General features: G+C 32.3%; 13 protein-coding genes and 1 long non-coding RNA gene across 17 annotated transcripts; 3 read left to right on the top strand and 11 right to left on the bottom strand.

Annotated features, from left to right (window-relative positions):
- Window positions 1-1,936: 1,936 nt before the first annotated feature.
- LOC25499516 (calcium-dependent protein kinase 2) lies at window positions 1,937-4,800 on the bottom strand. Of its 2 annotated transcripts, XM_013594799.3 has the most exons (5): window positions 3,731-4,798; window positions 3,471-3,614; window positions 3,216-3,368; window positions 2,682-2,911; window positions 1,937-2,367 (listed from the first exon to the last, which is right to left on the bottom strand). In XM_013594799.3, the coding sequence occupies exons 1-4, from the start codon at window positions 4,455-4,457 to the stop codon at window positions 2,730-2,732; spliced, it is 1,206 nt and encodes a 401-aa protein (XP_013450253.1). In that variant the 5' UTR covers window positions 4,458-4,798; the 3' UTR covers window positions 1,937-2,367; window positions 2,682-2,729. The 2 variants fall into 2 exon arrangements, with proteins under 2 accessions (XP_013450253.1, XP_039683342.1); XM_039827408.1 differs by lacking the exon at window positions 1,937-2,367 and having other exon boundaries at window positions 2,761-2,894; window positions 3,731-4,800.
- A 5,458-nt stretch (window positions 4,801-10,258) lies between these two features.
- Window positions 10,259-14,263, bottom strand: LOC25499515 (calcium-dependent protein kinase 26). Its single transcript, XM_013594795.3, has 7 exons — window positions 13,170-14,263; window positions 12,184-12,327; window positions 11,932-12,084; window positions 11,517-11,632; window positions 11,185-11,352; window positions 10,856-11,080; window positions 10,259-10,587 (listed from the first exon to the last, which is right to left on the bottom strand). Exons 1-7 carry the CDS (start codon window positions 14,035-14,037, stop codon window positions 10,453-10,455), a joined length of 1,809 nt encoding a protein of 602 aa, XP_013450249.1. The 5' UTR covers window positions 14,038-14,263; the 3' UTR covers window positions 10,259-10,452.
- A 12,186-nt stretch (window positions 14,264-26,449) lies between these two features.
- Window positions 26,450-33,841, top strand: LOC25499513 (cellulose synthase A catalytic subunit 3 [UDP-forming]). Its single transcript, XM_039828021.1, has 14 exons — window positions 26,450-26,473; window positions 26,617-26,812; window positions 28,964-29,067; window positions 29,152-29,266; window positions 29,377-29,554; window positions 29,854-30,120; window positions 30,208-30,553; window positions 30,643-30,780; window positions 30,943-31,068; window positions 31,153-31,365; window positions 31,498-31,762; window positions 31,901-32,091; window positions 32,410-32,760; window positions 33,147-33,841. Exons 1-14 carry the CDS (start codon window positions 26,450-26,452, stop codon window positions 33,729-33,731), a joined length of 3,099 nt encoding a protein of 1,032 aa, XP_039683955.1. The 3' UTR covers window positions 33,732-33,841.
- Window positions 33,842-35,214: 1,373 nt separating this feature from the next.
- On the bottom strand, window positions 35,215-38,464 carry LOC25499512 (fra a 1-associated protein). Its single transcript, XM_013594792.3, has 2 exons — window positions 38,172-38,464; window positions 35,215-35,893 (listed from the first exon to the last, which is right to left on the bottom strand). The coding sequence occupies exons 1-2, from the start codon at window positions 38,339-38,341 to the stop codon at window positions 35,500-35,502; spliced, it is 564 nt and encodes a 187-aa protein (XP_013450246.1). The 5' UTR covers window positions 38,342-38,464; the 3' UTR covers window positions 35,215-35,499.
- A 1,838-nt stretch (window positions 38,465-40,302) lies between these two features.
- Window positions 40,303-48,303, bottom strand: LOC25499511 (WD repeat-containing protein 74). Its single transcript, XM_013594791.3, has 12 exons — window positions 48,013-48,303; window positions 47,827-47,939; window positions 47,556-47,585; window positions 47,312-47,448; window positions 44,583-44,762; window positions 44,316-44,379; window positions 44,073-44,180; window positions 43,031-43,184; window positions 42,412-42,501; window positions 42,010-42,065; window positions 41,512-41,569; window positions 40,303-41,088 (listed from the first exon to the last, which is right to left on the bottom strand). Exons 1-12 carry the CDS (start codon window positions 48,092-48,094, stop codon window positions 40,799-40,801), a joined length of 1,362 nt encoding a protein of 453 aa, XP_013450245.1. The 5' UTR covers window positions 48,095-48,303; the 3' UTR covers window positions 40,303-40,798.
- Window positions 48,304-49,158: 855 nt separating this feature from the next.
- LOC120576842 (uncharacterized) lies at window positions 49,159-52,806 on the bottom strand. 2 transcript variants are annotated; one of them, XR_005642917.1, is made up of 4 exons: window positions 52,290-52,806; window positions 51,776-51,885; window positions 51,222-51,458; window positions 49,159-49,509 (listed from the first exon to the last, which is right to left on the bottom strand). It is a non-coding gene; the product is annotated as an uncharacterized lncRNA (long non-coding RNA). The 2 variants fall into 2 exon arrangements; XR_005642918.1 differs by having other exon boundaries at window positions 51,776-51,851.
- Window positions 52,807-53,268: 462 nt separating this feature from the next.
- Window positions 53,269-57,753, bottom strand: LOC25499510 (uncharacterized). 2 transcript variants are annotated; one of them, XM_039827389.1, is made up of 11 exons: window positions 57,606-57,750; window positions 56,998-57,152; window positions 56,795-56,910; window positions 56,504-56,612; window positions 56,346-56,385; window positions 56,004-56,093; window positions 55,795-55,894; window positions 55,552-55,691; window positions 55,179-55,281; window positions 54,026-55,080; window positions 53,269-53,776 (listed from the first exon to the last, which is right to left on the bottom strand). In XM_039827389.1, exons 2-11 carry the CDS (start codon window positions 57,140-57,142, stop codon window positions 53,530-53,532), a joined length of 2,145 nt encoding a protein of 714 aa, XP_039683323.1. In that variant the 5' UTR covers window positions 57,143-57,152; window positions 57,606-57,750; the 3' UTR covers window positions 53,269-53,529. The 2 variants fall into 2 exon arrangements, with proteins under 2 accessions (XP_039683323.1, XP_039683322.1); XM_039827388.1 differs by having other exon boundaries at window positions 56,998-57,753.
- An 8,715-nt stretch (window positions 57,754-66,468) lies between these two features.
- Window positions 66,469-67,890, bottom strand: LOC25499508 (dihydroneopterin aldolase 2). The gene is made up of 2 exons (XM_013594785.3): window positions 67,406-67,890; window positions 66,469-66,924 (listed from the first exon to the last, which is right to left on the bottom strand). Exons 1-2 carry the CDS (start codon window positions 67,594-67,596, stop codon window positions 66,723-66,725), a joined length of 393 nt encoding a protein of 130 aa, XP_013450239.1. The 5' UTR covers window positions 67,597-67,890; the 3' UTR covers window positions 66,469-66,722.
- Window positions 67,891-70,748: 2,858 nt separating this feature from the next.
- Window positions 70,749-72,237, bottom strand: LOC25499506 (dihydroneopterin aldolase 2). The gene is made up of 2 exons (XM_013594783.3): window positions 71,911-72,237; window positions 70,749-71,065 (listed from the first exon to the last, which is right to left on the bottom strand). Exons 1-2 carry the CDS (start codon window positions 72,108-72,110, stop codon window positions 70,864-70,866), a joined length of 402 nt encoding a protein of 133 aa, XP_013450237.1. The 5' UTR covers window positions 72,111-72,237; the 3' UTR covers window positions 70,749-70,863.
- A 4,345-nt stretch (window positions 72,238-76,582) lies between these two features.
- LOC25499505 (ubiquitin carboxyl-terminal hydrolase 8) lies at window positions 76,583-84,568 on the bottom strand. Its single transcript, XM_013594782.3, has 13 exons — window positions 84,242-84,568; window positions 83,803-84,006; window positions 81,890-82,031; window positions 81,675-81,734; window positions 81,497-81,592; window positions 80,890-81,237; window positions 80,636-80,776; window positions 80,345-80,515; window positions 79,864-80,121; window positions 79,550-79,701; window positions 78,060-78,626; window positions 77,543-77,816; window positions 76,583-77,052 (listed from the first exon to the last, which is right to left on the bottom strand). The coding sequence occupies exons 1-13, from the start codon at window positions 84,532-84,534 to the stop codon at window positions 76,912-76,914; spliced, it is 2,847 nt and encodes a 948-aa protein (XP_013450236.2). The 5' UTR covers window positions 84,535-84,568; the 3' UTR covers window positions 76,583-76,911.
- A 7,204-nt stretch (window positions 84,569-91,772) lies between these two features.
- On the top strand, window positions 91,773-95,666 carry LOC25499503 (uncharacterized). Its single transcript, XM_013594780.3, has 4 exons — window positions 91,773-92,511; window positions 93,191-93,346; window positions 93,465-94,118; window positions 94,338-95,666. The coding sequence occupies exons 1-4, from the start codon at window positions 92,164-92,166 to the stop codon at window positions 95,406-95,408; spliced, it is 2,229 nt and encodes a 742-aa protein (XP_013450234.1). The 5' UTR covers window positions 91,773-92,163; the 3' UTR covers window positions 95,409-95,666.
- A 3,571-nt stretch (window positions 95,667-99,237) lies between these two features.
- Window positions 99,238-99,960, top strand: LOC25499502 (uncharacterized). Its single transcript, XM_013594778.3, has 2 exons — window positions 99,238-99,411; window positions 99,518-99,960. The coding sequence occupies exons 1-2, from the start codon at window positions 99,262-99,264 to the stop codon at window positions 99,800-99,802; spliced, it is 435 nt and encodes a 144-aa protein (XP_013450232.1). The 5' UTR covers window positions 99,238-99,261; the 3' UTR covers window positions 99,803-99,960.
- Window positions 99,961-104,275: 4,315 nt separating this feature from the next.
- LOC25499501 (uncharacterized) lies at window positions 104,276-105,787 on the bottom strand. Its single transcript, XM_013594777.1, has one exon. The coding sequence runs from the start codon at window positions 105,785-105,787 to the stop codon at window positions 104,276-104,278; it is 1,512 nt and encodes a 503-aa protein (XP_013450231.1).
- Window positions 105,788-108,677: 2,890 nt separating this feature from the next.
- LOC25499500 (uncharacterized protein At5g39865) lies at window positions 108,678-110,096 on the bottom strand. The gene has a single exon (XM_013594776.3). It carries the CDS (start codon window positions 109,893-109,895, stop codon window positions 109,056-109,058), a length of 840 nt encoding a protein of 279 aa, XP_013450230.1. The 5' UTR covers window positions 109,896-110,096; the 3' UTR covers window positions 108,678-109,055.
- Window positions 110,097-136,355: the final 26,259 nt, after the last annotated feature.

Below are 136,355 nucleotides of genomic sequence, written 5' to 3'. Positions count from 1 at the left end.
TTACTTAACTAACGCAAGGATATTTTTGACATTTCAGCTAGGCGTGAGCGTTTTTTGCTGGATGAAGAGCATAAATCATGATAGTGCCCAAGGATCAGCCAATAGCCAGAGGCAACCCAACCCAAGGACGCCCCCGCTGTAAATTCCCTATATGCAACCCCCCCCAAAGGACATGTTCCACACCCCACTCATTAAAGGAGCAAGGACAACATTGTTCTTCCTAAGAAATCATTCTCAATAAAAAAAAATTAACTCGTTCCACCAGTTGCTCCTATGAAGTTATCTTACCAAAGAAAATGATATCATTATGATATTTTTAGAAGGACCACACAAAAACATGCAAAACAAAATACATACGAAACCAATCTCTACAACCAACTTCTGGACCTTGGAAAAAAGACAAAGATAGCCACCACATCCCGTGGAGACAAACTCCAACATAACCACCTAAAACGACTACATGGAAGCACCACAAATTGCACAAGAGGTGCCACTAGGATCAGTAATCACTTTACGCTTAAGTAGGTTATGCAGAATTACCAACCTTAAAAGGTGACAATAATTCAACATCATGAAAAGAACACTAGCCTCCCCAGTAGTTCTCCTATCCACGTTAGTAGTGCACCCACCACCAGCAAGGACCGAATGAACCGACCTAACTGAATAATACCTGGTATGGTTGTTTTCATACTTGTTAGTCATTTGTTCAACACTTCAACACTAATTACTTGGTTATATTCATCTTTTTTAATTTTAGCCTAATTGACATTCTAACTTATATCCTCCATAAAATAATGGATTGCTAACTAATAAAAATTTATTTTTAGCATAAAGATCATGAAAAATTAAGCGATCAAAATTAATTTTTCCTGCCAAATTGAATTTTCAGATTCTATTCATTAAGATCATGGATAGTTTATTTTTTATTTTAAAGAAAAGATCATGGATAGTTAAGCGAATAAAACTATTCGTTTTAGTCTATTTGCATATTGGCTTATGTCCATAAGATCATGGATAATTAAACCATCAAACTTCATTATTTTTTTCGTTTACTTACATTTTAGTTTATCTCCATAAGGAAAATGGAAGATTAACTATTTTTTAGCTGATATATTTAACATTTAATATTCTTTTTTAAAATAATTTTTGATTCTTTTCCGTATTTTGCAAGTCAAAAGTGTTGTAAACACCTTCTAACTTACCGGAGGATATTAGAGATGTAAAAATTAATTATATTAAACAGGAGTCAATTGTTCTAATTGACTATACAAGCCCCAATGGTACTCCTTAATGTAATTAGATTTTCCATTCAATCATTACACTTTTCTATATTTTCTATACTTTTCTAGATCAATCAAGAATTGAAATAGGGGGCTACCTTAAAATTTATGTCTTTTAAGACTTTGGATTGAGATAATCCCTCCGTCCTTTAATGTAGTCATTCATTACCTTTTTCATATTTTTTTAAGAAGTGTTGTCAGTGTAATTAATGTGTCTGTTTTGTGTGTTAGTATTTTCAAATTGTCTTTTGTTTGTATGTGTATTAAATTTGACTTTTCATATTTCAAGATAAGTCAATTAATTATGGGTATGTTTAAGGGAAAAAAATAATAAATGCATTTAGTAATTTGAAAGAGAGTGTACATTTAAAGACAAAAATAAAGTCAAATGGGAGCTTAGATATAGGGACAGAGGGAGTATATATTGTGCTGATCTCTTAGAGACTCCGATAATTAGTCTAGCCCTATTGTTGCTCCTAATACTTAATGAACTCTAATAGAGATTTTAAATAGAATCAGAGCGATTAATATGTAATTTCACATGCTAGTTCTCTTTATGTTTATAGTTTCTCGATTAATTAAAGTATTAAGCATGTGAAGAAGTCAAGTAACATTTGAAAAGCTTCGTGTACGGTACCACCTCGAATCCATATTAGATCAACTGTCCTACTCGAAAAAGATGCATATATTCTAATGTAGCTTAAATTTAGATGTCACCAAGTCGAAATTCAAAAGGCAATTGCCAAGATGATGTTTCCTAGTAGTTTACATAACAAGGGAAAATCTATGAAGTAGACATATCAACTTTTTACATAATAATAGCTAATGACTAAGCTTTTTTTAAAGAGAAACAAAATTCAAGATTGTATATAATTTTCCAAAGGAAGAAAAATTCAATGTTAAAGTTAGCGCTACACTTTACCCCACTACTACTGATAGTGTCTGTCTTCCTAACATATTGACAGTGTCTTTTGTCTTTCCCTAATCCAATGTTAAAGCTAGTACTACACTTTACACTATTATTTTCTAAATCTGCATTGCCTCTCTGCATCATAGCCACAAATTCATTGTAGTCTATTTGTCCATCCTGAAAGGATAAAACAATGAACATACCAAAATCATCAAAAGATGTATGAGATTTGAAAAGGCATGATTTAGAATATCAAATATTTCTTTAATATAAAATATTGGAGAAGCAGAACATATTATTAGTTAAAATTACGCTAATGACTATTTTACAGCCTGTACAGGAAAATTGGACTCAGTTTCTCAAGGTTACAATGTCAAACTTTTACCATTGAACTTACACCTCATAAATAGAAGATTCAATTTACTTTTCATTCAATTGTTGGAAAATGGAAACACATAACATAACATAGCATTGTAATATGTATAACTCACATTTATTTTGATAAGCTTCTCCGATCATTTCCTTAAAGTGGACATCTTTCATGCCAAGCTCTTTACAAACTTGTTGAAGCTCGTCTTGAGTGATGTAGCCATTTCCATATTGATCGAAATAAGAGAATGCTCCATCTTTATCATAGCAGAAAATTGCTTTAGACAACTCAAAGTTGCAGAATCAAGAGGCTTGTCTGGAGCAACTTCATCAACCTGAACCCAAGGGTGACCTAAGAAGATTGGAAAATCATCATTCACAATATGGTAATAAAAGTTAATGTTCTGTATAATTAAACAATTAATGCGGTAAGTTTAGTGATTAAAAATCAAGCGGTAAATGTGTAATTTTTTCTCTCTTAAAAACAACTGTAATAGCTGAAGATGCAACAACCATAAACAATAAAAAACACTAGTATAAAGAAAATATGAAAATGTATAATGAATCTATGGATACTTAAAATGTGAAAATAAAGAATATGTTTCAGTAATATCGTAATTTAAAAAAGAAAAAGAAAAAAGAGTGGTGAAACTTACTTAGAGCTTCATGTGCTGTAATTCGTGTTTTAGGATCTCTATCAAGCATCTTCTTAACCAAGTCTTTGGCACTTTCAGAAATACTTGGCCAAGGATCCGAAGAGAAATCAATTTCACCATGTAAAACCTTATCAAATATCTCTTGCTCCAATTCTATTACCAAAGAACAAAATCAAAATCCACTATTTTTATATGAAGCAAAAAAAAAAGGGAATAGAAATGAAACAAAACGTAAAGATCATGAAGATAACTTACCACCATCAAATGGAGGTGCTCCACATAAGAAAAAGTATATGATCACACCCGCACTCCACACATCAGCTTCTGGCCCATAACACTCTCTTATAACCTCAGGTGCCATATAATAAGGACTTCCTACTGCATCACTAAATTTTTCTCCTGCAATAGAAGATTGTTAGTCACAAAGACTATATATTATCATTACAGTACCAATAGTAGGTTTCAAGAAATGGTTAGAGATTGGTATAAATTGGAGAAGGGGATTATTTCCATACCTGGTTTGAAGAAACTAGACAATCCAAAATCAATTGCTTTAAGAGTTGAATCTTCATGTCCATCAACAAAAAGAAAATTTTCAGGCTTAAGATCACAATGCATAACTCCACGTGAGTGACAAGTCTCAACAACACTAACGATAGTTCTTGCAAGTTTAGCGGCCTTTTGTTCGGCGTAGTAACCTCTTTTCACAATCCTATCAAACAACTCACCTCCTTTACATAATTCCATGACAATATAAACAACATCAGAATCTTCATAAACTCCTTTTATACATATCACATTTAGACTCCCAACCAAGTGATGCATTATCTTAATTTCCCTCCTCACATCCTCTACATCATCATCTTCTAACAATTTCACCTTTGGGATTACCTTGCATGCATACGTTTTCCCGGTTGATTTCTCCAAACAAAGTGAAGTAGTTCCAAATTCCCCTTCTCCAAGTTCATCTCCTAACTCATAGTATTCCTTAAAAGAACCATTGTTTGACAACAAAATTGATTCTTCTCGAAGACCTGCACTTTTTGCTGTTACCCTAGATTCAATTGACTTCAAATCTTTGATGTCGACATGCGGTGGACTTTGTTGAACCGTCTGTGAAGCGTTTATGTTTGGTGAAACTGAAATTTGTGTTTGGTAGATTGGATATGACCATGAGCAGCAACACGATGTTGAAAAAATTTCATCGGAGGTATTTCTGAGTCCAACACAGTTGTTTCCCATGTTCACTCGGTGGTTGTTTTTCTAAGAATCAAAGAAACAAAAATCGAGTTTCTAAATTCTGCCGCAACCTCAGTGTTTAGTATACATGAAAAAAGAATAGAGAACAGGGTTTTTAAAGGATGGTGAAAATTAAGGGTTTCTATTGAAGTTAGTTAACAAAGATCGATAATAGAGTAACCGTTTTTTCTGTTATACATAGGATAGAATGTTTCAAAATTTGGAGGAAACGCGTACGAGGAAATCCAACGCCAATAGAGGAATGAGCGACATAGAATGGACGTTCCAGATTTAGTTATTATTATTCCAAGACATTGGTTCGGTTCCTACTAATACTAGTAACTAAGAATACAATTCCGCCCTGGCTCTTGATTTTTCTTTCTTTTCTATCAATCAAATCAAATAAGATATTAGATTGAATAAAAATATGAGCAAATAGTTACTTTAGTCTCTCACTCATATTAAATACAAATAAGTTTTGACTATGCACTTCCGTTATCACTTTAGTCTCTGACGTTAAGTTATTCTACTAAGTGATGATGATGTGGCACAACATGGCATATGAGGTGTCACATGAACTAAAGTGAAAGTAAAAAATGGTCACTTTGATCCCTGAACCAAAAATCAATATCCCTCAATTGAATCTCAAATCCCTAAATCACTAAATCTCAAACCCCTGTCATCTAATTCTCTTTTCGTTCAAAATCAATCATCCATTAAACACCAACTTCATTTTAAATCCTTTACTGTTCTTTCGTCAACTATTACACCACTTAAACTACTAATCTCGCACTTGATTGGGGTTTCAGAAGCAACTTCGTCAGAAATTGAAACAACCAAGGGTAATTTTTCCGCATCCAACAGTTGTGCTAAAAAGTGAAAAATCCCAAGCGTCGTCAGAAACCACAGCATCCCAAATTGCAACATCAATAATCAAGTAGTAAGATAATGAAAGTTCATCTAAGCTCTACTTCATCACTGCATAAACTTACATCAGTTATGTTTTAAAAAAAAAAAAGTACTGCTAATTGGAATATATATCAGAGGTGGCACTGTCTTATGGATGTCTAATGCCTATGAAGATTGTGTACTGAAAAACTCAACTCATTACCAAAGTGATTATTGAAAAAGGCCTTTTCACAAAAGGGGTAATATTTGTGCCAATTGATTACTTGATGTAATCATCTTATTAGAAGGTTAATTTCCTCTTTTATAATATCACTCTTAGCAAAACAACAGTGAAACAATTTAAACTTGCACATGTATATTAAAAAATCATACTGAAAAAAAAAAAAACAATAAATAAAGACTTTATTTGATTCAATGATCCCTCAAATTATTTGAAGTTTTCATTTTGGTCCCACAATTAATAAAACGTACATTTTAGTCCCTCACTTTTTCCTCCATTTGCCAAATAAATCCTCACAGTTAAGTTTAACTCAAATTATGTCTATGGTGGACCAACTTTAAGAGTGGTCCACCATAGATCCTATTAATTATTTTAATTTAAACCCTTTGATCTTTTATTAAATGGAGGACCGTTAAATCACGTAGGTATATTTTATCTTACATTGAACCATCAACACTTAACTTTTTTTCCTTTTCTTCATCTTCCTCCTCTTCTTATTCTTCATCTTGATTGTTATCTTCATACTCAACTTTATTTTAAAAATAAAAAACTAGATCTGATCAACTCTTCAAAGCCAATCACGTAATCCCTTCCACAAACTAAAAAAACCTTCATCTTCATCCCTTCTCCAAATTCTCTCATCATCAACAAACATCAGCAACACAACAATGACAACCCTTTCAATTCGCATAAGAAGAGAGAAGATTCATAAAGATCTGAGGCAAAAGAAGAGAGAAGATGAAGATCTTAAAACCGCACTTTCATTTTAGATCTAGACCACCACAAATTGTTTGTTTCGTGACAAAACACCACCATAAATATACTCTCCTTTATATTCTCTACAAAACCCACAAAGAAAAATCATGATCGGATGAATTTGCTCCGGCGACCACCGCACTGGAAAATGACTCCACCGCGTCGGGAAATGACCCCACCTCCCCTAATTCAAACACTTTCTGAGCACATTTTATTTTTTTTCCTGTTATGCTTCTGCTGTTGTTTAGTTTTGTCATGGTTTTGGGGAGTGCCTAGTGCTTGTTTTGTACCTTGCCATACCTGTTTAGGCCTTTTAATGAAGATTATGTTGTTTAAAAAAAAAAAAAAAAACTCCCAGCGCCAGCTCCAACTGCACATCAGTGTGAGAAAAAATGGGTTCTTTTTATTTTAGCTTTGTTTCTTATATTTTGTTGTCTTGCTTTTAAATAATTAAATGATAGTGTTGAAATAAGAACAAATTGAAAAGAAAGAAAAAACATATAGATGTGAAGATTGTTTATTTTGATAGATGGTGATAATGTTGTTGTTGAATTGATGATGATGTTGTTGTTGAATCTGAGTTGCTATGTTGTTGTTGGGTTTTTTATGAAGATCATGTACAAGAAGATGAAGATATGACAAGGCAGTTTGGCAATCAATTGTTTTTTGTGAAGATCTAACGGTCTCTTTTATGATAAATAGATCGAATGGTTAAAATTAACAAAATTAATAAGGTCTACGATGTACCATTTTTAAGGTTGATCCACCATAGACATTTGGAGTTAAACTTAACAGCCGAGATTTATTTGGCAAACGGAGGAAAACATGAGGGACTTAAACGCACGTTTTATTAATTGTGGGACCAAAATGAAAACTTGAAATTATTTAGGGGACTAATGGATCAAATAAGCCATAAATAAATAAGGGTCAAATATACAATTTATATATCAAATCTGCCATAGTAGTTGCTAAATTAAAATTAGAATTACATCAAGTTTGCCATAGTATACCGGAGCATATTCATATTGAGAGAAGAATATTGCATTGCTTTTGGTATGTAGAAGTGCATAATACAAGAATATTCTATTTGACTATTACTTTTCCCATCCTATGCCTTTCCCCACGCGTCCTATTTTTTTTCTTCCAATTTTACCTCTGGTCCGTATTTCGTTTTCCGAATTGCATTATTAGAATTTTGCAGATGTTTCTGGATTTGAAAATTCGGAATAATGTTTTACCAGAACTTTTGCAATTTTAAGCTTTGCAATTCATAAAATAAAATGCGAATCAGATAAAAGATAGAAATAAAAAGACACAAACATAAAAACAACTCATTTTATTAATATATGAACAATACATTACAATAATTTTCAAGCTTTTTAAACTTACTACATAAGATCCTAAATCTATTTCTAATCTCCTAAGAGCCTAATTCTAATCTCCTAAGATCCTAACCACTGCTATGTGATAGGACATAGCAGTAGGTTCCCTATTGGAGGAAAACCAGAGGAGGGTGGGAAGAAGAGAACAATGCCCCTGAGGGAGGTGGGGGGTGCTCAAACTTACACCCAGACAGGCTAAGCTAAGAACCACACTGACCCACATGACCCTCAGATGAACCGCACCTCGTTGCAGCGCGGTTCCATCCTCATTTACCGTTCATACAAACCCTGAAAGTTTTCAATGATGGAAAACTATGGTTGTAGAAGGAAGAAGAGGAGGAGAGGGTGGGAGAGGATGGTGTGAGAAATGGTGGGCTTTGGAAGGCTATTTATAGGGAGGGGTGGGTCTAAAACGGTTGGGAGGTCATAAATGCAGTAAAAAAACGTGGTAAAACGCGTTTTTTTTACTTGACTACCGACAAAAACGTATGGTGCAGACCACCGACCATGACTGATGCATTATGGAATATAAAATCCGGAATGCTCATCTGTTTTCTGAAATATATTTTGCGGATTAATGCGATAATGGTGAACGAGGGAAAAGTTGGCACTTCATGTAGGGCTAAGGACATTCAAGAATGTAAAATTCGGAAAGATTCAGAGCCATTAATGTGGGTTTGGACGGTTACAACCACTAACACGTTTTCATTGACTGTATTAATGACATAGGACTTGTTTTAGGCTATAAATAGGCTACATCTTCAACAAATACCTTCATTCTTCACTTCACCTCTTTTCTTCCATTTTCTTCAAATGTTTTTAGTTTTTTAGGGGTGTTGATGGTGTTATGGTCATTGTTGACCGTTCATAGGAACCCTGCAATAGCAATGCATTGCAGTTTGTGTGGGGTTCATATAACGGTCAACAGAGACCCTTGACATGAAAGAAAGACACAAAAAAGCACATAATATTTGGTCCGAATTTCGTATTCCGAAAATCACTAACAATCTGGTTCGGAATATATAATCCGGACCAGGAGTATTTTTGAAAATTTTGCAGGGCGCGTGAGAAGGCAGCAAGGTGTGAAAAGTAATAGTCATTATATTTTGCGACTTTATGATGTTGGTGTTTAATTATGCACTGCCAAGGATGATTGATTTTGGTATGCACAGTCAAGGACTTAAAATAAAGTTGGTGTTTAATTGATGATTGATTTTGAACAAAAGAGAGAGAATTAGATGATATTTAGGGGTTTGAGATTTGGTGATTTAAGGATTTGAGATTCAATTTAGGGATATTGATTTTTGGTCAGGGACCAAAGTGACCATTTTTTACTTTCACTTTAGTCTCTGTGACACCTCATATGCCATGTAACTGTGTCACATCATCACTTAACAGAATAACTTAACGTCATGAACTAAAGTGATAACGGAAGTGCAGAGTCGGGGACTTATTTGTATTTAATCCTGAGTCAGGGACCTATGCGACAGCGAGCTGCAGAATCAGGGACTAAAGTGACTATTTTCTCTAAAAATATACGTAGAAAATTATATTTTAGATCAAAATATTTCAGATTATGTTTCGAAATATTTTAGTCAAAACTTAGGCATTTAGAAAACACTTTTTAATAATGATTAAATCAATTATTTAATTTAACATTTTTAAATAATAATATATATTTTAATATATATTTTTTCTCTATTCCTTAATTGGTTCACATAATTATATATCCTTCTTATAGTTATGCCCCCCACTATATTAACACTAATGTGTATAATCTATCCAATGTGAGACTTCCACTTTTTTCATTTCACATTACATTAATTCTGCCTAATATGTGAATTTGTGTTTATTCTTTTAACTTAATTTTCACGCATGTTCCAACAATAAACAAATAGGTGCAACGGTCAATAATGGATGCTAATGATGTGGAAATATCTCATGAAAATATTTCAATGGGATCTCAAAATGTTGGTGAGGAAATAAATAGTGAACCTTGTAATGGGATGGAATTCAAAACTATTGAAAAAGTTAGAGTGTGTTTGGATGGGGAATTTAGCTAATGTAATGTTTTGAAGTAATTCAAATACTTCTAGATAAATTTTATTGTTTGGAAATGATAACTTCAAGAATTTTCAAAAGGAAGATGTTAACGAGTGTCCCCGGGGCACTCTTTAAGACCTTTAAAAGGTTTTTTTTTTTTTTGAAAAGTTATGTGATAAATGCATTAAAAATTGAAATATTTGACTTTTTTTGTGGAATAATTTCTCCTTCTGAAATATTTAAAGAGTGTCCAGTGGCTCGTTAATAAAACCTCTTGATGTTTATAATTTCCCCTACTCTGGTGAAGCTACAAGAATCAATTGATATGAACATGGAATTGAATTACTAAAAGAAAAATCTAGATAGAAATGTTTCTTGATTAATTAAGTATTAAGTATGGGAAGCAGTCAAGTAATACTTGAAAAGCTTCTTGTACGGTACCATCTCCAATCCATAAATTCTAATGTAGCTTAAATTTAGATGTCACCAAGTCGAAACTCAAAGGCAGTTGACAAGATAATGTTTCCTATAGTAATTTACATAACATGTCAAAACCCATGAAACAAACCTACCAACTTTTTTACACAATAATAGTCAAGATTGTTAATTAATTTTCTAAAGGAAGAAAAATTCAATGTTAAACCTAGAGTTACACTTTACATCACTATTACTGATAGTGCCTGTCTTCCTAACATATTGATAGTGTCTTTGTCTTCCCTAATCCAATGTTAAAGCTAGTGCTACACTTTACACTATTATTTTCTAAATCTGCATTGCCTCTCTGCATCATAGCCACAAATTCATTGTAGTCTATTTGTCCATCCTGAAAGGGTAAAACAATGAACATACCAAAATCATCAAAACATGTATGAGATCTTAAAAGGCATTATTTAGAATATTAAATATTTCTTTAATATAAAATATTGGAGAAGGAGAATATATTATTAGTTTGTACATGAAAATTGGACTCGTTTCTTGAGGTTACAAGGTCAAACTCTTACTAGTGAGCTGACACCTCATGAATAGACACAATGAACTTTTCATTCAGTTGTTCGAAAATGGAAGCACATAACATTGTAATATGTACTCACATTATTTTGATCAGCTTCTCGGATCATTTCCTCAAAGTGGACATCCTTCATACCAAATTCTTTACAAACTTGTTGAAGCTCGTCTTGAGTGATGTAGCCATTTCCATCTTTATCAAAATATGAGAAAGCTGCAACTAAATGATCTTCTTTGTCAACTTTGTTTAAATGCAACGTTGCAGCTATGAATTCTCCATAGTCAATCATGCCATTGTTATCAATATCTGCCTACAATAAGTAACAAAATTGGGACAAAAGGATTATAATAATAATAATAATGTTTGCTGTGTAACATTTAGGGAATTGACGATGATTTTTGATTTAATACTTACAGCTTGCATTAGATCAAAAATTTCGGATTCAGAGAGATTGGCACCAAACTTTTTCAGTCCAACCTTGAGTTTTTCAAAGGTAATTTGACCAGTATTGTCTGTATCTATCGTCTTAAACGATTCTTTCAACCCAGAAATTTCTTCTTCAGAAAGATTTTTTGCGATAACCTGTGTGGAAGATTATGGGAAATATTACAAGAGCGCAATTTGAAGGTTAACGTATTCAACTTTGCTAATAAGATTCAATATATAGCAATCTACTAGTATTGCAAAAAATAGAAAACATATACTCTCAGTGTGACAGATAGTCATGTGATAGAAAAGGTACTAACTCTAAGAGCCATTTTCTTGAGCTTGTTCATAGCAGAAAATTGCTTTAGACGACTCAAAGTTGCAGAATCAAGAGGCCTGTCTGGAGCAACTCCATCAACCTGAATCCAAGGGTGACCTAAGAAGATTGGAACATCATCATTCACAATTTAGTAACAAAAATTCATGTTCTGCATAATTAAACAATTAATGCGACAGATTTAGTGATGAAAAATCAAGCGCTAAATGTTTATTTATTTTTTCTTCTTAAAAACAATTGCAATAGCTGAAGATGCAACAACCATAAACAATAAAAAGCACTAGAATAAAGAAAATATCAAAATGTGTATTGAATCTAACGATACTTAAATGTAAAAATATGAAATATGTTTCACTAATTTCATAATTTAAAAAAGAAAAAAGAGTAGTGAAACTTACTTAGAACTTCATGAGCTTTAATTCGTGTTTTAGGATCTCTATCAAGCATCTTCTTAACCAAGTCTTTGGCACTTTCAGATATACTTGGCCAAGGATCGGAACAGAAATCAACTTCACCATGTAAAACCTCATCAAATATCTCTCGATCCAATTCTATTACCAAAGAACATAATCAAAATCCTCTATTATTATATGAAACAAAAAAAGGGAAAAGAAATGAAACAAAAAGAAAAGATCGTGAAGATATCTTACCACCATAAAAGGGAGGTGTTCCACATAAGAGAATGTATATGATCACACCTGCACTCCATACATCAGCTTCTGGCCCATAACACTCTTCTATAACCTCAGGTGCAACATAATAAGCACTTCCGACAAAATCACTAAATTTTTCCCCTGTAAAAGAAGATTGTTAGTAACAAAGACTATATATGATCATTACACCAATAGTAGGTATAAAAAAAGAAGAAGACTGTATCCGTGCTTATTCCATGAGTGGTTCACCACTCTTTTGGAAGGTATTAACAACTAGGCGCTTTGAGTTTTTGTGTTGTTTTAAGAGATTCATATAGGCTTTGACAAGCTGGTTAATAACTTCTGTTTTTTAGTTTTATCATTGTAGAGAAATTAAACTATACCTTTTTTCAAAAAAATGTATCTCGCTTTAATCCATCCTTATTCATCCTAATTTGTCTGCCCGATTGCATCCTAAAAGATATGGTTTTGACTAGAGGCTTAACAAGTTCGATAATATAAAGTAAATTGTGCTGCTGTAAGTGTAATCCTGCTAATGATTAAAAAGATTTAATTCGTACAAGTGTAAAAAAAAAATTACACTTTCAATCAATTGCACATCATCAAGTCATTGCTTTTGGGGCACTTGGGTCATGCTCCAAATTTCTAATCCCAAAGGTGTTAAGAGTCCAACATTGAATGAGATAAGGCATAAAATATGTTTATAAGCAGGTGTAGTCTTCCTTTTACGAGCCGTTTATTTAAGGGTTAATCCAACTTTTAAGTATAACTACTACTAAAGTCACTAACCCACATTTTATGAATGACTACTTTTAAATTCACACATATGATTGAGTATAGTTTGTTGATAGTATAAGGCAGTTTACTGGAAAAAAGTAATTAAACTTTGATTAAAATAAGTAGCTAGAAAACGAACTTTGAAGCTCACAAAAGAACAATGGTTAGAGATTGGTATAATTTGGAGAAGGGGATTATTTCCAAACCTGGTTTGAAGAAAATGGACAGTCCAAAATCAATTGCCATAAGAGTGGAATCTTCATCTCCATCAACAAAAAGGAAATTTTCAGGCTTAAGATCACGATGCATAACTCCACGTGAGTGACAAGCCTCAACAACATTAACAATCGTTCTTGCGAGTTTAGCAGCCTTTCTCTCGGTGTAATGTCTCCTTTCCACAATCCTGTCAAACAACTCACCTCCTTCACATAATTCCATTACAATATAAACAACGACCGGATCTTCATAAGCTCCTTTTATTGATATCACATTTGGAATCCCAACTAAGTGATGCATTATTTCAATCTCCCTCCTCACATCCTCTATATCATTCTCTCTAAACAATTTTACCTTTGGTATTGCTTTGCATGCGTATGTCTTCCTGGTTGATTTCTCCAAACAAAGTGAAGTAGTTCCAAACTTTCCTTTCCCAAGTTCATCTCCTAACTTATAAAATTCCCTAAAAGGACCATTGTTTGTCAACAAAACCGATTCTGCTCGAAGACCTGCACTTTTTGGTGTTACCCTCCTAATATTAATATTTTTTGACATCATTGTTTTTGTTGGTGTAGCTTTTTCCTTCAACTGTGTAACTGGTTCTGCATCTTCTTGTGATATGCTAGTTTGTCTGTCTGAAGCAGTATTAGACTGAAGTGTCTTCATGTCTTTGTTCTCAATTTTGTGAACATGTGGTGGGTTTTGTTGATAGGTTTGTGAAGAATTTGTGTTTTGTGAAACTGAAATTTGTGTTTGGTTGATTGGATATGACCATGACAATGACCATGGCCACCAAAATGAAGTTTGAAAACTTTCATGTTCATAGGTTCTTCTAGGTCCAACACAGTTGTTTCCCATGTTGGGTTTCTTTTATGAATCAAAAAACAAGTTTCTAAATTCTGAAGAAACCTCATAAAAAAAGAAAGGAATAGAGAAAAGGTTTCTATTTAATAAGGTCATCAACGTGACAACTCACAACATAATGGGAGTGTGAGTAAAGATGGAAAGTAAAAATCTGTTAAGATATGAAGAATTGCGAGATTCTCTGAGAGAAAGAAACCCATTATGGAAACTAATAAATGGTTTGATTTTAATTTTGATTTTGAAGGTGTCAAATGTGTGTGAAAAACGTAGTAATTGCAAGTTGCAAAGTTTTTATTTATTATAAGAAGAGAAAGAAATTCTCTTCTTGGTTGGTTGTATGAGGAAATATGAAGGAAATTAGAGAGGAGAGAATGTTTCAAAAACGCGTACGAGGAAATCCAATGGCAATGGAGGAATGAGTAAATCTAGAATGGACGTTCCAGATTTTGTAATTTTACAAACAGGAATGGTTCAGATTCTGCTGCTAATACAATTCATCCGCCGGCTTTGCCGGTTATTTATTTCTTTTTAAATTAATCGATCAATTACATACTAGTATTAAATTAAATATACTGTATCTTTTTTCACCTAATCAAATATTTTTTATTTTAATTTCAAATCAAATCTTATCAACTTTAAATTAATTTTGATTGAAAGAATTAAAAAATATAGTAATTAAAATTTAAATAACTGATACTAAGTGATATAGTTTTCTCAAAAAATTTCAGCCATATAAGTAATTTTTTATTACAAGTAATTTTAGACACCGTCAACGTATGTCGCATAATGACTTTTGCGATATCAACGTTGCAGATTCAGAGGTAAGATTATTCCGAATACTTAAATATAATCATTTTTTTAAAAATGAATATAGTCATATTTATAAACATAAGTACTCTTTATTTCATTTTATGATATTAACATGGATAATGTGAGTTTGTTTACGTATTCATCGTTTTTGTTTTTGGTGACTTTGAATTTGTAATATATCCATGTACTCTATCAATTTGAACAGATAAATATTGTTTATTTTTATAAAAAAATTGCATCAATCAAATTTAATTAGAAAAATTATGAATAATATCAATAATAATAGTAATAAATAATCCGATTTGAAATCACAATTTATGAAGAAAAAATGGAGAATATTAATCAACAGAGTTCCACCCTCGCACAAGACGGGATCATTCATCCATGTAATCGGTGGCGGAGCTAGATAGGGACAGGGGAATGTTAGAAGAACTTCTATATCAAAATTATAGTTGGACGATGAATTTCTTTAAAAAAAAGACTAGTATAATAATCCAGTAAAGTGTATCATACAAACCTTGTACAGTGACAATTTATCGTACATAATAATGCATAACAGCAAGTGATTAAAAGAATGTAGAGGAAAAAAACAAAGATCATTTTTTCAAGTTTTTATAATCTCGTATGAAAGAAAGAAAGGAAAAAAAAAACACGACACCCTGTTTAATAATTTATTATTACATGGTATGCATCCAATACTAATGTTCAAAATTGTTTTTTTCAATTATTATTTTCTGATATAAAAGTCTATGAGAAAATATGCATCCAATTTGGCACATTCAAGAACTTAAATAGGAGTGTTTAAGATACGAAGTAGAGGGAAATTTTCTGAAGAAATGAAACCAAAGGTAGTAGGATAGGAATTATTTGATTTCACCTTAACATAAGGCAAGAAATAGGAAGGAAACATTAATGAGCACTAATATAGTTACCAATTTTAGAGTCTGTCTTTTTCTTTAAAAGCAAACGACTAACTTTTATTTCTAATCATATATTCTAGAGTAAATTACATTTCTTTTCCCTCAAAGATGTTTGAATTACATTTCCCTCTTATCTTATATTAAAATATACACTCGTTTTCCTTGAAAAGTAAAATTTATACTCTCATCTCCTATAAAATGCTTGAATTACAATGTCATTCCTTAATAATTAAATATGGACTACACTTTAATATATTTTTACATAAATAAATATTTTTATATTATATATTAATTTTAATTCACTATTTAAAAAATATAAATTCGTTTTTTATAACCTAAATGTCAATGAAAATTAAATTTAAATATTTTGTTATTAATTTTATAATTTAGAGTATAAAATTCACTTTTAAATAACCATACTTAGTCAACTTTAGTATTTTTTTTCACATATTTTAATTTTATTTTGGGTTGTTTCATATTTTATAATAGGGTTTAAAACTATATGTTAATGAAATTGTGAATAAAAAATTGAGAAAGATATGTATTCAAAATTTGATTATATTAAAATGAACCCACAATGCTATTTTTCTTTGAGGTGTGTTAGATTATTTTTTAGCTAGATTATTAGAAATAAATAAAAAAAAATATTGAGGGACTAAAGCGTAGATTTTAACATAAGAGGGGAGGGGAATGTAATTCAAGCTTCTCTCAAGGGAGAGGAGTGAAATATTTTCCAATATGTTTTGAATAAAAGAGGAGGAGAATGTATATTTTAACATAAGAGATGAGGGAAGTGTAATTCAAGCATCTTTGAAGGGATGGTAGTGTAATTTACTCTATATTCTAATTTTACTATTTGATCTTTTATTGATATCTGAGAAAGTCTAGTAGAGTGTACTATGGAGTCGCAAGAAGAAGCTAGGGTGAGTAAAACCAAGTTTTTAAATTTGATTTGATGATTTTCAAATGTTTTATGATGTTATGCTATTGTTAATAAATTACTTGGATTGTACTATTTGATCTCTTATTGTCACATGCTTTTTCAAAATCAACTTTAAACAATAATAACTATTTTTTTAACTTACGCATCATCAACCACTTCATTCGCAACCAAAATATCATCCAAAATCTGCTTATCTTTGACTAAAGAGGATTAAGAACCCAAGATAACTAGGCTAATAACACCGTGCAATCTATTTTCTAATATCTTTGCTAACACCTTATACATACACCTTATTAAAGAAATTTGACGAAACTCTGACATATTTTGAGGACTCTCAACCTTTGGGATTAAAACAATGAAAGTAGAATTCACCCCCTTTAACAATTTACCGTTTCTATGAAACTCATTAACAAACCACAAGAAATCATTTTTCAGAATCCCCTAGAAATCTTTGATGAATCCAAATTTAACATTTTTTGATCCAAGACTTTTAAAGTTGTTACCAAATAGCTTGTTTAACCTCATATTCTGTAAATGTTCTGATAAGAGCGCCACCGTCAACAATATTTAACATTTTGGATGGCATCCCATCTAGAGTATTTCAATCACCCACCACACTCACCAAATTACCATCAAACCAACTTCCTACATCTAAATCAAATTTATCTCATTATCATGAAGTAGGCACGACGAATGAAGTCATGTGTATTTTAATAACAAACAACACAACCAACTATTTCCAAGAAACAATAATAAATCATGCAAAGGATACATATATTTCTTATTTTTCATATATTAAATATGACTTTTTTGATCATGCATATCATGAGATATTAAATATTATATATGTTAGAAATACAAAGCGATTACAAATTTTAGCCTCCATTAAATTTATGTATTATGTATCTATTATCTATCAAATAACTATTTAAATAACCATCCTTTTAATAAAACTATTTAAATAACCATATAAATCTTTGTAACATTCTATTATTTTATTAATAAATTATAAATTATATCAGTTACCACTTTAAAATTAAACAAAAAAACAACAAAATTAATTATTTTTTTGGTCTTTCATTTTCCTTCGTCATTTTTGTTTGAGTCAAGTAGCGCAGTGGCATTATATTCACCTCTTAGGGTGAATAAACGTGGATTACTAAGTTCGAACATCAACCCCTACATATACAATGCAATATCCCAATAAGAGAGCTATTCTCACAAGTCTTCATCTATTCTTTCATTACTCCTCTAAATACTAACATATACTTTTATAACAAATTTAGTATTACTCTAAATTTCTTTTTGGCGGATGGAGAGCCAATTCTACTCCAATTGTTAATGACATCTTCTCTTTGTTGCCTTACTTTCGAGACTTTATACTTTCTACAAGCTTATATATATATATATATATATATATAGGACATTTCAAATGAGAGGACCTTTTAAATGAGAGGGTGAGAGGATTAAATCACAACCCTTGAATCCATCTTTATTGTGTTGCTTCATTTTTAAAATTGCAGCCTATAATTTGTTTCATTCCCTTCATTTCCAACTTTGCTTTCTTCTCTCGCCTTCTCATCTCCCTGTTAGGGTTTCTTTTTTCTTTCAAATGTGATTTTTATCTTGGGCAAGCAATTTTGATGCACCAAATCTAATTTTTAATTAAAATAAGAATCACCTTTTACAAGGAATTGAAATATAATGAAAGCTTTAGGTGTAAAAGAAATTGATTGAGTAAAAGCACAAATCATTGAGTTAAAGATTTATAAGTTTCTCTTGGATTCTCCATGAACCAACAACCCCATTCACGATCCTTAAATCTCAATTTGTAAATTTAGGATTTGTTGCTTTCTTCACAATTGTTCTTCGTTAGTGTGTAAGGGAAGAAAGAAAAAAAAAAACATTACCAGCCCCAAAGGCCGAACAACAACCACAAAAGCAATGGAAAGTGAAATTTCATAAAGTTGAAAAGTCAAATTGGTTTTCTTATTTTGTCTATCGTAAGCAATGGAAACTGAAATTTCTCTATAAGAATTCAAAACTTGAGTCACTGAAATCAATTTGATTTGTCTAACATGCAACCGATAGTGAATCTGATGTGATGAGCGAAATACGTTTCAGCTGAGGGAGATTGAAGAAATGGAATGTGAATCCAATTTACAAAATGATTTTCAATCTTTTGGTTTTTTTCTTCTTTGTTTCACGACATAATTTTTGGCTTTCAAACAAATGAATTAGGGAGCAGGCAAAATCAGATCAGGTTTGCATCAGTGAGACAGAAGCAGAGAACAAAGAAGAAGAAGATTAGGAGGCGCGTTGAAATAAAAAGACTAGCACGTGAATCTTCACGTGGACCTTTTAATCTACCCCCTTTCATTTTAATCCAAAGGTCTATATTTATTCCTCTCATATCTCATAATAACTAGTGCTCTTACTTGATATGTCATATATATATATATATATATATATATATATATATATATACTTATTTTTTGCTTAAAAAAATAGTTATTCTTCTCAAACAAAAAGACAATTTACACCATCATATATCACTAAATAGCATGGCCATAGCAAAAAAACAAAAAAAAAATCAAGTGCACCAAATTTCACATAAAGTGGATACATCATGGAGATAGAGAGTGAGCGAGGAGATAATATTACATCTTCTCTTTCCTTTCTCCTCCAACGGTTACCCTACGTCTTAGAAGAAGGTTGCTATTTAAGTTTTTTAATGTGCCAACTCATAACATTATGGAGTGTGAGTAGACATGGAAACTAAACATCTGTTTAACATATGAAGTAGAGAAAATTTTCTGACGGAATGAAACAAGTAGTAGGATAGAAATTATTTGATTTCACCCTTAATATAAGACGAGAAATAGAAGGGAAAATTAATGAGCAATAATAATGTTACCAATTTTAAAGTTCGTCTTTTTCTTTATAAGCAAACGAGTAAGTCACAAGGAGAAGCTAGGGTGAGTAAAACAAGTTTTTTAAATTTGATTTGATGATTTCTTCAAATGTTTTACGATGCTATGTTGTTGTTATGAATTACTTGGATTGTACTATTTGATCTCTTATCGTCGTTTCTAATTATTTCTCACGGAAAACCAATGGCAGCAAACAACTTTTTCATTATCCCAATTAAATCCTTAAACAACTTTTTCACTTTACCACTTTTTCATTATCCCAATTAAATCCTTAAACAACTTTTTCTATAATAAAAATCGTTGTTTGTGTCATTAAAAAAAATTAGATTTTTTTTTTGTTATATTGTTGGTGTCATTGAAATAGATAGTGATAATTAGTTTTGCTATAACTTGAAAGCAGCAAACATTTATATTTTTAGTTTTAATCCAAATTAAAATTTCATAGAAAAAATACAGTTAATAATTTTCAAAAGCGCAATAAAAAGAGTGAAAAAAATACCGTTAATAATTTCGTAGAAAAAACACCGTTAATAATTTATACTACAAGCTTTTTTCTTTATTAAAAAAAAACATTTTTCTATTAAGTGTTTAATTTAAATTGTGTTTGGTCTGCCTTCTCCTTAAAATCGTAAAGAAAGAGGCAGGAAAAAAATACTTTTTTCTATTAAGTGTTTAATTTAAATTGTGTTTGGTCTGCCTTCTTCTTAAAATCGTAAAGAAAGAGGTTGAAAAAAAGGTCATGTAAAACGGAACTACTGTTGACCAAAAAAAAAAATGGAACTTCTGTTTTTTTGTTTTATCATTATAGAGAAATTAAAATATGGGGTTTGTTTGTTTAAAGTGTACCAAATTGATTTCTATGAATAACATTTATCGGAATATAAAGATAGGAATTTTATTTTAAGGTATTTAGAAAAATATGTTTGGTTAACATTATAATATTCTAAAGAACATTAAAGATAGGAAATATAATAGGTAATTACACATAATTTTATTCTCATCTCCATGAGAACTTTATTCCCACCATTTTCTTTGGGAAAACTTTTTTATTCTCATGAACATTTTATATTCGAGAATAAAATTTAGTAAACTTATAACAAATATAGGCATATACATTTTTATAATTTTATTCGCAAGAATCTATAAATATAACTTGAAACAAATACCCCATGCTATTTTTTTTAAAGAAAAATTATATCTCGTTTTAATCCAAGATCGGCATTCATTTTTCATGTCAATAATAAATTTCTCATTTTGCATCCTTTTTTTTTTTTTTTTTTTTTTTTTTAAGGATCTCGTTTTGCATCCTAAAACACGGTTTATAATGAAAAAAGAATAAGGAAAAGGGTTTCTATTTAAGATCATGAATGATGACAACTCACAATATGATGGAGTGTGAGTAAACATGGAAAGTAAGAATTTGTCGAGATATGAAAAAGTGCCAAGTTTTGGGAGATAAAGAAAGAGTAGTGATATTTGAACAATCATTTGATACAATTTTTGTGACAATTTCTTTTTTCTTTCTTTTTATTGGTCAACTATTTTTTAACAATTTTATGTATTTATTCTCTCTTCTTTTTTCTCTCTCCATTGTTTTTGACCAATCTTAGAAGAGAAAAACAAAGTTATTATAAAAGTTGTAACAAATAGATGTACAAATATCACTATTCATTATAGAAAATACGATAAATGGTTTGATTTTAATTTTAATTTTGAAGGTGTCAATGTGTGTGAAAAACATAGTAAGAAACGCGTACGAGGAAATCCAACGACGAAGGAGGAATGACAAATATAGAATGGACGTTCCAGATTTTGTTAATATTTTTTTTTTGGTCAGGTCAGATTTTGTTAATTTACTAACAGGAATTCATCCGCCAGCTTTGCCGGTTATTTATTTGTACAGATAAAATTATGTCTTGTCATACTACCAAAAAATAAATAAATTATATTTTGTCTAATACTATTATCTCATATTCTGTACTATTTTATGTAGTACTAACTGTTTTGTCACTTTGTGAATCATGCAGTTGATATTAAAGTTATAAAATTCCTTTTTTTTTTTTTTTATATGTATTTTTGTTAGTTAGTTTAATTGTTGAATATGTCTTTTTGTTAGAGAGTTTAGTTATCGAATGCCTTCTTTGAAAGTTTGGTCTTTGAATGTGACTTTCGTTAACCAAATTATCCATGAAATTATTAACAAAAGATACATAGAGAGAGATATAAGTTTGCAATTTCAATATATTTATGAATAGTTGAACAACCATTTGGTACAACCTATTTGACAACCTTCATTTTCTCCCTTTTCATTGGTAAAAAACAATGGAGAGAGAGAGAAAAAGTAAGAGAGAGAGTAAAAATATGATGTAAGTATGAGAGAGAAAGTTGTCATAAAGTGGTTGTACAAATATCATTTCTCCAAAAATATAAACAATGGAATGAGATATATATATATATATATATATATATATATAGAGGACATATCTAATGAGAATGACTTCTTTATTTGAGAATGTGAGAATACATTGTCAACCCTTTAGATTAAAATGAAAGGCTTAGATTTAATGTACCAAAATAAACATAACATGGACCATCGCTGCCTTCTTTTTATCACCAGGTTCTAACACAGCTCCCAAACCTGCCTCTACGTTTCTTCTTCTTCTCACCGGGACCATCCTTTCTCAACCTTCTTTTCATCTCATGATTCTTAACTGGGTTTTTACAATCTAGTGACCATCGCTGCCTTTCTTTCTCTCTCTCTTTTTCCATTTCTGCTTTGTTGATTTTGTTAGTTTTGAAATCCCTGGTTTCAATTGCAAAGCTCTGAACCATTTCAATTGCCAATCCCTAATTCTTAACCGAAAAATTATTTAGTACCAAATTAATATCTAGTAGGATTAGTTGCTCAAAGATTTCCTATAAACCACTTTATTTACAATTAAAAAAAATTGTAAAAAACCATTCAGATCTGTTTGTGTGTGTTAATGGTGGTGAAGAGTGTGATGAATGAAGGCAGCGATGGTCCACACACTTTAATCTTCCTCCAAATGAAATTCACTTCCCCTATCTATGGACAAATTACAAGAAAGTGGGTTGTTCATAGATTGGTACACATTCTAAGCTCTGTAATTTTTTTTAAGGGATGTTTGTTTAATTAATAAACTATGAGAGATATAATTCATATTTGAAGAGGAATCTAAAACAAAATGTTCACATAAAATTGGAAAATGAGATATATCATGAACTGGAAGATAGAAAAGAACATAAAGAACAAATCCACCATTATGTAGATGAGCAAATGATTGATGGTATCATAAAAGAGGGTAGCAGGTTTGTTTACGTATGCATCATCAATGGTGAATCAGTGATAGCTGCTGGAAAGATGAAGCGGTGGTGGTGCTGGATAGTTGAACAGTTACGAGAGAGTATGTGAAAATTGGTCACATGATTACTTTAGCGGAGTGTTTTAATCTTAGCCCTTCATTTTGAATCCAGTGGTTGATAATATATTCTCACATTCTCATATAAAGTTGTCATTCTCACATGATACATCTTCTATATATATATATATATATATATTTGGTTGTTAATTGAAGAAATTATTACAAATTAGATATTGATCATCCAAAAGTAAAAGACTATAAATCTTGTATTCTAAAGAAAGAAACAAAAAAACATAAATCTTTTTTGGAATATGTACCACATTAAGCGTTCGACGGTGACTTTAATATCTTTATTTATGAATAGAACTGACAATGAACTGAATCAGTTGAATAAAGTTTGAGACTTAATTCGACAATTTATTCGTTAAACTTGGTTCATCAACCAAATTAGTTAAAAATTACATGTCTTCTTTTATCAAATTATTCTTTTATTTTTCCTTTGACTTCATCCTTTTTTTTTTTCCTTTTATCAAAAATAGTATATTTAAATTAAAAATTGTAATACAAAATAAAATAGAGAAAGATAAATCACCAAAATAATTCATCCACATTCTTGAAAGAACGACATAAAATTAGGGAAATGTTATTAAGTAAGTATTCTGGACACTTTTAAGATATTTAAATTGTAAATTTTTTTTCACCATAAAAGAATAATTTTAATATTTTGAAAATTTATGTAATCAATGTATCGAAAATCAAAATATTTTATTTTTTTTATAGAATAATTTAGGTTTAATTGAACTTTTGGTCCCCTAAGTAATTTGTTGTTTTCATATTGGTCCCATAACTCGTAAAATCAACATTTTGGTCCCTCTTGTTTTGCTCCGTTAGTCAATTTGGTCCCCTCCGTTAGTCTTTTAATGTCTAAATTTTTTGATTTGATTTTAACAATTTGATTGCATGTCCGTTGTATTTAACAGTGAACCGTCAGCACCTAATGTTTTTCACTAATCATCCTCTCTCTTCTTCTTGTTCATCATCTTCAACATAATTAATCTTCATCAACACCATCATTTATTCCAGATCTCTCTCTAAACCCACTCATCTCTCCAAACCCACGCACCAAACCACACCACACTATCCTCTCCAAACTCACCCACCAAACCACCATCCTTTCTTCTCTCACCGAACCAAAAATCCTAGAACCCCACTCTAATTCTAATCAATTACATCATGGTATTTTTTGCTTCTTCCTCTTACATTTTTCTTATTTCTTACTTTCTTACCACTGAATTTCTATCCCACCATAATCATACCCATATCTAGATTCTTGCTTCCAGCTTCCATACCCAAACCCATATTAACTTTCCTTATTCTTTCTTCCATACCTAGATCCGAACTCAGAAATCCATATTTTCTGTTAAACACGGAGGGAGATATGTGAGAGACTCGAGTGGGAAAGAGAAAGAGAAGATGAAGAGGTGTTTAAAGAGGGGAAAAACGCCGGTTGCTGTTTGACAACGCAGTGGTTGTGTGAGAACGGTGGTGGCCGTTGTTTGTAGAGGAAGGATTGGTTTCCGTCTTACTGAACTACATTGCATTATTTGACTTTTTTCCCTTGTTTAAATTAAAATTAAACAATATTGAGTTTGCATTTTGTTGTTGTACGACAATACTAGATTTGGATTTGGTTATTGATTTTGATTTGGATTTTTCATCTTTGTGTTTCATGATTCAAATTTTGGATTCAACGTAAGGAGAATTTGTGGTTGTTATTGATTTGGAAGTGGAACTGGATTTTGAATTTTTTTTTCTTTTTCCTTAAATTGACTGTGTGTTTGATAATGGAGATGAGTTTTAATTGAATTAGTGGTGTTTGGAATTGATAGAAATCCATGGTGATGATGTTGATGTTGTTGTTGTTGTTGATGGTTGATGTTTCTGGATTTTTCTGGGTAGATGATGAAGATGATGATGGTGTTGTTGAATGTGATGTTGAAGATGATGAACAAGAGTGAGGAAGGGGATGAAGAAAGAGAAAAATAATTACCTATTGTTGACTTACCGTAAGATAAAATACACTTGCGTAATCCAATAGTCATCCTTTAAAAAAAATATCAAACAGTTTACATTAAAATAATTAATAGGACTTATGGTGGACCACTCTTAAGGTTGGTACACCATAGACATTTAGGGTTAAAGTTAACCGTCAAGGATCTTTTTGATTAACGGAGCAAACGCTGAGGGACCAAAATATTAATTTTATGAGTTATGAGACCAAAATGAAAACAACAATTTACTTAGGGGACCAAAAATCCAACTAAGCTAATAATTTTTTCTTTTGGAATATTTAAAGAGCATTAGTTAACTAAACCTATAGAGTTAATGGCAATCAATATAATGAATGTAACTTCTAATTTGTTTAGAAAAATTAACTTTGAAATCAAATTATTCTACGCATCTCTCCGCATTAAATTCAGCATTTTTTATCATAAAAAAACAAAATCAGCATCTCTTTAAATACTACCTCCGTCCTTAATTGTAAGACCTTTTTTGAGAATTTTTTTTTGTCCCTTTTTATAAGACTCATTATCTATTTCCAACTACATTAATTATTTCTTTACAAACATGCCCTTATTTATTATACATCTTTTTCTTCAATCAGCAATAAATAGAATGTTGAAAACATAAGCCAACCCTCTTTTTTAAAGGATAAAATTGTAAAAACAATAGTAATTACAAACATATTTAATACAAATATAAATCAGCATCTCTTTAAACACCCTATTTTAATAGTAATTTATTATTTAATGATATGCATGTTATAAATTGTTTTTTTTTTAAACGTTTTTTTTTTTTTTTGTTAAATAGTCTAGTGGCTAGAGAAATTCACCTTAAAGATGAATAAGTGGGGTGTCTGGAATTCGAACCCCGACCTCTGCACATATTGTGCATTATCCCTTACCAAATAAACTAAGTTCACGGGGATTGTAAACGCTTTACATGTAGACAAATAAATCTGACATTTATTGATTATTTTTCAATTATTCTTCACAAAAATATTTTCAATTATTTTTTGAAATCAAATCTACGAGAAAAACAATTTTATCACGTTTAGAAGAACGTTGCTATTTTGTAACAAGTCATAACATAACATATTATGGAGTGTGAGTAAATATGAAAAAACTAACATGGAAATTAAGAATATGTTAAGATATGAAGAATAGGAGAATTCTCTGAGGGAATGAAATTCAAGGTAGTAGAATAGGAATTATTTGATTTCACCTTGATATAGAAAGAGAAATAGGAGGGAAAATTAATGAGCAATAATAATGTTACCAATTTTAAAGTTCGTCTATTTCTTTATAAGCTAACTTTCTTATTTTTAATCAAATATTGAGAAACGTAGAGTATACTATGGAGTTACAAGGAGAAGCTAGGGTGAGTAAGACAAGTTTTTTAAATTTAATTTGATGATTTTCAAATGTTTTATGATGCTATGCTATTGTTGATGAATTAGTTGGATTGTACTATTTGATCTCTTATTGTCATTTTTTATAATGTCATTTCTAATTATGTCTCAGGGAAAACCAATGGCAGCATTGAGTGCTCCACTTTGCCGGATTTGTTTTAAAGATGTTGGCAAGACTGTTGATGGTGAACCGTTCATTGCATGCAGTGTTTGTGTTTATCCTGTTTGTAGGCTTTGCTATGAGGATGAAAGGGAAGATGGGAAACAATCTTGTCCTCAGTGTAATACCCGATACAAGAGGCATAAAGGTAGACAAAGCTTATAGAGTATGCACTCCGACACGACACCTCACATGATACAAACATTATATATTGACACTGCTAATGTAAAAAATAACACCGACACTGTTATATGGGGCTATTAATTTACACCTACCTAAAAACACTGAGGTATAAATTAGCAAGTTACACCCACTTACTCATTTACATTTTTTTTTATAAGTCTTATCAAATTGTTTACACACCTCACTAATTTACGTTCACCTTATGTTTCAAATAAACAATTGTAAACATGAAAAAAAAAAAGATTAAATAATCACAACAACGTTTTTTTAATGAAAAATCAATTTTCACTTGTGTCTTTTTAGTTAAAACATCATTTTTGCACATGAATTCCATTTTTTTTAGAAGAATAATCGAACTCTAACCGAAATTCTGCGAAAACTAGGAAAAACAATTATGTCTTTAAGATAGTTACAAAACTGTCCTTCTATTTAAAATAAATTTTAATAAAGACAAAATGATGATTTAGTAGAATACAAGTAGATGTAGCTTGCTAATTTACACCTTAGTGTTTTTAGGTGGGTGTAAATTAGCAGTGCTATATATATATATATATATATATATATATATATATATATATATATATATATGTGTGTGTGTGTGTTAACCTATTATATATGAGAAATGTTCACTAGTGCTTCCGGATGACTTTAAATGATAACTTTTTTTAAAAGTTTGGGTAATAAAGTGCATTGAAAATTGAATTATTTGATTTAGAATGCCTAAAGAGTGTCCCATTAACACTCGTTAACAAAACTCATTATATATAAATTAAATATTAGTTCTGTCAAAAAAAAATCAAATATTAGTATTATTTATAAAAAGATATAAATTGAGCAATTTCATTCTCTATAAAGTTTTAAAACATGATTGGATAGTATTTGACCATTTTTATCCATCTAATATAAATTTTTCGGAGTTTCAACATGTGTACTACAAGTGTCAGACACCGACGTGTGTGTTGAACACTACGACACGCTTAATCCTATAGGTGTTTGTGCTTGATAGAACAAACCTAAAATGTATGAGTGCAATTTTGATATACATTGTTGTTTATTGGTTTAAAAAGAGTATGTCAGTTTAAAAAGTTTTACAAATATGATTGTATGCGAATTGTATAGTCTAGGAAGGTCTTTTCATAGGTAGCCCAAGTTTAGCTAAATCAGGTAATGTGATACAAATGGTGGATACTCATGCATGTCTCCTAACTATTTGATCAAAATTTGATGGTTGATCATTTCGTATAGAAATATATATATTGATAGATAGATATAAGTCATCTTGGTGAGATTAGTTTCCACTAAGGGGCACATAAACATGTTAGTTTAACAAAAAAAAGTATATGGCTGGGTTGGGATTCCAAAATTGATCATCTACTACGGTTCATAAATTTAATTTACATTATTAATTTATTGGTGCCAAAGTTGATGGCAATTGATAACACTCCCTCGGTTTAAGTTTTTAAAGTATCAGTTTTTTAGACTTTTTTAATTTCTTAATGCTACATATTGAGTTAATTTCTTGGTAGACACGTTAGCATTGTTATCAAACAGTAGGGAAATTTCTTGTTCTTTCTGAAACAATTGATTGGTGAATGAAACCAGAACCATGATTAGGACTAACGATACTACTAGTAAAGCTTTTCAAAACAATTTTTTTCCGTTAAGGCTTAATTTGAGTAAGCTCTTCAAAACTATCCCCTCCATAGCATAACCTTAAATATTGGCTTAAGGGTAACAATTGTTTCATTCAATACTCATCACTGTCAGAGCAAAATGAAACAATAATTGTTCAATATTGATGAATTATGTAGCATGTGGTTTGAAATCAAGTGTTAAGCTTTTATTTGGTGTGCAGTACATGGTCTTTTTAAAGGGGATTTCCCTAATAAACATTTTGAAGGATTGAGAAGTTATGTGAAGGAGGATTCCTTATTATTCAAATTATTAATGAGTTCATATTTTATTAAAACAAAGGCTATTTTCTATGAATCCGATGATTGAATATATCCTTTATCACACTAGCACTATTGTTACTAGTTGCTTGATGGTTTGTAGAAGATGTCATTTATACTTGCGTGATATTTCGGCTGTTAATTAAACTACTTATTGATTCCAGGAAGTCCTGCAGTTGATGGAGATGGTGATGAAGTTGCTCTTGACTTTGATTATGATAAGGAAGTTTCTCACAATCACATTCTACGACCGACAAATGGACAAGAGGTCATTCAATTAGTTGCCTAAATGACAGTCTTTCTCCTTCAACTTCTGGCCTCTGAATGAAATTTGGCCTGTTTTCCATTTCAGGTGTCTGGAGAGTGTCCTGCAGCCTCCCATGAGAGGCTCTCAACGCCATCACCCGTAGTTGGTGGGGGGAAGCACGTCAAGATTCTTCCAAATTCGTCTGATGTTAATCAATTTCGTATTTTTCTACCCCTTCTTACTATGCTCATTTTCATTTCTTATGTAGCTGTTTTTCTTTCTTTAGTTGTATGATTGTAATTTGAGATGCTTGGTTATATTCTTCTGCAGCAAATACCAGGGTTGCGGATGCAGGACTGGGAAATATAGCGTGGAAAGAAAGAGTTGACGCGTGGAAGATGAAGAAGGAAAAGAATGCTGTTCCAATGAGCTCAAGCCAAGCTTCTTCTGAAAGAGGCGATGGAGATGTTGATTCCAGATCTGATGTACCTGTTGATGATTCGTTGTTGTTAGTATTTCCTTTATTACCTCTCTCATTTATTATAAGCCCCTTTTGCGATTTTCACGCATATTAAGAAAAATAGATAATGTATTTAATATGTTCATTTGATATATAAATGCTCATAAAATACCCCGTTGTATATAGATTTTGTGTTCAACTATGACTTCTTGTCTCCCAAGTTATTAATATTAAGTAGGGGTATATCTGAAAAATAACAAGTGTATCTAGTAATTTGAAGTAGGACTTATGCTAAGAGACAAATTTTTCCGAAAAAATGCTTATATCAGCTTTCTTTGTTTATATAGGAATGATGAAGCTCGGCAACCTCTTTCTAGGAAGGTTTCTATTCGATCCTCTAAGATAAATCCATATCGCTTTGTCATTGTTATGCGACTGGTTATCCTTTGCTTTTTCTTGCATTATCGAATAACCAATCCAGTGCGCAGTGCATATCCATTATGGTTGATATCAGTTATGTGCGAGATTTGCTTTGCCATATCCTGGATATTGGATCAATTCCCTAAGTGGCTTCCTATCAACCGTGAAACATATCTCGACAGACTTGCACTGAGGTAAGACCTTTTAAACTTCACGTGACTTATATTTTTTATTTTTCAATCTGATGTTTTTTTATTCCAAAATACGTGTCTGGTGTATAGATATGATCAGGAAGGAGAACCATCCCAGCTAGCAGCTGTTGACATTTTTGTCAGCACTGTTGACCCGTTAAAGGAGCCTCCGCTTGTGACTGCCAATACTGTACTTTCAATTCTTGCAGTTGATTATCCAGTGGATAAGGTTTCCTGCTACGTATCGGATGACGGCGCTGCTATGTTGACATTGGAAGCTCTTGCTCAGACATCAGAGTTTGCGAGAAAATGGGTTCCTTTCTGCAAGAAGTATACTATTGAACCCCGTGCACCCGAGTCGTTCTTTGCGCAGAAGATTGACTTCTTCAAGGATATAGTTCAGACATCATTTGTGAAGGATCGTATAGCAATGAAGGTACAAATGGATTATTTTTTTGGCTCCACATTCATTTATGCCACATGCTTAAGTATCTTTAAATTTTACTTTCCTTTTACTTTTCACAGAGAGAGTATGAAGACTTTAAAATTCGTATTAATGAACTTGTTGAGAAGGCAACAGAAGATCCGGAAGAAGGGCGGGTAATGCAAGATGGAATGCCGTGGCCTGGAAATAACGTCAGAGACCATCCGGCAATGATTCAGGTTGGTTGAGTTCTTTTGACGAGTGTGGTAAATTGTTTCTAAATATTATCTCTAACCTTTTGGACTCTAATTGTCTAAATTCTAAACTGCACCGGATTGCGTATGAGTAAACAGAAGTGAAAACATGTCATTTACTAAGGTTACATTCGATATCTTCTGCAGGTTTTCTTAGGCCAAAGTGGAGGACTTGACACCGACGGCAATGAACTTCCATGTTTAGTATATGTTTCTCGTGAAAAGCGTCAAGGTTTCCAACATCACAAGAAAGCTGGTGCCATGAACGCACTTGTGAGTATCATTTTCAATAGTCAACATGGATTCAGTATCTGGACATAGTCATCTCACTTGTTGTGGCTAATATAAACTGTGCAGGTTCGAGTATCTGGTGTTCTTACTAATGGACCTTTCTTATTGAATCTTGATTGTGATCACTACATAAACAACAGCAAGGCCTTGAGGGAAGCTATGTGCTTTATGATGGATCCTAACCTCGGTAAATATGTTTGCTATGTCCAGTTTCCACAGAGGTTTGATGGTATTGATAGGAACGACCGATATGCCAATCGTAATACTGTTTTCTTTGAGGTAAGTATCTTAACCATGCTGTTATGATTCTGCTGATGTTGTATGGTTACTTTGATTCTTATTCTTGATGATTTCTCAACCATTTTTATTCTTTCTGATAACTTATTTTCTTCAAACTTGACACTTGAACAGATAAATCTCAGAGGTTTGGATGGCATTCAAGGTCCTGTTTATGTCGGCACTGGATGTGTCTTCAATAGGACGGCTTTATACGGTGATGAACCTCCTCTTAAACTGAAAAAAAAGAAGCCTGGGTTTCTATCATCACTCTGTGGTGGAAGTAGAAAGAAGAGCTTAAAATCTAGCAAGGAAGGATCAGAAAAGAAAATGCCTAAGAAGCATGTCAACCCAACTGTGCCCGTCTTCAATCTGGAGGATATTGAAGGAGGTGTAGAAGGTAGGCTTGCATTCATTGCTTCTTTGGAGCGTTGAATCTCGTGTTAAAATTGTGTTTACCTAATCGTATACATGTACAGTTTTCCTAGAAAATGATTTAGGTATTTTTATTTAGCAATTGTTATGGATATTTTCTCAGTTGATGATAAGAAACCACTACTATCAAAAGAACTCCTTGGGAAAAGATTCAGCCAGTCGGCTGTTTTTCTTGATTCTACGCAGATGGAGAATGGTGGTGTTCCTCAGAATGTTACTCCAGAAATGCTTCTGAAGGAGGCTATTCAAGTTATCAGCTGTGGTTATGAGGATAAATCAGAATGGGGAACAGAGGTGTGTTATCTTATGTTAAACAATATTTTATGTAACAGAAACAGACAATGCGATTATATTCAATCACTTTCATTTTCTTAAATTATTATCGGTGTCTACGTGAGTGAATAAAAGAAAAACTAGTCACATTCTAATACTATCAGCTGAGCAGATTATTGCTAACATATAAATCTTAGAGGTTTGGATGGCATTCTAATACTATCAGCTGAGCAGATTATTGCTAACATATAGTTCATAATGATTACTAATCCAATAAATTAAACTATAAACTAATAACAATTGCAAAAGATAAATCGCTATTTGTTTTCTGTTCTACAGATAGGATGGATTTACGGTTCCGTCACAGAAGATATTCTTACTGGATTCAAGATGCACGCCCGTGGTTGGCGGTCTATATACTGCATGCCAAAGCGGCCGGCATTTAAAGGTTCTGCACCTATCAATCTTTCAGATCGGCTAAACCAAGTGCTTCGGTGGGCTTTAGGTTCTGTTGAAATTCTTTTCAGCCGACATTGTCCTATCTGGTATGGTTATGGTGGAAGACTAAAGTGGCTCCAAAGGGTTGCATACATTAACACCACAATATATCCACTCACTGCCATTCCCCTTATCGTGTATTGTTCCTTGCCAGCCGTCTGTCTTCTTATTAACAAGTTCATCATTCCAAAGGTTTGTTATTTATTTCTTCATACATATAATCCAGTAGCCAAACAAGTAATTAAGTATAATCAATCAAACATTGTTAATGTTACTATAGTTAATCATTCTTTTGTTAAATTTATACTAAGCAGGATATCATGAGTGAATCGTAATTCTCCTATGTTTTTTGGTTCCAAGAAAATATTTTCATAACCAACATGACTTTGTGAATTGAAACTTTCTTTTTATAGACTCGGATCTATGTAGCACCATCATTTCTAAATTATTATGGGTGCATATGTTGTGTCAGTGGTGGTATGATGTTCGAGTCTGTGTCAGTGCTTTGTAGACTTGCCGTGACTGCCTCCAAATAAAGCATACAATAACAATCTAACATAATTTTATTTTGCTTGCAGGTTAGCAACATAGAAATTCTATGGTTTATCCTTCTCTTTATTTCAATCATGGCAACTGGAATCCTGGAGATACGATGGAGCGGTGTTGGAATTGATGAGTGGTGGAGAAATGAACAATTTTGGGTGATCGGTGGTGTGTCTGCACATTTATTGGCCGTGTTTCAAGGTCTAGTAAAAGTAGTATTCAGAGTCGACACAAACTTCACAGTGACCTCAAAAGCATCAGATGAAAACGGAGACTCTGCAGAACTGTACAAGATCAAATGGACATTTCTTCTGGTTCCTCCAACGACACTTTTCATATTTAACTTGATAGGAGTTGTTGCTGGTGTATCATATGCTGTGAATGCTGGTTACCGATCATCTGGTCCGATCTTTGGTAAACTTTTCTTTGCGTTTTGGGTAATCATTCATCTCTTCCCTTTCCTTAAAGGTCTTATGGGACGCAAGAATCGAATACCAACCATTGTTGTGTTCTGGTCGATCATGCTTGCAACTGTTTTATCTGTGTTATGGGTTCGTCTTGATCCGTTTACCACAAGAGTCATTGGTCCTAAAGCTGAGAAGTGTGGAATTGGATGCTAGAACAATCATAGGCTTGGTGTTTTGGATTGTAATTATAATCGAATACCAACCATTTGGTTATGTATTTTTAAGTTATGTGCAATTTATATTAGATACATGAGAGCTAAAGTTAGAAGCAAACTTATTCTTATATTACTGATACAGTGATACTGCAGCGTATTAGATTTTTTTATTTGTGCACTCTTTTGGTGTGGATTAAATTACTTACCAAACTGGAATGTCAACTCGTCATTTTTATGCTTTGCATGCTCTTGGTTTATTTTTAAAAAAAAATTGAATCTTCGTATATCATAAATACTTAAATAATAAATGTGATATTAAATTATTATTATTTTTGAAAAGAAAATGTAATATTAAATTATTATTACTTTAAAAATGCCCCACATCTTTTACGTCTATATTTAGATAGATGCAACATTATGTTGATATTTGCTATTAATTTTAGAGTAAGCAATTTCATACTTGAGTACTAATCATTGATTACTGTACCATTCTTTTTTAGCTCAACGAGGGAGACAAAATTGAACACTTTTAGGAGAACAGAGTAATTGAATCACAATGTCACATACTCAGCAGATGACTTCGAGTCCACAAAGCAGCAAATTGCCATCAGTGATCTGAAAGTCAACAGCACGTAAGAGTTAATGTGAAAACACATGAACCCAGTCTGTTCATCCTACCCAAACTACATACATTGTGCAAACTACTCTGTTACCGAAAGGAATTTGTGACCGAATACAGAAGCTTATGCGTAACTTTATTTGGGGGTCAACGGAAAGTAAACGAAGAACTTGCTTTTTGGGGGTGATTGTTTGGTGTATATGGCTAGACAGGAATCAACACGTGTTTTCTGGTAGGAACTTTGATGTGCAAACAGTTATTCATCAAATTCAGGGACTTATTGCAGATTTGTATATGGTGGGGCAGGTGTGCCCTCACATGAAATGCAATACTGATGGGGCGCTGATCACCTCTGATCGGAGATCGGCGTGTGGTGATGTTTTCAGGGATGACTTGTGCAGTGTTGATGGCAGAGCTTTGGGGAATTTTGATTGCACTCCAATCAGCTTGGGATAAAGGGTATATGAATTGATTGGTACTTGAATCTAATTGTCCGGTGGCAGTATCTCATTCGTGGTCGTCTATTGTCTCTTGAGGGATTGCAGGATTCCATCTCTCACAGGTTGCATTATATTAACCATCCTCCGGTTGGTTGTGTTAACCTTTTAGGAAGGATGGATGTAGCTGGTGAATATTTTAGTCAGAGTCATCTTGAAGTTACATGAACCGTGTGATATTAACAAAAAAAATAAATTGAAACTTAGCACATAGTCGCTGATAATACACCATTCATTCGTTTTCTCTGCACACACAGATAAATGCATACAAAAGTCTCACTTTCTACTGGTTCTATTATCCAGGAATTTCCCTCAATATCTGGAACAAGAAAGTTGTAGCAATATTACTTAATACTGGTGCAAAATGAAAACAAATGCCAAATATCTATCCATCGAATGAGAAACTAGCTAAAAAATAAAGTTTGCCTGAAAATTTCACATTACATAACCTGTAACCAAGTGTAGGTAAAAGATAAAACCCTCGATACATGCCATATCAGCTAGAGTTTTTAATTTTTGAAAGAAAACAAACCTAAACAACTGGCATAAAGATACTGAGACACACCTTATTAAAGGGCATACATGTAGTCCAGATGTTTGTGATCTAACACAACTAGTAAAAATATAGTATGTTTGCAGAACAATTTAGTTTAAACATCTTTAGCCAATGCAGAGAAATCAGTATCAGCTGATTCCATATCCTTGGATTTAGGACGAGTTTCTTGCCGGCCATTATCTTCAATAGGTATCCCTTGCCTCATACGGGATGAAGATGGCATCTCTGCATCAAATATAGAGGGAGACTTTGCAATAACATCAAAAAGGCCATTTTTCATTTCTTCAGCTGCTTCAAAGAAGCGACCGAGACCACCGAAGAGGCTGCGTTCCATGACTTCAATATCACTTCGTAGCCCAGGGAAGTTGAACACTCCATGGTCTGATGAGCTATTTGATGAGCCAAATGTGGTAGACCCTCCTCTAAGTACCTCACTGGTGATATCTTCTTCTGTGTACTCTTTGTTTGATTGCAGCACTTCAACCGGCCTGAGAATTAGTCAAAAAGGTAAAGATGAAATTAGAGTTTCAGTTGCATTTGCAGAGAGGGTGGGTGATGAAACAGGTACACGAAAAGGAAAATTGAGTACTGCAGCTCTTAATCTGAAGAACAAAATGACCAAAAAATATAATCAACCAATAAAGCACAAATTTTTTAAATTTTTTTTTGAATATCAAGATGATTTGATTGAGCACTTATAAAAAGTAGTGCTGCCTGTGCATAACCCTAATACCTAAAAATTGAAATCAATTGAACCATTTATATCAATATCAAGATACTTTGATGGAACACTTCCAAAAAGCTGTGCTACTTGTGCACAACTCTAATACAAAAAATTGAAATCAATTGCAGCATTGGCAGGCAAACACCGACACACTACACAAATAGAACAATGTCCACATATGATGATACTTTATATTTGAATGGAATGTCTATAATTTCAGTGAGCGTCCATGCTTGTTAGGAATCTACTTATCAACCATTAGAGCATGTAAACAAACCTAAACCAAATAAGGCACTAAAGCTCTGAAAGTCAGGCTGCTTGGATATCAAATGTCCAGTATGGCTCATTTCCAAGACGTACACACATGTGCATGCACAAGTAACGGGAACCATTCCCTTTTCTGTTATGTTGCAAAAGACAACACTGTACCAATGTTCTTTTTAGGTAAAGTAACAGAAAGTTGAAAATCAACTGCGTCTTCTATGTTTTTATGTCCTGTATGTGTGATTGTAAGTCAAAAACATTGCAATTTGTGTAAGTCTCTTAATAAAGGAAAATACATAAATTAGAATCATTTGGGACAGTCCATTTATAAAGTCCTCTATTAATTACAGAGTTTCTTCAGCTAAACCTCTTTTCAACTTAGATGGGAAAAAAAGTTATATTGCAGTAATCCAAATGTTTGAAATATTCTGCAGCTCAGAATTTTATAAGGTGTCAATTTTGTCTCGGCATAGAGCGAGCATTAAGGATCAGAAAGACGACTGAAGCAAAAACAGTATTTTCCTTCTACGAAGAAAAATAAGAAAATACTAACTTTCATTTCCAATAATATACAAAGCAGGTATCCTTATCTAGGGGTGTTCAAAACCGAACCAACCCAATAGAAAAACCGCAAACCAAACCAATCCAAACCGAAACCGCAAAAAACCGCACTTGGTTCGGATGAATTCGGATGACTTTTGCACTAAACCGCATGGTTCGGTTCGGTTTGCGGTTTGCATCTCAGCAACCGAACCAAACCAAACCAAACCGCAAGAATAATGACTATTACTTAAACGTGTACTCGTCCAATTACATAGCTCAAGAAAAATCTCTTTTGATTCGATTTTTCCATTGTTGCACCATCAGGTTCAATTCTAATTCCTTTCCATCTCTTTCGATTCATTTCCAATGATGAATTTGTTTCCTTTACTTTCCAATAATTAGTTTCATGCTTATATTTCTTCTTAATTTTACCAATTTTGATATAAGTTTTACCTAATATTTTATCATATAAACAGCAAAATAAAATGTCCTATGTTTATTTTGTAACAAGTTGGCAATATTAGAGTTAATGTAATATTTTTTTATCTCGCGATAAACCGCACAAACCCAACCATTGGTTTGGTTTGGTTTTGTTTGGATGACTTTTTAAAAATCAACCGAACCAAACCAAACCGCGTGCATTTTTATCTCGCGGTTTGGATGACTTTTATGCTCCAAACCGCACCGTGAACACCCCTATATCATACTCCTACTATAGTCAAAAACTGGTCATTCAAATTAGATCTTAAAAATGCTAAAACAAATACTCCCTTCATTCGAAACCTTTGGTGGTTTTAGCATATTTTATTCTTGTACGAAAACAATAGATGTAAACAAGATTGACATACAACACCACAGAGATTTCATAAAGGACAGGATGTTTTAATGGATTATCTACAAAATTTAGCAGTCAGTTTGACAGAATTACAGTGAGTCACTGTGATTTTGCAAAAGCTACAAGGGAGATTCAACAAAATCGTGATTTCATCAAATCCACCGTGCTTCAAACATACACCAGCTCTCCCTAACAACTTCAAATAACAAATTTTGAACAAACTATTCTTTACCCTAATTCTAATATGTGTCAGCTACGCCATTTCATATTCAATTTAAAATATTCAAAAAAATTGATTAAAAATCCCAATCATCCTATTCATAATACCTAATAAATCAAATATGAAATAAATTGGGAATAGGGTTGTAATAAAGAGGAAAAGGAGAAGGGTATTACTGACTTTCCAGCGCAAGTTTTGAGAAGCTCTTCAGTTTTCTCGCATTTCCGAACGAATTTTCCAGGTTCAACCTCTTCGGTTTTGCACTGAGATTTCACGACTTTCCTGGTGGAGCATCGTTCATCGGAACCTGAAGAGCTGTTGTTATCGTCGTCGCTCCAAACCCAACCCATTTTCTTAGCTTCCAAATTTTGTGTGCGTCGTTCGTTTTGTTCGATTCTATCGTATTTTGTGTTCCTCCTGACTAGGTCGGTTATGGCGCTTATGAAAAAGGGTGGTTTGAATATAACTTGGAGAACAAGATAATTTTTTTTTAAAATTTAATATTAATAGTAATAATCTTCTGGTCTAATCAATTAAAAGAAAAATTAAGTGTCTCTCTGATCAATTATCAATTAGCAAGGACACTGCATAATATATGTGGAGGCTAAGGTTAGAGACGTAAATGCAGTGGTGGATCTTGAAAAAATTTCTTGGAGGTGCCAGTATTGTATGAAATATATTTTAAACTGTGCGAAGAAAGTATCATAATTGTTAACTGGTCCAGTGGTTTATTTTGCTTGATTGCAGGGTAGGGGGTGCGGGTTCAAATCTGTGTAAGGGCTTTTTTTTAACAAAATAGAAAAAATATAACAGAAAAATAAAGAAAAAAGGGAATGGCAGGGTCGATCACGCGACCTCCATATGAAAACCATACTTCATTTCCGCTGCACCAACTGAATACTAGCGTTAAGACTATGCCTAATCTAATATATATATAGAAAACTTGGGGGTACCATGGCACCTACCTATCCCAAGGAAGATCCGCCCCTGCGTAAATGGATTCATTGATACGGATAATATAATATTTGTGTCTACTCCGTTCGACAAATATGATATTCGTATCATCTTCATATCTATGCGGATAATCCTCAAATTTTTAAGTATCCACGGATATATACAAATATCCATAACATTTTAAAAAATATATGTTTTTGTTAATTTTTTTTATAATTGCCTAAAATTTAACAACAAAGTTCTTCACATTCATTTTCTTTTTTTTGACAAAAACATAATAATATTCATACATTACAATAACAATGCATAGTAATATTTATGCATTTCATTTTTAACAAAAAAGAGTTAATCACATTTAACAAAAACAAAGTTACTTTACCAAACAACAACATGAACAATGTTCATCACATTTAACAAAATATAATTCTTTGATTCAACATAAACATAAATAAAATTCATCACATTTAACAAATACAAAGTTTGCTTAAAAAAAACATACATAAAGTTCATCATATTTATAAAACAAAGCTTCTTGATTCAACAAATTCTCAATGATAAGTTTAATTATGTAATTTGCTTAATTTAATAGTGGGTATTGATATCTGCAGATGCGGATACCATCGAATCCGCAACTACAAGCCGCTCTTCAAGGTCGTATTGATTGGTTGATCTATTAAATAGCAGATAATTAAAATATCCATTTATTTTATTCATGGATGTCCATTAAGGTATCCGCTCCATGCCTGTTGCGGATTTTTTTTACATCTCTAGCTAGAGGGTTCAAACCTCAAACACCCAACTTATATACCCCTTAAAAATGGAACTTTAAACTATATAAAATCGAACTAGAACATCGCATACATATGAGTCTATGTGAAAGGTGTATACTTAACGAATTTATGTAATGATGTTTGAAATATTATGTGGGAGATGTGTGATTGAATTATAATGAAGTATGAATGATATATATATATATATATATATATGACTTGATGATAAAATGATGATGTGAATACTTGCTATATCTTATGACGTTGGTTTGAAAGTTGTTGTATTTATTCAACTGATTGAATGACATGTGATTGTAATATTACTGGGAAATGAATTTAAGGGGTCCAAGACCCTTACCATTAAGATCATTGTTAGTCAATTTTGTTTCTAAGTAGGGGATTAAAATTGAAAGCAAAAATAAGATACATATTATATAATTTATTCAAATTTAATTATTAATTTAAGACATTTCTAACACAATCAATTCAGGAAAAGATGACTTTCTTGAAAGGGACTATTGTCCTCCTTAGAAAGGAGCTATATCCCACTATTAGTGCGAAAGATCAATCATATTACTATATTAGTCTATGGTTGATCTCGTTGAAAAGGTAAAATTGATCCTTTAGTGGGATCTCCCCTCTCAACAATGTTTTGCATTCATAAGGCTCAAATTGAAACATTCTATTAGTTTAAATACAAATCAAAGTAATCTCCTAATCATAAGAAACATATCAACTCAACAAAATTTGATTGAATAAAGAAAATGATTTTCAAATCACTTTCACGCCTAAGAAAATAGGATTGATTGTCCACAAGCCAACAGATGCCCAGATCCTACCTCCTCCATGTTTGAGGATAAATTTTGTTGGATAACTTACAACACACTTATCAAGTGCATAAGAATTCCACAAACTAACCATCCTAGCAACTTCACCATAAAGTAACCTCCAATCTGATCCAACTGTCAAAAACAAACTCCTGCTTTAACTTTTACCACCATCATCATCAATCACCATACATACATCCCAATATTGGTTTGGATTCCTCGGCGTAAATATCATATAGTACAAAATCCAGCTAAATCACAACCCTTCATCTGGAATTTCATATTTTGAGCTCTTGTTTTTTTTCTTTGATGTTGACTTGCTTCCTTTGTCTCTTGACGCCGTCTTCTCATGTTCATCATTTCCTTTGGATTTTTTGTGTTCTTCACTCTCCTTGGCTCTTTTTTTTTTACTACCATCTATCACATTTTCTTTATTTCTAGAGGACTTTTTTCTTTTCAAAGGTGTAGCTTCAATTTCTTCCCCATCTGTGATCTCTTTTATAGTTTCTTCCTTGATTGGTAGCGAATCCGCTCCTTTGGGAGTATCTGTGTAAATAAAATTAGTGGTGCAGAATAAGCAACCGTACTAAACTTAAATAACCAAAGATATCTGGAAACAATATAAGAACATACAATGTGAACAAACAGCTAGGTCATGCATTTAAGACAGAAAAACAAACAAAAGAAATCAAAGAATGTTACAAGCCAAAAGATCAGAATTGTATTAGGGAAATCTGAAGAGAAAACGGGGAACAGAATTGCCACCAAGAGTTTCCCATTCCAAATGGATCTATTGCAGCCCCTCTAACTAAATTCTACAAGTGTCGCTTTTAATTAATTGATAATTTTGAATAAAACTAACTACTCCTGACATCAAGCAACACTCATCATCAATCACTTTTTTCTTGAGAATCTTGAAAAAAAATAGAACATTGAGAAACAATGAAATTGATGATAAAAAAGACTAACCTTCAACAATGAAATTGGAATCAAAAAGAACATGCAGAATATGCTGCTTAAGGAAAACCTGCAACCAATCAAAATATATATATGATTATGACTGACTATGATACAAGAACACAGAAATATTTTTTAACAAAATGACTAACTTGACAGATGCACATTATTAAAGGCAGAAAACAACTATGACAGTCATTTGAGACCCACCCAGGCTCATGTTTACAAATGCACCCTCTTTTTACTAACCTCACAAATAACTATTTTCAATGTCAGAACATGTCAAACAGTATATCTTTCTCCAAACATAGATTTAATCAATACAAATTAATAGACTTTAGCTCATAGGTTTATTTATCAGATATTCAAATAAGCCATATAGTTTAGAATGGCCAGATATCATTAATTTCTTTTAGATTAAGGTGACATACAGACAGATCGCAACAACATGAACTCTATAGCAATAGCAATTCTGAAAAGGACAAAAAAAAAAAAGGATATGAAACCTACAGATGAAAGAAGCTGCCTTGTCTTTGTATCCCAAAGTCGTAAATAGCCATCCAGTCCTAGAAGAATAGCAATTATATGAGTAATAGTGGCGGACATGGCAAAACTCGGTTGATAACAGAAGCTTGATATATTTTTATCAGACAACGAAAGGGCATCACTTTATCTAGAAAAAATAAAATCAACCAGTAACTACATGTCTGTACTACTTTATGAGGTTCAGAAGAAATCATGCTCAAGGTCGATATGGTAAATAAACAGGATTATAATTTGGCTCCAGGTAAACAAAAAAACAATTGTAGAGATAACTATTAAAAAATTGTGATCAATTCAAGACTTCAGAGAACCAGCTTAAAACTTGAAAGAACATGCAACACAGAAGGGAAAAGACAGACTAATGCTCACCACATGAAGCTACCACAGGTAGCTCGGGGTGCCTGACAATGGATCTGATGCTTCCAGAGCATTTTCCGGTAAAACATCCTAGCATTTTACCTGTATTTAATAAAATAATAGCATTACAAAGTCATTCAAAAAGGCCAACTAGAGGACAAATGAAATGAATAAAGTTCACAATAACTAGAAGTTTTAACATAACACAGTTGCACCAGTTGACAATCAATTGTCTCTAAATAGCAGGAAAACATCAAAGAAAAAGCCACAAAGGCTCATCTTAATTACATTAATATTAGTATTTTGAGGGACTGTCAATATGCCAGATGCCGACCCGACCCCACTTAGTGGGATAAGGCTTGGTTGTTGTTGTTGTTATTTGTTAATATGCCAAATCCAAACTACCCTCGCCAGATAATAGCTAATTTATAACATTGTCTAAAAGAAAATTATTTTATAGAATTAATATATCAAATAGGATAGTCCAAAATGTTCAGTTACAGATGGAAAAATGAGGAACGTCGATGAAGAATAGTAGTAATACTACAGTATACTGAATAATATAGAAGTTAAACAATGCTGTAACCACTTCTTAAATTTATGAAACATTTCCATAACTTTTGGGGGGTACCTGTACGTATATCAACAGAAGCCATGTCACCAGACCCATTCCCTAGATAGATTGTATTGCCATCTATATCCTCAGCCAGTACTTTAATTGGTGTCTCACGAAAATCAATAGAGAGAACAGGTCTCCTCTGAGCAGATATGTCATAAAGGCGAACCTGTTCAAAGGACCAGCGTTAAAAATGGAAGAGTAATTAGAAAATTTATATGTAGATATACAAGATATAAGTGTTTCTGAATTAAAAAGTAAAGTAAACAGTACATTCACAGTTTGAATTTGAAACCACATTATTCTCATTCTCCTCATCTTTGTTAATAAAAAGGAGAATTGGAGATATAGCATGCAGCATTAAGGTGATAAACTATATTATTCACTAATGAGTATCATATTTACTTCATGAAATCAAATAATGTCAAAATATGCAATATATGCTTCCTTTTGTATTCAAACTGAAAATTGGCACACATATATATGTAGACACGGCTTTAAAAAGGAAAATTTGAAGAAATATATGCACAATATATGGTAGAGAAACAGTGGGTTCTAACAATATAAAAATTTAAATTGATTGCATTTAATTTTAAAAATAATTGAACCTTCACATATTATAAATTTGAGTAACAAACAATTGATTTGAAAAGAATATTTTGGAGACTCTTTGGGCAAAAATGAGAAATAAAACTAGCTTTCTGTTCAATTGAATATTAAACAATAGAAATATCAAAGGTCAGATCTTATCACATTAAGAAAATAAGTCAAACACATTAACTAGATTATAATCCTTTGCATGAAAGATTGGCTATAGTCCATGCGTAAATATACTTTGTGGAAATATGTTTCCATTCCCCCTTGATAAAATATAATTTGTATTTCTCAAGTCCAGATTGAGAGCGGTTATTAATCCTTCTCAAACGTCTCTAGTACACCCTCTAATACACCTAGTTGAAGTATATCCACATCAAAGAGGAGTATTTCATGTTATCTGACACCAAAGATCTTTTTCTTCATTTAGTTTGGAATTTAAGAATTCACTGATTAAAAGTACCTGATGGTTATTGGTGCCAGCAACAAATTTCCGATGGTCATCTTTACTTAGATATGAAACAGATGTGAACCAGGTAGGTGTAAATATATCAAGGCTGTTTTTAGGAGGCTGCATAGGTTAAAAAAATTAGTAAAATCAAGCTTGGTAAAACAAAAAACAAAATGCGTTCTAGCATAAGATAAAGTGGAGAAGAAAAATTAATAGTTAATAAAAAATTTGAAATGAAGGGGGTTCATGGCTCACAGATTTGGCATTCCAGATCTTCGTGCAGTTATCAAGATCCCAAATATTAACTTCAACGCCTTTCCTACAAATGATAATTCTTCATTAATCATTATTTTTTAGGGACTACATCTGGCTGATCATCAAATCAGAACCCTCAAGTAGTTGAATGTCCTTCACTCTTTCTTTCCTTTTTACCATAAAATGCAAAACTATTTAAACCGTTCAATAGTCATGTGCATTCAGCATAATTTAAAAGTTTCTACATCATACAAATCATAAACTCACCCTCCAAATAAAGCAAACTTCTCATTTTTGTCCACCTTGCAACACAAGACGTTACCACTATTACATACATTCCAGGTTTTTGAAGAATCAATGCTAGAAGATCCTGTCGCTGAATCAGGAACTTCAATGGACCTTATGCTTGCACTCCCTTTGCCCGTACATGTAAGTAAATTATAAGCCCTAAATAACAATGAAACATTTGAATGATGCTGGAAGTACCCACAAATATAAAATCACAAATACATAATAGCCGCACCCATACACGCATACATGCAACATTAATATATTTAAAAAATGAGAACCCACTTAATAACTTAATCATAAAGACAGTTCCATTGTCCGAGAAACTTTTGCAGAAAATTTTCAGAAATGCAAATGGGAACACATTAAAAATGGTGCATATGACAAGGGGCACACGGAGAATTAACACAGTGGTATAGGTCAAAGCAAGCAAATTATAATGATATGGCTCACTGTGTCAGCAATTATTCATCCATTATGATTTCTCTAGGTTCAAATTAACTAGGGATCAGGTCCATTACGAGGGACTGAATATGAATGAGTTTAAGCAGGGCTCATATTGCATCTTTTTAATGGATGCAACTGAACTTGTTACAAAATAGAAATAATTTTACATTGCCCTATTTCAAGCAGGAACAATTGTTCCCATTATGCCGTGTTTCAAGACTCTATTGGCCTCTCTACTTCAGTATCTTTCAAGCACCACAGGTTTTATCCTAGGTCTTTAATCTCGCACAATGGACATGCTGAAGATATAGTTCTATGTAAATACTATATGCCTGAACTTTGAAAAATTTCTGTTACTGTTAAGCCATGCAATCATCTAAAATATGCACACTAACAAATGAACAGTTACCAGTTCCTACAGGCTACAGTCCAGTCTGATATAAATGATACAAATAGCATTTGTCAAGATGTGCAACAAGCTAACAACAACAAATACTACTTAAAAGTCATACTATTCTATAATCTTTTTTATTTCTCTTTTTAAAAGTGAATCTCACCTTTACTCAAAAAAAAAAAAAAAGTGACTCTCACTTGATTCTTATAAAAAATATTTATTTTATTTAATTTCCTAAAATAGTTTTTAGCATTTAAAGAGTTTTGGGAAGATTATTATAATCTCTTACTAGTTTTGTTGTCTGATTCGAGAGATTAATCTCCGCAATTACGTGTAGAAAATGCATTGTTCACAACAAAAAATATTATTATAACTTCCAATTACAACTTTCATCATGGTTCCTCCACCAAGTCGCAAACACAATCCATCTCATGTATCCAAAAGCACAAGAGTGAAAGTTGTCAATGGATTGAACAAGAATAAGAGTTTTGCGAAAAAACAAAAACCCTTAATGAGGAATCGTGAAGATGGGCTGCAGAAAATCGTAACCCGATTAAAGGAACCCGTAAAGAGGCTTCAAAAGCTTACAAAGGTAATAAAACTTGAATTCGAAGTTGTGAACATTATTGCTGTTTCTATTAACACTATAGTTGCTTGCTTGAATGGCTCAAAGACTGATACGTCAAATATATCTTCATCTTTTCCAGAAACGGTTGATTAAATTTGAAGATATATTTAGCGTATCACTCTAAGTCATTCAAACAAGCAAATATAGTCTTCATAGAAACAACAATATTGTTCACGACTTCAAATTCAAACTTTTTTATCTTCATAAGCTTTTGAAGCCAATTCTGTTGTGTTGAAAGTTTCCAACCATTCACGGATAGCTTTAACTGGGTTACGATTTTCTGCAGCCCATCTTCCCAATTTCCTCATTAAGGGTGTTTTTTTGACTTTGCAAAACTCTTACTCTTGTTCAATCACAACTTTTAATCTTGTGTTTATGGACATATGAGATGGATTGTGTTTGCATTTGGCGGAGGAACCATGATGAAGGTTGTAATTGGAAGTTATAACAATACTTTTTTCTTGTAAACTAGTATTTCCTAAGCGCAATTGCAGAGATTAATCTCTCGAATCAGACGACAATGGACAACAAAACTCTCAAGAGATTATAATTATAATTTAAATGATAATATTTCCAAAACTCTTTAAAATGGTAAAAACTAATTTAGAAAATTAAATAAATAAATAAATATTTTTTTAAAAGAATCAACTGAGATTCACTTTTAAAAAGAGAAAGGAAAACAGATTATAGAACAGTAAAATTCACATCTATGTTTTGACTTGACACCACTCTTTCCTACCCAATTCTCTCCTCTCAAATCCTTTGCCTACGCAAAGTACTTAAACAAGATTGTAGTTACAACTATCAACTTTTGTTTAAATAATAATATTTAAGTCAAGAATATGGTCGATGGTAATTGGTAACACTAAATATATGATTGGAAGATGTAAACCAAACATGAAAAAACTAAACCAAAAAAAAAAAAAAAACTAAACCAATTACAATTTTGTAAACTAATAATAAGGCAAAGTACTAATACTAATAGAACTTGTCCAAAGAAATAGGGCCATATAACCCAAGTAGTCTCACAACTATCTAGAAAGATTAGACGTTAGACTTACCTACAAAGCAACCTAAAAATACTACAGAACTCTAATGTATATAGAAGGATTAGACGTGAGACTTACCTACAAAGCAACCTAAAAATAGCACAAAACTTTGATGTATATCCTATGGCATTCACACAACAATAAGAATGAAAAACAGTCTTAAACTATCAAAAAACAAGGGTTTATATACCTGGATTCTAACTCAAGATTTTGTTTTGCAAATAGATGCAAACCAATAACATTATTCTCTTGAGACTGAAGATCTAAATCATTGGCATTTGATATTGTAGCTAGAGAAACTCCAGTGACAGGGCTCAAAACCTCAATCTGCATTATTTGTTTATATATATTGAGTGAAATGCATACCTTTTTATAACAAATATTGAAAACAAAACATGTTCCAGAGCCAAGTATAAAACCGGTAAGTAGCTTACCTGTCCATCTTTTCTTGCCACAGCTAATAACTGCAATACCAGAAAGACATAGGGAAATAATAAGAATAAAAAAACTAGTACTGAAAAATCGTTAACTTTTTTTAGTTGTTTCCCACATTTTGCATTTGTACGTGTAAAGTAGATTTACACCGACAGGGCACGTCCAAAATAATTTAATGTTGAAAATTAAGGAAAACACAGACAAGTAGAAAAGAGAAATGAATTAAACCAAACCAATAAAGATAGCAAAAAGCAGAGAAAGAAAACGTACTGGGTTGGATTGGCGATGAATGAGTGAAACAGCGTTAACAGACTTAGTTGAATCGGGTTGACCCCACCTATCTACTACCTTGGGACCTCCTTGTATTTCACGGGATTCGATAACTAAAGAAGATAAAAGAAGAAAGAGTAAGAAAAAATAGAAGCGAATTGAAAGTAAGAAAAAGGATAATGATACCTTTGATAAGACCAAGTGTATCGAATGTTAAAGCTCGAAGTGGAGGACAACCAGGGCACTCTACAGTGGTTGCGCGAGGCATTTTGCTGCAACTACTACTACGCTGCGATTTTGGAACAGAAGGAGTGGTTTGTTTGTGTATGGCTACTGGTTTGCTGCTAAACCTATTTAGTTAGAAACGGGTACCGGTTTTTTATTATTGGGCTTAAATGGGCCTCTTCAATTATTTTTCTTAAAAAAACATTTGAAAATTGCTCAATGAGCCCTTCAAAAAACCAAAAATGCTTGCTCTTCTCTCAAGTTAGGGTTTCTATGTATTGTGCATTGGATTAATCCCGGGTCATTTTGTGTTTTGATAATTGACAGAGGTGGCCAATCACCCAAAAAAGAAGCAATATAACTTGTATACGATATAATTTTATAGTGCATCAACACTTTTTTGCTGTCCATAGTTTACCAACACTTTTTTGTGGTCCATAGTTTACCGGCCCCTTTTTTGTGGTCAATATTTCACCAAAGCTTGTATAAATATATTTATTTTTTATGTGCAAATGAATGTTTGTTGTGCAATGTTCCAAAAAGTAGACAATTTTATTAGTTTTTTTATTTGTGCATCGATAGTGACGTATAATCCATGTTTTCGTGGATGGTATGCGAAGAGGGGGTGTTACATCACTGTTCGTTCAAACTGTAAGTGTAAAAAGTGTCGGTAGATTTTGGTTAAATTGTGTTGAGTGTTGTCAATTTATGTTGTTAAATTATGATTTATAAGTCGTTGTTAAATTATGAGTTTTGTTGGTTTATGTTGTCGATTTTGGTTGAATTATGATTGTTGGTGATTGTTGTTGAATTTTGAGTCATGGTTATTGTTTGTTGGATTGAATAATAACTAGTGTGTTACCCGCGCGATGCACGGGCATAACTAATGTTTGGATGCAAACCTAACGACATTAACGCATCAAAAGAAATACAGACATATTACGTATACCTCTAATTTAAATTTTAACCCTAGAATATCATAAAAAAAATAAGAATACTAAAACATGTGATCCATGGATGAGATTAACGTCGACAACTGACCATACGACGGTAACTTCATGTCTGATATTCCACGACATGGTTGATGCCATCATTGACATCATACAATTTTGAATAAAACGGTATACAATAATATTGAGGAAACGTAATACAACGGGATTCAAGAATACGATTAAAACAATAAATTAAACAGAAACTACATATGCCATAAGATAAAATTACAACCAAGTAGCCTTCCTACCAATCAAAAGATATGAATACGAAGATAACAGATCAAACCGAAATCAACACACTCTTTTTGTTTTTAAGTAGAACAATACTAAACATCACAAACCACTCCATCAGCAAATCCATTATCAATACAAAATTTTCTCGAGCGTTGTGTCCATTACCAATCCATTACCCTACATGACCTTTGTTGTTTATTCATGTCAACTTCCCTCCATTTCCTTTTTAAACCTTCAATCCAATCATACCTTAAAGGTTAAAATGATTTGCTTACATAACTTAACATTGAAAGTGCATATTAACCTCTTGGAATAATTTAAAAGGATCGTCATAAACATAGAAGATTAAAGATAAATTCAAAACTTTAAACTAATATAAAAGTTTTTTTAGTAAGTTTGTCTAAGATCTTACAAAAAAAAAAGTTTGTCAAAGATATTGATCATGACAAATGTATTTCTTAGATGCTTGGAACTCGAAAATACCTACTTTCTTACTTTTATTGAGATTCAATACTGCACAAATATCGTTGATTTTAAATAAATAGATTTAAAATTAGTTTGAAGAATACATTTAACAATATTTCTTATCATATTTATTAATTATAATTAACTTTAAATATGAAATTGCGAAGGATGTTATAGATTTTGGTGATTTCACTTATATTCTTCAAATGCAAACACTTGGACGAATTCTTTTTTTTATTGCACCAGTACTCTTTTAATACATGAACAAACACATTATAATTTAAAACCCAATTGATAAAGATCATTTTACCGATTCATATAAAATAAAATATATAAAAAATGCTTTACCAAATAGTAAACTCTCCATTGGCATGTTAGTCTTGGCTTCTATTTCCCCTATTTATTCAATAATTTATACTACCCACATGATCATGAAGAAACAAACAAATCCTGAAGTCAAATAAAAGGGTCTTCTACTGAAGACACTTTCCAGTTTCCTCCATAACCGAGAGAATATATTATAATGAAAAATATCTAATGATTGAAATAAAAACAAAAAGTAGCAGAACAAAGCCAATTAAATTGTGTCTTTGATATCTAGAACTCTAGAAGTTCTAACTCAACTGGCAAAAATGCCGATATTGTTAGGCCGGATACCATGACCGGGGTTCGAACCCCGGTACCTCCACTTGTGTGTAAAAACTATGCATTTTTAATTCCACATAACTTCAATTTCAAGAGTGGTCAACATTTATTGTTTTGTAGGTAACTCAACCATAGATTGGTTTGGACCCTACATGATAACAAAATTGCTCAAACCAACAACCTTATTCAGATTTTTGAAACAATTAGTTAGAAGAAAAATGTATTTGATTTGATAAATAAAAGGTCTTTACAAATTTGGTGGACTGGTGGTTACCAATTAAAATTTAATGGTTCTTTTTTATAATTGACAAATAACGGCAGATGACATAACCCAAAAAGTATGTGTGTTGAATGTGTTATCGAGGCAATGAAAGTGAATTGATTGCACTTAAATCATACAAAAGGATATAATTTAACATTTTCCCAAAAAATTACTAAAATTGCCTACCTCTGGCTACCCCTTTCATTATACTACTCATTGGATCACCATGTCTTGGAAAGAAATGGAACCTTTCATTAATAGAAACTGAAGAAGCATGACAAAAATAGTTTAAGTAGTCAACTCATTGGATCACCATGTCTTGGAAAGAAATGGAACCTTATTAAAACTTTGACTTCATATACATTTAAAAGATATAAGATAAATTTCTTCAAAAAAAAAAGTATAAGATAAAAACATATAAAGCTTGGGTTATATCATCTATAAACACTTAATAATAATAGCTTGAGAATCACCATGTCTTTTAAACTGCCTTTTTACATAACTTGAAAAACATAAACATATTTTAATCGGTAAACAACATAATTTGCGCACTAATCAAAATTGGATCATACCTATTGATTGTCAAGTGAAGTATGTTATGAGAGATGTTGCCTAAGTTGACACGCTTCAAAGTTGTTGCTACCGAGCGTAAAGAGTTCCAACAGTTCTTAGTTGAGAGGCTAGATCAAACCCATCATCCCAAAGTCTCATTGCATTCGTTGCGATGATGGTCCAGTAGACTTCTGAAATTCATAATTGGAATCTTATTTTTGTTTGTAGTATGAGGAATTAAACATGTCATTTTATACCTGCAAAAAAATGGTGAGAAGCTTCTTATACTAAAAAAAGAAAGACAGGTGAACTTAAGCTAGTTCCTCTATTAAGATCAACAATTGTAAAAGCCATCTTTCTTATTTCTTGTGTCATTTACATACTTGATTTTGTCAAACAAAATTGGTGTAAGTAAAAAGTCAAAGTTCTACTAACTTAAATAAACAATGAAACATTGAGACAACTTTTTAACTTCAAAATCATGACTTAAACAAATAATAAGAGGTTCTATGGCATAACAACTCAAACCTGCCTTCTCAAATTGCATAAATTCATCTCAATTTTTCATATGTACCTATAAATTCATAAGTTGACAAAAATACACCAAAATAAATATTCTTCAACTTGAATGCTTTTAGGAACTGCTCCACCTGTCATATGCAAAGTTTTAAAAGCCTGAAAATACTAACCAAAGAAAAAAAAAAGAATTCAGCAATGCAAATGACAATCCATCGTAAGAAGATCAAATACAAAAAAATTATATGCAGATTAAACATCGGTTTCTTATCCTGAGACAATTTCACAAACATGTTATGAGCATAAAATCAAATACAAAAAATGATAATGACTTGAATAAACCCAATCCCTAAACCCGCCTTCTCTGATAGCAAGAAATTTACATGCAATACAGTAGCTCCATTAGTATATAATACTGCATTCAGATTACTTTCCATGTTTAGGTCCTAATTCTTCTGAAAAGCATACATCAATTGTTTCCTAATTGTGGCACCATATAACAATAACAGAGGTACGATTCACAATTACATAATTCAAAGAGGAAAATCACTACAAAAGTATGAATTAATTACCTTTCTCATCAATCAGCAAAATTTGAACAGATTTTGGTTGATCAGGATTCAAAAAGGTTGGGACTTAATCCTCCATATCTATCTACCATGAACCAAATCAGAGTTACATGAAACAATCAATGGATTTTTCCATCTCATATTCAAAATCAGAACCAAAGTGATATCAGTGAGGTTTTGATACTTGAGATGAGAAATCAATCCACCAATCAACAAACAGTAAAGAGAGAGACTATTTTCTTTTGTAAGAGTTATTTTATTGATTGTTGGTTTTTGTTGTTGAATTATGATTGATGGTCCTGCTAATTATGTTTCAGCCCGGTGTAAGAACAGTTTGGGTCCAAACCCCTGGACATATCGTTTTGTAAGTCTTCTCGATCCTTGCTAATATGAATTATGAGTGCGGTCAGTCAGGAATTACAACCTGAGAGGAGCATTTTTTAATTTTTTTTACGGGACGTTTGAGCTAATGAAAGAAGTGGTCTATTGAACATTTTTTAGAGGACATTTAATATTTGGATTGCCCAATTCTCCATTTTACAACATTTAATGTGTGTAAGTTTTGCTATTAAACCAATAAAAAAGAAAGACGCACAAGAAAATGAAGGAAATCCCATGTCCCACAGTAGCGGCAGGTAAGCCTATGACAGCAGCGACCAGAGGAAGGTCGTGATAAAGTAAGGTGGAGCTCTGATAGAAAAAATGGACTATGAAGCACGAACACTCTTCAAATCAAGTGTGTCTCGTTATCGGACATGCGACGGTGTTTGATACCCGTAGGACACTCTTAGATCACTTGTGAGGTTACTCATAAAAGTATTAGTAAAAACAGAAATTTCGTTTTATTATTTCAACATAGCTTTGACACTCCTAAGACTCATGTATAATAAAGAATATTATTGTACAAAAAAAAGTTCCTTTTTTTCTTTAAATAACAATAATATGAATTTAAAATATTCATAAATTATTTTGTTCATCAATATTGGTCTATATTTCAAGGGAAAGTTTTATTTTCTCTGTAAAGACTCTAATCTCAGTCTCACTCACTTCACATAAATGCATGGAAAGTTCGGAAAACCCCAAACAAGGAACAACACTGGTCCAACATATATGTCCGTTATTATATCAGTGATCCACACTTTAGAATTTCAGATATATCAATCATGTACTAAATTGTTGAGGCTTTCCTGTGTAGCAAGTTAGCAAAATACTTGTAACTTTGTAAGTACCCTATTTTCTTCTGCTAATGCATAAAACAACAGTATCTATAATTTTTCCTCTTGTTTAACTGTTTTGGTACATCTGAAGACATGTCTGGTCTTGTATATTGCTTGTTATCAGATATTGTCTGCTTCAGCGTTGTTTCGTTTTTCAAAGAATATGAATCAGTCTGGCTTGCTTCAATTGGTCTCAAGTGATTCTGATTTGAGAAAGCCGGTACTATTTTGTTATAATTTACTTCCTTCGCGTTAGGATCTGTTCCTGTGTGCCTGAAGGAACCAAAAGGAAATAAAAGTGTCAAACAAATATATTGTAAACTACATTTTCTGATACATGCCTTGTATTTTCAAACAATCATATGTAACACTATATATACAAAAACATAATTTTTGTAATTGTTTGTCTAATTAACCATTCAAGAATCTCACATTGTATAGCAATATAGTCTAAGCACTGGTTATAAATGGGAAACAATCCTCACCTTACAAAGCAGTTTTGTGAGGTGGAGTTAGACTTACCTGAAGTTTTGGATTTCATAGAGATCATCTGAACTTTCCCGTAGCATGTTGCTGCTTGGTCCTTTGGCACTGACATCATTTTCCACAGATGGTTGAACAAGTTTTGCAGAATATGGATACTCTTTGTTGCCTTTTTCTTTGCAGCTTGCCTCATCATTAACAAAGCTAAAAGAGAACCTGCGTGAACGAAATCCGTATTTCTGAACCGATGAAATAGCCCTTTCTAATGTTTCTAAAGCCTGTTTTACATTTGAGCTGATATATACATTACTCTTTCTCTTCAATACACCTCGTATATTATCATATTCAATTGAAATGTCATGTTCTTTATTCGCATCCTTTTCAATTTGTACCATATCTTCAATATTTGCTTCCACGGTCTCTTCACTATTTGCGTCGACAATCTCACAATTCTTATGGCCCTTTAGCACAATAGATGTATCAACTTCCTCAACTGAAATGTCATTTACTTTCTTTACATTCTTTTCAATTTGTACAATCTCTCCAATATCTGCTTCTATGATCTCTTCTCTATCTGCATCTACAATCTCACTGTTACTATTTCCTTTTAGTACAAAAGATGTATTGCTTTCCTCAAATGGAATGTCGTGTACTTTCTTGACATCCTTCTCAATTTGTACAATCTCTTCAATATTTTCTTCTACAATCTCTTCGCTGTCTGCATCGACAATCTCACAATTCCTATTGCCATGTAGTACAAAAGATGTATCATCTTCCTCGGTTGAAATGTCATGCATTTTCTTGAAATCCTTCTCACTTTGTACAATCTCTTTACTACCTGTATCTAAAATCTCACCATTGTAATTATTTTCATTTTGGTTGCTTCTATCCTCCCGAGACATATTTTTCACCCAATCTTGCTTACTTTGACTAAGCTCTTCAGCAGGAAAAATGCTTGCAACTTGCTTAAGCTCGTCCTCATCCATAGCATTTGATTCATCGGTATTGTACAGAGCTTCACGAATTCTAACATACAACAAGTCAGTCAAGGCCTTGCCGAATTCTTTGTTGCCGTTCATCTTAGAAGCTACGGCCTATTACAATACCAAGGGCTGGTTAATGTCAGAAGATGATAAAAAAGAACTTACAACTATAATTTTTAAAAGAAGCATATCTGAAAAGAATGTATAACCTTCTGATAAAGTCTGAAACCACTGCCAATAAGTTGTCTTGAAATGAAATTTATAAGGGATGGAGGCATAAAATCCAGCTTGATATCCAAATTCCCTATTGCCCTACAAAATTTGACAAAAATTAATTAAAATACATTAGAATACTCGATCATAGTTTTCCATGAAACAAAATACTTATTGGTAAAGCAGCCTATTTGCAAAATCAATGATAAAAACTATCTATCCGAAGAAGTTAAATAACCGAGGCTCAAACCCAATGAAAGAGAAAAATCTAACATAACAACTTATATACTAACATTTGTCAATCAACAAATGATATAAAATCCTTTCAAGCTACTACTACTGTTTGAGTACTCACTTAAAAAAACTCACCGGAAATAACTTCTTTCAGATGTCACCTTTTGTATAACAAAACCTCCCAACAAATCAATTCTCACAACACCCTTTGCTTCAGGAATCACATCATTGTTGAAACCATCAATAGTCTCATTAATTTTCTCCGACTCAGTGACCTGAAAGAAAATTAAGCACAAATTTCTTAAAACATAAAGATAACAGTTCACAGTTAACTTTCTATATAAAGAAAAGAAAAGAAAAAAGAATCGAGGTGAGTACCGTTTTCAAAAGAACAACTATCAAGTCATCTTGAATGTACTCAAACAGATAATAATGCGCTATAGCCTCCCTTGTAGACAGTGGCCATGGAGGCTTCATCCTTTCTTACAAAATATGGAACAATATAAGCATTCAAAAGTGAAGGCGTTTAATATGGCGAGTGACATTAAAATGTGATACTTTTTTCAATTGTTGCTTGCAACACAAACCTTATTAGGGCTATTTGTTCTCCAGTCTGGACCTTCTGCAAACAATCAGAAGCAGTAACTTTGAAAGTAGGAACAGTAAACTGTGGCCACCTGAGAAATGAAAATTGTGATAAAGGTTATTTTATCAAGAAGTATCACTTAGATTCAAATTAATTTGTATGCTAAATAATATCAGTTGGTGTCTGGTAGCCATAATTTTCATTAATTGTTCTAATTTCCACCCTTACATAGATATTCATGACTGAAAAAATAAATTACATTAGTTATCAATGTCATGTCATTATGAGACAAATATGAAGAAAACTGTAAGTACATCATATGGATGACCATGATGATTCTCACCATTTCTTATAAAGGGATGATTCCCATGAGACGCATAAAGCTGTAATCAAGAAAATAACTCATTAAAATTTCAAATGTCAAAATATATAGTATGGTATTTGTTGTTAAACTTAAAAAGGGTGACACTAAAAAAATTTGACTGATTTAATGTGACTGACAAACATCAACAGGTCCATCTACATAGCCTTCAATAAGCAATGTATTATAGGGAGTTCCCTCTGGTCCTTCGCGATACATAACGCGGAATTCCTCGTTATCCTGTTTTAACTGTTGAAAGAAGAAAAATGATCAAAATTGCCTTGAGGTATCTAATGATGAAAGCAAAATTAGACTTGAGAATTACACAAGATTTCATTAGTCCATTGAATTTTTTCCCCTTCTGAAATGAAGTTATCAATTGGATAAAAATAAAACATAACTTCGTAAAAATTATAGAGTAAATAACCTACTTTCCAATCAGTCCTTGATGTGCTAAATCCTCCACTTTCATCTGCAGAAGCACTTCTCATCATATCAAGAAAGTTTGATAACTCGGCAGTCTTAATTTCTAGTTTCTCCTCATATCCTGCAACAAAAAAAAAGAAGATAAATTCATGAGCCTAACTTGGATAAACAAGCTCAAATCATATTAAAGAATACAATAAATAAATACCTTCCAATTCCATCTCTGATTGTGAAGAACGATGAAGTTGACTTTTGACAAGAGTTTTGAGTTTCTCATGATTTGTGAGATCAAATGAGGTAAGAGTGTTATCCAACCTCTCCCTATATTGCACAATATTTTTCCTTTTGTCCATCTTTATGTATCTAAAAAAAGAAGGAAGAAGAGCCTTCCATCAGAAAGTCAAAGTTATGCCATAAACAACTATTTATATGATTATTCTTCAAAATCATATAAGAAAAAAAGTACTTGTCAGCTACTTAAGTGTCCTAGAAGGTTTCTATTCACACCATAAATTTGAAAATTTTCAGCCACTAGTTAACTGAATTTGGACAGAGAAGGACACCTAATTAGATGGCATATAATTTAATGAAACCACATGATCAAAACCAAACTCAAGATGAAATGAAATTCATATTTATATTCATATCATATAGTAGTTTTAAAATAAACTATTGATACTATGTTATATTTCTATCTAGACATGTGGCAGAATTTGACAGAACCGTTAGTAGTTACAATAATGATAATATGGAATTTTCCTCAAAACAGCACTTATATAAATAAATGAAGCTTTGATCAGTTGAGGTGTGATTTACAAGAAGTAAGTAAAAAAATAATGAATTTTGCAGTAAATCAAGAAGGCAGATCAGATCTTAGAGTAGAAATAGGAGACACAGTCACATGATTTGTTAGCACAAATGTGGAGGCTGCAATGATCAATATTGGAAACACCAAAACCAAACTATACTCAATACTATTATATTAATTACTATTTTTAAATTAAATTAAATAAATGTACTTTATTATTTATTTAGTAAAATAAATTAAAGAGGACGGATAGAGGTTGGAAATTAGTTCAGGGAAGAATGGTACGTGTGTGCCTGCAACAACTGCAAAGGAGTCAAAGATTTTAATTTAGTGGGACCATGATGAATACCCGATCACACAATAATACAGCTATATGTGAATGTACGTTGATATTTAATTATATCATATGATATGCATGATAATATAGGGAAATTTTTGGTTGGTAGTTAGTTACAAAAAGAAAAAAGATGGGGTAGTAGGTAATGTATGAAACTGAGAATAGATCAAAAGAATGAGGTTAATTTGGCAATGGTGGGTACTAACTACTACTACTACTAGAGTAGAGGGTGTGTCTCTGTTTCTTTCTCAGTTTAGAAAAAGTCCAGAAACAATGCATGTATGATGTATAATCATGAATAAACTCTTGTTCTTGCCTACATTGCAATGTTATCATGAATCTTAACTTTGGTCGGTGTCCTTTAGTTAATATTCCTCAATCCCCATGCTGCTAGTTAATAATATTATATTTAAATAAAAAGGCTTAATTGCACTTTTGGACCCCTATCTTTTCAAAAGTTGCGGTTATGGCCCCTAACTAATTTAAATACAAAACAGCCCCCTATATTTTGATTTTTTGGCAGTTTTGGACCCCCAGTCCATTAGTGAGGTGCCACGTGTATTATTTAGGGGGCCACGTGGCACCTCACTAATGGACTGGGGGTCCAAAACTGCCAAAGAATCAAAACATAGGGGGCTGTTTTGTATTTAAATTAGTTAGGTGACCATAACCGCAACTTTTGGAAAGATAGAGGTCCAAAAGTGAAATTAAGCCAAATAAAAAATGTCAAAGATTTTAATTTCTTAGTTTACATGATATATTGATTTGTGACACCTTGTTTTCTTCCACTCTCATGTACACCGTACCAAGTTTTGAGATATTATCCATTTTAGATTGTTGAATGAGCCATCATAATTTTTGTATTTATAAAAGACGTACCGATTAGATTTGAAAAATATGAGTGTTGCATATAAACTATCATTTGCTCGATTCTCAAGCAATATGGGATTTAGGATATACCAAAACGGTTGCCAAAAAATAAATTTAGATGATTATATATTCATTTGCTCGCTCTTGATTCACTTAGTAAAAATAAATAAAATATACAGCATAGTTTTGATTTTTGTAATACAAATAGAAAAATATACTTAGGCCCCGTTTGGATAAACAGCTTATATTGATGCTTATAGCATTAGAGCTTATAGCACTAGAGCTTACATCATAAGCTCTTATACTCAATAAGCTATTTACGTTTGGATATGTACACTAAAAAGTACTTACATAACTTGAAGTGTTTGGATGTGACATTACATAAGCAATTATCGAAATTTTAAATATTTTTAATTTAACAAAAAAACTCAAAGAATCAAACCACAATTATCAAGATTTTTTTTGATAAAATTAATCAAGATATAAAAAACAATATTATAATATATTAATTATAATTATATATATATATATATATATATATATATAGTATAATCAATATTCGTCCTTAAAAAAAATATCAATTTTCATACAAGACAAAATTAATATCAGAGGTGTAAATAAATAATCTAAACATCATCATACACAAGTATAATAATATATGATAAACTTTCTTTAAAAAAAAAGTATAATAATATAAATATAAATGTAAGAAATAATCACGAATGTAAAAGTTTAATAGTCTTACATCATTGTTGAAAAAATCTTTATAAACAAATAGTTTTTTTTTTTTAATAAATCTTTATAAATAATAGTTAAAAACAAAAATAAAATAAACCTATATATTTCTAGGCATCTGATCTCTAATGATATTTCTTACTCACTCCATTTGTTTAATGCTCCCTTGATTTGGCTCTTCCCAAGTGATATCTTGAGCTATACTATCTTGTGCTTCAACACTATCCTCTAACACAACATGTTCATCAAACATGCGAAATTCTGCATCATATTTGTCGTTCCTTCTTATGAAGTTGTGCAATGTCATACAAGCAACAATGATTTGATTCGTAGTATCCAATGAAAAAGGAGGCATGTTTCCTAAAATTTTCCACTTAGCTTTGCAACATCCAAACGATCGTTCAATTGTGCTTCGAAGGCTAGAGTGCATATAATTAAACAGTTCATTTCTCCCTCTAGCTCTAGGCCCCAATCTAAAATGAGGGAGATGATACCTTGTGGTTTTGTAGGGACCCATGTATCCCATAAAGATAGGATAACCAACATCAACAAGGTAATATTTTTCTGCAAAGACAATTCTAAAAATTATTTATATAAGAGTCACATTATTGTAACATTTTAAAAAAAATAGATGAACACAAAAATTACTAAATTGATAGGTCATCTTGAAGAAAAAAACTATTGCAAGGAAGTAAAAATAAATAATTATGAATTAATGATGGAAGCAAGACAAGTTGAAGATGAAATTATTAATGGTTAGTGAAAAGATGAGGAACAAATTGGAAGATGTCAGTATGAAGAAAAGGAAGAAAAAATTATAAAAAAACATGCAAGGAAGAAGAAGCAAAACAACTATGAAAAAGTTACCTGGTTATTGTATTTGTGCGCTGCAGTTTGTAAACATTGTAAATAATCTTAAGAAGAAATTATGATTGTAGAACTTGAAGGGGTTTAACATATGAGAAATGCTAAGGATAAACCCTCAAACACACTCTTTTGACACACTCCAATAATAGGAAGCCACCTCACCTCAATTTTTTATTCCATTACCTAGTAATCGGTTGTGCCAGTTTTGAAAGACAGACACACGTTGTTGCTTTTTTTTTTTAAAATTCGAATTTAATTGTTGTATCATCTTCTCCAAGACACAAATGGTGTCTACCGATTTGCCATGAGAAACAAACACAGTACTTTTTATTCTTCATCTTTGATGTGTTAAAGTTAATGATAGATCTAAGTGCTAGCAAGAATTAATTTCTACCAAAATAGTTCTTTGGCTTTTCCAAACATAGTACCAGATCTGAACAAGACAAAACGTGTTGCTGCTTCACGTGTTACAATGGTTTTTGCGTTACCAAAAAATGTTCTTTTTCAATTCAGTCCATCTATTTCTTCACTTTTAATCTCACCAGCAACTACCTAACCCAGTAAACCAAAACAGAGGATTTGGCCATGTGTTCGTCATTTCCCACGACATTGATGAAACCTTGAACACCTTGAAATTGAACATCATCGTTTTCGTAAGTTTGTTGGGTCTGCGTTTTTTTTTTTTTTGGTTAAAACCCAAACAACATGTGATTAGTCTCGTGAATAATGTTCGATATTGCAGAAAAAAGGCAACCTTGTTTTGGAGTTTGTCAACATCTCAAAGCTTTAGGAAGACGAATTTGAATCTTGGTTTACAATGAGATGGTGAGTGGAGAAGATGAATGGTTAAAGCTTAAACAACAAAAAAAAAAGTTTAATAATTCTCAATATTTTTAATACATTTCAATTTCATATCAGGTTGCCGGTTAATTAAACAAAGGATGGGGATGACGTGTCAACATGTTATTGGAGTGTGTTTGAGAGTTTGTCCTTAGCATTTCTCTTAACATATATATAAAAATTATGTACAGTTTGCTAAAAAAAAAAAAAAGAGAGAACAAATTATGTTTGTTATTTTTATCTTTAATGATGTTGTTACGTGTGTTACTAAAAAAGATAAGTGTACACTATCTTTCTCAATTCATCATGGCAAAAGATAAGCGGTGCCGGCCAACAGATAGTTTTCTTTCGTTCAAAATATAATTAAAAAATAGGTTTGTAAAGAAGTGGAATGGGGGAGAATCGAAGGAGGTCCCTTGAATTCCATAAGCTCCGTGATAAGCCTTGTGTTAAGCTAAAAAATTGGGCTTATTAAAATATAGTAGAAACAACTTATGAAATTACGATAAGCTATTTTTATTGATTTACCCAAACGCCTTTAAAAAGACTTATAGGAGTAGATAAGCCAACATAAGCTTAAAATAAGTCAATTCAAACGGGGCCTTAATTATCTCAAAGGTTAACTCAGTTGGTTCGAACCCCAAACATCTCACTTCTCCACATTTAAAATGTGTGAGCTCTATCCACTGGACCAAACAAAAAATATGCTTAATTGCATCTTATATTTTGTTAAAACAATAAAAAAATTAGAATAATTTTTTTTCCTGTAGAATAATGATTAAAGACAGAGGGATTATCATACTTGTATTTTATTAGTTTACTTCTTATAAATCAACGAATATCTTTAAAAAAAAAAAAAAAAAATCAACGAATATCCTTCGAAATAAACCTCTCAATTTTTTTTGTCATATTGCGGTCCTTTATAAAAAAAAGTGTTTAGAACACTCAATTTTTAGATTTATAATATTCTAGGAAACGTTTAGGCTCTGTTTGCCAATATTAATTTTCGAGCTTATAACTTATGAGTTCATATGACCAAAACCTATTTGATAATAATTTTTTAAGGAGTTATTGGGTTTTACCAGCTTAGTGTTTTTTGATAATTACTTCATCTAACGTTTGTGTCAATTGCTTTCATTTTTTCTCTCAATTTTATTCTTATTATCTTAATTGAAAAGATATTAACTACAAATAAATTTTATGTCATTTCATATTTAGTATTATTTAGTTCAACTACTTACCATATCAAACACTAAAAATTTAGTCATCGTGAATTTAACTCAATTAGTAGAGACAATGTATAGTATATGCAATCCGCTGTAATTTCATACCTTATCATTTTTTTTTTTTACAAATCATATGTTATTAGCTATTCGCTACTCAAAGTTTCTAAACCAGTTCAAAATATTCAATGACTAATATTTTCAAAAGTTATAGTGAACATTTAGGCATTTAGCTCATGCCAGCGGGAATGGATTTCCTGCTGTGGAAATCTCTACAGTTTTATGCAATCTTAACATCAATATCATTAAACACTTTATCTCTTTTGATTTCTCCATTTAATTCTCTATGCTTTTATGTTTTTCCAATGGTCATGATTTCATTGGACTCTGCTTAACTACAGAGAATCCAGTCCCCATGCTAGCCTACATAATTAGAGTTGTCCCAGTAATTAAACAAAGTGTGGCTATGCAGTTTCGGTGTTAAATATGAACGTGAGGGTAGGAAAAAAAAATGTAGAATCATTGATTATACGGTTGAAAACAATAACTACGTTTAGATGAAATCTACAAGTATTCTCCACATAGCAAATCATGTTCGAAACTAACAAAATTGGTTATTGTGTGGTTGAAAAGAATTTCCAGATCAATTTCTTTCCGGAAATTCTTAAACAACTTGGATATGTCTCATTTAAGAATTTGCTTAAAAAAAACTAGATATGACAGCATTTATAAGGCAGCATGGCCAGACATAACAAGGTGTAAGTGTAACCATTAAACTAAGGTCATCTTGAATATTCATTTAATGTCATGAGGAGGCATAACTGTTTTTTCTCATTCTTGGTAGTAAACTAGTTATGGTCTAGAAGAAGAAGAAGAAAGTTTCATGATAAGCCTAAAAGTTTGGTAATGTAGGTTAAATCAAGATTTCACACCCCACAAGTCATAGCTCTGAACATTACTATACATTGTCTCTATTAATTGAGTTAAACTCACGATGACTAAGTATTAATAGAGACACTTTAGGGTGAGGTAAAGTCTTCTAAGTATTCCGAGTCCAAATATTTTTCTTTGCCTTCAATTGGTATACTATTCCCTTATTCTGAAATTTGGTACTAAAAAATGAATGACATATATACAAGTCCTCTTATCATAATAGTTATCCTTTTACATATTTTAGTTTTAGTCCCCAAAACTAAAAAATTCAAAACAGTTTCCAAAACTGTAATTTTAAAAAATAGTTTAGCAAAAAAGTTATTAATTTTCAAATTTTTAAAAATTAAAAAAGAGTTTTTGAGAAGTGTTTCAAACAAGCTCATAATATTGAAAGAGACATAATGTTATGTAGTGTTCTTGGTCATTTTCTTTTTCCAAGACAAAATGATCTACAGCCATCAAATTATTAACTAATAGTACCATGTTAAGTTATGCACTTTGTAGCTTGTGGAAATCACGGCCGAAACGGTTGGCAGTGAGTTTTGCAAAACTGAGTGTTGTTAGAAAAAGGAATTTCTGGTGGCAAGAACCACACCTTTGTTTCTAAGCCATATATTGCAGGCATAAGATAAGAGCATTACATAGGTGGTTAACACAGTTTTTAGTTGTAGGGAAATAGAAGGGAGGAAGAGATTAAAGTCAATTTTTCGCAAGGAGGAAAGCAAAATCCTTCCTAACTCAAATTTTGCAAAATCCCTACTTAACATGTAACTTAAAAACTATAAAGATATAAAATGTAGATTCACTCTTTCCTTCCCGGTCTTTGTGAACCAAACAAAAAGAGGGTTATCTCCATGGTTCTATATTGAGGCTAACAACTACATTTGACCTTAGCTATACAACATTATCAACTTTAACCATTCTCTTATTATCAGTGGCACAAAGGATAGAAGAAGTGGCATGACAGAAATGGCTTTCTTGCTTTGTTCAAATTACTCGGGCCACCGACTCCAGAGTGGTTTTCTTGATTTATTCATGCATTGGTTAAAATTTATGTGGTGAAAACAATGTTCCTGGTCAACAAGAGAATGCGTCGGCTTCATCCACCAGAACCTAACTTAGTTGGTCTAAGAAACATGGAAGATGCTACTAAAAGCAAGGGGTGTAGAGTTTTTGAAAAAATTGCACTGCAAGGCACAATTTTGGTACGGTTTTGCAGTGCAAACAATTTCTTCCAAAGAGATGAAATCACTAAACAAGAAAAGCAAAGATTTTTACTTCAGGTTATACGATAGACATGGATGAAGATATAATATTGATGGCATGTGGCTTTTTGAATGATAATAGTAGAGCAAGAATGTTTCTAATGTAGGATGTTAACCTAAGAAAGAAATAGAAATCTTCATTGAGTGATCTTTGTTCAACATGGTTGATTAGCATCAGTGGCTCGTTGATCTGATCAGTGGGGTTTCATCAGTTCTGTTTAACTTCATCTAAAGAATACCATAACTTGTTTTGACAATTGAACTTTCGACATGATCAAAGCTACAACTTGTGTGGGCAATATCAAGGGGATTTTTTTTTTGAAACAGCCAATATTATTAAATCCAGCCGGCGTAAGACACACCAAGTTGAAACAAAGGGAAACAATTACAAGGTGCCGTATATATGCGGAACACCCACCCACAGATACAACCCGAATATATGAGGAACCTACACCCCGAAACATAACCAGCTAAAAGCCCCTACCAGCATCCCTAAAAAACCGAAAAAAGCAACCCACAGAACCTGTCAAATAGCAGAAACAGAAAACCAAAACCTGCACAACAAAAATTGGCGCACAGCTGGCAGAACAAAACAACAGAAGCGCTGCAACTCCCAACCAAACCCACCGATGACTGAAACTACCAAAAACCGCAACCAAATCCGATATTGACACTGCAGGAGCCCAAAAACAACAGACAGCAGAGGTAAGAAACACCATCCCTATACTACCTCTTGAGGCAATACTTGGGGTTCCAGCACCATTCGTAGTACATACAAACCGGGATATTGATCCTATTGAACGTCCATCGCCAAGATAAAACCTTGACTTCCTCTATAATATCCTCCGCTTCTACCGCTTGATTATTGAAGATACGGTTGTTCCAAGCTTTCCATAAAATCCAAATGGTGGCATGCCAAATAAGCCAAAGACCTCGACGTATCTTTTTATTCCTCTCCCAACCATTCCAGCATTGACTCATAATGAACATGATGAAATGGAAATTTTATTTTAACTCTATTTTATCCATCAATTTCATTCTGCTCTCCAATGCGCTCCCCTTTTCTTGCTTTGGTTGAGCCAAAAGCCTATTCAAATTTTACCAATCTAGTGAGAAAATGGCTAGGATCGATGTGGGTGTTGGTAGACGGTGTTCCTTTGATAATTGAAGTGTTTAAATATGGTATGGTCTTGCCCAAAACTATGTATCTATGATTTGAGCTTAACTATATACTTGTTAGGTTGTTCTCTTTTCCATTTTATTTTGAACCACTGCTTCCATGATATATGAGTAAAGAGAAATGAATCGTGCTGTTAAAAAAGAGGAACAGAACAAGTTAAGCTTGTCAAAATGTATTTTTCATGTAGTTTTTTTTCTTCTGATTTTGCAGGGTGAAAAGAAGGCGACCATCATTCAAAATGTTTCTTCTGTGATAAAAGGATCAGAAGAACCTGATTGCCAAGTTCTGCTTGGGAACCATAGAAATGCATGAACATGCGCTATTGATCCCGGCAGTAGGACAGCTGTCCTACTTGACCATGCTCGACAATATTTTATTGTGTTCAGGGTGGAAGCAGAGGAGGACAATTGTTCTCCGCAGTTGGGATGTAGAGAAATTTGGCATGGTGAGTGTCTACTCCAATATGGTGGTTGTAACTGTAACTTAATGACATGACAGATGTTATCTTTGAAGGTTTTTGCAAGCCTATACACAGGTGTAAAATGGAAAAGAGCTTTTCATTAACAGACTTTCAGACACTGAAGGATGATGAAAGAAAGAATTACAGATGAACGATTTACAAAACAATTGTTATCATATAAGTTATAAACTTAATTCAGATGCTCTTTGGCAATTCAAAAGTAACAGTATCTCACTGTATTGTTTTTTGTTGTCTCCAAATTATCTGCTTATAGTTTCATCTTTTAATTTTATTAACAAGACTTATAAGAGATAAAGAGAAAAGACTGATGGTATGCTCGGGGAAGAGTAATGTTATTATTGTATCAAACAGAACTGGAATACATAAAAAACCTGCAGTACTAAATATGAAAGTTCTAGTCTGCCAAATCGCTTCTGCGTCTCAGAATCTCAACGCCCAAGTAATCAACCGGACCCTGAATAGCCACATGAGGCTTTCCAATCTTCACACGAACAGCAGATATCTCTTTGTGAATAGTCAAAGTAGAGATTGCAATTTTTTGGGCCACTGATTCCAGAAGGTTTAGAGCTGGTCCTTCAATAACTTCCTTAGCTATGCTGCATCAATCAAGTATGTATGTTTAGTTTAACATTGAAAAGCTACACAAACATATGTTTGGCTCGAATAATTACTGTTCTTTTGGGAACAAAGGTTATTGAAAATAAAATTAAGCGTTTATCATTCTAAAACAGAAGATAAAATACGGTCAAGCTGTTTTAAAATAAGCTATAAGTTGTCTTAATAAGCTATCATTGAGTTTATGGAAATAAGTCTGGATCAGCTTATAATATACTATTTCCAAAAGCTCTGGTAAATATAGTTTCACAATGCTTGTGTCGGTATATAAAATGAAATAAATGAATCCAAAGAAACCCAAAGTATGTTGAGAATGTTAAACCAAATTAATCACAAAATATTCAGAAATACAATTCAAAATAACATAGACACAGTGTGTGGTCTATACCATTATAATTTATTTATACAAGCATATAAAGAAAACATCAAAATTTAATATCATAAAATAAAGTGGTGACTGACAGATATATTTCAGCGTAACTGAAAGTATGAGATAAATGATCAGAAATTCCAGCTGGTTTAAGATCCATCCAAGCATCTATATCTACAACAAACTTCTGTCCAAGGGTATTTTCTTCCTTTATTGCTCCATGAAAACCAAAGAATGTTAATCCCTTAAGAATCAGTTTATCTCCACCTATTAACGCATCCATTTTTTGCTACTGCAATTAAATAAAGAAACTCTGAATTAAACCTAAAGTAGTAGAGAGAGTTACGAGTGTGGAGGGTGCATGCAATGGCAAACAACGAGGGATAGATGGGAGGAACTCAGCGCAGAGAGAGATATGATATTGATGATTGGTAACACAGCAACTCAATTATTAAGACGAGGATTCTCATTTTAAAACAACATCAAATCTACTATTTTGTCATCAAATCATTATCCTCGTATAAAAGGAATATTTTAAAGCAATCATATCATTTTTTTTTATAACATGTGACCCACTCATTCAATCATGCTCGTTAATCGTATATTATTCAAAAGGAAATAATATAAATTAGGTGGAGTGGAATCCAGCTAGCTGCTCAGACTCAACTCAAACCCCAACTTACCGTCCAGCCCATTTTTTTAAGGAATGTTTCTTTGTTGGCTTAGGCATTGTATTACTCTTTTTTTTTTTTTTTTTTTATTTAAATTAATATGGTAAATTGATACAATACAAATTCAAAGTCGCTAAAAATAAAATAGATGAATCTACCAACAAACTCATAACATTCATGTTAATAACATAAAACTATATCTATACCTATATAAATATCACTATATCTAAATACGTAGAATATTCATATTTTTGGATATGTAATGTTGACGACACCAAAGTTGATTTGATTGAATCTACTTTCTAAATATATGTAAAAAATAAAACTTAAAATATACACATTGGCAATTGGAATGACTAATTACACAATTAAATCTAAGGTTTTAAATTCACAATTTTGGCACAATATACACCTTTTTTTTTTTTGACAAAAGCACAGTATACACTTACTTCAACAAAACTCACCCTTCATTCAAATATAAACTTAGCCAATTCCAAATACCCATTGTTTTCAAAAGCTATGGAGAACATTTACATTGCAATTAACTCGTTTCCGACACGTAGCTCATGCTAATGTGGTGACGTCTCATTTAAGAATTTGCTTCAAACAAGTTGGATTACCATTGGTAATCCATTAGCATATTTAAGAAAGCATGGCCAGACATAACATAACATGATGTAAGGACTGAACTAATGTCATCATTTATTGTCATGAGGAGGCATACACACTTTATTTGGTAAATCAAAATATCATCCACGTGAAATAGTAAAGATTAATTTCTCTAGAATAACTGAGATCGATTTAAGGAGTTGGTTTCTTTCTCCTTCTTTGCTAATAGTTTAGTGCGCTGAAATTTATTTTATATAAATTGATTTTACAAAACTAATTTTAAATAAAAAGTTAATTGAATCTAAAGTGATTTATATTGAAATTTATTCATGTGAAAGTCGTTGAACCATTAATTCGAGGCTAAAAATCAATTGTAAAAGCATAAGGAACAAGTCCTAACTACAAATGTACTAACAAAAATAATTTTAAAAATATAAAATTTAAGTTCATCATTTTTATCCATTAAAATATCGCTCCTTTCCATTATTATTTTTTTGAATCGGCAAATATTATTAACCAATAAACCCGTGCAAGAAGCACTAAAAGCTTGGGTGAAAAAAAAAAAAAAACATACAAAGGAAAATCTGTTGCCACAAAACAACTGCTCGAACAAAAACCCTTAAAAAACCACCCCTAACAAAAATACAACCAAAAAGGGTAATGCAGCAGGCACATACCAATGACAATCCACACGCATACCCGTGCGTCAATCACCAAAGACAGCTAAACCTCCACAAGAGCACCCTAAACACCCCATGGCCAACAAGCAGCCGCACCTCAGGAAACCCCTAAAGCAGAAGCAAACAAGACAGCAGCAAACAATACTAGCCAGCAAAACCAACACAAACGCAGGGAGCTCCCCAAAAACCTGCTACTCAAAACACCTAACAGCCAAGCCTACCCCCACACAGCAGCAGCACACCAAACAACCCGTCCTACCACTACTACCACCCAGCATCAAAACAACTGCGCCCCTAACCAAACACCCCCAGCCAGACCCTCTGTTCCACCAAAAAACAGTAGGGGAACTCCTAGCAGAGACACGACAGCAGGCTCACGACACACCAGAACCGGCCTCAGACAACTACAACTGAAGCTAGGCGCGCAGCCTTTCCCTTTCAAGACAAGCATAGGGATTCCAACACCATTCGTAGTAAAGGCAAACCGGAATCTTCGTACCATGCAACAACCACCGCCAAGACATAACCTTGATTTCCTCCACTAGCTCATCCACCTCAAAATTGGTTTCATTAAAAAATTTACCATTTCTAGCTTTCCACAACACCCAAGGTGGATTTTCACCACCCCTTTTAGCATAAGGTGGATTTTTCGGCGGTCCAAGAAACAAAGCTAGAAGTGATAACTCCGGCTTTATGTTATTCTCTTTGGGGTGGTGAAGATTGTGATTGGGCGTTTAGAGCGTCGGAAGGAAATAGTGGTGGAATTCTTTCTCTTTGGAGAAAATCAAGCGCAAATTTTCGATTTTCTTTTCAAGGGGAAGGATATGTGGGGGTGTGCCTTGAATGGGGGGTGAAGAAGAAGAGATGTATTGTGGTTAATGTTTATTCTAAATGTGATTTGGTGGCTAAGAGAGGATGTGGGAGGCGTTAGTGGAGGAGCGTGCTAATAGAGGTGAAGGGGCGTGGTGTATTCTTGGAGATTTTAATGTGGTGTGCCGGAGAGATGAAAGAAGGGGAATTAATGAAGAAACTTCAAGTGGTCAATTATTGGAGATGTATCTTTTTAATAATTTTATTGGTGAGATGGAATTGGAAGATCTCGCTCCTTCCCGTGTGATGTCAACAACTATATGCACGACCACAACATAATGACTTTAGTGGTCTCCGCAGCTACATTGCATCTGCATCAACTGCATTTGTCTGCAATATCAAAGATCGCAACGCAACCACACCCCTAATTTTAATTCACTATTATCTCCCCTAGCCTACTCTCAACCAAAAACAAAGCATTGAAATAAATCTCTCCCCTCTCCTTCAATTATAATCTCAGCTATACCAAGATATTTTACTCTTTAATTTGGCAGTTCAAAAATAACAGTATCTCACTGAGTTTTTTTGTTCTGTGGTGTCCAAATTATCTGCTTATAGTTTATATAGTATGCCTAACTTTTTCTTTAAATTTATAAGCAAACTGATAAGAGATAAAGAGGAAATAAAGATGGTGTGCTCAGGGAGGGAAGAGTAATGTTATTACATAAAACAGACAGAATTGGAAGACGTAAAAAACTTGCATTAGTAAATACGAAAGTTTTAGTCTGTCAAATCACTTCTGCGTCTCAGAATCTCAACGCCTAAGTAATCAACCGGACCTAGAATCGGCACATGAGGCTTTCCAACCTTCACACGAACTGCAGATATCTCTTTGCAAATTGTCAAAGTAGAGATTGCAATTTTTTGGGCCATCGACTCCAGAAGGTTTTGAGGTGTTCCTTCCACAACTTCCTTAGCTATACTGCATCATTAACCTTGGTTAAATTACAGTAACCAAGTGTTTATAGCTCTGCAAACACATGTTTGGCTTCTGGAAATAGACTGCTTGTATGTTAACAATGCATGAATTATTCAGTAATGCAATTCAAAATAACAGTGATATGCACCAATGTTGGACACATGTTTCATATCAAGATGCCTTAAATGCTATACTTTAGATTGAAAGTGTGTCCAGTAGCACACGACACCATATACCTAGTTGCATTCAATCACTTTTATTTTATTAAATTATTATCGATGTCTACGTGTCATTGTTGTGTCATGTGAAGCACATTGACAACTTTCTTAAAGATATTGTTTAAAGAATCTTTTAAAAATAAATATTGTCTTAAAAATACAAATCAAACACGTAAAATTAATAAATTACAATTTTCTATGCAAAAATTAGCACTTTTGATTATTTAAACAATGTCCTATGGACACTTATTCAAAAATTTCTTAATAAAATATATGAATTGAGAATCAACATATACACTTTCATTACAGATAAAAATCTTAAACTAGTTATGATGATCATGAAATATAGTATTTCAACATATATAATATTTCACCTTCATTGATTCATCTACTCCTGAAAAAACTAAAAATGATCGTGATGTAATCAAATTCACTGTTTTTAACTCAAAAAATTATTTTTTATACATTTGTTTGAGTTTTTTTTTTGACAGAATATATTTGTTTGAGTTGTCATATATGAATATCGGTTACTAGCAAATTATTACTTAGTAATGAAATTATGAAATTCCAGACCAGAATAATAATGAAAAAATATGATAATAATAAAGTGGTGAATTTGTTGTGACTGACCGATATATTTCAACGTAATTAAAAGTATGAGACAAGTTATCAGATTTTCCAGCTGGTTTGAGATCCATCCAAGCATCAACATCTACAAAAAACTTCTGCCCCAGCGTCCTTTCTTCGGGTCTTGCTCCATGAAAACCATAGAAAATCAATCCCTTCAGAATCAGTTTGTCTCCTGATATCACTGCATCATAACCTTCCATTTTCAAATGGAGAAGATTTGATTTGTTGGAAGAGAGTGAAGTTCTTTAATTTTAGTATTTTCAAAATGATGATGATATGTATGTATGATACTCAAAAAAATGCTTGTTGATAAGATTCTGTTTTGTTAATTGTTACACATGTCGATTAAATTCTTATTTTAAAGAAATCACGTGATTTTTTTTTATGACAGATCACGTGAAATGTAGAGTCTAAATTATTTGACATAAGTTACAGCCACACGTGAAAAGTTTAGGTATCATGTCGAACCAAGCAGGATGGCGATGGATACTTATAGACACCGTACTAGAATGTCCTTTCTCATACATGCATTCCTAAAGAATATGTAACCGAATTGTATCTTCGTGACAATAACTTTAGTGCTTTTCTCGATATCATATGTGCACCTTAATACTCATACCTACATTCATTATCCGCATTTTAATTATGAAAAGACAATAAAAATATCACAATTAAAATAAAACTATTGTCCAAAAAAAAAAATCGTAGTGTTAACCTAATAAAAAAAACATTCAAAATATCCCTAAAAAATTGTATACCAACAAGAGGAATCAGTTACTATATTAAGGAGTTTTTAGGTTTAGGCTTAAATAGTTAAGTAAATTAATTAATTAATTATGCATCAACAATAAATAAATTATTTATCATATTATATAGGGTTAATATATGTTTACCCCCATGTAATAGTAGCGATTTCCGGTTTATCCACTGTAAAAAAAAAAAAAAAACTGTTTAAATTTCAACCCTGTAATTTGAAGATTTTTTTATTTTGGACCTTCATGGCATCAAATTACAAAATTTAAGGTACTTTCGACCCTTGTAACGTGAGAGAATTTCAGTTTACCCCCTGCTATACCATCGATATTTCAGTTTATCCCCCTTCCATATCGTCGATTTTGTACGGTCAAAATTCATGAATGTCAAAAACCAAAAATCTTTAAATTACAGGGTTGGATTCTAAACAAATTCTTTTACAGGGGTAAACTGGAAATTGCTAATATTACAGGGGGTAAACATGTATTAACCCTATTATATAAATATGTATATGCGGGTTGTGAAGATGGGCACCCTTAACCTTGTCCATACTCATTTAAATTGGCGAGTAATTATCCAGCACAAACCCAAATCTATGATAGCAGGGATTTACCCTACCCATCGTATTTTTTGCAAGTATCCTTCAAGACTGACTCCAATTATCATTCCTACCAAGCACGAATGCATGTATTGGTCATTGGGGGCAATTGCCCCATTAACTTAATTAGCAAGACTTTAATAACTTTGGTTTTGCCTCCATCAAAAAGTAGGTAATGCCCCACTAAATCAGTGATTTATTAAAAATATTGATAAAAGTTATAATGAATATTGCATATTCAATTGTATATTTAGTTTTTTTTTTGACAAAATTGTATATCTAGTTATATAGTCAGTTTTGATGACGTCCCTCGTAACCAAAATAATTGAAATAGTATAAAAGGTGAATTGTTTAATGATTGTTTGGTCATGAATGTTGCCATATATCTTAAATTTTTAAAACATAGAATAATATAATTTTGGTAATCTCTAAAAAAATTAAGATAAATGTAATTATATTTTTGTCACGTCAAAGTTTTGATCATTTAATTTATTGGTGTGAATCGGATTTTCTCAATACATTTAATATGGGAGCAATTCTTACCTAGACATAAACCCAAATAAAAAATATTTGGGCACACATACACAAATGAAGAGAATTAAAAAAAAAAAAATTAGTCACGTCATTTTTACTTTTATCTTAAAAAAAATTTATCTATGTGTGTGTCAAGACATTTTTATTTGTATTTGTGACTATGTTAGACTTTCTCTTAATATGGTTGTATTTTCATTGTCTCATCAAAATGTTATTGGATAGATTTGATCGTTGAATTGTGCAAATGAAAGAAAAATCATCAATTAGAAAAACTAGCATTCAAATCATTATATCAAACATAATTTATTTTTATTTTGATATTTGATATAGTGGCCAACACATACTCTAATAAACACACACGAGAGAAAAAATGTGGTGACCCAAAATCGAACAAGAGATTCCACATAAAATATCCGCACATACAAACCACTATAGGTTATAACAACTAGGGCATATATCAAACATATTTGGAAGACATTAAAACCTTGCAATAGTAAAATATGAAAGTTCTAGTCTTTCAAATCGCTTATGCGCCTCATTTCAACGCCTAAGTAATCAACTTAACTTATTTAATTAGTATTAGTTTGGTCCCTTAACTTATTTAATTAGTATTAGTTTGTTCCGTAAACTTAACATTTTTTTGAATTAAATTAACAAAAGGGACCAAACCGATATTTTAAATAAAGTTAAGGGACCTAAACGGACCTTTTAATATTTATGGGACCAAACCAATACTTGAAATCAAGTTAAGGGACCAATTGAGCATTTAAGCCAATAAATAAAAGAGTCTTTTTTGAGATTTTGTAAAAGAGAGTGTGTTATGATATTTTTTTCAATTATTTCTTAAAATTCATAAAATCTATTGAAATCTCTTGAAATCCATAAAATCATTTCAAATCCTTTAAAATCTTATGAATTAAATCCATTGAAATCCTTAATAGTCTTTTAAAATCATCAAAGTCATCAAAATTCTGCAAAGTCTTTTAAAATCCTCAATACTTTTTTAAACAAAAATTATCCTTTAAAATCCTAATCCAATACACCCTCACGTTTACAACTCCTTTACTTTTTATTTTTTATTTTTCTTTATCTTTCTATTACATCAACAAATATCTCATCTATCACGTGACTTTATCCATCTCTCTCAAGCTGTAGATAGATTATGTGTCACGGACTTAGGTCCCGTTTGAATTGAGTTTATGAAAAATAGTTTACGTAAATAAATAAGTTTTTATATTTATTTATAAGTTTTCACAAACAAAAATTATATCTTCATAAATTATTTTTTCATAAACTACCTTAACAAACTTATGAATAATAAACATAAGTTTATTTATTTACATAAGTTGTTTTGTATAGACTCAATTCAAATCAACCCTGAAATCATAAATCTTGTAGGAATAAAAAAATATTTAACTCTAAACTCAATAAGTACAATAAATTTTACTAATGTAAAATATTAATTAAAGAAGCAACAAAGAAAACAAAATTAGTCAATATTAGTTTTTTTTTTTTTTTTTGAAGGATTAGTCGATATTAGTTATTTGGTAAAGTTGAGATAGACAATACTTCATAGAGTCAAATATATTCATAATATATTTTGTACTAAATCAATCTGTGCTAAAGGGAACTTCAAACCTAAGGACAATTAACTACTCTTTTGCTTGACAAATTTACCTTTTTTTTTTGTCTGAAGGAAGACAAATTTACCATTAAAAACTTCATTATTTTTCAAATTTAAATCTACATTCTGATGATAGGAAACGCATAAACTAACTACCAATTTAAATAGGACGTTTTTCTATTATTAATTTGTTGTTATCACATCAGTTCTTTTTCAAATTCAACCATCTTTTTTTAAGGCATCTTATTAAATTCAACTATTTTTCAACTAAATTCAACCGTCTAAATTCAACTATATTTATGTAATATAGATATTATCAAATTGAAACACTCAATATTTTTTTTTAGTGTAATACATGTGGGTCATGTCATTGAGTTAGATCAACAAAAGTTGATTATTTGGTTCAAATTAGACTAAATACATATATTTTATTGATCTAATTATTTCTTATAGGCTAATTCTATGATATACAAGTGAAAAAAAAATGTTTTATGGCACGACAACTTTTTTCGCACCATTTGCACGATTCATGAATTTTTTAAACTTGAGGAAGAAAAATCACAATTATGAAACTTGAGGGGCAAAAAATGTAATTAAGCATTTTTCATTTTCTAAAATTCTCTATTGATAAAATTATGTAGACTCATAAATATCACAAAAACAAACTACAGGACAGTGCAGTTTTCTGATTCCAAAATAAATCAATATGCATTGAACCATATATTTCTAGTAAAAGGATATCTACAGTTTAATGAACAGCACAGAATCATGATCCCAGTCAACTAGCCTTGGTGAAAAGATGTTTCTTACTTGGCTTAGGCTTTGATGATTACTTCTACTTCTAGTTTCACAACATATATCTATTCTCAGCCATTATAAAACCCTCAATGAAAAATAGTATATTTGCTTGCTCGATAAACCCATTGAGTGCCACAATTATCAATTGCTTTGCAATCTTAAGATCTGATGTAACAATTGGAGTTGATGCAAACAAGTACACATTCTGGTACAAATATGAAACTTAAAAGGTTTACACGTTCCTAACTGACAATTGGAAAAAATGCATAGAATGAATATGAAAGAGTCAGATACGAGGACAGCTTAAAGCACTTGAAAAAATTGGCTTCACAGAAGATCACCAGAGAAAGATGAGAAAAAACGAGAAAATAAATGTGCAATTTTCCATATATAACCATAGCTTGAAAAAAAAAAACCAATCCATATCCGATCCAAAAATTTGGTTAATTTTAGGTTGTATATATACGAGTTGCCCAACAGGTGTATACATGTCCTCCGACTTCAAAAAATGTAAGATCTACCCTCTTACCCTTAGCTTCTAAAAGCTGTACAATATTAAATCCTTCTATTTTCTCTTCGCTAATCCTGATAAAAATCAAACTGGATGCGCTTAAACAACTATTTGAGGAAGTCAGGCGCAACTGTATCGGCAAACTGTCTAAAAACCTCAAGCTTTACATGTTGGTATGACTAATTACACAGCTGAACCTAAGGTTTTCGTCTTCATCTGAACTTTCTTGTAGAAAAGAACATAAGCAGCAGGAGTCTTTATTGTCTCCTCATCAGCAGGGGCAACCCTGCTATCATCAAACTCATACCATTTATCATGGCCATACTGCAAGGAAATAAATACAGTTGGATAAGCATAACTAGAGTGAAATTATGCATAGAATAATTAATCACCTAAACATAATAGTGAACCACTCAAGTAGAACAAAAGACGTTTTTCAGATTTTCTTTACAAAATACATTTGGATCATCAAGGAAGCCAAACAAAAGCTTTGTACTATCGTGAGTAACTAACAATCATCAATATATTATAATAAGAACTAAATTGTAATTATAAAATTATATGGAAATCCATTGTGTACTAAGTCAATCTCTAACGTCCACTGAAACAAACTTCTAAAGAAAAATAGGAAGACACGTCTCTGTATCTCAGGTGGTCAGTTTGCCTAAACTCTTGCTTCCTCCAAAGAAATTAATATCTAAATATATAAAATAAGATAATGAAATACTTTTTAGGTACACAATAAAGTGCCTAAGCAAAAAATGAAGACATAAAAATTATTTCTATTTGTATAATTAAGTTGCGAGTTACTTACACGGACAAACGCTGTATAGTGACCTCCTCCTAACCCGCCATAGTGACAAATAATTGCATATAACATATAACAGTTTGGAGATGGACAAGTCTGGTGAGCGACAAAGGTTGACAAATCCAGATCATTAGTTGGAAAGTCAACGAAAGTTTCCAGCTTATTCTTGAAAAATCGGTTGTATGAGAACCTCTTCAAATGAACAACAAGAATTTCAGGCAATCTCCAAAGGTCCAACTTTTTAGTTGCTTGCTGATGTTCTTTGCAGGTAGGACAGTACCTTATGAACATCAAATTGCAATATCAAATATCAGAAAGACTAATATATGTCCGACTTTTTAGACCATAAGAGACAGTACTCTTAATTAACATATAAAGCAACAACAATCAGTGCCTTTTCCACTAGGATGTTCACGAAATATAAAACATGATGAAAAATTATATATTAAGATACAATATTCTCAGAACATGAAAACATTCATAGATAAAAAAAAAGACTTGATATCATTATATATCTACTAACCACATGTCTTCTGGCCCAAGAGGTTCCTCTCTCAAGAAGGCTTCAAGGCACTTGTAAATAGATATTGATTCTTGTGTTCTCTTGGTGATTAATTGGGGCCTGAAAACCTGAGGCAATGGATCAAGCAGGCTCATGTCATACTTTTTAAGCATCTTATCTGACCATACGACAGCTACCTCCAGATTTCCGGACAACATTGCGGCAGGTAATGGTTCTTTCGATGTTATCTTATAAGTCCCACCTCTCCCAGGAAGTAATAAATAGAATTCGAAGTCGGTCCACAAATGTATGTCATCCTCTGCACCGCTATTCGACACTGCATCACTTTCTATTGCTTCAGAGTTATCAGTTTCGCCTAATTCATCAACTTCATTTAGTTTTTTAGTATCATCACCATCAACATCCTCATCCTTGTCATACTCGTCTTTTGTTTCTTCAGAGTTTTGCATCAGAAATGGATTCATTAAATTTAGAAACTCCCTACGAAGATCATCTCCGCAAGAAATACCGGACACCCTTGCTACAAGTGGAGAACCAAAGATTTTACTATCAAACCTCCCCTTGTAACTGTAATACATGACACAATAAATTTAGTGCACCAACAAAGAACATAAAGATCAGCAAATAAAGAAACAACCAAACAACAGATGAACTCCAAAAATAGGCTCATTTACCAAATATTAATCTTAATCTTATCTTAATCTTAATAATATACAAGCTTTCCCCCATTTTTGAACCACTAATCCTATGTGTCAATCAAGCACATCACTATGGCCACATCACATTAAAATACTATTTTTATTTTTACCATTTTAAGCATTCAATCAATCACAAACATTATAATATCATTTCCTCTCATTTTCCCTCTTACACTGCAATAAAGATTAATAGCAAAATTTTGTGAAATTCCACATGAATAAGTAGAATCTAACGTTTCTTTAGGCTTTGTTTGGAAGTTAGAATGGGAAGGGAGGACTTTGGGGGTAGGGGAAAGGAGAAGAATCTCTTACCTTGTTCGGGAGAGTGTTTTTGGAGGGGATAGGAGAAGGATTATGACTAATACTTTCTTTGTTTCAAGTATTATTAAAAAGAATATTTTAAAGTCCTCCCCCAATTCTTTTTTTAGTTCCCCCAAATAAACCCCATGCAAGGTAGGTGCTATCCTCTCTTCTTCGACCCTTTCCTCTACTCTTTCCCCTCGGACCATCCCTTTCCCCTCCCAACAACCAAACAAGCACTTCGGTTTAGATGTTGAGGTAGTGAAAAATGTAATATCACTAGATACTCTAGGAGTATGTGCTCCCAACAATAGAGGTCTACCATGTGGCAAAAAAAATGTTATCACAACATAATTTCTGCAGTGAGAGTGTGTACTTCAGGTCAAGGGGTATAAAATAATTATGAGTGACAAACATATTGAGAAAGGTATTGTGGGAACAAACTGAATTTACTCGGTCGTTAGAAGTATAATTAAGGCAGAAAAACCTTACATTTCCACCACAAGTTCATGCCTGAAAACAACCACAGGGCTATCTTCAGTATACTTCTGCACTCGGTAAGCGACAAGTTTGTCTAGATCTCTGATATCAGCTAATGAGTCAGATTTGTCCTCCAATACCCGAAAAATCTTATTCGTGTAAATCTGTATATAACTCCGTAAAATCAGACTTAAAATTAAGACAAGCACATGAAAAGTGTTTGCATTAGCCTAATGAATTGATGTTATCAGATTTCACATAATGATTCACTTAATAACGATAACTTGCAATATGATCCTACAAAAAGCATAACTGCTGCAAAATACCTCAGCCACCAAGAGGGTTTCATCATCTCTCAGAGAACAAGAAGCAGCTAAGGCCCCAATTAGATCCTTAAGTGTTCCACTTTCCGGCACTGTTACGGTAATTGCAGAAGGCAATGTGACCCCATCAGTGCTGATGACAGTTACAGTCATTGTTCGTGTCGTTGTAGAAGGCAATGGCAGAGACAGGTACATAAAAGGGTCAAAGGTGATAGAAACCTTCTTGCAAAAAGGGCAAATCAATGTTGACCGGAACTGACCCTACACAACGGAATGAAAAAAAAAATTACTTTCTTTAATTGTATCTAGCATAACAGAAAGAAGAAGAAAAATCTCTTTTCAGGATGTCTATTTGATTATTTCCATCACTATATTATGTGCATCACTGATACAGAAAATTTAGGGAGCACAGAACCCTAAATGATATGTTAAAAACTCAGTACGGAATTATTATACAATAAGAAAAAGGCCGTGTATGCCTTACTTGGAACGAATCAACTACTATTGAGTCATTGCGAGCAAGGTGATTTCGCCAATACTCTTCTGCCACTTCTCCATCTGGACGACCATCTGCATCCTTAACTTCATGATATGGCTTGCGTTTTACACGATTAAGGTCTTCATGTAGTCCATCCAACAAAAAAGCAAGCAGTTCCTGCAAGAGATGAAAAAGGAAATAGCGGAAAATTGATCAATGAAAAGAGATGGAAAAGGAAATAGCAATTGTTATATGTTTCGAAAAATAAAAAGAAGCGGGCAAGTTGAAGGTATTTACTTGAGAATCGTGTTGCATATAACCACTGAACTGAGGAGCAAAGTTAGCCAGTTTCATCTTGAACATTTTTGGTGCCAAAGGTGATGCTCCAGGAACCCACAGCTGTCTAAGTAAATCTCCAAAAGATAAAGCAAGTTCTCCCTGAAAAAATAAATTTGAGTGAGAGAAGAAATTAATTATATAAAAAAAAAAAAAAAAAAACTTCGAAATGACAACCTAACATGAAAAGAAAAGAAAAGAAAAAGTTCACATACATTCATTCCCAAGGGATTTTCATAATTTATCTCTCTACGATAATCTCCAAGGAAAAAATCAACAAGTTTTGGGGTGTGAGCCAAACACTGAATGGCACTATTCATAAAACAGGTATTTCCAAGATTATGTAATCCTGTCAAGCCTAAAGATCGAACTGCTCTATAGCTACTGCCTTGAAAATAGTTGTTTGCTGTTACATAGGGGATAACAGCGCCGGTGCTTCCGTTCATCGTAACAGGGTCTCCGTTAGAAGTACATTCCATCTGAGACCTATCTGTAACCATCCCATTGCTCTGACTACCCTTCATTGAATCTGCAAGTCCATGAACTTGTAACTCCAAAAGAACCTGCATAGATGTGGAGATGGAGCACCCAAAAAGTTATTAAAAGATCAAACCACTGATTTCAAGCATTCAATTCAGAACTAAGAATAGATCTTAAAAGTGTATTTCTAAAATTTTAAATTATAAGGTTTATGGATTAATTTCAATATTCCACTGTCACTTGTCAAGCATCTAGTTCCATATGGAGCGCACCATAAACTTGAAACATCTTTAACAAAGTTATATTAAAAGAAAACAAAGAGAAAGTTGAAGCGGAAACTACCTCTTTTCCAGGTTGACCGGAAGAATCGTTTGGCACCCTAGGTTTGTCATTTAGTAAAAGCTGGGTAGTCTGCCCAGAGAAGTCCCAAATATACAACTGCAATCATCCATAACATAGAATCATACATAACCAACGGAACATGGACAATATATGATCATTTGATAGTTAGTCAACTCACTGAGTCATATGCAGAATTGAAAATGTCACAAGCTTTCTTGTAGAATTCAGGCACATTTTCCTGTAATCATGCCATTTAGTATTGATAACCATAAGATAAAGCTGCTTTAATATTTTAAATAAAACAGAAAGTAGGGTACTAGCATTTTTCAAGAAAAATTATTACCCTAGCCAAACACTATCCGGAAAAGAAAACAAATAAATCACTAAATGGACCTTTTCGCTTATCTTTGCTACCAGTGAACTGGTTTCCCATGAAACAAATATCCTAAGTTGCAAAGGGAACAAATCTGGTAAACAATCCTCTGCATAGAAGAGTCTCACAAAATCTTTCGCTGCATTATTAAAATCATTATACCTACAAGAAAAGTAAGATGAATCACTTTTTCACTCCTATGAATTATACGGGCTTGTAAAACCGTCATGTATTTTCTAACATCAAATTAAACAGAATCCTGCATAAGATCTGTGTAATTTATGCGTGCTAAAATTATTTATACTAGTATAACAGGGTATAACAAATCAATGCTAAATTTCTATAAGGTGACAACGCCAGCACCCTTTAAATCTGTTGGGTTTTGGTACTCAAATGTTCTGGATTCGAATCAATAAAAAATATGCACATGTATTCAACTTATCACATCTTTAATATTATTCTTATATCCAAATATAATCAGAATAAAATTTGCTTTTACATAATAATTCATACGATAAAATTTTGAAGACTTAAACTACTTTCACCGATTAACCCGTAGTCAATAAAAAACCTAAATTAACCATGATGATTTTGTTAGCAGCCAACACTCAACGGATTTAGTCCCACATCGGATAGATAGGATTCTTGAGAAGAGTTTATAAAGAGGAGGCACTCCTCACCTTACAAGCCGGTTTTGTAAGGATGAGTTAGGCCCCATAATTTGTGACACGGTATCAGAGCCTAGCGAGATCTATCGTTGGCTTCCTGCATCCTCTACGCTTCAGGCCCATTGGGACGGGCTGAAGCGTGGGGCGGTGTGTTAATAGCCAACACTCGGTGGATTTAGTCCCACATCAGACAGATAGGATTCTAGAGGTTGGCTTCCTGCATCGTCCACACTTCAGGCAATGGCTGAAGCGTGAGGGGGGGTGTTAACAGCCAACACTCGTTTTAGTCCCACATCGGATAGATAGGAGTCTTGCAAAGAGTTTATAAAGAGGAGGCACTACTCCCCTTACAAACCGGTTTTGTAAGGATGAGTAAGGCCGCATAATTTGTGACAGATTTGAGATTTGAACGTGAAGATTTCTGTTTTTACATAATAATTCATACGATAAAACTCAGAAGAAGAGGAATTGACCTTGTTTTTTCTTCAATCACCTAAACTTATTTTCAAGCTCATTAAATATCAGCAATGGTCTAAAACTATAAAAAAATCAAAATGAAAAAATTAATAAACAAACATAATGTACGGATCTGATATCAAATATTAGAAATAGCTATGATCATTTCAGTTTCGAAATAAAAACATAAATCTTATTAGTAACAAAAATGCGGTAAACTGAATCAAAACAGTAACCACTGAAATAATGTGAAAGAGGAAAAGCAATAGGTAGCAAATTTGTAAAAAAATCTGTCTCAAGTCTATAAATAAATAAATAAAAAATATATAAATAAATAAAAAGTGCCACAATTGCAATAGGATTACACCATTCGTTGACAATACAATGGTTGAAAGACAAACTGGTACAATTCAACCAGACAAGGTCAATGCTATAATCTAGCGAGGGCAGGTCGACATTTAGGCCCGGGGCAGATGTTCTGGTGCACGGTGAAGGAAACATGCATACGTCGACTTGACTGGGGTTTCCCCACTTGTGGGATTGAGAATCGGGGCTTTAACTATGGGACAGGCAGCCCACAAAGCCACTTCAAATAAAGTGGCCAACCATGAGAAAGCATGTTCCAGCAATCAACATGCTTTTATGCCATTTATGTTTGACATGTTTCACTTCCAGTCAGCAAAGGTTGTGGATCTTCTACAGAGTTCAAAGGGTCATACATAGTAAATGTTGTGGCTCCTAGGTCTCTGAATATGGTTTTTAATATGTTCCATTTCAATACAACAGTACAAAAACAAATCGTCACTAACCGTTTGAGAGCACGCAACCAAACACCTTCAGGAACCAAAGCATAATGCCGCCCCAAAAACCCTGCCTCCAAACTCTTAATCTTCTCAGAATCCTCTTCCTTCTTCAGATGAAGCAAAATCTCAGACTCGGAATCGTCATTCGAACAAACTGTATACAAAACACCTTCCACACGATCACCTTCACCTTCTGCATCAATCCACCACCTTCACAAACCAAACAAACAAAAAATTCATTCAATTCAATTGAATAAAACCTAATTACGCCACGTTCTTTTTTTTCAATTACTTGATACACACAACAAAAATTGAATAAAACATAATCACGCCACGTTTTTTCGAAGAAAACCACACACGAAAAAAAAAAAAAAAAAAAAAAACCTAAAAAATCGTTAAAATAAAAAACAAAACCTAGAATCGGAGAATGAGGATTGAAAGGTACCTGTAGGGGAGAAGGTAAACCCTATCAAGTGCGAAATCCAGGTGATCGGAGTCGGGTAAGCGACGGTTAAGACGGAGGGAGTAAGAGGATGAATCTAAGTCATCGGAGAAGTCATCAACGTTATCGGAGAAGAGATTATTGTCCATGGAGAAGAAGAAAGGTAGTAGGGTTTGGGAGTGTAGAAAACGAGCAATGGAGTTGCAGAGATGGAGAGTAGAGGAGAGAGAAAGAAGAGAGAGAAAACGGGTCGGTATGTAGAACGACAAACGGAGCTTCTCCGTCAATCGGGTCATAACGATTCCATTTGGGTAAAAAATACACTACTTTTTAAAACGCTTCACTCGACTTTTTTTTTGTCATTCATTAACTGAGTTAGTTGTGTTTTTTTAGGGAAGTTTGTTATGGATTAAAAAAATGATTTTGATATTAATGATTTAAAGATTATTTTTTAAAAATTTTATAAAAATCACAATCGATTGTGTGTTTATTTATCACAGTGAAAATCTTTTTTTTTTTTTTGTTAAAGTTATTATATAAAAGAGATTTTTTGTTATAAATTTAGTTCAACTTTTTAATGTTTATTTTCTCTCTTTCCTTAAAAAAAATCTATTTTTTAAAAACCTATTCTCAACAGCTTCCTTCTCATTCCAACTTGTTTTTAATTTTTTTTTTAGATTTTGATTTTTTAAAAAGTTGTAACAAACGCATGCAATACTGTTAAAAGTGATTACTTTTTAAAAAAATAATGTCTTTTTTAAAAAAGCTATAACAAACGGTTAGTTGGTATCATGTGAGTTGTATCTATAGGAAAATACAATGGACTGAAAGTACGGGTAGAACATGTTCAACTGTGTTGATTGACGGATGATGATATTCAACACTGCCATCTTTTTCATGTCTTGCGAAGACCATTTGGTTGGTCTAATTGGCCTTTTAAATCATACGGTGTAACATCGTCATTGATCTTAAACATTTTGGATATTCCCTTGTTGTATTAAACTTCAACCAATTCGAATTCATTTCGACTGAGTAAGGTAATGTGTTTTGCAAAAGTTGTGATTTTAACCTCCCAACAAAAAAATATCAATTTTAGCCCTTTAAGTTTATAAAATGTTGCAAACTTGTCGAGAAAATCTCACATGTCTAAAAATAGGGAGGGGAGATTGCTATGTTATTCCCATTGTAAAAAAAAAAACCACATTATAATATTGTGCGTCTGAAGATAACAATTTTGAGATAAACCCAAAATTTTTGTCTTTATATAAGAACATCAATTTTCCATTGAATTTTTGTCTTTATATAAGAACATCAATTTTCTGGTTTGCCAATGGATGATATGTACCACCATCTATATGATTTTCTTAATGATTGTGACCTTTTTAAAATAAAAGGAGTTTCAAATGATGCCATAAGTCTTAGGCTCATCCATTTCTCGCAAAGTGTTAGGATTAGAGATTGGCTACATTTTATGTGTGCATGATCGATAAAGACTTGGTAGGAATTGATACAAGCCTTCCTCGGAAAGTATTTCCCCATGTCTAAATTTATTTATTTGAACGAGTAATAATTAGTTTTTCACAAAAAAAGGGTAAGTCGTTATATGATACTTGTAATTGTTTCGAAGACATGTCTAGGTTATGCCTACCATATGGATTTAAAAATAGTTTATTATTGAAACTTTCAATGTTGGACTTCTTTACAAAACTAAAGTGATGGTAGACTCAGCTGTTGGAGGTGCCTTAATGAATAAAAGCGTAGAAGATATCTTCTTCCTTCTAGATGATATGGCGAAAAATAAATACCAATGGTCGCATGGGTGGATCTACATCATGTCCATGGGTCGCTATAGCGACACATGAATTTTTGTTAAAGAAATAAAAAATAAAATTAGCGACCTAATTTTCAGTCGCTAAGGAATGAAAATCGGTCGCTAATAACTTTAGCGACAAGAATAGTGACTAAAAATTCAGTCGCTAAGGTAAAAATGGGTCTATAATTCTTTTAGCGATAAAAATAGTGACCGAAAATTTAGTCGCTAAAGTATAAAATATTAAAGATCGATCATTATTTCAGTTGCTACTTATTTAGTCATACTTGAAATGTATTCCTAGATCCATCCCTGAATGGTCGGATGAAGGGTCTCTTCCGCGAATTGGGAATGAGAGAGATCTTATTCACAATGCTTGCCGTTACATTTTCTTTCCGACAATTGGCACATGATTTAAACTTTTTCTCACTTTTCTTGATTTCGTTAAAAACCTCACAAAAAATGTTTGAAAAGGTAACGACACTTAAAAATTTAGAATTGACATAACCATAGTTTTAAAACTGGACCGGACCGGTTGGACCATGAACCGGTGGTGTGTCCGGTCCGACCAACCTATTGGATCAGTTACGTAATTGGACTGGTGAAAATTGGAACGGCTCGGTTAAAACCGGTTACTCGGTTGGTTTACAAAACCAGTGGTACCGCACATGTAGGTAGTTAACTACCGCTGCATTCTTTCCCCCCAAAACCAGAAAACCTCTACCTCCTATTCACTCATCACCTTACATCACCATACCACTCCTAAAAAAAAAATCCGCATTTCAAAAATCCTTTGTCAAAATCTTGGTTCCAAATCATTGATGATCGATTGTTAGGACGTTTGTACACACAATATGCATCAAAGAACATGTATTACAACGTTAAAATCCATTACAAATTTTTACAAAACTTCATTTGGCAGTGCTACTGTCAAAAAAAAAAAATTCACAATTATTTTTTTCTTTTGTTTTTTTGGTTTGTTTATGTTATTATATGATATTAGATACATGTTTATTAATTGTATGTTGTTTATTTATAGATAAGGTTGAGAATGTGGATGATCGAAAACCTAGAGTTTTCGATTCCATTAAGGTTGAAGCTCCCGCTAAGGTTGAAGCTTTCGTTAAAGTTGAGGCTTCAAGTGTCAATTCCGATGTGTGGAAACTCGTGACAACGAAGTGGACACGACTCATTTATTTTCGACCCAAGACACATGGAAAGATAAAGACGAATTGCTCGGTTGGGTCCGCCGACAAGCAAATAGGGCTGGATTTACGGTTATCATTAGAAGATCTTGTGAAGGTAGAAATGTTATGTTGGAGTTGGTTTGTGAACGGAGCGGCGAGCACAAAGTACCGAAGACAAAAGTGAAGCATGAAGCAACGAGATCAAGAAAATGTGGGTGTTTGTTCAAGGTGCGTGGATATGTCGTTAGGGAAGACAATGCTTGCAAATTGGCTATTCTTAATGGCGTTCACAATCATAAGATGGTGCCGTATGTAGCATGGCACCTTCTTGCCGGAAGATTAACAGAGTACGACAAGAAGATTGTACATGACTTGACCGATTCTTCGGTGAAACCAAAAAATATTTTGACAAATTTGAAGAAGAAAAGGAAAGAGTCCATGATAAATATCAAGCAAGTCTACAATGAACGTCATAAATTCAAAAGGGAAAAAAGGGGTGACTTGACGGAGATGCAATATCTAATCTCAAAGTTGGATGAGAATGGATAAGTTTATTACGTAAGAGAAAAAAAGGAAAGTCAAACCGTTCCAGACATATTTTGGACTCATCCAACATCGGTAAAGTTGTTTAACAATTTTCCGACTGTTTTGATAATGGATTCCACATACAAAACCAACTTGTATAGGATTCTATTGTTTGAAATAGTTGGAGTCACCTCGACCTATTTGACATATTCGGTTGATTTTGCATTTATGACGTCTGAGAAGGAGGATAACTTTACTTGGGCTTTGTAAATGTTGCTTAAACTTCTTGGACCAAATAGTGATATGCCTAAGGTGGTAGTGACTGACAAGGACAAGAGTATTATGAATGCCGCAACAAATGTTTTTCCCGGTAGTAGTGCAATACTTTGTTATTTCCATGTTGGCAAAAATATTAGATCAAGAATCATCTTCGATTGCAAAGTTCAACAAAATGTTGTTGTGGTGGATGGGCAAAAGAAGATTGTCGATGAGGAGAAACATCGTAAGTTAGTTGATATCATATTTAATGCATGGGAAAAATTGGTTGAATCTCCTACTCAAGAGTTATATGCGGATAATCTAATGGAATTCCAAGATGCTTGTAAGGATCATCCAAAGTTTCTTCACTATGTTGAACCTACCATTTTGAAGCCTTTCAAGGACAAACTAGTGAGAGCATGGACGGACCTTGTGTTACATATTGGGTGTCGGACCACGAATAGAGTTGAAGGAGCTCATGATGTGGTGAAGGAATATTTGTCCACCTCCAAGGGTGATTTGGGTACTTGTTGGGAAAAAATAGATGAGATGTTGGCAAACCAATTTGGGGAGATACAATCATCGTTTGGTAGGAGCGTCGCAGTATTGGAAAATCGATACAAAGATGTCACTTTGTACTCCGGGTTGGGGGGTCACGTGTCTAGACAAGCCATGAACTTTATTTTTGTGGACGAAGAGCGTGCTAGGAAAACCTTGTGTATCGAGCAGAAAACTTGCAGTTGTGTTCAAAGGATGTCGTATGCCCTACCTTTACATGCTTCATTGCTATGAAAATCCGTCACAACAAGCCCATTCGATTGGATGAGATACACCCGCATTGGCATAAGTTGTATATGGGTGAAGAAGAAAGTAATGAAGATTTGTTTTCGCTCGTGGAGGAGTGGCGTGGTATTCAATAACGTCTCGAAAGAGTTCCGTTCCAAATGAAACTAGAAATCAAAGAGGGTTTGCGGTTGTTAGCGTTTCCGAAGACCACATTGTTGTCACCACCTCCAAGAAAGGTGCCAACCAAAGGAGCTCCCAAAAAAATCAAAACGACACGTAGGATCCCATCTTCGTGGGAGACTATTGATTCTCAACATCCGGAAAGTCAATCTTCACCACGAAAATTCACAACCTAAAAGAAAAGGTGCTCACATTGGCATTTCTCCGGTTCTGGTTCATACGCCTATCTCGGTTTCAAGAAATTATGATCCGCCGAGTCCTATGTATTACATGCCAAAATTCATGAGACTATACATTGAGAGAATTGTGGATGTTATTGGTGATGGATATTGTGGGTTTAGGGCTATAGCCGAATCCGTGGGTTTGACGGAAGAAAGTCATGTTATGGTGCGGAGAACACTTATTAAAGAGTTGAAAGAGCATAAGAGCAAATACATCGAGATATATGCGAGCGAGCGCCGTTACAACCACATCTTGGATGGATTGTATCCTCCCAAAAATGCTAGTAGTTTTGCACCTCCCGACAAATGGTTGACATTGCCGGATATGGGACACATCGTTGCATCATGTTACAATAGGCCGGTGTTAGAGATGACTACCCAATTAGACTACATCTCCGAGACTTTTTTCCCACTTAGAGGTCGGCCTCCGGTTAACCCAAAAAGCAACATGATTTGCCTTGGTTTAATCCCAAATCATTTTGTCCTTCTTTCTTTGAAAGATGGTTTCCCACCTCCATCATCCACGGACTAGAAGCTACACAGGAGCGAAGAGGCGGCAACATGGGAGGATGAAATCTTGGATCAACACGATCGTTTCCGAGCACTCATGGACATTGAGCTAAAAGAGAGACCGGTTCCACCAAAAAAGCCAACAAATCATGACACTCCGGTTAAAGCAAACAACGAGTTTGAAGATGTTCTGGAACATTTATATGATTTGCTTTTATTAGATGAAATATGACACTTTTTGGTCGGTGTTAATCCGTTTTTTGGAGCGATACGCATCGACGTATTTTTTGGGTTATATAATGTAATGACCAATTTTTTGGGTGATATGTAACTAACCTTTAACTATTTATATATATATATATATATATATATATTTGAGTTTCGCATTTATTAGTAATTAATGTACATTATGTGTAATGTGTTGCATAATGTGGAAAATTTGACGAATTTCAAACAATTGTGAAACGTTAACGCATTATCGGTTTTGTGTAATGTTACCGAATAATTGATAAACAATGAAATATTGATGTTTGTGATTGCTGGATGTTGTTGTTTCAGATTGATTTTCTTTGAAATTGCCGTTTGAAATTATAGGTAAAACAAGACAAATTTCCTAAAAAAAAACCAGTGCAGACTGCATTGGTTCTGTTAACTTGTGTGAGCGGCAGTTAACTGCCGCTAGGTTCCAGCGGTTGTTAATTGTTGGGGTATTATTGAACGACTGTTAACTGCCTCTAGGGGCAATTATGTCATTTACTTATGTCATTGTGAAGTTTTCTACGTCAGAAAAGCAATTTTCTAATATAAAAACACTACTATATATATTAATTCAAATCAAAGATATTTTCTTCCTAAAAAAACCAAAGGTATTTTCAAGTTTTACCAATAGAGAAGATGATATTTACCATTTTCAACCAGAAAAAAAGAAGAAGATACCTTCCATTAAATATGAATGCAAGATGCAAATGTAGTTTAAGATAATGAAAGTAAAACATAACAATGGAACTTTATTTTTTCTATTACATGGAACTTAAATTTTTTACTAAACAAAATATTCCAAAATGCAGGATAAGGTTTCCTATAAAAATGGCATAATTAAATGCATTTCTCTTTTTGAATATCGATAGATCGGATAGTACGGAAGAAAATAACAAAAACCAATGTTATCGTTTACATATAACACGGAAAATAATAAATAAATTCGTTAGCAACATATGTTCATATCGGTCAAAAAATAAAAGTAAAGAAATAAACAAAATCTAAGAAACAAAGAAAAATAAAGGTACTACTACTCCAGTACGTCCGAATGAATTTCAGTGATCTTGTGTTGGATAACTTTGGTGACTTTAATGTATTTTTGGATGAAAGAGACTGACAATAAATGATTAAAATAAATTATTTTAATGAAATGAAATTATTGATTAGAAGAGAGATAGAGATAAAATCACCAAAGTCATCCAAAACAAAGTCACTGAAGTGTGTATCCGATACGCCCCAATTTGGTGGTGTATCACACGCTTGCAGGTAAAAATAACTTGGATCAAGGTTGCATGCACTAAAACATTCGGAGATTCAAATTGTACCTAGTCAAAACTACATGCACTCTTGCAGTTAATTAATATAAAGATCGAACAATTTATATTTAAACTACGTTTATTCTTATTAGTTAAACCTGGATCATCTGATCTTGATCGGATGAACATGTCTCCTTTAACTGCATACAATTAATCTAAATTTAAATATTTCAAGCAATCATCCGATTACAAAATCTATGACCGATCAAAATTAATAGTTTTGTATTTTTTTAAATTTTACTTTATTCATTAATTTAAAATAATCCGACAATATGAATCATCTGATCTTGATCGCATTCTGATATACATAATCATCTAGATGCAACACTTTGAGTCCTCCTCCCTAACTTTAATTTAACCAAACCAAACCATGTTCACGAAGTAATCCCCAAACCAAAACACGTACGCGGATTCTAACTAGAGTTAAACTTGTTATAAGAAGGGAGGCAAGTCCATCAACCTAAGCTAACTCAAACTCAACCGTCCGTCCTATGTTTATGTTTTGTCCCTCTCTCTCCCTTTATACATACATATACATAATACATTTCTCTCTTATATATATACTACAAAACTATACAATAAAATGATACATCTATAAATAACCATAAATAACAACGGCATATTCTATACCACCGGTGCATATTTTTTCTTTTCTTTTCTCTCCGAAACAATCTCTCTTATATAACTTCTTTCTCCGTTTTCCTCTCCCTTATCTTCTCAAATTCAGATAACATAACCAACAACCCTTATATTCTTTTCTTCTTTTCATATCATTCTATTCTATTCTATTCATCTCACACTCTTTGTTTCTTTGTTATTCTTAGAGCGTGCGTGACACTATTATACATACTATCAAGAAAAGGAAAGAATAATAATGGTGGTGAAGATGATGAGGTGGCGACCATGGCCGCCACTCGTCACCAAAAAGTATCACGTCAGGCTTAATGTAAAGAAACTCATTGGATGCAATCCTATACGTCAATCTTCTTCAAAATTAGCGATTCAAGTTAAATGGAAAGGTCCTAAGTCAACACTTTATTCCTTGCGACGAGGCTCCGTCGCAAGAAATTTCACAAGAGAGGCTGTCATGGAATACGACGACTTTTCTGCTGGTTTCGTCGTAAATTTTGATGAAGAATTTCATCATCTTTGTAATCTCAATGGTTACAACAAAGACAATGTGTTGTTTCATCCGTGGGAAATCGCTTTCAATCTTTTTCATGTATGTGTCTCTTTCTCTTACTTTTCTTTCTTTTTCTTTTCACAATTTAATAATATAATCAATAATTAATATAAAGATTTTTTTTTATTTGTTGATTTTAAATGATTTTAGGGAATCACTGTTTGATTAATTTCTGAAATTCTTGTTTTTTTTTTGTTGGGTTTGTAGGATGGATGAAAATTTGGGTGATTCTGTGTGTTGGGTTGTCACCGTCCTTTTATTTCATCTGTTTTTGTTTTTATGTCTCCTAATATTTGGTCCTGGAAATTTGTTGTGTCACACCTAATCAATTTTCTCTTCAACAATGAATTTAAGGTCATTAATTGAAGAGGTGGAGATTGGTTTTTGTGACTGTTTTAATGTTACAGATAACGTAGCTTTTGACTTATTGTATTTTTTGACAAAAAAAATGAAAAGTAGGATTTTTTAAATAAAATATTGGAACTTTCCCTTTCTGTTTTGTGCGGTAGTAGTTGACTTATTGGCTGTTATGATTTTTTTATGAGACCATTTTGATTTTTCTAATATAATTTTTTATTTATTATTATTATTTAATCGGTTAGTTTGAGGTATTTGTTCATTTGTATTGCAAGTGTGTGTATTGTGTGTTCATATTTCATTCTAATTCTATTTTTGTTCCAAACAGAATTTGTGATCGTTTTTTTTAATGTAATTGTAGGGATTCAATGGAAGCCCAAGGAAAAAGGGTACTGTTGTTGGAACAGCTTTGTTGAATATTGCTGAATTTGCAAATTCAATTGATCAGACTAGTTTTGGTTTGAACATTCCTCTCACAAATCCTGGAGATTCTGCACAGCAATCTCCTTTACTCTGTGTAGGTCCTCTCTGATGTAATTTACTGTCATCATGTAATAATAAATAATCAACATTATGGCTTGGATTTTTGTCTTTGTTATTGTTTTCACAATATATCTCAATTCAATTGCATGCAGATATCAATTAGCTTGGTGGAGAGAGCAACAGTTCATAGATCAATAGTTCCTGTGTCATCACCATCGGCTCAATCCGAAGAAATTACAATGACGGAGAAAGGTGATCTTTCTGCAATAAAAGCCGGCCTTAGGAAAGTAAGGTTTTTCACAGAATTTGTATCTTCTAGGAAATCAGAAAAGGCGTGCCGTGGAGAAGAAGGAAGTAGTGATAGCAAGTATTCTAGGAGTGGAGATAATACTCATAACTACTCTCTCGATTTTGACTCACTCGATGATTTAGGAGATTCAGACCGGGGGAATGAGGATTCAAGTGTTGGGAATTCATTCCGTTATGGAACATTGGCCTCCGCAAATGCTGGAGGATCATGTTCTTATTATTCAAACACGAGAATGAATTGTGATGAGAAAGACATTTGGGTTTACCACAGCTATTGCATGCCTGATGCTGGGCGTTCGCATATGGATGAATCTACCACGTCTTCTTCTGAGCCTTATTTATCACAAAGTACAAAGCGCAGCATACTTCCATGGAGGAAGAGGAAGTTTAGGGGAGAGCCATTGTTAAAAAAGGCCTATGCTGAAGACGGCGGGGACGACATAGATTTTGATCGCCGACAGCTTAGCTCTGAATCTGATGAATCCATCTCTTCGAAGGTAAGAACTATTTCTTGCTTGATACTCTTTGCAGTAGCTTTACTTTTATAATAACAGTTTTAGACTAGTAGTGATTGTAAACTAATAGAAATAGAACTTTAGTCTATAATCTCTTTTATTGAAAGTAATTATGCTGTATTTTTTTTTTTTTGCTTAGAAATTAGTAAAATAAACTTATGTTGCTCACTGTTATTAATTAGTTTATTTTTTATTCACTAGTTTCACAAGACTGGGGATACGCCAATCTCTGAATTCGGAGATGATATGTTTGTTGTTGGGAGTTGGGAGCAGAAAGAGATCACTAGCCGCGATGGTCAGATGAAGCTTGAGACACAAGTCTTCTTTGCATCAATCGATCAACGCAGTGAACGCGCGGCGGGTGAGAGTGCATGTACAGCTCTTGTTGCCGTAATTGCTGATTGGTTCCAGAACTATCATGATTTCATGCCCCTAAAGTCCCAGTTCGACGGTCTAATTCGAGAAGGCTCCTCAGAATGGAGAAATCTACGCGACAATGAGACCTGTAGAAATCGGTTCCCGGACGGGCATTTTGATCTAGAAACAGTCCTTGAAGCAAAAATACGTCCGCTTTCTGTTGTTCCTGGCAAATCCTTCATTGGTTTCTTTCATCCAGAAGGAGTGGACGAGGAAAGATTCGAGTTTCTTCGCGGCTCAATGTCTTTCGACAACATTTGGGACGAGATCAGTGATTCTGAACACGAGTGTCTTAGCAATGGTGGACCTCATGTTTTCATTGTTAGTTGGAATGACCATTTTTTCATTCTCAAAGTTGAATCTGACTGTTACTACATCATTGACACATTGGGGGAGAGGCTTCATGAAGGATGCAATCAAGCATATATCCTAAAATTTGACAGCAACACAGTAATTCACAAAACAAAAAGTGTTCCTCAATCATCAAATGAGAAAAAAGCAACTGGTGGCTGGAAAACTGTTGCGCAACTATTAGAGCGCAATAAAAAGCCGTTTAAAGATGTTAACAACGGTAAGGAAGGTGATTCTATTGAAGATCAAGAAGAGGTGGTTGTCTGCAGAGGGAAGGAAGCATGCAAAGAGTACATCAAAAGTTTCCTGGCTGCAATTCCCATCAGAGAGTTGCAGGCTGATATAATGAAAAATAATATGACATTTTCGCCTCATCAGAGACTACAAATTGAGTTTCATTACACTCAATTGTTACCGCCTTGTTTATCAACAACTCCTGCGGTGGAAGCAACCATGTTTGCAGCAGACACACTTGCTCTTGCAATAAATGAGATTTCTACATGATAATGGTAGTTTAGAATATAATTTAGATTAAAGAAAGTGTAGATAAGTAGTTAGTTTTACAATTTTAAGCAGTTAATATTATGGTAGTTAAGTCTATATAGAAGCTCGTTTAAGTGTTGATAGTGACCTGAAGTTGTAGACTTTGTTTTGCCTTAGAATATTAATCATTCTTGGGAATGGTATCATCATGTAAATGATTCTGTGATTTCCTTTTCAAGTGAATGCAAACTTTTGGCATATGACATAAAGTTTCTACTACTCGTGATTGCCTTATAACTTTTTTACACAAGAATATACAGCTAGTATGTAGAGTAGATGATGGATTTGGCTTTCTTTTGATTCTCGTTTCTCTTTTTTTCTATCTTTATTCAAATATTTTTTTAGAGTGTGTTAGCATTGCACTTTTGTCAAATCATGTAGGTCTCACAAAATAAGTGACATCCATATAAATTTCAGCTAATAAAACAGTGTATGTGAAAAAGACTGTTGTTCTGTTACCACTACTTTTCTTTTTCTTTTTTTGTCAAAAATTGTGATTTTTGTTTATTAAGTATATATATTGTATATGTTTGACATAAATTGTATTAGGTCAACTTTTAAAATTCAATCCAAATCATCAAATTTTGTTTGGATTCCTTAAAAAAAAAAATGTTTGGATTTTACTTGCGTTCAGAGGTGGACTAACAAGTGAAAAAACTTGAGATAGAGGTGAAGCTACTTTTGATAATTGGAGAGGATTTATTTTGGAGATTAGCACCGAGTGATGGAGAGGTTCACCTGAAATTTGCATGATGTTTTTTTTTCTTTTCTTTTTTTCCTAAGGGGTGAATTATGGTTTATATACATCATTGGTGTTCAGAAATGATACTTGAACAACTATTTTGCGATATCTTATATAATAATTATTTCTCTTATATTTACGTTATGTTTTTATTTTATCTCTTTATTGTTTTGATTTTTGTGTCAAATCTACATTCTTTTCTATATTTTGGTTGTGCCACAAGTTGTCCTATAAAAATATAGTTTATCAAATAACATTTCTCTCGATAGTTACTATCAATTTCACGTTTACTCCTATTTTATAGGTGTTATTATTATGTACATGTGCTTAGTATGGTTGAGCTTGGACGGGTTATCATGTCTAGAGAAAAATTATAATAAATTGATTATAAATTTACTTAAAAATTATAAATGGTGTATGAAAATGGGAAGTTTTTATTTGAAGTTTAAGTGAGATTTACCCAAAAAAGTGTTTAGAGCATTTAGTATGCAACAATTGTATGATAAAAAAGCTTTACATATAAGTGAAAAGAAATTATAAATCAATAGTTTCACTTGTATTTTGAAAATATTTGTAAGAGTTTAGCTGCCATAGAGTGAAGAAATAAGTTTTATCTCTTTAGTTTCTCCCTCTCCAAACATTTTAGTTTTTTTCCATTCTTTTTCTCGGGGCTCTTTCTTCCATTTTTTTCATTGCCATGGGTGGTTTTAGGTCAAATTTTGATTAGAAATCACTCATCTTTATCTTTTTTTTCTTTCTCTATGCTAATCTAAATAAGTGATTTTCACATAGATATAAGTTTTTTCTTCGTGATTTCGTCGTCTGATGCAGCATTGTGTTGTTCGTCGTCTTGTGTTCGTTGTTTTCATATCCTGCTGCAGTATTCATTTGGTTCCTATTGAAAGATCGGCTATTCAATCAATGGTTTTGTCATCAACGTTGCAGATCCGGATGCATGAGTATTCTAGTCACTTTAATTTTATCATATTATTTATAGGCATTTTGCCGTTGTATGATATTAACTTGTATGATGTAAGTTTGTTTACAAATTTATCCTTTACGTTTTCAGCGATATTGAATGATGTAATCTATCAATTTAAATGAATGAATATCGTTTTATTTTTGTAAAAATAATATTTACAACAACCGGTAAGTATTTTGATTCAGTATGGCCTAATTTGATGTAATAACCAACATTACCTGATTGGTATGAATGCCTGTGTATTTTTTGAAGGCCTTATCAAACGATCTTGGTCATATTTTACGTATTTTTTGGTATAACTACGTGTATTATCATGGTCATAATTGGATGCTTAAAACCACAATAATCGAAAAAGGAATGTAAAATCTATTTTTTTTTTATAAGCTTCACTTTTTTTGAAAGATATAAGCTTCACTTAATAATTTCTTATTTGAAGCTTCCTTTAAAAAAAAAACTTCTTATTTGAAGCTCTAATATTTTTTTTAGATTATGATGATTCTTTTAAAAAGTTGTACTCTCCGTTCCTTTTTAAGTGTCGTTTTAGAATATTAACACCAAATTAAAAAGTGTAATTTTGCACCTTTACTTACTGTTATACCCTTACTTTAATCCACAAATATATTTCTATTTTTTTGCACACACTCTCTTTTCAATAAATTTAATATGTTATTTTTCTCTCGTAACAAGCAATTGTTAGTTATTATTTTTTTCTCCAACAAATTTCTATTTTTTTGTACATTTTTGTCTCTTTCATAACAAATAATTGTCAATTTTAAGATAACAAGAAACAAACTTTGTTTTAAAAAAACAAACAAACTTTGTTTTAAAAAAACTTTAGTTTTCCAAATATATAACTTTAATTAGTTTTATTTAAAAAGATAAAAGTAATTGACAAAGGGTATGATTGACAAAGTGTATCGTGAAAATACTAAAACGATAGTTAAACATTAATGCTAAATCCACACTCAAACGATACTTAAAAAGAAACGGGAGTAACAAACACATGCATTACTCGTTAGTTTTTTTTTTTGTTTAAAAAATATGTTTTTTGCTTAAAAAGAACTAAACCAAACGGCTTGCACTTGGGTGTCATTAGCTTTTAGTGACATTGGTGATATTGTTCTTATCTCTCTCTAAATCAATAATTCATTCTCATCTAAATAATTTATTTTAATCATTCATCCATCATTCTCTCTTACATAAAATATACTAATATCATCAATGTCAGGAAAAAAAACTATGTCGCCTAAGTGCATTCCACAACAAACAAGCTCTTAGGGTCCGTTTGATTTGCTAAAAAATGAAGGACAGGACAGAACAACTCCAGTTGTCCAGTGTTTGATTTGTAAAACTGTTTCAGGTATAGGACAAACTGGAGGCAAGAGACGGGACAAAAACTGATATTTTTGTGCCTCAGCAAACCACAGCACAACTTTTTGTCCTACGTACAAGTTGTCTAAAATATCAAAATAGCATTTTGTCCCTCCAAAATCGTATAAAACAAAAAATTATTCAATGTGATAAAAATTTGTCATGTGCTGTTCTCCCTTGTATTGTGCTGTTCTTTCTTGTACTGTTCTGTACTGTACTTGCTGTTTTGCAAACCAAACGCACCCTAAGTAGTTTTCTAAAAACTATATTTTTTAGATGAAAGAGAAAATAAATGTCAAAATGTGGCAGTAATTTTGTAACAAAAAAAAAAATCTCTATTATATTATAGTTTGTATCCAAACAAATTAAGTCATTTAAAAAAAAAATTGAAAGATAACAAATCTAAATTCCCTAAAAAAACAAACATGCCGTGAATTGAAATATTGAATTGGATTTAATTAAATTTTAAAACGAAATTGAGTGGAAGATATAAAAGAACAAGATCTTATAATAGATTACATAATTTTCCAAATTAAATAAATCCAAAAAAGATTGTGACAAAAAAAAATAAATTAAGGAAAGATTGTAACAACTTTCCAAATCGATCCAATCCAACAAACACTTGAGCACCTAAGCACCTATTATAAATAGTGTAGAAACAGGGAGTAGGTAGAAAATATTTGCACGGTAGAGTAATAAAAAACACAAAGAGGCACACCATGCTGCAAGATCAAAGGATGAAGTCTCTCTTGTTGCGTATTGCAGCATTAGAACCCAGCTACACGATCCACTGTCCACTCCTCTCCTCCCTCGTTAACCATTGTCTTCAACGAATTTTCAAATCCCCCACTCACCCTCCTTATGACTCGGTTAGAAACTAACTCTTTCTTTATTTTCTTTTGTTTATGTCAATTGATTTGAATTTATAAATAAAACCTCTCATCACAAGTTTTTTATTTTTTGTTAATTACGTAGATGATAAAGAGAGCGATGAAGGAGTTGGATGAGAAAAGTGGCTTGACTGAGGAAGCAATCTCCGAGTTTATTAGAAGGCAATATGATAAAGATTTACCGTTTGATCATGCATCTATTCTTCATATTCATCTTCAGAAGCTTTGCATGAGTGGAGAACTTTTGTGCACCGAGAATGAGAAATATGTGTTTGCTGATTGTGAAAGTGAAGTGGAAGAAGAATATGATGAAGAAGATGAGGAGGAGGAGGAAAAGGAAGACGGGGATAAAGAGGAAAAAGAAGATTGAAAATCAGATGAAATTAGCAGAAGTCGTTCATACTAGAAGAATGTTACTATCTTTTCTATGATTGATTTTGTTGCACCGTGGTGTTAAAGCCTCCAAGCTTCTTTATGTATGAACATTTACGAGACATTAAAAAAATTTAGTTATATTAGTGAGGAAAATTTAGAGACTTAAAACGTAGAATTTTTCTCTTATTATGTCCAAGATAAATGAATTACTAAACCACGACCATCTTTTTTGTCAAAAAGTAAAAAAAAAAATGTCCCTCTTTTCTTAAAGCATGAATGTAGAGATAACACCAATATGATAAAGAATGTACACTAACAATGTAAAATATTTTCACACTATCATCAAATAAAAAACCATGTTTCTGCCATGTCATTTTAAATCAATTTAAGTTAATTTAAAATAATAAATAACTGTTTAATATCACTCACAAATTGTTTGTCTTCTTCCTCACCCATCACACTTATATATGTGTCTATCCTCCACTTTGTGTGTGGATTCTACGGAATTTTCTCTCTGCCATCGTGCAATAACAGTTCCTTTTGTTGAAATTTGGGGCGAAATACATCCTCACAAAACCGGCTTGAAGAATGTCTCCTCTTTATAAACTCTCATCAAGAGTCTCGTCAATTCGATGTGGGATTTGGATTTTTCCCAATACACTCCCTCACGCCCAACACTCTCTGGATTTGGTGCGTGAATAGTTAGGTGACACTTGAATTCGACAAGGTCTGATACCATATTGAAATTGGGGTCTAACTCATCATCACAAAACAAGCTTGTGAAGTGAAGAGTGCCTACTCTTTATAAACTCTCATCAATTTGATGTAGGACTTGGATTTTTACCAATAGCTTTATTTGTGACGTTGAAATGATCAATAATATTCGGTGATGAAATTTACAGTGATGGATACTCCTACAATAGATGGGAAAATTATTTATAAAAAAATAAAATAAAAATGTAATGGGACATGACAAAATATTGTGTGGTGATATGGTATGTGTGTAAAGCATGTCTTATACCTTTTAGTGCGGATCCATTGCACTATAAGATTATAGCAATATAATATAACCGAGAAAAAAAATTACATAAGACACATTAACAATAAAAACAATACATGTGCGAATATGTTGGACTTTGCAATATTTAAATCTAAACTACTTTAAAAATATAACTTCTGAGTTTGACTTATTATAGGACAATTTATAAGATCTAACCTATTCAACGGAATAAAGTCTAAAAGTATGTTTAAAAGTCTATTTTACTACTTTTTTTTTTACAAAATCATACACATCTTAAGTGGTGAGTTGTGTAGGCTTTTGTAAATAGACTAACAATATATTAAGTCAATGAGATTAAGTTCTATATTCAAATCCCGTAAAAAAAAAAAATTCTATTTTGAAATCTAACTTTACAATATATTAAGTCAATGAGATTAAGTTCTATATTCAAGTCCCTTAAAAATATTTTGAAATCTAACTTTATATGATATCATATTTGTTGAGTTTTGACTCAAAATTTGATGTTTGTGTTTGATAAATGCTAGAAAGTAGTTAATTTCATGTGACATTTAAGGCACTTTTGTTACTTATCTTACAAGTTAGTTAGGGAAAAACCGAGAAAAAGATGAACAATTGCCCTATTACGCTTTTTACATCTTACTCTATCCATTTGTGCAGGAATTGAATGTCAAGACACTAAGAAAGAAAGAGAAACAAGGATTTGTGAAAAAAGTCAACTTGTCATGTCAAGTGATCTACTTGCCATGACACGTGAATTACTCGCGACGCGAGTTCAAGGCGAGTATAGGCAGAGAGTACCAGAAGCAACTCGCCACCAACCTGCCATGGCGAGTTCAAAGCAAGCTAACTTGCCATGGCGAGCAAAATTACTCGCCAGGCGAGTTAAGACGGCCTAATCCTTCAAAACTGACGTGGCAGAAATCCACTGGGAAAGAAAGCTCAACTCGCGAGGCGAGCAGATTACTTGCCATGGCGAGTTCAATCAGAACAAACATAGTATAAAGGCCATTCACTTATTTCAGATGCAATCATCATATGATATGCGACTTTAGGAAGAGAGAAAACAAGGGAAACACAGAGAGACCCTAAAGGAGCAAGGAGCACAAGGATTGAAGGGATTCACAAGATCATTGAGACATCATGGCTTGCTTCCATTCCATCTCTTCTTTTCTCCTTGTAAGGTTACCATAACAATGAGTAGCTAGACTTTTTTTGTTGGGATTAAATGTAATCAACTCTATTAGTATGTATTCCCTTTGATTATGATGTTGTTTGATTTTAATTATCTTATGATGTTGAAGTTATTCTTGTTTTCCATTACAATCTTATGGGTTTGAAATGTTATTGAAAAATACCTTTTGAATCTAGGTTAGAATAATCTTCTATCAAAGCTTTTGTTCTAGACATGGAATTTAGGTTTTGATAATCACTTTGAATATTGGAACTTAAAGCTTTTGTATCATTCAATAGTTTAGGAAATCAACCATGCAATAATACAATCGACTATTGGATCGTTTAATAGTTTGGGAAATTGAGGATTAAACGACTCAATAGAAATCAAGACATCATTTGGACACGAATGATGTTGTTGAGCAATATGTGATAATATCACTTGATAATTAGAATCCGCAACACTAATCCAAGAGTACGTATACGTAGGTTGATGAAGTTTAATCCCAGCATCATCATTTCTCTGTTAACTCTCAAATCTTTTATAATTTCATAGTTTTCTAGTTTATGAAACAAAACTTATTACCACTCCATTACTCAGAACGATATAGATTGTTGAACGGCTTAGAATATCGCACCAGTCCCTGTGGAGACGATAACATAAATACTTACTTTTGATACTACATCAAGTTTTCTTGAAAAAATTGTTGCACGATTTGAAGAAATCGTAGCACGGTTTGATGATGCTTGCAAATTAGGTGTTGTTGTTTCTGGTAAATCGTGGCACAATTTGAGAAATCATGACACAATTTTGGATCAGGTTGAGTATTGTACTAGTGTACGAGTGCAAATCATGGCACGATCCAGGGAATTGTGGCACATATTTCCTAGATTTGCAACATTATAAAATCACTATTTGACCCATTTTTTGAGGTAGCTTGAGAATTTCATGCAAATGAAAGGAGCGAACGTTTATGGAACTTAGAGGCTAAGAGTTGAGTTTCTTTGGGTGCAATTCAAATGTTGAAGATGTGTATCTTGGAGAACTAAAAGAGGGAGCTCTTGGGACATTGTTGGTTCCTTTTGGGAAGAGATTCAAGGGTTGAGAAACACATGAGATGAGAGTCCTTGTGAGCAATTTGGGTGAATCTTGAGAGACCAAAAGAGAAGATCTTTAGGAAATTAAATGCTAAGGGTTGATTTTCATTGAGTCTCTTGACCATTGGAAGATATTTAGGAAAATGGTAGAAATTAGGTTTGTTCTTGGAGAGCTTGTTGAAACTAATTTATTGTAACTCTTTTGTATCTCTATTTGTAAATAACTCATTGATAGTGAAGTGGATAGATCTCTCTCCTCCATATGTTGGTCATTGTTGGGCCAAACTAGGGGAACAAATTCTTGGTGAGTTGTTCTCTACACTCTACTCTCTTTATCTTGTTTGTTCTTTGGTTCGATTGTGGTTTGTGCTTTGCAAATAGTTGTTAGATTAGATCTAGATTTGTTATTGTTGCTTGTGGTCATTTTAGTTATTGGTTACCATTGATGCTTTCCCCACACACCTAAATTTATTGATGTGATTTTGATTTGCCGAATTCACAAAAATATTTAATATAATTTATAATATTACATCTAAGTACATCAGTTATTGATGTATATCAAAATGTTTAAATTATGAAAATTTTAGAAAGTATATTGTTTAACAATCAATACAAAATAAAATTTAAAATTTAATAAAAAATAAATTTATATTTACTCAAGTGCGTAGACACGTAGTTCTAAACAAATTTTTGATGGCCTACAATTTAATCTTTTTAGCTAAATAAACTTTAAAAAAAGTCTTGACTTTGTCTATTTAAAATAAAGTATGATGTTGGTTGGGTCATATGTTTTTATCGGTCGGTTTGAAATATTTTTTTCCCTACTTAAAGGATTTTTACCTTGGTAAAGAAAAAAATGTCAAAACAAAAATAATCTTTATATGATATTTGTTTTTATCAAACTGATGCATGCATCAGAGATGGTCGCTCTTCTAAAAACGAGTTGTATATATTGTTGAAATATGTAGTCGTTGTGAAAAAAAAGATGAAACATGTCACAAATTTCTAACAAGCAAGAGATAAATAACTCTTAAATAACAATAAGTAATTCATGAAAATTGTTTAACCACGTCAAGGTAACAACACTTTAGATAATTCATAAATATCTAACTCTGGAAAAATTTCTAGTAAATGATAAGGCACTTCAACATCAATCCTAATACCGTTGACAACAAAAATTTATTCCGATGGAAATTCAGGGTTGAAGTTGCTCCCGTAATTATTGTCAACAAAGTTTGCATTGAAACTCCACATCCCATCTCCATTAATATTGCCACCAAAGTTGTTTTGATGAAAAGTCATCATATCAACACCACCATTGCTTGGATTTTCATGTGGAGGTTTCCACATGTTGCTACATGTATTATCATCAAAACCTCTAAAGTTTTCTTGAACTCCAAAATTTCCTTGATGAGACAGCACATCAACATCACCAACACCAGAACCTGAGTTGTTATCAACATCTTCAAAGTTAAATTGGCTTTCAAAATTTTCTTGAGGAAGCAATGTATCACCACCACTATGTGGTATCCACATGCCGCTACCTGTGTTGTCATCAAAACCTCTAAAGTTTTCTTGACCTTCAAATTTTTTTTGAGGAGGCAACGAATCAACATTCCCATTCAGATTTTCATGTGGTAGTATTCTTGTGTTGCTACCTGTAATGTCATCAAAACCTTGAAAGTTGCTTTGACCTCCAAAATATCCTTGAGGAGGCAACACACCCACACCACCACTAGGATTTTCATGTGATTGTATCCCAATGTTGCTACCTATATTGTTAATAAAATTCTCCAGATTTCCTCGAGGAAGAAACATATCATGAACACTACCACTATGATTTTCATGTGATGGTATCTCCATGATACTATCAAAATTTTCCAAATTGTCTTGAAAAAATGATGCATCAAAACCACCACTGGAATATTCAGGTGATGGTATCCCCATTCCCTTATCAAAACTACCAAAATCAGCTTGATTAGCCAAGTTATCACAACCACCACCTCTAAGATCTGCAAGAGGAGGTATCCCCATGCAACTTTCAGGGTTGTTATTGAAACCACTGCTCATTTGATCAACTTTCTTGACCAAATCTGACAAGGGTTGTTGGTTCGAAACATGTCCATACATGTTAACCCCATCACCATTGTCTAAAGTAAAAGATATTGGTGCTAACGGTGGAGGAGGATTATTAAGAGGTAATATCTCTTTTTCTAAATGCCTAGACATCTTTCTAGTAATCTTAATTTTTTCAAGAGTAAAAGCAATCAAGCGATTCTGCACATCATGATCAAAATCATTTAAAGACTTACCTTCGTTTTCAATTTGATGTAGATAAGCTCCCATTAAAGTCTCTTCATTTTCTTTGTTGATCTTTTCAAGGCTTGCTTCAAGTTTTTTGCCCTTATCCTTCAAAAAAGTCAATTGGTCAGTCTTATTTTTCGATTGCACATCCAATGACATTGACTCAAACTTGGTTATTAGGTCTTCAGCTACTGTAGGAGATGGCCATATTGATGGTTTTGTATCACCTGGCCCAAACACAACTGCACATGCCTCAATGCCACATAAGATTGTCACATGCTTCATTTTGGTGAACAACCCTTTCAATCTTCTCTTATAAACCGCCTTTCTTCGAGTATTATTCTCAATCAATTTGGATGTGATCTTCTTTTTTCTGATTCTAGTCATGACTTCTCTTAAGAGAGTATTTCTTTTCTCTCTTTTTTTTCTCGCTTTCTTTCTTTCTTTCTCTCTATATCACAATATTCTCAACATAAAATAACACATGTATGTATAAATAGGATTTGTAACCAAAGTAAATGAAATAAATTGAAGAAAAAATATTATAAAAAAGAAATTAGTGGTCTGTAAAAAGAATAATTCAATCATTCTATGTGCATTTAATACATATCTTGCCTGCTTTGAACTAAACATTAAAAAAAATTGAATAAAAAAATAAAAGTAAACTATTATTAATTTCTTTGGTCAACTTATATATAATAAAAAAACATAAAAATAGAGTAATATTAGTTTTTCAAATATTTTGACATATTTTGATATAAATTTCTTTATTATTAAATTAAATATTAACCCCAACATTAAAATTATTAAATAAAATATTTAATAAGAGTTGAATAAAATAGATTTTCTTTTAACTTTAATAATGTATCATATTAAATGTAAAAAAAATAAAACTATGCATCATATTTGTTGACTTTGGCCTCCATTCCTAATCTTTGATTCTTTTAAGGGCGATTTGGTGCACATGAGTTGATAGACATATGATATTTGATAAAACAAAATAATACTATAATAGAATACACACATGATAAACAATTACCCTACAATGTGATTGATACACACATGATATTAAACGTGATAAAATTATTTTATCATATCAAGCATTCTTTCTCTTTTTTTTTTTTACCATATCATTCATGTTTTGGTACACACCTCATAATAGTATAATATATATTATATTTAAGTGATAAAATTAGCCTTTTGAGATGATTAAATTTTTTCATATTATTTTGTAATATTGTAAAATTTTATAAATTAAATAATTTCATATTATTCTTAAAAAAGTCAATGTGACTACAAAATAAACAATATATTTTTTTTTAAATTTAAATCTTGACTAACTAAATAATTCTTTTTTATATAAATACATGAATGATATCTATATATATTATATGTAAATGACAAAACTATCCTTTCACGAAAATTATTTTTAATATTTTTTTTAAAGGAAAACCTATATTTAATATGTTAAAACATTTAAATTAATATTAATATTTTTGTATTTTTAAAAAGATATTGATTTCTCCATTTCACCCCTTCCTTACTCGCCCAATTGTCCTTTTGGGTGTAGGTGAAACATCTTATCAAAATAATTTGTGCTTAATTGTCAACCATTTTTTTTAATTATTAATAATTATTTTATATTTAAATATTTTAAGTTGGGTTAATTAAGTAAATGGTCTCGGTAAATATTCAAAATTTTGTTTTTAGTCCGTACAAAAAAAAATCACACTTTCAGCTCCTATGACATTTTGCTTTAGCACTTTAGGGACAAAAATATTGACACAATTTTTTTATAGGAACTAAAAATGTTGATGGAAAATTTTACAGGGACTAAAAATACTGATGGAAAATTATACATGAACTAAAATGTGCGATTTTATTTTGTAAGGACTGAAAATGAAATTCTAAATATTTATAGCGACCATTTACTTAATTAACTCTTTTAAATTTAATAAGATTTTGATTTTTTTTTGGGGCCTTTGGCCTCTTTTGTACCAAAAGAAAAAGATTTTGATTTTTTAGGTTATTCAGATTACAAAATTACCCTTGTGACAAATTAATATTTTATATTTTTTCAAAACTCTATGCTTCGGAGGTATGTAAATATGGTCGCTCACTCTTTAGCGCATGATGCCCCATTGTACTTTAGCTCCCACTTGTTCATTGATGTTCCACTAAACAAATATTCTCAATTTAATATCAAACTATTTTAATTTTAATTTTTGAGTAATTTATGTGATAATCACAAAATCTATATCAATATGAACATTATTATAACTAAAGTTATGCTCTTTTTATTTTGCTAAGGATAATGTTTCATTGACACCATTTTCTCCATACACACAATGTATCACCCTCATGTGAGAGTGTGTGAGAGATAAAAAAAATGAATTTCTTTTATGTGTTAGGACCACGTGGACACGTGTCACAATTGTGAGTGGATGTACAAGTAGTACATGCACCTAAGAGTGTCAATGTATCATTGCTCTTTTGCTATTGAGTATAAACATAGTTTTTATAAAAATTTGATTAAAATTATTTTGATTTGATTAAAATTATAGGTATGGATAAAATATATTTTGGACTTTCATATTGTAAAAGACTATACTATCTTTTCTTTTAAAAAAATAACAAAAAAAAATATCAAATATAATATAAATTCTTATCTTTTTAAATTACACCAACAAAATAACATTTTTATAGTCAAATTTATTTAAAAGTATAATTAGAAGTAAAAAAAACCAACACAAAACCTTACGTTCTCTTTATATATATAGAATATATAAATAAGAGAATCGAAAAAACTAAAATATAGGATGAATCCCCCCTATATTTTGAATTTGAAGCAATCTAGTTCCACTATCAACTTTTCACATGTCAACTTTTAACATGTCTTCTCCTTCGTTGAAAATCATCTTCAACAAGTTTTAAGATCTTTCCGCACCCCTACTCACCGTCCATACCCCTAATTTTTTTTTAGTGAAGTGGTGTTAACTGTTAAGCCTTTCTACATTTGAGGTTTTTTTTTCTTCTTCTTCTTCTTCTTATTGCAGTATTTGATGATTTTTAGGGAGTTATTGCAATATTTGATGAACTAATAGTTGTGAGTTCGTAGAGATTGGTCATATGCAATTATAGATGCAGTGAACTATAAAATTGCATACTTTAGGAACTATGTACTCATTATTTTTATATATTAAAAGACGAAATAAGATGTTTGGATTCAATATTTTCCATTCAATTAATGCAGAACTATCGACCAAAGGAGAGTTGCTTTACAGAACCAATAATAACCAAGTACTAATTTTTAATTAATTAGTCCCTAAACAACATCTAAAAACGGGTTTCATACAATGTCCATTTAAAGGGCAATTTCAGATAGGTAAGACACTATATCATGCTAACATAAGAACCATGTCTAAGGTAAATTAAATACACTATATTACAACAAGATATAAAAATCAAACACATCCTAGGTTTTAGTGATACTTATACATGATTTGGGAAATATACTTTCATAGGAAAAAAATACAATTTTTTTGGTATGAAAGTATACTTCTAAACGACATAAAAACTTTATGTCTTTTTCGAATGTAAAATTCAGAGTTGAGGAGTGGAAAAAGTTGGACCTTTTAGTAAGATCAATCAATTTCTAGCAGCAAATGGTGCATTTGACAAGCCCATTTTCATTGCACCCATGACATCTAAGGAAACATTCATTGTTGCTGGTGTCAGTACTGTCACCATTGTTGATGAAGACTTTGCAACTTCCACAACAAGTTGAACAAATGGTAAATCCCATGTTGCCACAACCAATACAAAGACAATCACTAGAAACAGTTGGTGTTCCTTCCAAAATCTTTCCAAGCCAACCCATTTCATGCAAACCAAACACTTCATCAGCTCCTCCAATGTATCTTCCTCTGATAAAAAGCTTTGGAGGAATCACTTTCTCTCCCAATATATTCCACAACTCTTGTCTGTATTCCAAGTCCAGAGACACATCTCTTTCATGATACATTACTCTTAAACTTCTCAACAAGAAATGGATTGTGTTGCAATCTTGAAATGTTTTCCTTATTCCTCTCAAACTTGTTGTGTAAAGAATGATTGAATTGCTTCCTCCTGGTGGACACTTTTCTTCAAAATCTTTAAGTGATGGATACCCTTTGATGCATGCTACTTGTTTTGTTGTAGCTAATTTGAAATTGAATTCTTGTAATTCCTCAAAATGATGTATCTTATCATCATCATCGTTCTCACTTCGGTCAAGGCTAAACTCGAGCTCAGTAAGGTTATTTACTGTTCCGGAATGGGCTGAGGTCCACCTCGAATCATTTACTTTGTGGTCGTCGAAGAACGGTGAAGTGGGGCATTTTTGGATGCAGAACATATCTGGGGTGTTGAGTTGAAGAATAAGGCTTTGTTTGGAATTGGTTTTGGTTGGGAAGAGTTGCAATTTTCTAAGAAAGTTGCTTCTCATTCCTTTCATGATATCTTTCAAAAATAATTGATGGCTGCTACTACTACTACACTACACATGCTACGATACACTTAAATAGTGAGGAAAAGAAAGAGGGTGAGGATTTGAGAATGACTTGTATGGAGGATTGTGAGTATAGATTAAGAGCTAGATCAATTGGGTTGGAGATAAGTTTTCTCTTTTAGTTTCTATTGACTATATAAAGTAGAAAATGAAAGGCTTTGTTGTGTTGAGTTGCTTTATCAAAATTCAAAAGTCATTTTGAATGATCACTGCATGGTGTGGGGGCAAAAGCAGCTATACCCACTATCCATCATCTTTTATCATATTAGAGAGGACTGACACTTTACCCACCATTTGGTGGTGCCTCAATCATGGTATTGTATAAAGTATCTATATGATTGATATATGTTATGTGATTAATGTGACATATGTAAATTTAAAACTAGTCAAAATATATCATGCTATAAATCGTTTAACCTAATTTTATAAAATGGGCGAGAGATGCATATAGCATAAATGACCAATCCCTTTCATGTCTGGTTATTAATAAAACGAACACATGTGTTTTTCAATGATATATGTGGGGAAAAAAATAGTAACACTATACACATAATAAGACTTAAAGATATAGACCAAAGAAAACCTTAGAGAATTAATCTGATACTATTAAATAACTTAATGGATGGTATAATGTATATTATATTGCTTAAAAAGCATGAAGTGGATCATGAATTCGCATGATTAATTTGATGGGTGAACTAACAAACCATATCCTTATAGTATCAATTTATTGGCACATGACTTAGTTGGTTCGATACCGATATATATAAGTGGGGTGTCCTTGAACCGCACCTATTTGTTTGCTATATGTGGAGAAAACATATAGTGTCGTTGGTCATGATTAGACACCCTTTATGTAAATGTCACGTCCTCATTGGTCAAATGTGGGATCACTTGGGATAAATATGGAACATGCTATGCCTTTGTTGGGAACACAAGTAAGAAGACACTTGTATACCTCCATTTTCACTCATAATAAATTGAAGTAATTTGAATATAATTGAATCCAATGTGGGTTGCACCATTTGCATAAGTATTGATGTTTGTAATTTTTTTTTAAGATCATTATAGAGCTTTTATATTCTCATAAATTAATACCACAATCAAATGCAGTTATCACGCACATATAAGTGCCATGCATACTGGAACGTAAAAAACTGCTGTAACCAAAATTAAAGAAAAAAACACTATAGATAGGATTGCAAGTTGCAACCGATTATATTATGTTATGTCGTCCATTCCCAAAAAGTGTATCATTTCCCCACCAAACATAATGTTAAAAAGTTGAAACACATTTGTGGCTAAACACAGATACCCTTTGCATCCACATATGTCGTTCAGAAATAGGTAGGTGCTTAAGTTTGGATGCAATTGAACCAAACAATTTGAAGGCAATTCATATTGATACTCATATTAGACCACAAATTTGCACTAATCACTCTTTACAGTAGAGCATGTTACAAGTGCTTGCCAACTTTTCGATGCTTCCTGTCTTACTGCTTCAAAGTCTAGTCCTTGTGCCACGTTTATTATATGCAACAATACATCATGACAATTTGGGGAGTCTTCGGAGGATTGAGAGCAACAACGAGTCAATGTTTTAGGATCACCAAGAGATCAGGAACTTTAGAACATTGAGAGTATGAGATCTCTTATACATTAACATTTAGCTAATTCATAATTGATGTGAGACTAATCACTTCCACCTGAACCAAACAACAATATATATCATATATGTATTAAAAAATTTATAGTGATCCGAGGTAGACATGGAACGACGACTGAAGTGGTGGAAGTGGGACGGACGATGATAGCAGAGGTCTTTGATGGAATGTGTTATTGCTACAAACACTTAGACGGTCAAGAAACCACATTATTGGGGTGAGTGAGAGGTAGCCTAGCCAGGTAACAGGTTGGTGAATGATGTGTGCCATTCCTTTAGTGACTTGCGCTAATTCATTTGAGTAAAGTTCCTTTAGATGGGACTGAAAACAGTCCAGAACATATACAAACATTCAAATATATTTTATAGTGATATGTCAAAATATCCATTGTGTATAGTAATTAATTTCTTTTATTAAAATGTTATATTGTGTTACAACCGCGATTGCTTGTAGTCTGAGTTCACATAGTATTTTGCAGTAGTTAATCTCAACCTTCAATTAGATCGGACAGTTCAGATATCACACAGTAAAACAATTTCAACCGTCGATCTAAATCGGATCGTAAGAGCTGTTAGATGTATGCAGACAAATTGCTATCTCAGATGTATGCAAGAGAGAAGGAAAACTTTACCTTTGCCCCACAACTCCAACTTCAGTGTCAGAAGATTTTAACCATGATATTGATTGATCAGTGTATATATATACGAATAAATTTATGAATTGTTTACAACTACAACTTCTGGTCAAATTAAAGTGTTGAACTATATAGTACAACTACAAACAACGAACCACATATTAAATTTAGAATAATTATACATGAACACCTTTTTTCTTGTACCAGCCAGACACACTCCTTACGTGGCATTTATTTATTTAATTATTTATTTTATTTTATTAATTAAAAAAGAAAACCAACACAACATTTTCTCTTCTCTCCACCGCCCACACCCTCCGTCACCACCACCACCACCGTCATCACCTCTGACCTCTTTCATCATCTTCCCCTTTTCTCTCTCCTCAAACCTCTCTATGACTCTATCTGCAATTGTTTTCCTCACAACTCCTCTCTGCAATTCTCTCTCACAAAGCTCTCTATCTCACCTTTGTCCCGTGTTGTGTTCATGACCGTCGACGTCAACGCCGCCTGTGTTCACGACCGTCGGCGTAGCATGTGTTCCGGTGATGAGTTTTAGATACCCGACGGCGGCGGTGGTGGTCAGATCCGAGGATGAGACAATAGGAGACGGCGGTTGTGAGATCTGACGCTGATATGGAGGACGCATGTGGTGGGCGGCGGTATTGACGGTGGTCGTGAGAGAAAGGAGGAGGTAGGTGGCGGTGAAGAGAAAGAAGTAAGTGGATGGAAATGGAAAAAAGAAATGACTCTGCAGATAGAAGAGAGAAGATGAAGTTGAATGGACAAAATTACCCTTAAAAAAATTAATTAAAAATGCCACATATGGGGTGTGCCAGCAGCTTAGTGTGTCTATGTATGTATCAGTTCTCCTCAACTATCAGCCACAGTGGAAATAAACTCAATAATGAAATCAAATCCAACTCATGTTTGTTTTCACCTTAACATTATAATAATCTTCCTCATCTACACATATAATTTAAGTCAAGATTTATTATATAATGCAATTAAAACAAGAATATCAACTAATTAACAATTTCAAATCAATCGTTTTCCTATTAAGAAAAACCTTCATAGCTTTGCAACACTGAAATCATCAAACCTTACTTTCATATATATAAGGAAAACTCATAAAGAATCTTAAAAATGTAGTCGTGTCAAAGAAAAACTTTGCTAAGGCAGAGTAACAACGAGAAGAGCATATTGTGTGATTGATATCCATGTGATACAACAATGCTAAAACCATATATATTAGTTAGTTAAAAATACAGATATATGGTTGATCCTGACTTTTAGAATAATTATCACTTATACATATTTTCTAAGCAGTTAGTTACAATATTCAAATTTGTCAAAAAAGTTACAATATTCAAAATAATTTTAAAAATAATTAATATTAAAAGTTGTTTCTAGAGATGTATGTAAAAGAAATATATAATGTTTTAGTCTGTTCTTAGTTCTTGATTTCAACATTTCATAAAATTAAAACCACCTTTCTTATAAATATTTTTACAATAAAACAATACCGGTTCATTTTTTTTTAAAACATGACATATAATTTTCTCATGTCATATTTAGTGAGTTGGAAGATTCATTTGTGACTTGTCAGAGTCATATGTGTCGTGGTAAAATGAGTGAAGTTACTCCATTCTTCGGCTGACCTTCGAAAATGGGGTAATAACCGGGTAACACTTGATTGACATAACACTTTGTGATATTGGTGATATTGGTCAATCACAATGTTATAAGTGACTTTCTTCACTCTTTTTCACAAGATTTTTTTATACACTTGTGATATTGTGGTTGACTAATATCACCTAAGTAGTGCTACCCGTAATAACCAGGATATGAGTTGAGAATCTCATCTCTCTAATCTATTTAGGGAGAATTTCTTGGAGCACCTCTTTATCCTTTCGTGCGTCCTCTCAAAACCCAGAAATATTCTTAGATTTTCGAACATTATAATTCAAAATGAGCATTTTTGCTATTTTTAAAGAGAAAAATTTAATCATGGTTGTTTTAGCCAAAGTTAAACTCTGACAAGCTGTTTTTTTTAAGGATTTTTACCCAATCAAATTAAAATCCAAACATAAAACAAGTGTTTCTACACATTTAGATTTTATGATCCAAACACTTTTTTACATGTTTAGAACCCCTCTTGTGTCAAAAGTAAATTTCACATTTTTTTTGTCCCAAGATGATTTCGAAGCATGTAACAAATATGTTCGGATTCTAAAATCCGAATTTTTAAAAATCTTCAAAAATATAGTCAACTACGGTTGAATCATGGCCAATTTTTAACTTTAAAAATGGTAAAAATACTCGTTTCGAATTTTCAAAGGACACGCGAGAAAAGGATGAAGGGTGTTATAAGAAATTCTCATTTATGAAATGTATTAGATTTTTAAGTGGATTTGCTAGTTGAACCATAAATATAGTAGAAAATTGTTTTTCTGACATTGAAAAGTTTCAATTGACACAAGTAAAATACCTAAATGGTTCCAGCGGCAGTTAACTGCCGTTAGGCTATGCATCGACAGTTAACAATCATTGGCCTTCCAGCGGCAGTTAACTGCCGCTGTGTTCGTGATATATTCAAGTCAGTAGCCAGACACTCACCCACTCCATCATCTTCACCATCTTTCTCTCAAATTTTCACTCACTCTCTCTAAAAAAAACTCTACCAAATCATCCAAAATTTATTCCACTAAATCACAAGTAAGTTATCATTTATGCTATTGTCATACATTTTAGTTAGTATATGTGTTTATAATTTTAGTTGTTGTTTAATTATTAAATTTTGAATTTTTGTTTTTAATATAGTTATGTTGTAGATATGAAATGCTATTAACATATATTATGAATACTTGTTATAATGAAGTTATATTGCTTGAATTTATATTTTTTTTCGAATTTTATAAATTTTTTAGGGTTTGAATATTTGTTTTTAATATAGTTATGTTGTAGATCTGAAATGCTATTAACATATATTATGAATACCTGTTATAATGAAGTTATATTTCTTAAATTTATATTTTTTTTCTTCGAATTTTATAAATTTTTTAGGGTTTGTTTAAGATTTTTAGGGTTTATGTCAAATTTTCACTACAAGTGTTTGAATGAGTTTTTCATTGATTATTTTTAATTTCTAATTGTGTAGATTTGAAACAATGGCCGGGTGGATCGACGTTCATGCAGAATTCAACGGCGGAGAACCTCAGAGGTTGAAGGTTCGGTGCCTTGGTGTAACGTTAAGAGGTCTCAAGGATGAACTAACTGAATTCAACCAAGGAGTCTACCCCAGAGACACAAGGAGGGTGGAACACGTTCAGTATAAACGTCCAACGCTCGATGAGGGGAGAGTATCATTCACTTGGGTGGAATTAACGAACGACGAAAACATGACGAGCATGTTTTGGGAGCACAACATGTTCCAGTGGATCGATATGGGGTGACGTTGCTGAGATCAACTGAAGATATCATCAAATGTCTGATTCCACCAGAAGATCGTCATTAGGTACAGAATGAATGCACCTTCCAGCTACAACAATTGTCTTCCTTTGAATGAGGTAATTCAAACTTGCCAAACGGCAGGTCTCCAATATTCGACCGACATTTCCATTGTTCCTGTCAAAAGATTAAATTCTTGTTAGGCTGGTTTAAATGAAGGTATTGAAGTGTCAAAGAATGGACCTCATTCTTTTGACATTTGAATATCATCATTCAAGATGCTCATCGGATGCTGGAGTCCTGCTGTTTAGCAAGTTTGAATTTGCCCCATTCAGTTTTAAGATAATTGTTGCAGTTGGAAGGTACATTCCGGAATGTAATGTAATGCAATGTAATGTGATAACATATATTTTGTTTTGAATGGAACAATAATTATCTTATTTATTCACTTTTCGAATTTATTTATTCATTACGCAATTTTAATTAGTTGAATTCACGTTAGATTTAATTAGTTTTTATTCGAATACTCAATTATTCAAAACGCGACTTTAATCAAAATTAAACACAATTTTAATAAAAATTATTTAAAACGCAAATTTATTCAAAGTACCAATATGTCAAGAAAAATGTACCATAAAAAAAGATCCAAAACAATTAGATATTACAACTCATTACATTCAATCATCTTCCTCATCACACAAGTCAATTGGGTTGTCCTCGACAGTCCCTGGGGCACCTGCTTTTGGTTGAAGACCAAAATAGCATGTCCTCCCGCTCCTCCTCAACCTCAAATGATTATACACCAGCACATTCGAATCCTTCTTTTTGACGGATCCATCACATGTGATTTCGTGCCATGTCATCGGCGATATTTCTTTCTTCTTGTCGTCACCCTCCTTCTTCTTGTTCAACTCAACGTTTCCCTGATTCTGAGACATATCTACATAAACAAATCGGCGATCAAAACCTACATCATGTCGTAACATTTTTACAATAATTCATCAAAAAGTAAACTAATCCGAAAAATTATACCGTAACTAATCGTAACAATTCTATCACAAATTCATAACAACAAAATTTCATAACAAACCTAAGCTAATCGCAACGATTATACAACAATTCATCAAATCCTAAAAATTCTACCATAATTTCATAACAATTCTACAATTCTAACAATCTAAACAATTCTAACCTAAACCTAACAATTCAAACAACCTAAACTATCATAACATCATAAAATCAATAAACCTCTATAATCACAATATAACCAAAAAAAACTATCAAATCAATCATAAATAGCAACGCAATAGGATTCAAAAAACTTACTTGATTTTGTGCTTGAAATTGGCTTCGAATGGCTTATGGTTTGTGAAATTCGCACCTATGGAACCAAAAAACGTAACAATGGAGTTTTGGAAACTCCTATGTTGTGTTGTTCATATCACGAACGTAACGGCAGTTAACTGCCGCTGGAATGCCAGGGGCTGTTAACTGCCGGCGTCTTTCCTAACGGTAGTTAACCACCGCTGGGATATTGATGTATTTTACTTGTGTCAATAGAAACTTTCCTTTGTCAAAAAAGCAATTTTCAATATAGTATAACACCTCAAACCTTTTCTCGGATAGTTTATAAAAGGCATTTAAGCAATAAAGTGAAAAACAAAATAAGCAAGCAATTCATTGAATAATGATGATGATGATGATACAACGATTTACTCTTGTCAAATACAAGGACACCGGCGAAGAAAACCATACTTCAATTCACTTAAAATCTTCACAGCAGTATTTATATTTCGGTAGATTTTTCCAGTAAACGTTTGGACTGATAATAAATTACCTTTAAAAATAGTATAATATTACAATAAGATTTTTTTATTCAATTGACATAATAATTATAGAAGCCTAAATCTAGATAAGGTTGTGATCTGGCTCCAAAAGATGTCTTGGACAATAGAAGATAATACCTAAAAAGAAACAATAATAGTGGTGCAAGATATATTTATCTCATTGAGCTCCCAGTTAGGGATAAAACATAGACCAGCAAGGAAAGGATTATGGTCAAACCGTTCACTTATACATTTTATTTGTTTGTTTATTTTCTCATCCTCTCACACCAGTACATGTCTCTTCCACTCTTATCAAATCAAACACAGTTTTCTCTCATTCTCTCACCGACACTGATCTACCAAATTCACCGCCGACCGTTCTGTCTTAATCACCGGCGACCGTTCTGTCCTCATCACCGACGACCACTCTTTTACAGTGTTTTCGCGACTGAGATTCTCACAGACCTCGCCTTCGCCGATGCAGATCTGTTTTAGGGTTTAGGGTTTAGGGTTTAGGGTTTAGGATGATGGTGAGTGAACAGCATCAGCGATGGTTGAAAAAGAATAAAAAAGAGTGAAATCAATTAGAATTTCAATTATGCCATTGTATTTTAAAGGAAATTACCAATCTATCCATGATGTCGTATTTGTGTCTATATTTTTGTGTTCACTTATCATTGCTCTATCACACATCTATCACATGACTATCTTTTTATTTCATTTCCTCTTTGTTTGACTTTGATGGCATATACACCCACATGAGGTGTACACAACATTTTCCATGTCCTTATATGGTGGAGTCTTGCAAAAGTTTTGGATAGAAAACCACTCAGGAAGTTGAGAGATTTCCGACCCATTTTATTGATCACCATCTGATCTCCTTTTTGTGTGGTAATTTTCTTAGGCTTTGTTTGCAAGTTTGAAAGGGAAGAGAAGGGAAGATTTGGGAAAAAAAGAATGATCAAGTGAAAGAAATAGAGGAAAATGGGAGGGGAGAGCTTTGGGAGTTAACTTTTTTTCATAATACTAAATCCTCCTTATTTGGGGGAACTAAAAAATTGTATTAGAGGAGGGTTTTGGAGGGTTAATATGAATTCTTCAAATTTAATCTATGTTGTTATAATATTTTTAAAATTAAAAATATAATAATCATATGCATTAATTTATTGTTCTCTAAAAAACTACTCTTTTAAAAAAATTGAAAGATTACTCTATTTTTCCTTATATTTTACACCTCTTAAAACCTTTCCTTCCCCTCCAAACTTCCAAACAAAGCCTTGGGAGGTGTGATCTGCACGTGCACTAATTTATTTGTGTGAAGTTTTTTATGGATGGAATTGGAACCAGTCCAGAACATATACCAATATTCAATTATATGTCATGAAATTATTTTTTAAACTACGTGTAGTTTTAACTCATGTGGTTTCATGTTGCAGTTGATTTTAACATTTGAATTTAGATAAGATTATCCAAATGACATAGTTAATTTTACGCAGTAAAACAATCTCAGTCGTTGATCTAGAGCAGACAGATGAGAGAGGGAATTAAATCCAATTACCCGTGTCACATATCAACGCCGACACAAACTTATGTATCCGAGAGTGAAGGGATACTGATACTGTTACCTTGATCGTGGTTGATATGTATATATACCAATAACTAAAGGATTACGAAATTTGTATTATTTGATTTTCACAAGTACAAGTGATATATATAGTTAGGTTTTTTACGACGGTAAGGATGATTGCTTCCATTACCAACCAAAAAGACACCAAATTCTCCTTTAGGTGCTTCAACATAAAGTAGAAGGAGCTGGTACGGAAAAATCTTCAATATAAAGTTCGAAATGGTGAATTGAGGTAGAGTAGACCGGTGATCCTGTAAATGGTCATATAGTTATGATTTATTTAAAACTATAACTTCTAGTCAAATTGAAATGTTGAACTATAGTACGAGGAACCAAATATTAGATTTAAATGGTTCCTTTGCGGTTAGTAGAGATAATTTATTTATTGGACCTGAATATACAATTATGCTCACTCAGCTATATACGCCATAGTGGAAATAGACCCAATATTTAAACCAAATTCAATGCATGTCAACTCATGTTTGTGTCCATCTTATTCTATTAGTGGCAAACATTAGAATTTATAAGTCGGTATATGTTGATTTAATTGGTAAAAAGTCTATTCATACAACGTCTATAAAAAAAAAAGTATATTCATATAACTTAATGATTTAGGTTCAACTCTCGCTATCGATACAACGACCTCTTTATTCTCTAGTTTTGACAAAGTAAAACTAATTAAATTTGCAAAGTTTTTTCTAATTGAATTTTGTCCAACTAAATTGGCGATGCTTGATCAACAAAAAGAAATAAGTGATCAACCAAGTTGTTTGGACTCCAGTGGCAAGGAGCTCCTTCCAAAGACGTATCTGGGGAATACCGGGTTCAATTCTCAAGGGGAACAACACTTGGCCGGTGCGCATGCCTCTACGTACGAGCCGGATTAGTCGCTCATCTTTGGTGGGTCGGAAACCAGTGCGAAAGCAGCAAAAAAAAAAAAAAAAAAAGTGATCTTACGCTATTAATCTCTTTTTTCTCTCCCCATCCCCTCCAAATTCTAAAAGAGAATATTACACTATGTTTGGGGCTTTGAGAGAGGATTTAGAGAAAAAAAATCTTTTAATTATCTGTTCTTGTGAACTTAGCTCAGTTGGTATGGACAATGCATAATATATGTAAGATCCGGGGATCAAACCCCATCCACCACCAAAAAAAAGAGAAAAACCTTTTATCTTATTTGAAAAGGTACTTTTGTAAAGAATGATAAGAGAAGGTTTATGGAATAAAGGAAATAATATTTAGATTTGGAGCAGTTTCTCATTTGATAAGAGAATCTTCCACCTTATGTTAAAAAGTACTTTTTTTAAATTAGTTCACTTGTTATAAAATAATTGAAATAATTTGTAGATTTTGAGCTTATAATTGGCTACATTTTTTTTTTGAGAAGTTATAATTGATCATTATAAAAATGGCTTATATAGACTTTTTTTTAAAAATAAGTTATAAGCTATCTTATAGTTGTTGGCTGATAGTTGATAGCTGAAAAATTCGTTTATTAACCTGATTTCAGCTGAAATCTACTAGTAATATAGTTTGCCTAACCCACAAACGCATAAACCGTTAATTAGTGTTCTAAACATTAGATTAGATTAGATCACGAACATTATGATATATATCTCCCCACTTATTCTTCAATGCCAGCATTGATCCGAAGAAATAAAGAAAGCAGAAGTTATTTATTGCTGGAGAAGATTCTAGCGCCGACTTTTCAATTTTAAAACCATGATATCGTACAAGAGAATCTCTACATCTCTTAAAAAAGGAAAGAGAATCTCTATTGTAACATGACAAGAAAATTAGTACAAATCTATCATTCATTGATAACCACTGTATAGGGGGGCATATCACTATGGAAATTGGGCACATGTTTGGCACATGACTTATTAATCCATTTTTTAATCTCAACCTTTGCTTTTAATCCGACGGCTACGATTTATTCCTACCATTTTCAAGTGATATGCCCCCTACATATATATCCCTGCATTAAAACTTGAAACACTCAAATTTTCATAGCCTATTAAAAAATTCAAAAATTGAATTAATTAAATTTGTTTAAATGTTTTATTTAAAACTCAAAAACTAAAATATAAATTTATTTAAATATTTCACGAATATCTCCCAATCATAAGCTAGAGATGAATCCTTCAAGGTAGGAATATTCACTTAAAAGATTGATATCTCCCAACAAGTATTATTTCATACGCACCGCAACCAAGAATCAAATTCATGTTCCTATGCTGAAGAGGTCTGATTCTGCCAAATGTGTCACACCATATCGATAAAGACCATTTTTTCTTTTCTTGAAGAGGTCGATAAAGACCATTTTGAAACAAAACAACCATATTAATATAGCTTTTGCAAAATAAGGAATTCAAAACATAAAAACTAAAAGAGGGACCACATTTTGGACAAAAAAAAAGACCTAGTTGAAAATTTGAAAAGCTAAATGACCAAACTAAAGCTAAAAAAATATGATAATGGATAAAAATGTGTTTTTTTTTTAAATAATAATAATAATAATAATGAGAAATACATGTATAAAAGCAAAATAAAAGAGTAAACATAAATTTAACCGTACTATTTTTTTAAAGGAATTTGTGCTCGCGAAAAATTTGTGCTTTACAATCTGGGGGGCTGATTATTTTTGCTTAGAGATCTGGAGCTAGTGTTTAGTTGCAAGTGGTTCGGTTGGTTATGGTGTCTTCTTCGGTGGATCGGGGATGAGGGGTACCTTATTGATTTCGTTATAGAGTCTGGTGGACCGGTCGCTTTTGATTTGAGATTGAAAGTCAATTCTTGGATCCAAGTTTACTTTGGTCTATTATGGTGTTTTTTCTTCGATGGACCGAGGGGGTAGAGAGGTGGTGGAAACCAATGGAGTGTTGGAATATAACTTTTTGGGTGTGGCTTAACCAGGGCAAGTGAAGAGGATGTTTGATTGTGAGAGGTGTTTTTTCTGGAGCGAGTAGCGGCGATGGGTGCTTATAGATTTCGTTTTTGGTGGTTGTTCACGATGGAGTTTGTTTTAGGCGGTGGTATTGGTGTTTGTGGTTGTGGGGTTCATTGGGTGTTGAAGGCAGGTCTTAGGTAGGTGACGTGTGTATTTTGTGTCTTTATTGGTGTTTATTTTGAGTTTTCCGCCTATATACGGCACATTTGTAGTCTCTGGTTTACCGGTCTCTATTCGTCTTGAGCAGGGATCGAGTTTTAAATAAATTTTACCATTAAAAAAAAAAAAAACAAGATACACCTTTTGGTTTAGAGAAAATACCCATTTTTTTATGTTTTCTTTACATTAAAAGATAATTAAATCTTTAAAAAAATAAAATAAATAATGGATAGATCTATGGGCATGAATGTAACTCCCCATCCTTATTAGTTGTACTAACATCTTTCTTACTCCCCATTAAATGTGTTGAATTAAAGAGAAGAAGAAAAAGAGACTTTAATTAGGTGCCTTCTTCCTCCTCCTCTCGGCAGTACCAGTGACCCTCTTTCACTCTAAAAATGATGAAAATGAGAGACAAACAATCACTTGCTATGGGGAGGGAAAATCACTGGTTCTATACTACTTGTTTTCAAGCCTGTAGAGGCCAACAAGCCTCCGCCACATTGTCCTCCACCTTCCATATATAATGATGTCAAAAAATATGTTAATTTTGGACGTATGCAAGCAATATTACTTTATGTTTGAGTGGCTTGAAATGATCATGACTTCCATTGAATCTTCAAGCAGCAATATGAATCTTTCTAACATAAATCTCTCTTTTTTTTTGTTTAAAATAAAAAACATAGCGGTCTCTTTGATTTGTACGTTCAAGTTTTCAATAAAGATAGAGACAGTGAGAGCAATGAGGATGATGTTTCTTTATCTATCAGCTTGGTTAATTTATTTTGTTTTTAGTTGTTTTATATCTCAAATATCTTGATGACATATACGTAATATATATAGGCTTCGGTTAACTTTATTTGATAAGAAAAATGTTACATGAACATCATTTATTTCTACACCCTATTGTACACCCCATGTATTAGGGATATTTTGATAAGTTCATCTCACAACCACACTTTATCTTCTATTTGTGTGGGGTCCAAGTTGCCACGTGTCAGAAATTTGTGTGGATGTAAAAGGTGTATTGCCACATGAGGTGGTACATGTATCATCACTCATTTGATAAATATATTGTTTATGATTAATTCTCCCTAGCTTTTGTTTAAAAATATTATTTAAGTGAACACCTTTATAGAAGTTGAGATCATCTCCATTTTCTACAATAAATGGTAAAGTCCATTACTATATAGTTTAAGTGTATAAATATTCAATTAATGACACATATTAAAGAAATGCGTGCAATTATATCATGTAGGAATTGGAGAGGATCTTAACTCCCTCCATAGGTACTCAGGACGTTTAGTATCAAGCAGGTGTTCACGTTGCGCCACCAAGGAGGGCACACCAAATAAACACTCTTCCAAATAGGTGATATCTGGAGTCACGTGCCAACTTAATATCACAGGTGGGAATAGGTCAGACATTCGATCTACATGGATCTTGATCTAGTTAGCTTACATCAAACCTAGATTTTATTTTAAATAGAGAAGATTATGACATTTTTATAAGTTTATTTAACTAAAAAGTTTAAACCACATGTTTTTTACTATTGTTAATTATATTAAATTTTGTACTTTGAATCAAAATTATAAATTTGTTAAAATCTTCTATTTAAGTTTTTTTTTTTTTGAAAGAATCTTCTATTTAAGTTTATTAGTCTATATTAATTTTCCATGTATAAATGTATTTTATTATAAACTAACAGAAATGTTAATGATTTAAATTTTTGTAATTTTGTAATTAGTTAGTTTATGTTTGTAATTTTAGTCATTGCTTCATTTATTACTATATTTTGTTCATCTCAATTCTCAGCCATGACCCCAAGACCAGAGGAAATTAATATTTTTTGTGCACATTTCCGATAAAATGTTCCTCATGAATGTCAGATAATTCTAATTCATGTGCTAGTCTACACATTCTGCAGCTAACTTTTTGTGTAAACAATTCTTCGGAAAACAAAGTTTCTTCGAATAGTTCATCAGAAATTGTTTTTCGACCTGTGGCGGTTTCACCGTCCGACAACCCCGAGCACGCGTCCGGGCTCCGACCTAATTTTTTTTGCAATTTCTTATGTAAATTCCTCTGAATTTCTTATATAAACCCTTTGGGCAATTTCTTTAGATTTTTTTTTTATTGCAATTTCTTATGTAAACACCTATAAATGTGTTTCAAAATTTTTTTGCCCAGACTTTGTAATAATCCTGGCTCCACCACTGTTTTCGACCAACATTTTTCCAATCAACCAAGTTCCTCAAAAAACTCATTTTCTAAGGATATTTCGGGTGTTTCCCAAGACATTTGTTCCTCGAAAAATCCAAGTTTTCTTGTAGTGACTTTCATATGTCGCTCAACATCTACTTTTCAATCCAAGTGAGACTCATCCTCATACTTAATACATCAACAATTTTCCTCTATAGGATATGCTCCTCCTCAAGTGAAATATTTTTATCCACCTACACTTGCACTATCTTTAACTCACACATGCAATGACATGACACGTCTTTTTACAACCATTATTAAGAAAACTTTCAATACCAAGAGTCGATCACATTTAATCAAATCATCAACTCTGATATCACTGTTGAATTATGAAGGTTAAAGAAAGTTTAACAGTAAATTAAAATCAACCATAAAAATGACTTGAATAGTACATCTTCACTAATCATTAGTATATTAAATATATAAATCTCCTCGCTTATATTTTGTCGAATACCATTTTTTTCATATCCAATACAGACTCAAATGTTTGAAATCTATCGCTTCATATAGACTAAACCTCAAAAAATCCCCTAATATGAAAGACATGGGAGAGAAAGAACCCCATACATAGGGTTGGGAATAGGCTAGGCCGGCTTACAGGGGCCTACGACCTGACCTGTTTTGGTCTGGTCTATTTAGTAGACAAGCCTAGGCTTAGCCTTTTTAGAAAGCCTGTTTAGTTAAATAGGTTAGGCTTAGGCTTCTAGAAAAGTCTGTCAAACCTAATCGGCCGACCTATTAATACTTATTTATTAAAAAAAATGGTTTTTTTTATATTAAAATAATTGCATACATTAAAAATATAAACACATTTTTCTCTATCTATTAGTCCCTTAATAGGCTTTGTTGTTATAGGCTTATAAGAAGACTTTAATCTAGTTAAAATTTACTTGTAGTGAAATAGGATTTTAAGTAGGCTTTAAGGCCTATTTAACCTATTTAGTAGGCCAAATGAACTATCCGATGGCCTTAATGTAAAGTAGGTCTGGAAGCAGGCTTTTAGGTCAGTCCAGACTTTTACATAGGTCAGACCATGCCAAGAAAAACGGCCTATGATAGGTCATAGGCCAAAAAAATTGAACTGAACTATTACAAACAATTATGAAATTGAACTGAAACAGTTCAGTTCAAAACAATTCAACTCGATTAGAAATAGTTCGGTTCAGTTCGAAACAGTTCAGTTCAGTTTAGTTTAGAACAGTTCAGTTCAGTTCGAAATGCAAACGGTTTAGTTCAGTTATTTTAAATTTATCAAACAATTCAGTTTAATTTGGTTCAGTTTTCATCCCGAACTGAACCATTCCCATCCCTACAAAGAATAATAAGAGAAGGTTTATGGAATAAAGGAAATAATTTTTAGATTTGGAGCAGTTTCTCATTTGATAAGAGAATCTTTCCACCTTATGTTAAAAAGTACTTTTTTAAATTAGTTCACTTGTTATGAAATACTTGAAATAATTTGTAGGTTTTGAGCTTATAATTGGCTACATTTTTTTTAGAAGTTATAATTGATCACTGTAAAAATGGCTTATATCATTATCAACCTCACTTCAATAAACAACTGAAATCTACCAGTAATATAGTTTGCCTAACCCACAAATGCATAAACTGTTTATTAGTGTTCTAAACATTAGATTAGATTAGATCACGAACATTATGATATATATCTCCCCACTTATTCTTCAATGCCAGCATTGATTCAAAGAAATAAAGAAAGCAGAAGTTATTTATTGCTGGAGAAGATCCTAGTGCCGACTTTTCAATTTTAAAACCTTATATTCTACAAGAGAATCTCTACATCTCATAAAAAATAGAAAGAGAATCTCTATTGTAACAGGACCAGAAAATTAGTACAAATACATCATTCATTGATCATTCACCACTAGATATACCTCCTTAAATTAAAACTTAAAACCCTCAAATTTTCATAGCCTATTAAAATTTCAAAAATTGAATTAATTAAAATTATTTAAATGTTTCGTTTAAAACTCAAACTAAAATATAAATTTATTTAAATATTTCAGGAATATTCCCCAACCGAGAGCTAGATACGAATATTTCATTGTACAAATATTCACTTAAGATACTCATATCTCCCAACAAGTATTATTTCATACGCACCAAACCCAAAAATTAAATTCATGTTCATGTGTTGAAGAGGTCTGATTATTGTCAAATGTGTCACCCCGTATTGATAAAGACCATTTTGAAGCAAAAGAACTCTGTTGATATAACTTTTACAAAATAAGGAATTCGAAACATAAAAATGAAAGAGGGACCACATTTGAAAAAAAAAAGCCTAATTGAAAATTTGAAAAGCTAAATGACCAAACTAAAGCTAAAAAAATATGAAATGTACTTTTTTTTTTAAATATTGAGAAAGGCCCGGATAAAAAACAAAATAAAAGAGTAAACTATTAAACTTAAATGGATTGAATTATTTAATTTTTGTTTATATTTTAGACCACAAAATATGATACATTTTAGACCATATATATATATATATATATATATATATATATATTATAAATGGGGTATGTTAAAATATAGACCATTTTATTTTTGGGTGCAATCTCACTCCTTTATATGAAAGTCTATTTTAGCAAGACGAGAAATGTTAGGAATACTTTCTTTATAATATTCACTTTTCTATGTTGAGTAAAATTCACGTGAATCTCACCACTTCTAGATTTCATCCAATAAAATAGTGTACTCCTCTTAATTAGCGAGACATGCCCTTTTGGTTAAGACCAAAAAACCCTTTTTTCTGTTTTCTTTACATTAAAATATACTCCTAATTAAATCTTGTAAACAAAAAATTAATGATTAAATCTATGGGCATGAATGTAATTCCCCATCCTTATTAAATTAATTGTGCTAACATCTCTTACTCACTCCCCATTAAATGTTGTGAAAGAGAAGAAGAAAAAGAGACTTTAATTGGCTGCCTTCTTCCTCTTCCTCTCAGCAGTAGCAGTGTGTAATGAGAAGTTATTGATTTATGTAAATGCTGTGTCATGTAGTTTTAATCCACAATTTGCTCTATGTAAATGCTGACTTTTCTTGCCTTGTGTGAGCTATTATGCTTTAATTTGCTAAACAATTGTTTCTCCACTAATATCATTACACAGTGATCCTCTCTAAAACTGATAAAAAAGAAAGACAAACAATTTTGCCATGGCTTTCTTCTTTACTACTACCATGCTACTCTTTTTCAAGCCTGTAGAGAGGCCAACATGCCTCCGCCACCTTTCCATAATTAATGACGTCAAAAAATATGTTAATTTTGGACGTATTCAAGCAATATTACTTTATGTTTGAGTGGCTTGAGATGATCATGACTACCATTGAATCTTCATTCAGCAATATGAATGATCTTTTATAACATAAATGTCTCTTTTTTATTTGTTTTGAATTTGTACGTTCAAGTTTTCAATAAAGATATATAGAGACAGTGACGGCAATGACGATGATGTTTCTTTATCTATCAGATCATTGGTTTATTTTGTTTTTAGTAATTGTTTTATGTCTCAAACATCTTTGATGACATATACGTAGCTTCGGTTCATTTTATTTGATAAATATATTCTTCATGCTTTTGTTTAAAAATATCATTATTTATGAACATAATATTTGTCACAAGAAAGATCACCTCTATAGGTACCAAACAGGAACTCCCGTTGCGCCACCAAGGAGGGCACATCAAATAAACACTCTTCCAAATAGGTGGTATCTAGAGTCCGGTGCCAACTTAATATTAGGGGTGGAAATAGACCAGACATTCGACCTACATCAGTCTTGGTTTAGTTGGGCTTTGTTTGGTAAAGTAAAAATAAGCTATAAGCTAGCTGATAGCTGAAAAGCTAGCTGGTAGCTGATGACTGATAGCTGATAGCTTATAGCTGAAAAGCTTGCTTATTAAAAATAATGTGTTTGGTAAAATTAGTTGTTGAAGTGGCTGATAAGTATAAAATGACATAAAAGGACATGTTTTTTTTTTTTTAATATACATATAGACACGCATTTTTTTTGTGTATTTATTTTTAATATTTTTAATTATAGTTAAATATGTTTTTGGTCCCTATAAATATTCAAACTTTTGGTCTTAGTCTCCATAAAAAAATTCTTCAACCTTTAATCCTAAAAAAATATTCACCGACAATTTTAATCTCTGCTTTATGAATCCCAAAAATAAGAGAAACGTGGAATGTGAGATAAAATATATAAAATTTTACAACGTACAATAGACTAATTATTTTTTTCTTTAAAGAAAAAATAGGCTAGTTATTTTTTGTGTGTTGTACGGCAGGTAAGTTATAGCAAAATATAAAACATTTCCTTAAAAAAATACACACACACACACACACACACACAGATATATATATATATATATATATATATATATATATATATATATATATATATATATATATATATATATATATAAATTGCTCCTTAAAAAAAAAAACAACATGGCATTTTTTTTAAGGGACAAAATGGGGCGGTTATAAAGATGAACATGAGTAATTGTTTAATTAAAAAAATAATTAATTTAAATTAATAGGGTTAAAGTTGGAAGAAAATATAAAAAGCTACCAGCTATAAGCTAAAAAACTATTTGAAATAGCTTTTCAAAAAACGCTATAAGCTCATGAAAAAAGCTTGTTACCAAACACGCAACGTTTTCGTCTAACGAGCTTATAAGCTAATCCAACAAGCTATAAGCTAGCTTTTTTATGTTACCAAACACAGTCTTAGCCTACGTCAAACCCAAGTTTTATTTTAAACAAAGAAGATTATAATATTTTTGTAAGTTTATTTAACTAAACAGTTTAAACCACGTGCCATAACAAAAACATTTTAGCTCTATCAGGTCAACCTATTTAGATAAATATGAATATTTTTTTTACTATTGTTAATTGTATTAAATTTTGTACTTTCAATCAAAATTATAAATTTGTTAAATTTTTCAATTTAAGATTACTAATCTACATTAATTTGTCATAAGGAAGAGACCACCTCTATATAGGACGTTTAGTACCAAATAGGTGCTCACGTTGCGCCACCAAGGAGGGCATACCAAATAAACACTCTTTCAAATAGGTGGTATTTAGAGTCAGGTGCCAACTTAATATCAAGGGTGGAAATAAAGAAGATTATGATATTTTTATAAGTTTATTTAACTAAAAAGGTTAAACCACATGCCATAATAAAAATATTTTAGGTCTATCAGATCAATCTATTAAGATAAATATGAATATTTTTTTACTTATTGTACTTTGAATCAAAATTATAAATTTGTTAAATTTTTCATTTTAAGTTTATTAATCTATATTAACTTTTGACATATTTAAATCTATTATTATAAACTTAAATCTTAATAATTTAAATTTTAGTAATTGTGTAATTAGTTAGTGTATGTTTGTAATTTTAGTCATTGCTTCATTTATCACTATATTTTGTTGATCTCAGCCATGCCCCTCAGACCAGAGGATATGAATAATTTTGGTGCACATTTCCGATAAAATGTTCCTCATGAATGTCAATTAAATCATGTGCCAGTACATTCCGCAGTTAACTTTTTGTGCAAGCAATTCCTTAGAAAACGAAGTTTCTTTAAAGAAAGGCTCATCGGAAATTGTTTTTCCAATCAACCAAGTTCCTCAAAAAACTCATTTTCTAAGGATATTTCAGGCGTTTCTCAAGATATTTGTTCCTCAGAAAATCCAAGTTTTTTTGTAGTGACTTTCATATGTTGCTCAACATCTACTTTTTAATCTAAGCGAGACTCTTCCTCAGACTTAATATACATCAACAATTTTCTATATGCTCCTCCTCAAGTGAAAGATTTTTATCCACCTACATTTGCACCATCTTTAACTCACATGCAACGACATGACACACCTTTTAACCACCATTATTAAGAAAACTTCCAATACACCAAGAGTCGATCGCATGTAATCAAATCATCAGCTTTGGTATTACTGTTGGATCATGAAGGTTAAAGAAAGTATAAATGTAAATTAAGGTCAACTACGAATGCTACATCTTCCCTCAAATCATTAGTATATTAAATATATAAATCTCTTGACTCAAATGTTTGAAAATCATCGGTTCATAGACTAGACCTCAAATAAATCCCCTAATATGAAAGACATGGGAGAGAAGAACCCCATACAGATTGGACCACTCTACCTATGCTCATTTTTAATGTTAATGGTTCCCATGGCAAGAAAATCAAAATTGAATAAAATAATTATGAGTTGTAAGAAAATAACTACTATATTTTTGTTAGAAAAAAGCCAAATGGTGTACGGACAAAACATGAAGACAAACCTGTAAAGAAAAAAGAAAGACGTGAGGACAAGAACATGATGCAAACAAACTTTTAGGAATGAATGCATGAATAATGGACTCTCTTTCTCCGCACACCACAACTCGCTTTTGTTTTTATTTTATCTTAACTCAAAAAGCAAACGAAAGTTCCATTGGCCTATCTACACGTACTCCCTCCTTTCCTTAGCTGTAGTTTTTGTAAAATTATTTTCTTTCTTTTATTTTCAAAGCTCAACCTATTATTAATTAATATTTTATCATAATATTATTAATTATTTATTACAAGGAAAAGTGAAAAGAGTATGATAATAACTACTAGTTACAAGTTTTATAAGAAATTAGGGTAAAGAAACAACATTTATATATTGTAACAAAAGAGACTCGGCCACTCTCTCATTACTCGGGTCATGGTCTTTAGTGTTCGACTAGGTTCAAAGATGCATGATTTGAACTAAACCCATATATGGTATTTGGTTCAACGAACATAACTCGACCCAGTTGTAGGGCCTTAATGTAAGGTAGGATCTGCACATGATTTCAAGAGGTGGCAATAGTTTAAAAAAGGACCAATCACCTAAAAATATTGGAGTTATGTTTGTTGAAATCATGTGCGGATCCTACCTTACATTAAGGCCCTAATAAAGAAATTGTAAAATGAGAAAATCAACGATTATTATTATTACAAACTCATCATTATTTATTATAATGTATTTATAATATCTACCTTTAATTTTCTCATTTTAGATAAGTCGGATCCAAACCAGGAATAATACCCCGGGCTTGAACACAACACATTGCGAGCAAGGTTCCTAAAGTTGCGTTCTAGAACAATAAATAAATAATCTTAATACACAACTAGAAAGAAACCGATCGAGTAGCACATAATATCTGTTAAACTTTTAGTAAGTGCAACGATAGCTGTGTATCCATATATTATATAGTATATCCGATGTGGAATGCAAATCAAATCACCAAAATACAAAAAAACACACAAACCTCTTCTTAATCTTTTGCCTTTACATTTAATTTGTTTGCTTAGATTTCCACTTGAATGGGCCATTCACCATTCAGTTTTTTGGGTCACCATGTCCACGCGGCTTAATCATATGAGCCACGCCTCATTCCACTTAACACTTCACATAATTTTTTCTTAAAAGATTTATAAAATATACCTATATAACATTGAGGGAAGGGCAATAAATTTTTAGGGCCAAGCAGTATACTCCTACATATTTTTTTAATTTCAAATATATATATATATATATGGGATAGGATCAAATGACACCATGATGTCAAATTAAATTTGACACCAAATCATAACCATTAATTCAACTTTAATCAAACGTCTATCATCAATTCATTAAATGCTCACATGCTTGATCAAATGATCCAAATTTTAATTTTAGAAACAATTTTTCTTTCTTCTCTTGATTAATTATTTACCAAAAATTCTCTATGGTATTATTATGATTTATTTGCACTATTCCCCGTCATCCTTGTTTTTTTTAGAAACCTTTTTTATTTTTATTTTTCTTAGATGAACCCAAAGAAATTGATTTATAAAGAGCACCACAGATAATTATTGAACGACTGCACCAAAAAAATTAAAAAGAACATATGCTATTAAGCGAAAGCAAAACACAAATGCTAGAACACCCGATACAAAGATTAGTAAAAAATAGAATCTCCAAAAAAAATTAGTAGGAGAAATCAAATGGCAAAATATAATGAAAACGGTAAGTAATTAATTAATCAAGAAAAGAAGGAATAAATTATTTCTAAAATTAAAATTTGGATTATTTGTTCAGGCATGTGAGCATTTAATGATTTGATGAGAGACGTCAGATTAAAGTGGATTAATGGTTATGATTTGATGTCAAACTTAATTTGACACCTTGGTGTCATTTGATCCTATCCCTATATATATATATATATATATATATATATATATATATATATATATATATATATATATATATATATATAAACCATTATTTACACTTGAATAGAATGCAAAAGGGGCAACAAGCTGCGCCGCCAAGTCTTTTTGAATGGCAAAACCAATCATCATAAACTCAACATTCATAGATCTAGGAGACATGTCATTGATATGCATGACCTTTTGAAGTGTGATTGTCATAGAAATGTTTCGTTTTGAAAATTGTTTTCTGTTTTATTGTTGAATGCAACTTTTTATAAACTACCGTAACTAAACCCTTTTTTTGTTTTGTTTTGGATAAAGAATTAAAACCTTTTCACTCCAACACTTCACAGCTTTATATTTGAGCTAATTAGGAGACTAACTCTTATTTTAGGGTTTACTCACATTTAAAACTCTTGTTCTTTTCTTAGAGTGTACATTATGGCGATCAAACCTTAGTAAATATATACTAGTATTATTTTCATTTTTTATGTTGTTTTCATAAATTCGCTAGCAAGCTCTAATATGAAAATCTTAATTTGATCCAAGTGACTAGCTTTTTTGCTCCTAGGTTAAGAAGATAGCAATGTAATCGAATGAAAGAGAAAGCTTCGAAGGAAAGGGAAAAATCGAAAGATAAATGGAGGATAGTCTTACTCCTAGTGTGTGGATTTATTACTTTTTGTAGGACTGCATGTTAGGAATTACTATGAGAGTGATAAAATCTCAACTATAATCTTGTCGAAAATTACACTTTTAACTTTAACAAAATTATAGTGTGTGATTTTGAACGTCAATTTATAAACATACAATAAAAGTTTCAAATTCAAGGAAACACAAAATTTGATTGGGAAATTTTATAAGGTTAAATATGTTTTGGGTCCCTAAAAATATATCTTCGATTTAGTCCCTCGAAAATTTTCCTTCAACTTTTAGTCCTTATAAATTTTTCAATCACTACTTTCGGTCCCAATTTTTAACTAAATTTTTGTATTTTTTAATGAAATGTATAGAATATTGTAAAAATCGCTCCAATTTTTTTTTTTTAACAAAACATGAGTTAAATATAAATTTTTCAAAGCCAAAAATATAAAAATTCATATTTAATTAATGTTTTAGTAAAAAATTCTATTTTTTTGGGAGAGATCCTTATAATATTATACTTTTTTCTGCAAAATTTTATTTAAAAATATGAATTCTACATATGGGTTTACTTTAAAAGAGGGACCAAAAGTGAAGAAGAATATTTTTTTTTAGGACTAAAAGTTGAAGAATTTTTTAGAAGGACTAATACAAAAGATTGACATATTTATAAGGACCAGAAAATATTTAACCCAATTTTATAATACACAAATAAATAGATATTAATCATAAGTCATTCGTTCTTTTCCCTCCAACAGCTATACAAGGTTGGAGATTCTCATTCATTTCTCTTTCTAGCCCAAAATCTCCTGCTGAATTGTTCCAACCCTAATCAATTAATAACTAAGGATGAAATTAAAGTTCAAAGAAACACAAGAAATGATGGATTTGAATTGTGCAAATTTAAGATTGACTTTTTAAAGCTTTTCCAAGCATTTCTTTCTTCTTACAAGAGTACCTTTTTATTTTTTTTATTTTTTTTATTTTATCATATGAATAGATGTAAAGCGCAATAAAAAGGTCAGAGTGCTTGATTTAAGCTTGTTCCAAAATGTTGAAGTCTGTGTATCAATAACATTAATAATTCACTTATGTCAAAAGACATGAAACATTCATATGATAATTTTCTCTAAGGCACGTAAGTAACCGAGGTTTTAATAATATTTTTGTGATCGCTTAACATAAACAGGCAGTGAATCACTACATGATATTCTCGACTCATTGTACAATACTTATTTAGTTTATTACATAATATAAATAAGGATCATGTTAAGTAGTGCATCTGATGCACTTATTAAGAAAAATAAAAAATTTGTATTTAGAAAAACATTTTGTTTACACTTTTAAAAGGGTTCTAACAAGTTTCAAAATAATTTTATTATATTTGATTCCTCAACCTAGCATAAAAATTAAAGAGATTCTAATATCAAAAAGGTAAAATAAAGAGTAACGCTATTATTGGTATTTAACTATATATAGTACTTCACTTCTTAAAAAAAAAAAACTATATAGTACTTCAAAGATGCTAAAGTTTTCTTCGAAAATTATTTTAGGGTTAGGAAGAATATATACCGAGACCATACAGTACTTAATCGGTACGGGATTCTCTTTTAAATATTATTAATTTCCAACAAATTGATTGACAGTTTCATGTTTAAATTTAATCTAGAGACAACAAAAAAACAAATTAGAACATAGTACATGACAGCATGGTGAAAGAAGAATAAAATATCCCAATATTTCATCAAAAAATAAAGATCCATATGTATTTCCTGCATTTCTCATCCAAAAAAGAAAAAGACAGTGTACGTGTATATTGTTCCAATCTAAGAAAAAAGTTTATGAGTGTTCAGTGTTCGGTTAAAATCACTCTAAAACAAGGATGTGTGGTCCTTTCCTCTATCTTTATCAAATTGATTTTATAAAAGGCCTCTCTTTTTAGTTAGTGGTCAATGATTATATATGGTTTTGCATTTATGCAATGTATAAAATTGTTGGTTAGGCGACAATGTTCTTATCAAGAAAGAAAGGAGGGAAAAGTAACAAGAGGTGATGAAAAAGGAGCCACATGGCTACCACAAAAGGAATGATATAAATAATAAAAGTTACTTAGAGTACCTTAATTAGGCAAACAATTTTGGTCACATAATTAAAAACAATTTAGCCGGCTATATGAAAACTAAATCAATGGTCTAAGGTGAAGGGAACATAATCTACACATCATCAAAATTCAAACGGCTCCTAGAGCTTATTCAAAGTATAGTATAAATCACTTATTGTTCTTACTATATACTTATATTCTATAATTCTAGCATCTAAAAATAAATATATGGCCGGCTTTGTAAAATAACCCAAAGTTGAAGCGTGAAGGCATTAGACTTGCATGTGTATGATTTTTATTCTTTGGTGTAGTTTCAAACGGGAGCACCAAGAGACATGCTTCTACATTTGTATACATACAAATGTGCGTAAATAGAGAACAAAACACATGTATTGATTCCATATTAAAGAACTAAAATACGTCTAGAAATGGATTTGCTTCCAACAAAATGGATTTGCTTTGGTAAGAATTTTATCTAAAAATAACTTTCAAGAGAAAGTGACAACTTTTGAAAGGCCAAACTTTTCCACAATCTTATGAATTAATACTTTCTCCTCCAAAAAAGTATAACCAAGGGCAGTACAACTAATTTGAGAATTTTGATACAAACCTTCATACAACCTAAAATGTTATTCAAACATTTTTTTCTTAATAAATCATCCATTTGGTTCATAAACTATCGTATTCTTTCCTATTTATTGAATTATAATGTATAATAAATAATTTATAAACTATTTTTAATCCATCAAAATAGTTTGTGACCTATTCTTTGTAATTTTAAAGGAATTGAGACGCTAACTTGATGGGATATTAATATATTTTATTTGTTACATG

This window comes from Medicago truncatula, chromosome 7, assembly GCF_003473485.1.
Source record: "Medicago truncatula cultivar Jemalong A17 chromosome 7, MtrunA17r5.0-ANR, whole genome shotgun sequence".
NCBI lineage: Eukaryota > Viridiplantae > Streptophyta > Magnoliopsida > Fabales > Fabaceae > Medicago > Medicago truncatula.
The sequence above is the reverse complement of the archived record's forward strand: the minus strand, read 5'-3'. Positions and strand labels throughout refer to the sequence as shown.

Coding starts and splice junctions, on each gene's coding strand:
- LOC25499501 (XM_013594777.1), bottom strand. CDS start 105,787: ATGACTAGAATCAGAAAAAAGAAGATCACATCCAAATTGATTGAGAAT.
- LOC25499513 (XM_039828021.1), top strand. CDS start 26,450: ATGGAGTTACAAGGAGAAGCTAGG. Junction 26,474..26,616: donor AGTTACAAGGAGAAGCTAGG/GTGAGTAAGACA, acceptor ATTATGTCTCAG/GGAAAACCAATGGCAGCATT. Junction 26,813..28,963: donor CCGATACAAGAGGCATAAAG/GTAGACAAAGCT, acceptor TATTGATTCCAG/GAAGTCCTGCAGTTGATGGA.
- LOC25499500 (XM_013594776.3), bottom strand. CDS start 109,895: ATGAAAGGAATGAGAAGCAACTTTCTTAGAAAATTGCAACTCTTCCCA.
- LOC25499508 (XM_013594785.3), bottom strand. CDS start 67,596: ATGGATGCGTTAATAGGTGGAGATAAACTGATTCTTAAGGGATTAACA. Junction 66,925..67,405: donor AGTTACGCTGAAATATATCT/GTCAGTCACCAC, acceptor TGATTGATGCAG/CATAGCTAAGGAAGTTATTG.
- LOC25499515 (XM_013594795.3), bottom strand. CDS start 14,037: ATGGGAAACAACTGTGTTGGACCTAGAAGAACCTATGAACATGAAAGT. Junction 11,633..11,931: donor TAAAGCTCATGAAGTTCTAA/GTAAGTTTCACT, acceptor CAATCTTCTTAG/GTCACCCTTGGATTCAGGTT. Junction 10,588..10,855: donor GAGAAGCTGATCAAAATAAT/GTGAGTACATAT, acceptor TTACCCTTTCAG/GATGGACAAATAGACTACAA.
- LOC25499512 (XM_013594792.3), bottom strand. CDS start 38,341: ATGGGTTGGGTTTGGAGCGACGACGATAACAACAGCTCTTCAGGTTCC. Junction 35,894..38,171: donor CTCAAAACTTGCGCTGGAAA/GTCAGTAATACC, acceptor ACTAATTCTCAG/GCCGGTTGAAGTGCTGCAAT.
- LOC25499503 (XM_013594780.3), top strand. CDS start 92,164: ATGGTGGTGAAGATGATGAGGTGGCGACCATGGCCGCCACTCGTCACC. Junction 93,347..93,464: donor AGCAATCTCCTTTACTCTGT/GTAGGTCCTCTC, acceptor AATTGCATGCAG/ATATCAATTAGCTTGGTGGA. Junction 94,119..94,337: donor ATGAATCCATCTCTTCGAAG/GTAAGAACTATT, acceptor TTTATTCACTAG/TTTCACAAGACTGGGGATAC.
- LOC25499506 (XM_013594783.3), bottom strand. CDS start 72,110: ATGGAAGGTTATGATGCAGTGATATCAGGAGACAAACTGATTCTGAAG. Junction 71,066..71,910: donor AATTACGTTGAAATATATCG/GTCAGTCACAAC, acceptor TTAATGATGCAG/TATAGCTAAGGAAGTTGTGG.
- LOC25499516 (XM_013594799.3), bottom strand. CDS start 4,457: ATGGGAAACAACTGTGTTGGACTCAGAAATACCTCCGATGAAATTTTT. Junction 3,615..3,730: donor GTCTAGTTTCTTCAAACCAG/GTATGGAAATAA, acceptor CTTCTATTGCAG/GAGAAAAATTTAGTGATGCA. Junction 2,912..3,215: donor TACAGCACATGAAGCTCTAA/GTAAGTTTCACC, acceptor CAATCTTCTTAG/GTCACCCTTGGGTTCAGGTT.
- LOC25499511 (XM_013594791.3), bottom strand. CDS start 48,094: ATGCCTCGCGCAACCACTGTAGAGTGCCCTGGTTGTCCTCCACTTCGA. Junction 42,066..42,411: donor ACCTGTGGTAGCTTCATGTG/GTGAGCATTAGT, acceptor CTATTCTTCTAG/GACTGGATGGCTATTTACGA. Junction 41,089..41,511: donor TTCCAATTTCATTGTTGAAG/GTTAGTCTTTTT, acceptor TTATTTACACAG/ATACTCCCAAAGGAGCGGAT.
- LOC25499505 (XM_013594782.3), bottom strand. CDS start 84,534: ATGACCCGATTGACGGAGAAGCTCCGTTTGTCGTTCTACATACCGACC. Junction 80,516..80,635: donor ATATGCAACACGATTCTCAA/GTAAATACCTTC, acceptor CATCTCTTGCAG/GAACTGCTTGCTTTTTTGTT. Junction 80,122..80,344: donor TAGTAGTTGATTCGTTCCAA/GTAAGGCATACA, acceptor TCCGTTGTGTAG/GGTCAGTTCCGGTCAACATT.
- LOC25499502 (XM_013594778.3), top strand. CDS start 99,262: ATGCTGCAAGATCAAAGGATGAAGTCTCTCTTGTTGCGTATTGCAGCA. Junction 99,412..99,517: donor CTCACCCTCCTTATGACTCG/GTTAGAAACTAA, acceptor TTAATTACGTAG/ATGATAAAGAGAGCGATGAA.
- LOC25499510 (XM_039827388.1), bottom strand. CDS start 57,142: ATGGACAAAAGGAAAAATATTGTGCAATATAGGGAGAGGTTGGATAAC. Junction 56,094..56,345: donor TCATCCCTTTATAAGAAATG/GTGAGAATCATC, acceptor TTCATTTCTCAG/GTGGCCACAGTTTACTGTTC. Junction 53,777..54,025: donor TATGAAATCCAAAACTTCAG/GTAAGTCTAACT, acceptor TGGTTCCTTCAG/GCACACAGGAACAGATCCTA.